The sequence below is a fragment of the Adiantum capillus-veneris genome, chromosome 21 (genome assembly GCF_014529385.1).
Source record: "Adiantum capillus-veneris isolate H3 chromosome 21, ASM1452938v2, whole genome shotgun sequence".
Taxonomy (NCBI): domain Eukaryota; kingdom Viridiplantae; phylum Streptophyta; class Polypodiopsida; order Polypodiales; family Pteridaceae; genus Adiantum; species Adiantum capillus-veneris.
This window is the reverse complement of record NC_140951.1, coordinates 72393409-72537587: the sequence shown is the minus strand read 5'-3', so window position 1 is coordinate 72537587 and position 144179 is coordinate 72393409. Positions and strand designations below refer to the sequence as shown.

The 144179-nt window shown below is 44.2% G+C and overlaps 1 protein-coding gene across 2 annotated transcripts; it reads left to right on the top strand.

The window, feature by feature from the left end:
* Window positions 1-41456: 41456 nt before the first annotated feature.
* Window positions 41457-134259, top strand: LOC147431147 (uncharacterized). 2 transcript variants are annotated; one of them, XM_086493799.1, is made up of 15 exons: window positions 41457-42461; window positions 42547-42990; window positions 92854-93148; window positions 93234-93358; window positions 93898-94077; window positions 94420-94668; window positions 94755-95007; window positions 95095-95199; window positions 95282-95354; window positions 131318-131561; window positions 131649-131948; window positions 132036-132154; window positions 132809-132920; window positions 133005-133196; window positions 133288-134259. In XM_086493799.1, the coding sequence occupies exons 1-15, from the start codon at window positions 42225-42227 to the stop codon at window positions 133606-133608; spliced, it is 3249 nt and encodes a 1082-aa protein (XP_086349925.1). In that variant the 5' UTR covers window positions 41457-42224; the 3' UTR covers window positions 133609-134259. The 2 variants fall into 2 exon arrangements, with proteins under 2 accessions (XP_086349925.1, XP_086349927.1); XM_086493801.1 differs by lacking the exon at window positions 41457-42461 and having other exon boundaries at window positions 42869-43000.
* The last annotated feature ends 9920 nt before the right edge of the window (window positions 134260-144179 follow it).

Below are 144179 nucleotides of genomic sequence, written 5' to 3'. Positions count from 1 at the left end.
AGTGTCCACAAGTGGTTTTTGTTTCATGCTTGGCAGTTCATGTATATCATGGTTGAGCAAGAACAAACCTACTGTGGCCACTTCGAGTTGTGAGGCTGAGTACAGGGCAGTCTTCACAGCTACGGTTGAGTGTGTATGGCTCAGACGCCTTATGGCTGATTTGGGTGTTGGACAGGACACTGCCAACACTATCTACACTGACAGTCAGAGCGCATTGGCAGTTGCGAGGAACCCAGTTTTTCATGCTCGCACAAAGCACATTGAGGTGCATTACCACTATGTTAGGGAGAGGCTCTCAGCAGGAGAGATCAGCTTGGCCTATGTGCCAACACAGGACAACTTTGCAGATCTTTTCACAAAGGCTTTGTCTCGTGAGAAGCTTGAAGCTTTCCGCAAAGCTTTGGGCTTACTCCCCTTTGTGGACTGATCCTGTCCTCGGGGCATGGCACTTCCCTTTACTCATGTGCCAGCTCTTGTTCACCGCATCACTCCAGGGGGGATTTGTTACCATATACATGTGGTAGTGATGTGTGTGAACACACTAGGACCGTCGGGGCATTTTTTCCCTCTTTAGGAGGTTTTTTCCCCCGTGCATTGTATATACGCCCATCACTCTAGGGCTATCTATCTTTCCATTGCACACTAAGTAACACACTCTCTATTGTGTGCCTTGAGCTTCCTTCGTCTTCTCCAAGCTGTGTGTGTTTTTTCCCCCGTGCATTGTATATACGCCCATCACTCTAGGGCTATCTATCTTTCCATTGCACACTAAGTAACACACTCTCTATTGTGTGCCTTGAGCTTCCTTCGTCTTCTCCAAGCTGTGTGTGTTTCTCTGCAACCCTAATTCCAACAATAGTAGAAATAAAGAATCAATGCTTTTTGCCCCAAGTTAAAGAGGCGGAGCTATTGAGCTTTTCCAATAGTATTTTCTGATGGTAAAGTAAGGATAGGTTACCCTTGAGAAAAATAATAGGATGAGACAGAAGGCTTATTATTATACTTAAATATGCATATGTACATTATAGGAAAGATAATTATGTATCTAAAAAGTTACAAGATAGATCTTGTAGCATGCGTTCCCACTATGTACGTGTCACAGCACGACAACGTTGGGTGAAAAAACAATAAATTTCTGACACTAATCATTCCCATATTAAGCATACATTGTAATGCCACGTGATTTGTTGACGCCCCAATCAGTGGTTTCATGTAACAAATTTCGACAACTTTGGAGTTATTTTGGATTTTTACTGGTATTATTGAGTTTTTAAGTTTTAAAAAAAATTTAATACTTTATAAGTCAAAACTCACACCTTGAAGTTCATTTCTTGTTTGCACATTCTAGAAGATCCACTCGAGCACAAACGCACACGCACTCACATCTTGCACCACATGGACGATTCACAAGAGCAGACTGGCACTACACACAACAATACCACCACAACCACTAACATCGCAAAAAATCCACAGCACCGGAAACCCATGCAAAATCTACGGCTTTAAATCCACATCTCCAACCACAAGTGGATAACCGAGTGCCCCAGTCCACTCCAAACACCCAAGAGCCTCCCCAACCATCAAATCCAGATGATCTAAGCAACATGCGACACATATTTGAAGGTCTCGGCGATATAACCCATGCCACTTTCACAAGTCTTCCAGATCCCCCACTGATTTCATCTCTTCACAGAGCAACGCAAGAAACTAGAGAAACAAATGAGGAATATCGAGGTCCGCTTGAAAATCCACCGCAATCGCCTCCTGCCACAACCACTGGTGCTCAGGCCACCCCATATACTACGCCCCAAAAGTTTCCATCGCGAATAAAAAGAGTAATCAAAGTAATATCAGGCGACCCGATATCTAAAGCAAAAGAGGTCAAGAGGAGAAAAAGACAAAGGGAGACGAAAAAGAAAGAGGCAGCTTAGAAGGAATCCCTTAGAGTACAAGAAGAGCAGAGAAGACAAAGAGAGCAAGAGGAAAGGCAGAGAGTTGAGGTTGAGAGAGCTCATTTGGCCAACTTACAAGCACGAGCAGAGGGAGAGAAGAAGGTGGCACAAGATAGAGCTCAAGCCACCCAACAAGCAAAGGCTGGGAGCTCAAAGCCTTCAAAAATCCCGTAGAGAGCCAAGAAATGTGCAAAAAGAAAACGGGACAAGGTGACACCAGAAGAGCAGCAAACCCAAGAGGAGAGGAGAAAAAAATACAAAGATGATCCTCCTTAATGGGCTAGGCAGGCGGTTCCTCCACCACCACCAACAACACAAAAAAAGTGGAGATGGAGGCGAGGCACAGTGGTTCTTCCTGAGATTAGGAAATATCAAAAGAGCATTGAGCTAATCATACCCAAAGCGGCCTTCTCTCGGGTGGTGAGAGAGATTATCGATGAATATAGTGACTCCATTACAAGAATACAATGTGCAGCTTTACTTGCCCTCCAGGATGCCATGGAAGACCAGCTTTTCACGATGGCGTCTTCTGTATGGTGCATGCAAAGCGTGTAACTTTAAAAAATATGGATTTAGCCTTAGCAATAAATTTAAGAAATGAAGGATGCCTTCATAAGATGTAGTTTATCCCATGTACTCTCTCTTCATGAGATTTGTAATCTTTCTCTGTAATATCAAATGGTGAATTTCTACCATTCTGTGCAATTGTCCAATTTTAATTTGTACATTGTTTTTTAGAAGTAATAGAATTGTTGGATATGTTAAATTTAAGTCCAGCACCATGGCTCCATTTTCGCCCGCCGAAGCACACACGTGCACAGAACCTCAAACATGCAGCCATCAGGCGGCTGTGGGAGAGCGTCTTGGAGATACTTTTGCGATACGTGGCGACGGGGGGGGGGGCGTACGGGGTCAAGAAGGGCATGTGACGCATTGGTGGCACCGGGTGGGGTTAGACGGGGCAAAAAAACCCCGACGCACAGGGGCTTTTTTTGCCCCGTCCGACCCCCCCGGCGCCGCCAATGCATCACATGCACTTCTTGACCCGGTACGCCCCCCCCCCCCCCCCCCCCCCCCCCCCCCTTTGCCCCGTTTTACAAAATTATCTCCAAGACGCTCCCCCCAACTGCCCAGTGGTTGCATGTTCAAGGTTCTGTTCACGTGTGTGCCTCGACGGGAGAAAATGGAAATTATTAAACAATATGAATAAAAAAACAAGTACTGAATGGTGACAAAAATCATTGACAAAAAAATTTATTCTTTATTGATTCGGAATTCTATCATGGTCGATTGGTTTTTCTACGAATTACATCTTTGGGTATTGGGTGAATGGCTGCCTTGACACCAAGGGATTTTACAATTTCCGTTGGGTTTGTCAACCCTTGACCTAGGCTCAAGGCGTAGTGGGAGAGGACCGAGCCTGGGTGTTTGCCTTTAAAGGCATACAATGCTGCCTTTCGGTCCACCAATATACATTTGTGAGTGTTTAAGGTGAGAGAATCTTCAACGAGTATGCCACTTAATGATTTACACTTTAGCAGCTCTGCAAAACCATTCTTGGAGAACTCTGTGTGAGCAACTCTAAGAATTGATGGGCCCAGATGGCTCACGTAGTGCCAAAGAGAGCTATCCGTACCCAATGGAGACGTTGCGTGAACCTCCAGTACGCATTGCGAACTTATCAACATGATAAGCCGTTTGCAAAGCATTTTAATTGATATTAACACTTGTAGTAAGGAATACTAGAAATTCTACTAGGTTAAGATTTATTTACCTCAGTTTCTTCATCCCTCTCTTCAACATTTTTATTTGTAAGATCGATTGTAGATCGATCATCTCTACCAATTGCACTCAGTGGTTTGTGTGGATGAAATCTGCTCTCCTGTACGCTTTCGTAGAAAAAGGCACATAATTTTATTTCCACTAGTGTACTTGCTACTGTTTGCACCAACTGTTGTTCATTTTCACTGGGGAGGAAAGAGAGGCTTGCTGGGAGATCTTGGTCTTCAAAATCAATTTGAAAATTGACTTTCTCTTCCTTCCCACTGGGATCCTTCATGCACGCATATATAGCAAGCACTGCAAGCGACTCATCTTCTCCGAGTCCTAACATTTTGGCAATGTCGTCAAGGAACAGAAACTGACGATCATCCACCACCACTGGATGCAAAGTGAGAATTTGGAGGTCTGGGACCTCTGCAAGCACCTCATCTCCCTCTATCATTCGATCTTCCTCCTCAGTGGCGCTGGGATCTTGCAAGAGTACGAGTGTTGTAGATGCTTCGACCTGCTCATCTATCTCTTCGATAACTTCATTTGATTCCTCCACAATGGTCACAAGAGGTCTTTGGTTGACCTTTTCATTGATTTTCCCTTGTCAATGCCCTCAAGCATAAGTAATGCCACAACCATGTCCCATGAAATAAATTGGGTGCCTATGCACCCCATGCCCAAATCCATCAGATCATCCTCATCCTCTATCTTGAAGTCTCATTCCGTGAGGCCTTTAATAAACCTCAAAAAGCGAAACAGGAAGTTTTTGTCAGCCGCATAGAGATACTTCAAGAAATCCATCGGCAACCACGCCATGTTGGATCTCTCAAAGATTATGGCATATTCCTCCATGTGCTACGCCATGTAGTCAAGAAAGCTTATGAATGTCTCTGCATGAAGGTTGGCAGTGGCTTACATGTAAATTGTCCCCTCGAACACAGTGAGTAGTTCATGTGCTCGATCTACAAGTCTTACCTTTTCTAATTGTGTGAGAAGTGAATTAGTAGACGTTGCCATGGGTTCGTTTGCGAAGAAGATGCAAAGAGAGCTTAGAGCTAGAGTTTTGTGAATGTGAGAAATGAAGTTTAAAAACTAGAAAGTCACTTATATACCCAAAATCATTTTTTAAAAAGCACTTAAATTAATGTCAAAATAACTTAAAACTTTAATTTTAAACAAAATCACGCGACAAAGCATTGAAAGACACCAACGTTGAAAACATTTGTGCTCCACAACAAACAAATTGCACATTTCAATGGAAAACTTGAACAAGCTGATATAATGTGGACAAAATCCATGTCAGTTACAAGCTTTTACAAAAATACATTGCAGAAACGGAACGTTCTCACACAGAAAGATCTTCTCTTTCCTGGAGCGAACAATCTTTTCATTGATTACAAAGAGATATTGCTTAGACAAGGTATCTGAGGTTAAGATACTCGCAAAGGGGACTAAGATGCCAATCATTGTTCACTGTAATGTGGTGCATTGTATCATCGTGGAGATGTATTTGCAAGTCAACTGATTCTCTAACAGCAACCTCAGAGTCTAGTGCCTCCCATTCTCCCATCGTCAGCTTCCATCTTCTATAGATAAAGACCATCGACAAGCTTTGTTTCGCAATATGGTATCTGAACACCACCTTGTCAGCAACTACACAGCACTTGATTCTATCTCCATGGTGGTTGACCACCTTAGTTTCCCATTCAGCTGCAAGAAACCCGTTGATCGCACTTCCCCCTTTGCAAGTCCACATTGTTGGTGTCTTGTGAACACTCTGAAGTCAAATATAAACACAAACACAAACACATGAAGAGACATAAACCATGTTACCGTGGCTTTATGGGAACCATAGGTGCACTTCATTGCTGCTTGCACATCCACCTCAATTTTCCTTTTGATTGTTGCAATCAAGGCACAGTCTGGCTTAGGCCATTCCAAACTCTCCAAGGGTGGCAAGTGAACCAGAGATAGATTACCATATCCATTTCGCCTAGGTGTGACATAAGGATGATCATAAAAAAATAGTCACCTGAGGCAAGCTCAGAGGACTAACAGCCAGCATAGAGCAACTTGCCAAACCCATTGTGGATGGCCTCAAAAGTTCCTGTGAAGGACTCTATTGGCTCTCACTCTACAAAATTGGATGGAAAAACATCTATAAACATGAACAAAAAGCAATGGAAATCTTATAGTCATCAAAAGCAACACACAAGGCAAAAATACTAAATAGATAACCGAAAAACATGCAGGAGGAGTAAAAAATACAATTTGCAGGAAAGCTCGATGAAGCACTGTTGTCTCTAGCTCCAGTTGTGAAGCAACATACACATGATGTACCTTCACAAGCCTCTTGCCGTCTTGTGTTTGCTTGAACTCCATGATTCTTCCCTTCCAATGGTGTGCCCGAGAAGCCAAGTGTCTTCTTGAGACCTTGTGTGCACCTCTTGAGCTGGGCTGCATTGTCACCCACATCATTTGTTTTAACGCCATCGTCACCCAATATCCATTGTCGTCTTGTACATTTCTGCATGAAATGGAGTCAATGACACTTCTAGGTTGTCGAGTACTTGATGATGCCATGGGAAATAGTGACACAACCTGCACACAAACACTTATTATTAGACATTGCACATCCATGTTCTCAGCTGTATAAAGAGCAAGAATCTTGATGGTACACAAAGGTGAAGGATGCCACTTACTACTATACTACTCTACTTGCTTGTTGGCTTAATGTGGAAGATAATGCTGCAAAGCTTCAGAGGGAAGTAGATCCTCTCTAGAGAGCTTAATGGAGAAGGAGCAAGAAACCAAGAGGATGATGTAGTAGAAGGATATGTTGTAGACTTCAGATTTAGCTAGAGGTGATTAGTGAAGCCCATGGAATAATGGAGAACTTCAACTTGAGGAGAATGTAGCCCTCAAGAATGCAATAAGCTTGAGGAGGGAAAGGAGGTTCCAACTTCTGCTGCAGAGCTTTTGGGAGGCAAAACTGAAAGGAAGGAAAGAGAAACAAGGTAAAGTGAAGAGAAGTGAGAGATGGTACAGTAGAGAGAGAGGGAGGGAATGATCGGAACGTTTTTGGAGGGACCTCCTTTTAGGAGAGAAGGGGGGAGAAACTGGCAGTCAGTAGAGAGAGAAAGGATTGGTTTTTTTTCAACTATTTAGAGAAAAGTTCATTTTTTTGAATTTATAAGAGATTTTCTCTTTGTATTTTATAAAAGAGTACAAATTTGACCACTTACTTTTAGGCCCTGTCATACCCACTATTTCAGTCCACATGGCATCCACCCATTTGCCCCTTCCATAATCTCATTTTTAACCCATGGCAAATAAAGAGGCCCCCTTAGGCCCCATTCCCTTCCTAATGGCATAACCTCTCTCTCTCTCTCTCTCTCTCTCTCTCTCTCTATATATATATATATATATATATATATATATATATATATATATATATATATATATATATATATATATATATATAATGCAATCCTTAGCGATGGTGATAGTTAAGCAGTGGATAGCTAAGTGACAGAAAGAAAAGAAGTGGAGAATGAATGATTGGAGTTTAAATAGCTCACCAAGGTAAGGTTGTGTCTACCATTGATGCACTCTTAGCAAAAGCGGTGCATCAAGCTGCAAAGCAGAGGTGGTGGCCATTGATAGTGATGTAGACTGTTATATTGAGCTAGTGTTGGGGGTGTTGGACATAATGGCTAGCTTCATTGCTAGCATTTCCGAAGGGGATACTCCGTGTCACCCTCTGATAACAACAATATTGATCTTCTCCTCCCTCTAAAATCCAAATCAATATGGTTGTTGTGTTCCATACCCTCTTGTTTTTAATTTTTTGATTTTACTTGTTTTTTTGCAAAACTCATAATACATGAGTGATAAATGTATTAAAACCAAAAAAAATTACAAAGCAAGCCATGTTCACATTGAACCATGGCATCCAAGATCCCCACAACCACATCCCAAATCAGGTCAAAACATGAGAGCCAGCCCTGACCACAGGAGACAATGACCATCATGAGCATAAGGACAAACCGAACAAACAAGCCGAAAGGGTGAGGCCCTAGTCCCCATCACAAAAAGAAAACTCTCGAGGTGCCACCACATTGTCGCCTCTTCCACAGGCAGACCATATGCCCAGAGGGTATGTTCAAATAATTCCAATCAAAGCCTAAAAGAAATCAGCAAACAGGGGTGTCCGGATGCCACTAAGAAAAATCTTATGCGATAAGCCATCCCTTGTAAAAATAGCAAGACCAATCAGCAAAAAAGAATCTTCCAAGCACTGTCACAACACTGTCACCACTACACAAGACTGCAACCACACCCCATAACCACAACCTAAGCTGCAACAAACCAGAAAACCAGTGCCAACTCCGGCCCAAGACTAGCAACACACCTCCACCAAGTAGATCGATGCTGACAAGGCTGACCCATTAGTCCTTCTTCATGATTTTGCATGCCGTACATAGATTTTTTTTAAAAAAAAAGTAATTAAACATGAACATTTGACAAAGAATTTTTTCTCATCTCTTTTAAAAAGAAGCTGAAAAGGAAGTCTTGGTGGCTAAATGAAGGGATCATTTACAAACTAATATAAATATTCTTAAAACAAAAAAATTAAAAAGGAAGTCATGAAGCTTTTCTATGCAGAACCCATTTACAAACTAACAAGTTGGATTCAAAAATTTGTACACCTTTTTCCTTGTTCTTTATAAAACATGCCAAAAAAAAAAAATCTCATTTCCTTAATAACTGAAACAAACAAGCAATGAATACATATAATATCATGATTAAATTGCTTTTTATATTGGACCTTTAACGGAGAGTAACGCTGCTTTTTATTGATTGGACCTTTAATGGAGAGTAAGGTTGCTTTTTGTATTGAATATGTGCAATGGTGACAATAGTTAGGCGAATGGATAGGTGATCTTTGTTATGATGGCATGGGAGAAGCTTGGCCGCAAGGTGGGTGACTCCTTGGAGACACAAAAGGCTCGGGAGGGCACCCTTGGGTAGATTAAACCCTGCTTGAAGTGCTTCTCTCTTGCCAAAACCAAAGTTTTTGAGCCTCGAGAGGAGCTATCTCTCTTGCCTCTCCCCAAAGAAGATGAGAAAGAAAGGTAATTGGTTTTATTTTTGGGGGTGCTCCGGTGGTTGGGTGCATGTGTCATGGCAGTAGATACTCTCTCCAATGGCAATCTTGTGCATTTTCTCGGACATGGCTCCTATCAAAGCCTGGTTTAAATAATGGTCCTCTTCGTCTGCTGATTGCTGAGCCGATTCTCAAAGGTATTCTTGTTTGGCTTTTGCATTTGCTAGTTTGTTCTGCACTATTGGATTTTGGCTAGTTTTTGGGTCGAGTTCATCTAGGGGTGGGGTGATAGTCCTAGTGTGGTGGTGGCTCACATGACATAGTTTTTTATGGTTACGGTTCTTAGATGTAGGGCTTTCATGTAAAAAGCCCAATCTTATGGACTAATATGTGTTCCTTGTGTCTCTTTATGGCATCCATGGCTCGATCAAAGCATGGAGTTGATGTAATTTTTGCTAGCTTCTACATATATCAACAACTCACTCTGCTTGGTAGAGTATTGCTAAAAGAAAATTGTAGTTGTAAGTCTTGGAGGTTTATATGTCAAATGTCCAACTTTTATGTTGCAATTGGCACGATTCTAGGTGACAAAGTAAAAATGGCTTGAAAAAGAAAAGTAGATCCATAATCCAAGTTTGAATATGAAAAACGACCTTCGAAATAGTGTAAAAAGGAGAATCCTTTTCTTAAAAAAACATTTCACACAGACAATCTCTATCAAGTGATGCTTTCACTTTTCAGAAAAAATTTAGAGTTTTGAAAGGGATGATCTTTTTTCTTTTTTTGCAAAACTCACAAAAGTGAGTGATTGTTATATTAAAGATATCAAAAAAATTACATGTAAGCCTTGCTCACAACTCAAGTGAGGGCATCCACACTATCATAGAGATACACAAGAGTCGGAAGTACACCCAAGAGCCAGAGGTGTTGCAAACTCAGGTAAGCTCTAGCTTGTCAAAACAACCTTAATGGCCCAATGACATTCGTCTGGGTCTTTTCTTTTACCAAATGAGACAATCCATTCCTCGCTTTCTTGCCCGATCTCCAAGAAATTGGCACACGAAAGATTACTCTTGAAGACCCAATAGTTTTTGGCCTCCAAATTTGCTTGAAGTAGCAAAATCTAACAATTCGCATGCAAATCAGTAACACTTGGCTTTTCATCCCCATCCCTCCAAAGATCAATTCGTCCTTGAAGAAACCAGGTATTTTGAACCTATTTGCATGTCTTCTCTGCTAGCACAGACACTCCTTGAACAGGTGAACGAAGTCCTAGCTAGCCATTTTACAACCGGAGCATATATCAAATCCAATCCTTCTGGTGGCAATCTTCACTCCAACCAGAAGCTAGAGAGGACAAAGGGATGATCTTTTTAAAACAATTTGAAAGTCACAATGGCTTGCATAAGAGAATGAGAAAGAGTGTACATGAACCACTACACAATGCATTTCTTTATCAACTTTCTAAGACAGTGGGACAAGCAATGGCTAGAGGCTGAGTGGCAGGCATCTACAAAGAACATATGGAACTCTCAATTACCCTTGTCAATGAAGATCTTTCTATGGAAGGTATCATGGGGGGCCTTGCCAACAAATGACAAGATCTTAGCGCAAGGTATCAGCTTCAATAGGTGTTCAGGATGCAAAATTACTAGGGAGGACCTACCCCACTTATTTTTGGAGTGCTTGGGGTTTAGAGTCTTGGTAGGTAAGATGTGCAAATGGATCCAAAGGACGTGGAAGGTTGGGTTTTCTAAGAATGATCTACTCCTTGTAGGGAATGAAAAGCTAATTGATTTTGATATGTCCTCAAGTTGTTAGATTCTATTTCTTCCACCATATTTGGAAGGTCAGGAATGACAAAGTGTTGGTCCATGATCTCTGGGTAGCCAGCTATGCAGAGATTATCCAAAATAGCAAGGAAAATATTTTTGGATTGGGAAAAGCGAGACCTCTGACGAGTCCCCCTAGCTTCGATACGTAGAGCTCTCGCACCCGATGTGGCTTGCACAGGACATGCTAGCATAGCTTTGTACTACCTTTCCCTTCCTTTCCACAACCCACCACCTACCCCCCCCCCCCCCCCCCCCCCCCATGTGTCTTGGTCCCTTGCTCTCGCCATACATGGGATCCCTTCAATAAATAAAGAGAGTGCCTCTCTCTTGTTGCCACCTTGTGCGGTCACTTGGGCTGCATTTGCTAGCCCCCCACTTTTCCCTTTTAATCCTTGAAGAATCTACCAAGTTTTGTGTTAAAATAAATGTTTGGTACACCTACTCGCTCTACTTTCCTTTTTCTATTTAGCTTGAATCTTCACAAATCCCTTCAAGATATTCCTCACTTTCCTTCCTCGTAGGAGTAAAACTTTGATCGAGGAGCTAGAATTGAACTTCCATGCGTTGCCCTTGACATGATGAGGTCATTCTACGCTGAGTATCCTAGTCTGGGCACTTTTTTGTCAACTATGAAGACCCTACATTACAAAAAAAAAATGCTCTTTCCCTGCTCCCCTTGCCCCTCTTGCCTTATCCTACCATGCGACCTCTCGCCCCATCTTGCCATGTGACCCTCGATGCATCCAGCTTGCACACACTGTCCTCTAAACCATCTGTTTCCAGGGATGGGTGCCAAAGATTTATGACAAATTTTTCTATCTTGATACCTTAGAATCCTTTGTGGTTCATGTAATATCTTTGGTGGTTCTATCATGTTGACTAGAATCTTTGTAGAAACTACGTTCTTCAATTGGTGATCTCTTTAGTTTACTAAGGTGGAAGATAGGGTAAGCTTGAGAACTCTCCGATAACTCGAGTTTATATGCTACGCCCGCAGTCTTCTTAAGGACTTTAAAGGGACCACACTATCTAAGAGAAAATTTGTCACACTTTTCCATTCTCACAGTTTTTGACTTTGTAGGGACTTTTAAGAATACAAAGGTAATTTTATTTATACTTTATCACGTCTTAGCTCTATCTTGTGCACTACAAATGCTTTTCTTTGTTGCCTTCAACATATCAATTTTATCTTCAAGGAAATCCTTGACAAATTGAATCTTTATCTTCTCTAAACCTATAGCCATAATCATACATCAACAAGAATGGTGTAAAACCAATTGCTGAATGTTTGGAACTATTGTAAGAAAATTCCAAATTGGATAAGTACTCTTCCAAGCTAGACTCCTTCTTACTTACATAAGAACACAACATGTCCTCTAAAATTTGTTTAACTCTTTTGGTTTTACCATCAAACTTCAATGATCCACTGTACTCATACTCAGAGTAGTATCTAGATTTTTGAAGACCTCTCTAAAAATGACTATTGAACTTTCTATCTCTATCTGACACTATATTTGTGGGAAGGCCATATAGATTGTAGAGATGTTAAATAAAAAGTTTTTCCAACTTTGATGTTTTAACCGTTTTCTTCGTCTTTTCCATTTTGGTTAACATGTCCACTACCACGCACACTGAGTCATTACCTCAACTAGTTTTGGGTAAACTCACAAATGAAGTCCATAGAAATGCTTTCCCATTTTTCTTGAGGAATCTCCAAAGGATGGAGTAGTCCCCTGACCTTGAGATTAGTGCATAGGTCTGTCAAGGCTAGGGACTTGCTACGCGTCGTGTGCGAGCCACAAAGGCTCCTAGCACACAGTCATACAACAGACAAGCTCACAAGGAAGAATGGTGTGTCGCTCACCTTCCTGCGTAGTTGCGAATGAAGGATTCCCGCGCCGCGAAGAAGAGGGAGACGCCGCTACGCCGCGCTCAACCGCCTCGCCGCCGTCGTGCCGCCGCAACGCTCGATCACACACACACTCTCACACTCTCTCTCTCTCACACGTACACACACACACACACACACACACACACACACACAAGGAGATGGTGAAGGAGAAGGTGGAGATGGAGCAAGAGCAGCTTCTATTGCACAATGAGAGAATGAGTAAAAATTAGGTTTAGTGGCTTTTATATGAGCTCACCCCATTCACACTTGGGCGCCCATACTTAGCCAACTAACTCCTTGAATATTCCAGTTAGAGTGCGCCTGTCATCGGCGATCACCCTTACCCTGTTCCTATTGGTCCGACAAGCCCGGTACTTGACTCTAAATAATACAACGTTTATAGATCGTAGGGTGTCCGTGTGCCGTGAGGGTTAACAAGGTCTTTAGAATCCCGAGATGACGCACACTTGGACTACTGTGACTTTTTTAAAGAATGAGCTCTCAAAAGTCACCAATAGTTGGTACACACACTCTATCCTTGTAGAGTAAGTAATTGTCATCAATGGAGCAATTACTATACTTCTCCCCTTACAAAGTTTATCACCCCTATCTCCGTCATAGCTATCTGGCTCCAAAATATCCCTCAAAGGCTTGATTAGTCTCTCTCCACTACTCGTTACATCTAGAGCCAATCTCTCTGGACTAGCACTAGGTGCCAACGAGGGGAGTGGCCATGTTTCTAAAGCGGTACAATCGCGCCTAGCACCCCAGACCTCTGTAAAAAATGGATCATTCTCACATAAGCCACGGAGTGACTCCAAGACCTTGTTCTTGAAGATTGTGAAGCTTAATTTATTACTTTGTGGCATGTGATTGACTGCATCTACCACTATGCTATATTTATCTCGTTGTGATAACTTATTTGAAGTCAAACTCCTTTAGGATCTCCACCCACCAAGTTTTTCTTCCCTTCAATTCATTCTGATCTGAAAGCCATTTCAAATTTTCATGGTCCATCCAAACCTCAAAAGTGGCACCATATAAATAGTGTACCCACTTTTTAAGTGTGTGTACTATTGATATTAACTCTCGCTCATAGGTCGAATAGTTACAATGGGCACAATCTAACATTTTACTTTCAAATGCAATTGAGTGTCCCCTTAAATATGAGTGTGTTTTTAAGACAAACGGCTCATTTGGATCAACTATCGTCAATATAGGTGCAGCCACTACTATAATCACCTTAAGCTTTTCAAAGATTTTCTAGTGGGCTTCCCCGCAACTTATATTTTAACTTTTTGATCTCAATTGATTTGTCAATGGGCATTTTGGACATGTTGTTCCTTCTTCTTTACCAGAAGAATAGGTGTTGTCCACAGACTAGAACTAGGCGCCTTTGTTCAAGTATTCCGTCAAATATTTTTTCGCTTCCTGTGCCTCGAAATGACTTAATTTATAAGCAAGTTTACTTGTAGGTTTGAAACTGACACAACATCGATGCCATGGGCTACCTCCTGAGATGGTGGCAAGACATTCGATAAATCACCTTACCACAAAACACATCATATTCTTGATACTCCTCTAATAAATTCATTAAAGCATCTACGTACTCTTTCTTAAGGGTCTTTTTTGCCTTGGATTTTCATTTTAGAATCATATGCATGCCAAACAATGTTCTCAAATAGAGGGTCTTGTCTAGGGCCATATTTTTACTACGCTTGTCTGCTGAGATATTTTTTTTACCTTCATTTACAACAACAAAATTTAAAAGATGATACTAAGCAAATACCTTTGCTATCTGGGCTTTGCGGACTACTCTATGTTGCTTCGTGGATAAAATGAGAGGGGTATGGGGACACTATGATCACCTTGTAGGGTGATGACCCTACCAACATGCTCAAACTGTAGAATGTTATGCAAATAACTTCAAACTAGACTAGGGCCCAAGTTATACAAGCACTACCTATATGTTTGCTCTAGCCAAGTACATGACCTAAAGTTCAAGAGAGGCCTCGTAGTTGTGCATGGCTAATGGAACTCCCAAGACTATGGTATTCCATACCGTCTTATCATAACCGTTGGCGAAGCCAACAATATACTCATGATCGCTCATCGTCTTGGTCAACCTTAACTTCTTAACTAACGAGTAGTCTAAGAAGCTATGGCTAGCTCCATCATCTATGAAGACAATCTCTACGGCTACCTATGGTGCCATACATGCACATCATGTCAAGAGGACATATGCTAGGCTGCCACATATTGGTGTCACTGAACAAGCATGACATCATCATAGTGACACACCGTCACCTCCTTGAACTCATTGAAACTAAGAGGGCTCCCCTTCACTATATGCAACTACCTTGTAGAGGATTTACCATCTCTCTTGGGCTTATTGCCACTAGTGCTAGATTTAAGCTTTGGATGTTCGGCCTTGGTGTGCCCTACAACGTTGCAGCTAAAGCATTGATTTTTCTTTGCGCATTAACATGACTATCTTTTTTTTGGATTTTGGACTCTCTTTTCTTTTTGAATGGTCACGATTTTTTTAAATTCAACGACCACACTAACTCCCATGTTCCGTCCTTTCCTCTTGCATATCACCTACGAAACCCTTTTCTTTTAAATTCCGATCCCTTTTTCTCTTTCTCCTCGGCCCTATCTGCCCCATCTTGCGCACCACGGTGCTTGATATCATCATAAATTTACGTGTATTTCATTGCCTTGGATAAGCCTTTGGGCTGAAGAGGCCTTAATGTACTCAAGATAATCATCTACCATGAGGCCAATTCTCAATCTTGCACACTAGTAATGGTGGGATTGTTTACTCATGAAAATTGATAACAAGTCAAGGACTTATACTTTGCTGATGAGTTACGTCAACCCATTACTTTGATGGAAAGTGAAAAGAGGTACTCTTTGAGATACATCTTTGTTTTGATAACTTGTTTAGCATACTCAAGTGAGTTCTTAATGGAGTCTACACGCTATGGGCCGTTCTTGAACCCCCACAACATCTGGAATGCATCAATCCCTTTGAACTTGAGTACTATCTCTCTATAGTCTAAGATGTATTAGGGACTTGCTCTCCATCGAGCACTTGTCGCATAACTCCTAAGTTGTCTCTTCTTCATTGTCTGGCAAAAATTATATTCAAAACATCGTTTCAAAATTGCTCCAAGTGGCAGGACAAGTATTCAAACCCATCCACCACTTGTACACCTTGCCAGTCAATAAGAAGCTAGCCTCCACAAGCTGCACACAACTAGGTTGCAGTGCATGAATGTCCTAACACTTTTTCTAGGAACATGTTCATTGAATCTTTGTTTTGATCTCTTTCCTCACCTCCAAAGTTAGGAAATTTAAAATCTTTTATGGATGAGGCTGAGACTATGGATGGCCTCATAGAAACATTAGCATGAGCTCCCTTGTCTACGGGTGAGGCTATGTTCACTCTCATTGTGGGAGCTCTCCTAAGTACTACGAGGAAGAACAGAGCCTACTGAAGCAGCTATCAATGCATCTAGGCGTGTGGCGATGCTCTGTAACATCGTGACTACATCAACATGGAATTTCTCTAAGGAGGTCAATTTTGTGTTAAAATATTTAAACATTCCACTAGAAAGCTTTGTCTCTGTCAGGACGTCAACAAAGTTTTCAAGGTCATAGACATCATCCTTGTCATCCAAGATGTCTTCATTGCCACCCTCGAAAATGTCATTATCCATAAGTCTAGCTCATTGGCTAGAGGAGGGTAGTTAGGGTTGGTGGCCTCTATGAGCATGCCAAGTCGATACGGAGGGCGTCTGTGGGTCATGTGATGTGAATGGTAAGCATGCTCTAGAATCGGAGAGAAATTGGCATCTACCGCGGACAATTTGGTTAGGGTTTAGCCCACAATCGATGAGAGTAAACCCAAAAATCCTAGAGAAGCAGAGGGTGGTGGGGACACACTTCAATGAGCAAACATTTTATGCTTTTTTCTAGCAAATTGAATGTGAAAAAAAAAACAAAATAATGGATATTTGCAAAACCAAATGCTAACAAATGAGTAATAGATTAAAAAACGTCACTCCCTCTCTTTCAAGAATCCCGAGTTGGTGTTGAAGTCCATATGTCATACTATATCCATTGCAAGAGTCTATCATACCAAGAGCTTTGTATTTGCATTTCAATGCTATTGTGGACTTTGTAGCCGACTCGTTGCCCCCATGTGTGAATATCTCCTTACTTTAGCTTAACACCTTGAATCCTTTAAATAATTAATGATCTTTGTGAATATAGAGAAGAGAGAGAGAGAGAGAGAGAGAGAGAGAGAGAGAGAGAGAGAGAGAGAGAGAGAGAGAGAGCTATAAGCATTAGCAAAGGGTGGCAATCAGTGGTAGCGGCAACGAGGACTCGCAGTGGCAACACGATGGGGGGAACAGAGGGTTGACGACACAACGATGGCAAGGAGGTGGTGCTCGATAGTGGTGGTGAGTGTGCCGATGGCTACTGCTAGTAGGGTGTTGGTGGTGGCTAATGGCAAATTGGCCAACCTTTTAGAACCTTTCACTCAACGTAGCTCATTTTTTGTTAAAATCCATGGGGCTTTAGGAAGCACAATTTTCCCATTGGGGGCTTGACGTGAAGTGGCAGAGACAAGGAGACATTTCAATGCCCTCAAATCCTCCCTAGCCCTCAAATAGTCCCTTTTGCATGTAATGTAGTCCCATAGGGTGTGAGCAACATTCCTAAATTTGTGCATGGGGTCCAAGAGGTGTTTTATTCTTAATTCCTTCCATTATTGAAGCCTTAAAAATATGGAGTACCTTGACATACCTTGTGGTGGAGTAGATGGGGGTAGATCACTATTGTAGTGCTCTTCCCAAATCCTTTCCCAATCTGACATTATAAGTTTTAGAGGTGTCTTCCCATTTGTTGGAGCTTTGTATTTGCTATGACTTTGGGGCAAGAAACCATGGTTTTTTGGATAGATTACCTTGTGCATGGCATCTGGCCACTCCGTCACCAATGATGGCCCACAAGTAGGACATGCATTGTGACCCAATGTGGACAACCCTCTATTCATATCATATCGTTAAGGAAACACTACAAAATTCAAATGATAAAGAGAGAGAAGAATGAATATAACATACCAGAATTCTCTCCAAGGCCAAGATAGTCGTGCATAGTCCACATAAGGATACCCCTCATAATGGCCTCTCTCCTCTCCTTTGGAAGTGGAACATTGACAAAGAGGATGCCCTTCCATAACTCCTCCAACTCCTCAATGAGGGGCTCGAGGTAGACATCAATATTTTTCACTTTGTACTTCCCTAGCACAAGCAAAGAAAGAAATGTATTGCCCTTCTTTGTAGTCTTCCATGGTGGAATATTGTAGTTGATGATCATCACAAGCCAAGTGATCCATGATGTAGACATGGTGCCAAAGGGATTGACACCGTCACTTGCCAACCCAAGCCTCAAGTGTCGAGGCTCTAGCCAAAACTTGGGCCAATGAGTCTCGATGTGCCTCCATGCACGTGAATCAATAGGGACACACACCATCTCATCATTTTGAGCAATGGTTGGTGTACTATGTGAGAAGCTCCATTCTAGACCTACTTTTAAACATGTGCTAAATCCGAGGGATAAGTGGTAAACGTTGTTAGGATTCAAGCCCTTGTCGGTGTCATCTACCCATGGGAACAAACCTTAAGGCATGTAGAGGAAAGTACAGTTCTAGTGGAGTGTGCATGTCCAAGGCACTTATATATATAGTAAAAGGCTTTCACATAAAAAATTAATTAACAGTGTGTTTTTTCTTTTTTACTGTGTCGACTCTCTCTCTCTCTCTCTCTCTCTCTCTCTCTCTCTCTCTCTCTCTCTCTCTCTCTCTCTCTCGTCATATCTGCACGTTGCTCCAACAAGCCATGGATCCTCATATGCATCACCCTCCCTATCTCCGCACCTTACAAGTGGTATCAGAGACTAGGTGGGCAAGGTTGCAATGTTTAGATAGGTGGCACTTGCAGCTTGGCCACGATGTCGTAGATTGGCATTCTGAGACGTCGTTGCTCACAGGAGGGTAAGCGCCATCACAAGGAACATCTCCAAACATTGCAGCTCTACTAGACAGCATTCAAAAATTATCTATTGGCAACCTTCGTTGTAAGTTCTGTAGTAGCCATTTCAAAACACATGCAGACGCAGAGACCTAGGCGCTCTTTGGTAGCTACGAAGCATCTCGAGACGCTGCCCGATTTGGTGGTGCAGGACTTGTTGGCGGTTGGCATAAAGATAGTTTTGCATAGCGTTTCAAAACGCCGATAGCTTGACAAGAGTGCAAGGCAAGAAGTTATGCGACCTAAAGTCCAAAATGCCTCTTTGCCAAGAAATCTCAAAACGCTACTCTACCCACAACCTCTTACCAACTTATTGTAGACCTTTGACCAGCGTGTCAAAATGCCCCCTAAAGTACACTACTTGGGATCTAGAAAGATTGCATAGGTTTTGAAAAACGGAGACGTTCTCAAGAAAAACCTAGTTTGACCTTGATTGCGAGCTCGAGCAATCTTAATCAGACACAAAGGTGGATTCGAATAATTTGGATGTTGAAGAGACAAAACGTTGCTTTGGGAGTCGAAAGCCAACAACAACACACAAGACAAGACACACTAAGACTACCACGTTCAAGGCGATCTTAAAAGCTATCAATCTCAATAAATAGCTTCATCAAGTCAAAGGAAAGATGTTGGATATTTTGTCTAAGTGCATAAGAGCTTATGGCACGATGGCAAGAAATTGCATCCCAATCACAAATTTTCTACAACAACCTAGTATATAAGCACAAATTTCAAAACAGTTTTTTTAAAATTGTCTAGTGTCATAGATTTGTTATCTTTTGTCTGTTGTCAAAACAATCATATACTTTTCAGTCAAAGCCTTCTTTTAGCCTATAAATTGTCAGTAACTACCATGACACAGTTGTATGGAGGTTAGACACTACCACACATAAGTGGTAATACCTCCCCAAATCCCAAAAGTTATATGTTCTCAGTCTATCTATTGTCCCACTTCTTGTGAGGTTATTGGGTACACCTTAAACCCAAGGTTTGCTCCAGCAAGCCATGGATCCTCATAGGCATCACCCTCCCTAGCTCCGCACCTTACAAAAGCCTCAATACCTTGCGGGGTACGTGAGCTTCATTCACACCAGTCTTGTAGCGTGCTTCTTTGCACACGAGAGAGAGGAGGTAGCATGTGTATGTTCATTGCAATATAGTATGCAATCATTGATGCATGCATGGATGCGCTCATACTCCATGCCAAGTTTAGTGACATACGACCTCGCCCATCAATGATCTGAAGGCATGTGGTGATATTTAGGAAGCATTTTGCCCATCAAACTACAACAAAATAGAGAATAAATACAAATGCAACTGGGGACGAAGAAGAGAGCGCAATTTATAAAAAACCATAAATAGAACTTAATCGAGGAGTGCATCTACACTCGCATTGCTCCAACCAAATTTTGCTTGCAAGTTGAGGACTTTCAATGATGCTTGGAGCTCTAAGTACTATGAACCATTGAAAAGAGGTGTTTGGGCACTCAATAGCAACCTGTCTTGTGTTGGTTGTGCGCGTTGAGTTCATGGTCTACAATCCTTTTCGCAAATGTTGGCTTCATGTGCCAACAACTCATCCACCATGTCGAACATGTGCTCATCCTCAAACTCGAAGTGTCCCTAAGACGTGTGTGGAGGAGTTGTCGAAGTAGAGCTAGTGCCGCAATCACCACATGCCATGCCTTCCCTTAGTATCTCTTGATGTTGTCTTTCAGCCTTGCATGCCAAAGCACCACCACCAAACACAAAGCGAGGGGGGATGGCGCTCCCATCTACTTAAGCTCTTTTGCAAGGGATCCAAATCCCCTCATTCTTCACATGCTCCAAGGCAATGCACCTTAAGTAAGGGATTGCCCTTTTGCACTTGGTGCAAGGACAAGGTAGTTTGTCCTTCAACCATCGCTCGCGTTCAGAGCCATTTGCAGGGTCACAATTAAAGGAATAATAAAAAATGCAATGAGTAGAAAAAGAAAGAGAAACCCGTCTAGGTGCTCTATTTTTGTGTAGCAAAGACACAATGTTGTAAGAAAATGGTATATTTTTTTAAACATATTGTGTCGTCCGTATGCATTCTTATCTAACGTCATCGTTTGTGTGTTTACACGATCGAAAGAGGTGGTTTTTTGTATATACACAAGAGATTAATTATGTTCTTACTTAACGTCATCGTTTGCATGTTTAAACGATCGAATTCAACGAGCTTCTTTCTTCATTAGGCTCAAGTGGTAAAATAGGACTAGGTGCCTCTTGGTTAGCTACATTTTTGTTATGATTGTAAGCTTTACATAGATTCAAGGCTCTCCTTCATTCTCACTTGTATTTTGCATATCTTGTTCACAGCTCGATGGCCGTACTAACAACAATGTAGAGAATATAGTAAACATGTGCCTCCATAAGGTCCAATAAGGACGGCTTGTTGGTTCTTCCAACGCTTCTGAAGGATCTTGGTTTTATTTGTCTTCATTCCCCATTCGCATGAGTCAGTTTGAGTGAAGGACTGCTTTGGTTCAGCACGCTAATGCGTTGTTGAGAACCCTTTTTTATTGGCCTTCCGACATAGGTTATCAACCTACCCTTAGTACAGAAATGGGATCACTGAAGGGAAGGAAACTTAAAGGAAAGGAAAGGGAAGAAAATGAAGTGAACATAGAAAAATTAAGATGGGGAGGCTTGGCTTAATGAAATAAATTCCCCATCCCCTATTCATTCAATGAATCTCTTTCATTGTTTCCCGGCATCTATGGTAGTTAATGCCAAGCCAAGACAGTGTGCAGGGGGCCTTGAGCTCCAAAAGAAATCCCTAATTTATAGCAAAGAATACGTATTATTAACTTAAACATGACGAGTCCGCTGTTTAGCAATCTACACTCCAATAATCCATATTCCACCCATATACTTAGCTTTTTTTTTTATTAAGTACATGTTGCATACTGTTATAGAGGCTAACAAGCCCCCAACAATCCAATCTGGGAGATACCATCATGGAGAGTTTACTATCTCATTAACCATAGGTGTGTCGCATATGGATAGTCATTTCTAGGGTTTTTGGCCATTTTGGATGCAACCATGTGGCCAAAATTGCAAATTCCATTTGGAATCTGCGCAAAAGGGTCCCGCATTGACGTGGGACCCTTTGGAATAGTTTTGAACGAAACCTTTTTTGGCCCGAAATCTCGTCTTCAAGTGTCATAATGAGGCAAATGGACAATCATTTCTAGGGTTTTGGGGCATTTTGGATGTAATGGTGTAGTCAAATTATCAAATTCTAACAACTATAAAAATATAGATTGGTTTTTCAAAGCTCAAAATTCCTTCTCTAAACTCATAATGAGACGTTGTAGAGGGGGAATGGGGGAACACACCTAGCACACAACACAAGGCCTCTTTATAGCTCAGGGCATTCATAGCACCCCTATCCTCTCAAAAAACACCTTCACAATTTCACTCTTCCACATGCAGAGCACCATGTGCACACACAGCAACACACGTACAAGCTCGCCACAAGCAAATCACCATTCCACACTCACACTTGCCAAGATCAACTACCCACATGCGTTTCATAGTTCACTTCAGACCACACACCGCTAGCACACACAACACCTCTCTCTCACTTCCATTTCGCACACCAAAATCGCTCGAGGGGCACTCCTGCTCTCACACGCCGGCAACACGACACAAAAGCAGAAGTAGAGAAGGGAGCAGGAGGAAATGACACTCAATAAATGGCTATGGAAGCTCAAACATGCTCAAGAAACACCATATACAAACTCACTTACAACGAACGGTGCACCCACTCAATTATCGGGCAAGAAAACATACACCTTGGGTTGTGCAAGCACACACTTCTGCACAAAGAAGCCCCACATAAAACACACACTCACTCTCTTGGCTCTCTGAAGTCTCAAATGGCTCAAGGGCATGGCAAAAAATCATATAAAATGATTAAAAAATTTCTTTTATAGGGGTACCCCGTTCATCTTTGGAATGGACCCTCTGATTGGTCCATCTCGCATCTTATTTTGGAAACCTTTAAAGGGCACCGCCCTCTTGCTTGACTTGCCCCAAATGCTCTCCTTGCTTGAACTGGGGGGTGCACTTACGACGTCGCTAGTGCCCCATGGCACACTAAAAATTTCACTTTATTTCTCTCTCTTTCTCTCTCAACAACTTGGGATGACTCTCTTTGACCGGCCTTGACTTGTTGCTTTGGATTCACATTCACCCTTTGTGATCCCATCCTCTCAAAATCATACCCTCCCCCACCCCTGCACTAGCGAGGTTGCTAGTAAGGGAAGGGGGGGGGGGGACTCCCCTTTGACTAGCTTTGACTTGCCTTGAGCTGACACTGGACCCACCTCTTGGAGATTCTCAAATTTATCCTCTCTCTCTCTCTCTCTCTCTCACACACACACACACACACACACACACTTTGAGACACCCTCTCCCTCCCCTGGGCACTCGCTATTGGGGGTGAGGCCTTCTCCCTTACCTTCAAAAATATTGGGGCACCTTGGGCCATGGGAAACAACCCCTATGCGGGCACCTTGCACTGATGGACGCCAACTATCACAATCGTTGCACCAGCACCGTTCACCGCCTATAGATTGCAGTGTCCTTACGGGACAAAACCACCAACCACTTTCGCTCGGAACACGCACACAATGCCTGACAGTGCACCCACCATGGCCACTAGAGGGAGAGGTCTCTCTCTCTCTCTCTCTCTCTCTCTCTCTCTCTCTCTCTCTCTCTCTCTCTCTCTCTCTCTCTCTCTCTCTCTCTCTCTCTCTCCCCCCCCCCCCAAATGGGGCTCACGCTACCAGATAAATACCTTGTCCCCTACCTTTAGATTTTGCATATGGGACCAATAAGGGTGCCACATGGCAACCGCACATTCTCTCGCCTCTTGAGGCATTCCCCCAAGCTACAAAACCAACCTGAAAAAACTTTCGATTGTGCCATTTAGAGAATCTCCTAGTCTCCTACTCCCATGCTCAATGCCCGAGCCGCAAAGTGCCACCAAAAGCCGCCAACCCGAACCCCGAACCACCAATGCCTTTCCACAGTCCAACTTTACCATGGCCTCGGACGAAGCACCCAAACTGTGCAAAAAATATTTGCACCCACTTTCTTGGCACCAGCTCCTAACTTCACCTTGTCGTATCTTACTGCATGAGACCCGAATTGGCAAGTTGTTGAATCCTACTAACTCTGCATGTTGCACCTTGTCTCTTGGATCTCTTGCAAGGCCAAAAAAACTCCATATGGCACACCTACCAATGCGATCAAAGTGCCACACAGCTGGTCCCCCGACAAATCTTCAACTAACCATAACTTGCCCATCTTGGCTCCGATTGCCAATCCAAAAAGACTGCCAAGCTCCAGAGCACGAGCACTTCACATCTATCCATTGACATTAGCTCTGAACATCAACCCTCACTTTCCCTATCCATTGAGGATCTGCAAACCATTCCAACTTTGAACTTTGACATCTTCCACCGTGTAGTTCCATTTGAGGAGTCGTCTGGATCGGCTCATAGAGCACCTCAAACACCACATCCCAAGGCACAATCTTAGCACTTTGGACTCTTTGATTTTTCAACTTGACTAACCCATTGTGGACCATTTTTTGCCCTAAAAACCACACAAAACATAACGCTTCCACCATCACCTACCTACCCAGGTCTTCCATACCTATTTAAGCACTTTTTCATGCACCTATAGGCACCCTTTTCACTGCTTGGCACCACTTCTAGCACATACCAACTTTGACTGCACCAACGAGTGGATATTTACTTTTAATATTTTGGGACATTTTAAACACAATGATATAGTCAAAATAATTAAATTGTATATCTCTCATTCTGTCATGTATAGAAATATTCAATGAATTACTTTGTGTAAATATAAATATTTTAGGAGGGGATTAAATCATTTTTAAGTCAAACATCTCTTACTTGGGTGATATATGAGACACATCTCTATACGTTTTCTTTTAATAATTTCAAATAACACTATTAAGACAGTGTTATCTATTGGTGCTTGTAATATCCTATTGTTTGTAGAAATAAAAAATATATAGCTTTTAAAAGTAATTCATCTTTCACCTTTTGTGTGGGCACATTATAGGAATCTTGTGGTTAATAGAAATTTTGTGATGGAACTACTACTTAACATTTATGTAGCAATAACACAATCTCTCATCTCTCTATATATTTTAACCATACTTTGTGTGATTGTCTTTATTTATTTTATGATGGTACAATATCAAAGTTTTGTTCATCTTTGCTCAAAATTCTACTTTGCTCGCTTTTTCTTTTTTTGCTCGAGCAATGGAAATGCTCCCCCCCCCATAATGGTCTAACCTGAAGCTTGGAGGCATAACAAGCGAGCTAGTTCGAAAGTGTAATAGAGCTACTAAGGCCTTAGAATGGAGAGAGTTAGCAAGGTACTTTCAGAACTCAATAGTTCAATGGTCCCCTTGGCTATCTAAGGTAGGAAGTGTCATGTTGAACCCTTTTTGGAGGGAAGTGGCCAGAAAGATCAATAACAAAGAACTATGACGATTGGGCCGGTTTTGGGATAATAGCAAAAACAGAAGCTCGAAAGGAACAAAACAACTAGCCTCCCAATTCCATCTCAGTGGAACTGAAATGTAAGGACATGGGTCCTATGGGCAAGGCCATCGGCACGGCCGGACAATGTATACGCTAGGGGGAGGCTATAAGATAGCACGGTTGGGTGGGTGGAAATTAGCACAGGCATTACCACCGCCCTTTCACTAGTATTCGAGCTATTTTTGGGAGGAGGCGGAAATCAGGTTGCATGTGCGTGTGATGCTCTGCTTCTCTCCACATTCCGCAAACAGCGACGTCTCCGCTGTGCAGCAAAAGAAGACAAGCATGCTTTTTTGTGCGCAGTGCGTGGACAAATAACGACAGCCAACCTCGACCGCTCCATCTACGCCCTCCACATCGTGCGACCAAGGCAAACTCAATTGACAACTCGACGGCATCGAGGCTACGTTGGCTTCCGTTGGCACCGTTGCCTGCGCGCATGGGAAGGCCCGCTTAACCCTTGCAAGAAGGAGGGTTGAACCCACCCCATGAGGGTAAGAGGCCGACACTTTACCATCAAGCTATTGACCCTTGTTATACAGCAAGATAGCCTACTTGTGTTGAAAGGAAAACTAGAGGGAAAGGGAAAGCTTCAAACTTCAAGGAAGTAGCTTCACCCTTCCTTTTCACTTCTTGGAGGAAGGCAAGTTTTCCTCCAAAAATTCTTTTTTCCTCAAGGAGGTAGCTTCGAAGTGAACAAAAGCCTTCACAAAAACCCGTAGTTTTTGTGAAGAATCAACAAAGGTGTCCTTACAACGAACGACAAGTGAAGCACTCAAATTCCCGCAAGGTGAGGTTCGCATGCAACGCAAATTGCGGAGCATACAAAACACAAAGACTTCAATTTCTCAAGGTACAAGTTGTCGTTTTTTTCTCTCTTTGCATTAGTATGTGTTTACCATGGCCAGTGAAGATATCCCACCTACACACACGTTTGATTTTGCGCACGTAGATCAAAATCAGGGCACCACGGGTGCTGCTAACACCAATATGCATGATGATGATGATCTAGAAGATCATGGGCTTGTAGGTATGGCTTCTTTCAAGAATTTGGAACATCGCCAAAGAGTACTTGAAAGCAACCTCTCTGTACTCAATGCAAATGTTAGCGATCTTACGGAGTTACTTGTGAAATTTATGAATTCACAGACGACTCAAGGAGCCACAAGTGGCACCGTTCAAGGGAACCAAGCTCGCACGACTCAAGGAGTACAAGAGACAAGTACTGCAGAAGCTGCAGAAGGTAGCAATGCATTACTTAAGAATATCACCATTCCTAAGTTTCATGGAGAAGAGCGTGATCGCAACAAGGATGCGGTCAATACGTTCTTACACAAATAGAGTGAGATCCATAGATTGAGACACACCCCGGATATAAAGACGCCTGTGGAAACAAGTCTATCTCTTAAAGGCAAGGCCTATAAATGGTGGATGACATTTCCATTAGATGCTCGTTCTCCGTCTTGGGCTACGTTTCAAGCTGCTTTCTCCAAAGAGTTTTTGAACTCTAGTGAAGAAGATAAGAATTGGTTAGCATGGGATGCATGCCGCATGTTTGGCCTCTCTCTCACACAGTACCTTTCAAAGTATCGGGAAATCATATTAAAACTAGAAGGTCGAGATGAATTCCAAAAGATACGGGGTTTTAATAGGGGTCTTGACAAAGACTATCGTCTTCGTGTCAAGACCCAACATCCAAAAACTTTGGAAGAAGCCATCAGTCATGCCCAAAGATATGATGATGACCAAGAGAGGAAAGGAAATGTTCCCTACTCTAAGAATACTTTTGCTAAGAGCAATGTGGCTAAGAGCAATGTGGCTAAGAGCCAATGGCGAGGTAGATCTCCCACACGTTTCAAGAGGAATAAGAGACAATCTACCTCTCCACTCCCACAAGAGGCTAAGAAGCCTAAGCAATCACGAGATACTCCACGTGGGTCTCTCAGCACTGCTGATTTTGAGCGTGCAAAGAAACACAATTTGTGTTTTAGATGTCTTTCGGACCAACATAACAAGAAAGATTTTCCTCTTTGCAAGGCAAACAAAAAGCCATGCACACGGTGCAACGCCTCACATTAGATTCATCTCATAAATATTGTGTTGTAGAGGTTCTTCATATGGAAGAAAAGCACAAGTGTTGTGTGCCTGCTTCAATGTGGCAACCCACCTTTGGCCCCATGATTTGATTCGCATGCATTGCACTATTAGTAGACAATGTGTTCGTATTTTAGTGGATGATGGTGCAACTCATAAATTCTTGAACTATAAGCTAGTCAAGGAATTGAAGCTTACATAGACTCCCTGCTCTCACAAGTATGTGGTGGAGCAAATGTCTGGGAATGATAAAGAATTATGGGACACGGTAGTTCAAGGGGTGAGCTTACTATTCAAGATCATACGATGACCCTTGACTTCCAAGTTATGAACATGGACCGTGCTGATATAGTTTTAGGATGGGAGTGGCTTCATGGTTTATGAAACACATCGCACACTAGTTATGAACACAAATCTTTATCCTTTATGGCCAATGGTAAACATGTGCTTTTCCTTGGTGAGAAAAAATATACCATTTTCACCTCTTATATGTACAACCGAGCTTTCTATTTTGCAGAAAGCAGATTTAATAGATGAAGTCTTTTTGTGTTACTGCTTGTCTCCAAGTCTTGTGAATTCTCAAGAGCAAAGTGCGGTGACTTCTAGTAATGGTATGCAAAGTGTAATGGATTCTAATGGTATGCAAAGTGCAATGAATCCTACTGATAAACAAAGTGTTAACAAATCTAACGAGCAAAGTGCTCTCAATTTTAATTCTATAGAGCAACGTGCAACTATTGTAAAACAAACATTACAGGAATTACAAGATTCTCCATCCCAGTATAACTCTAGTTTACTTTCTCCTTTTGCACGACAAAAGCTGACTCACTTACTCATGGAGTATAGTGATGTGTTCTCAAGTGATTTACCACCGGGTTTACCCCCTACACGTGATGTGTAGCATGGCATAGATGTCTTGCCAGGCACTAAACCGGTGAGTAAACCACCTTATCGTATGAGTGCTAAAGAAGCGAAGGAGGTTGAGAGTCAGTTGGCTGACTACCTCGCTCGTGGTTTCATTAGACCTAGCACTTCACCTTGGGCATCACCAATTCTATTGGTAAAAAGGAAAGATGGTACTATGCGCATGTGTGTAGATTATCGCGGATTAAATGCGATAACGATCAAGAACAAGTACCCTCTACCTCTAGTGGATGAGTTGTTTGATCAACTACACGGGTCAAGATACTATACAAAGATAGATCTTCGTTTAGGATACCATCAGGTACGTATCCTACTCCAAGATATCTCCAAAACTGCCTTTAGAACACGGTTCGGGCATTTTGAATTTTTGGTTATGCCTTTTGGTCTAACCAATGCTCCATCTACATTTATGACACTCATGGATAGTGTCTTACGTCCCTATCTTGGAAAATTTGTTGTGGTTTTCCTTGATGACATTCTCATTTACAGTAAGACTGAAGATGAACACATAGAACACTTACGATTAGTGTTTGAACAGCTACGAGCTCACGTGTTGTATGCTAAGCAAAGCAAGTGCGATTTCTTTAAAATAGAGATACATTACCTCGGTCATGTAATCTCTTATTCTGGCATCAAGATGGACACTGACAAGGTCGCTGCCATTCTTCGATGGCCACATCCCAACACGGTTGAGGAGCTTCAAATATTTTTAGGCATGGCTGGATTTCATTGACAGTATATCCGTGACTATGCCAAAATCAGTGTTCCTATGATGGATCAACTTAAAGCAAAAGGTAAGACCTTTTCTTGGGAAGAAGCCCAAAAATGCAGTTTCGAACAGCTCAAGGTAGCTATAGCCACTGCTCCCATCCTAGCAATCGTTGACCCACTAAAGCCGTTTGTGGTAGAGATTGATGCTAGTGATAAAGCCATTGGTGCGGTACTTCTCCAGGAGGGAAAACCTATAGCCTTTGAAAGTAAAAATTTAGATAGAGCTCAACAAAATTATTCTATTTATGAGCGAGAGCTATATGCCATAATTCACGCATTACGAAAGTGGCGACACTATTTATATGGTGCCGAGTTTGAAGTATTTTTTTACAATGAGAGTATCAAATGGTTTACTACTCAAATAGACTTGAAGGGCCGTAAAGCTAGTTGGGCAAAAATCCTTCAAGATTATGATTGTAAGCTACGATATCGCAAGGGGCGATATTGTTAGACAAGGGGAACTAGAACGTAGGATTCCACCACCCAACCACCCACTATATAGCATAGCCCATGGCCCTTTGCCCTTGTTGGACTCCCTTTCCACACTGCCTAGCCTGGCCCTGCCATTGTCTAGTTCGGCCTTGCCGGTGTCCTCACATTACTCCCCCCTTAAGAAGAGTTTTCGTCCTGGAAAACAAAAGTGGGAAACTTCTTCTTAAGAACACTTATGTTTTCCCAAGGGGCACCTTCCTCAGGTCGATCTTTCCACTTGATTAAGGCTTGTTGATGTACATAGACATGTACGCAAATCCTGATAATCGAGAACACGTTCAGGTTCATGCGGTAAGGTAGGAGGTTCAATGAAATCAACCAAAATCTGTTGGTCAATGACATTGTCGTCCCCATGTAACCGCTTATGTAAACGGCTTACATGAAACACCAGATGAATACGAGAATGTGAAGGTAGCAATAATTTGTAGGCATGATCACCTACTCGCTTGAGTATTTTGAAAGGCCCACAATATCGGGGAGATTCTGACGAGCAAGTTTCAGCATATGCATGTGGTCTTGGAGAAAATCCTTAACCTGTTGGAGTTTTTCGGTTGCCAACCCCACCGTAACTGGTGACCTAGGTTGAAACTCATACATGAGCATGAAAGGAATAAAGCCCATTGTGACATGCTTAGCACTGTTGTAGGCAAACTCGAGAATAGGTAAGTATTCTTCCCAATCTGGCTGTTTTTTGCTGACGTATGCTCTTAGCATATCCTCTAGCACCTGGTTAACTCGTTATTCTGGCCATCTGTTTCTAGATGATTGGCTGTACTAAGGTTCAGTTTTGTACCAATAACTTGGCTAGTTCTGGTGTCTTAACCGTTGATTTGGTTGGAATAAACTTACATAGTTTAGTCAACCGGTCTACGACCACCCATACCGAGTCATGACCTCGTACAGTGGTTGGTAAACCCACAATAAAGTCCATAGAGATGCTTTCCCATTTTCCATTGGGAATCTCCAGAGGATGTAAGAGTCCTTCTTTTAGGCGCTCTACTTTGTTAACTTGACATTTTTGGCAATGCAAGACATAAGCTTGAACAAAGCCATGCATACCTGGCCAATAAAATTGTCGTCATACGAGAGCATAAGTTTTTCTAATACCTGGGTGCCCTGCACTTGGACTATCATGACATTCATAAAAAATTTGGCGTCGAATGTCTATGTCCGTCGGTACACAAGCTCTCCCCTTATGGAGTAGGTACCCATTGTCGATGGTGAAATGCTTCCATCGCTGTAGTTCATCACTCGATAGAGGAGAACTAGGTGTGGAGGTTAATTGTACACTACCGTCATTGGAGTGAGAAGGATCCCTCATTTGAACATGGCTCCACACTTTGGAATATGCTTCATCATGCTCATATTTGTCTTTGAGAGAATTTAAAAATTCACTATGAAATTCCGTGAACAAGAGAGAATTGATCTCTGGCATACGACTTAAAGCGTTGGCCACTACGTTGTATCGGCCTTTGTGATACCTTAGCTTGGCGTCATATTCTTGAAGAATCTCGGCCCACCTGGCTTTTCGACCCTTCAAATCCGTTTGTTATGTAAACCATTTGATCATTTCATGGTCAAACACAATCTCAAACTGAGCGCCATACAGATAATGCCACGATGTTTTTAAGGCAGACACTATTGCATAGAGTTCGCGCTCCTAGACAGAGTAGTTTTGTTGAGCTGCATCAAGCTTCTTGCTTTCAAATGCAATCGACCGTCTGTCTTGTAACAGGACTACTCCAATAGCACGGTCACTTGCATCCGTTTCCAAAACGAATGGTTTCAAAGGATCTACAATAGCCAGTATAGGAGTTGTAGCTAATGCATCCTTGAGCGTATCAAAACTATGATGTTGAGCAGATCCCCATTGAAAAGCTTTGCCTTTGCCTTTGAATTGATCCGTCATGGGAACAACAATATTAGCATAGTTTTTAATGAACCTTCAGTAAAAACCTGCAAATCCCAAAAAAATCTGTAACTCTTCCAGATTTTTAGAAGAAGGTTATTTTCGGATGGTATCCACTTTGGATTGATCCATATATAGCCCATTAGTTGAAATAACATGCCCTAAATAGTGAATTTCGTCTTTTAGAAAATCACACTTAGATTCCTTGCATATAATTTGTTGGTGCATAACAACTCTAACACCTGTCTGAAATGTTGTAAGTGTTCTTCTTCAGAAGCACTGTAGACTAGTATGTCATCGAGGAACACAATGACAAATTTGCCCAAATACGGCTTCAATACACTATCCATAAGTGTCATGAATGTTGCGGGCGCATTGGTTAACCCAAAGGGCATCACCAAGAATTCGTAGTGTCCAAACCGTGTTCGGAATGAAGTTTTGGGTATATCGGCAAGTCGGATACGGATTTGGTGATCTCCTGACCGCAAGTCTATTTTTGTAAAAATGCGAGCATGAGTGAGTTTGTCAAACAACTCATCTACTCTGGGCAATGGGTATTTGTTCTTAACCGTCACCGCATTTAAGCCACGGTAGTCTACGCACATGCGCATACTGTCGTCTTCTTCTTCACTAATAGGATAAGAGAGGCCCATGGTGAAGAACTGGGTTGTATATACCCTCTGCTAAGGTAGTCAGGAAGCTGAAGTTCCACCTCAACAGCTTCAGAATAACTCATACGGTAAGGCGGTTTACTGACAGGTTTACAGCCTGCAGCCACGTCGATGCTATGTTGCACTGATCGTGTCGGCGATAATCCTGGTGGAAAATCATTAGAGAAAAAATCTTGAAATTCCTTTAGTAATTTCTGTAACTCACTAGCAACGTTTGCTTGTTTATCCATTGGTAAAAGAGATGAAAGAGAACCATGCGGTGTTGAGGAATGTTCAACAGTTTCAATGTTAGAAAGAAAATGAGACAGTGAGTAACACAAGAAAACTTGATCTATTTCACTATCAGAAACGAGATGCATAAGCTCAGCGGTACAAATCAATGGTGATGAAGGTATATCCTTCTCTCCTAACAACAACACATGTGCGCCATGGGATTCAAACATCAAGTTGTTGTGCTCATAGCTATGCTTCAGTGATGGTCCTAGGCTATGCAACCACTCCCTACCAAGAACCACATATGCCCTTTCCATGTTCATAACCTGAAAATCCAAGCATGTGGAGTAACCTTGTACTTCCAACAGAACACCTCGGCATTGAGTATCCCAGATTTTGGTATCATGTCCATTCATCATTGCTACCTTGTAGTGGTGGGTACTCCGAGTCTGAGGCAATTTGAGTTTTTCACCAATCCATAATTGATGAAATTATGAGTAGCACCGTCATCTACCAAGATGCGCACCTTGTGGCCTTGCAGAGATCCGTGCATATGTACTAACTCATGTGGTCCAAAGGTTTGTTGCTACATGGAAGTTGTGAGACAACATTCATGTACCACCTCTGTGTGTGTTACTTCCACTGTAGAGAAGGGTGAGGAAGACTCAAGAGGTAGCAGTTGCAACGTATGCACTGCTTTCTCCTTGCCATGAGCAGCAGATTCCCCCTTGGGACAATCCTTTTTGCCATGACCGCCCCCTAAACATTGAAAACATAATTTTTCTTTCTTAGCGTTATCAAAGTCCTCAGGAGAGAGAGGACCCCTTGGGTTTTTTAGATGCATCTGAATTGGCAACTATAAATTTCCTTTTATTGTGCCCATACTAAGTGCGTGTATTACCATGTGTATTAGCAAGCACGTGACTATTATGTGCTTTCTTTTCATCTGGGTCATCATGAATATGTGCTTTCACTATGGCTTCCTCAAGTGTTTTAGGATCTTGAGTCTTGACATACTTCTTAAGCTCTGGTGTCAGACCTCTTACAAACCCCCATACTTGTTGAAAGTTATCTAAGCCTTCCAATTTGAAGATAACATCCCGATAGTGAGAGATATATTCAAGCAATGATGGGTATTGGCGCATGGAACATGTGTCCCAAGCCGTCCAATTCCGATCTGCCTCATTTGTAGGAAAAAATTCTTAGCTAAACATAGCTTCAAAAGCTGCCCAACTCTGTGGTATGATGTTCTTCTCCTTGAGAGACATCCACCATTTGTAGGCCTTGCCTTCCAGAGTTAAGCTCGTTTGCAGAGCTCTGACTGCGTCCGGAGTACGCCGTAAGCCGTGAATTCCATCCCACTTGCTGAGAAAGATATTCACTGCATCCTTATTGCGGTCTCGGTCTTCTCCCTTAAAAATCAGTGGTTTGGTGTTTTTCAACAATTCATCCACCTCTTTTGCAGTGAGATTATGCAATGTATCAGCATTTGGGCCTTGCCCTAGATTAGAAGGGCTGTGTAGCAATGTGCTCATACATGTGCGTGTCAGCAAGACCCTTGGACTAATGTTGCATTAATTGAATTACTAATGTGGATAGTTTAGTAACATTTGCATTTAAAGCTTTAAAATTTGCATCCATGACTGTCATGCGTGTCTGAAGTGCACGAAATTCTTGAATATCGAGCAATTCCTAAGTGTCATCACCTGTCGTAGCGTCGCGGGTACTCTCCTTGAGAGGATCCGGCCGCGGGCCATCATTGGTAGGATCAGGCGTACTTTGCTCAAAATCGAATGTCATATTGATATCTGAATCCATGGCGATACAGTGCGGTGCAAGGAGTAGTCAGAAAAAATACATGAGATTGAGAGCACTCGCAAAGTGTAATTAGCCTTGCTAATTCCATCAAAATTGATAGTATCCTGGTGGAAATCGATTCGAATTGTCCGCTGTATAGGGAATTCCACAAGTCCTTGTTAGCCGAATCAATTAGACTTGCAATCGTTAATTGATTTTGCAAATTAATTGTACTTTGAACTCCCGTCGTAATGGTTTTCTTAAATCTCTGAGTTTCTGCCGGTAATGCACATAGAATTTGGCTCGAAGTTTGTGCCGGTCACGTCGATGCTATGGCGCACCTCTCCGGGCCTTGCCGAATCCGCACACGAGGAAGGGGGTGGGGTACCCCACTGTGGGTACCGCCCCTTAGTGTTAAAAATTGGGTGTGGCCGCTAACCCCCAAGGGGGTTGGGCGCCCGTGTAGTGAGAAATAAGCTTCACACAACGGCTATGGCCGCTCAGAGCAACGCGCGAGTAGGTGAAAACGCCATGGCCGCCATTGTGGTGAGCTAGGGGCTTTGGCCCAGTGTCGTAAAATGCTCCCCCACCCGGCGCGCAGCCGTGGAGCCCGTGAGTGGCACTGTTGACGCAGATCCACCTTGGCGGCTCCTCCTTGCAAGGGGGGTTGCCCGCAGATTGCTTGCCCTGTCGTCCTCCTCACAAGAGAGGTGTTCCACGACTTGGTGACCCCGACATGCAACTTTCTCATGCAAGGTTGTGTGGCTCCCCTCCTCCACGGCTGTGCCTTTCCCAAAAAAGAACCAAGCTCTTGATACCAATGTTAGACAAGGGGAACTAGAACCTAGGAGTCCACCACCCAACCACCCACTATATAGCATAGCCCCTGGCCCTTTGCTCTAGTTGGACTCCCTTTCCACACTGCCTAGCCCGGCCCTGCCCTTGTGTAGTCCGGCCTTGCCGGTGTCCTAACAGATATAATGTAGTAGCGGATGCACTAAGTCGGATGCCTCATATTAATTCACTTGCTTTCATAGAACTAAAGAGTGGATTTTTGGATTCATTACGTGGTAAGTGTGCACACGATCAATCATATGCTAAAGTGTGGAGTGCAGTTTTAAAAAGGGCTCCCCCACACTCACACGTCTCTAAACAACCAGATCAACATGTCTCTGCACGCGCAGATAGAAACCCCAACACACAGAGCTCCACCCCTACTTAGGAATAGCTTAAGCAATGGAAGAATTTTTCGATTGATGATGGCTACTTACTCCACAAAGGTAGAGTATGTGTGCCAAAGGACTCAAACACTAGGTGCCAAATCTTACTTGAGTGTCACGATAGTCCAAGCGCTGGTCATCTAGGTATCCGTAAGACGTATGCCTTAGTTCGATGGCAATTTTATTGGCCGGGCTTACATCATGATGTTCAAGAGTACGTACTTGGCACTGCCAATGGATTTTGTAGTAGGACTACCTACTACAAATCGTGGCCATGATGCCATTTGGGTAATTGTAGACCGTCTCACAAAGATGGGTCGATTCATTCCCACTAAGACTACGGTTAAGACACCGGAATTAGCACGGCTATTTGTAGAGCATATATATAAACTCTATGGTCTTCCACCTAGTGTCATTAGTGACAGAGATCGGAAGTTCGATAATCACTTCTGGAGAGCTGTGTTCCAAAAGTTGGAAACTAAATTTAATCTAAGTACGGCGGATCATCCAGAAACGGATGGTCAAACAGAAAGAGTTAATCAAGTGCTAGAGGATATGCTACGAGCGTACGTTAGCAAGAAGCAAACCAATTGGGAAGACTACTTACCTATATTGGAATTTGCTTATAATAGTTCAAAGCATGTGACTACAGGGTTTAGTCCATTTATGCTTTTGTATGGATTTCAACCTAGATCATCCGTTACGGTGGGGTTGGCTAAGGAGAAGATACAGCAAGCAAAGGATTTTCTCCAAGACCATTTTGATATGCTTCAAGTTGCTTGACAAAATGTTAAGCAAACTCAAGATCGATATAAGAAGTACGCAAATGTGCATCATCGTCTTGCTACTTTCGAAGAAGAAGACAAGGTTTTCCTCAAAGTTCCGGAGCATTCAGAAATTCTGAAGATGGGAAAAGTTGCTAAACTTTCACCATGCTATTGTGGACTGTTTACCATTCTCAAACGTATAGGTCAAGTGGCCTATAAGTTAGCACTTCTAGAGCACTCACGAGTTCATCCTGTTTTTCATGCTAATCGTTTATGAAAACATCTAGGACAGAATGATAATGACATTGACACAGGTATGTTGGTTGACCTTATCGCACCGCCAAGCATTCCTCATGTGCCCGAAAAGATTTTGGATTTTCATGAGCTTCGCACCAGACATCATGTCAGACGACACGTGTTGGTAAAATGGCTAGATAGACCTTAAGGAAGGTTCTACACGGGAGAATGTCTCCGCACTTAAGAAACATTTTCCTATGTTTGTTTTTTAGGACGAAAACAATTCTCCAAGGGGGGGTAATGTAAGGACATGGGTCCTATGGGCAAGGCGACCGGCACGGCCGGATAGTGTGTACGCTATGGAGAGGCTATAAGATAGCATGGTTGGGTGGAGACTAGCACACGCATTACCACCGCTCGTCAGGAAAGATTGTTGGTCAACAGAGCTTTAGATAGGCTAGATAGTTGTTATCTATCTGACTGCGAATCTAGATTCGATTGGAAAGAGTGGCGTTGGCCCACAAATAGACATTTCCTAAAAGAAAAAACCAAGGACGTTAATTACACCCTAATGGTCTAGCAAGATTAATTTCTTCCCCTTAACATGCAGTGGGGTGGGGCAAGAAATGGCCGGAATCAAGATGGAGGAAGATCCTAAGGAACATCTGGTATGAGGATCCTAAACTATTAAAGAAAATTTCAATTCAGTACTTAACATTAAATGTATGTCGAGCTCCCTTCTTCACTAAGGGTTCTTTTTTAATAGTGAAAAAAAAGGGTCGAGCAATTTAAGGCCATGCAATGGAAGGGCCTTAAATATTAGATAAGACTTCCGTGTTTTGTATGGAGAGGTTATTTTAATAAGAATAGAAAATTCGGATCCATTTTTGTTTGTTTGTGTGTGTGTGTGTGTGTGTGTGTGTGTGTGAGAGAGAGAGAGAGAGAGAGAGAGAGAGAGAGAGCTCGCCAAAATTAAACGAATTATTATTAGCAAGTGGTCACAGTGAGCAAAACCAAGCACAAACAAGAAGCGAGCTGTTTTGGCGAGCCTCACACTAACATTGTTGTAGATCAATGCCACTAGAATCTAGAGTCTGCCACCCACCAAATTTGCTACTCTGCCACAACCATGAAACTAGGCACCATTGTCTCTCTAGGGGAAGAAGCAAAGGGAGCTTCTCTTGGTGCCGAAAAAGGGCATAGAACCAGACATTGAATCCTCAAGGGCCGAGGTGACCAGGCATCCCCCATCGAGGCAAATGTATACCTAATTCCTTCTTCACTAGGGTTTAATTCATAAAGCCAAAAACCTTTACTGAGTTTTTTTGGCTTTCTAAAAGAAACCGGAGCGAAAGAGAGTTAAGAGGACATTTAAAAATTTATTATTTCTAATATTTATTGGATTATTTTTCATGTGAATAATTGAAATTTTTATTTGTTTAGTTTGTCGATAGATCTTTTCGTTTCACAGCTTAAATGACTTTATTTCTTTCTCATTTTATTGTTTTAGGATTAAAAAAGATGGTCCCTTTCAAAATCTTCTTTTTTTTTTGGTGAAAAGAGAAAGCTTCACTTTTTACCAAACTTAATAGAGAAAGCTTCATTCAATAGAGATTGTCTTTATGAAATGCTTTTTGAAGAAAAAGGTTCTCCCTTTTCATTCAGGTCATTTTTCTTATTGCAACTTGGAAATTGGAATGTAGGATTATGGCTTTGCTTTACGTTTTTAGGCCCTTTTCACTAGAGCCAAGATACAATGAATCAACGGTGTTGTAGCATACAAGTTTTTCATACAATGCATAACATCATGAGCTTCTGCTCGGGAGGCACCGCATACCTAGCTAGGTATGATTGGGGGCAGGGGACCGTCGGTCCGGTGGAGTGTTTTTCATACAATGCATAACATCATGAGCTTCTGCTCAAGAGGCACCGCATACCTAGCTAGGTACAATTGGGGGTAGGGGACCACCGACCCCCCACCGGGCCGGCGTTCCCCTGCCCCCAATCGTACCTAGCTAGGTATGCCGTGGCTCCCTCAAAGAAGCTCATGATATTGTGATATATCAATCATAATGTGGGAATTATTGTGAGAATTTGTCCAAAAGATATTGTGCCTTGCCCTTCAGATTTGCACGATTCTATGGGTTTTTTTTTGGCATTTTAGTGTATTTTCTAAAGGGTGCTCACATCTCCACCCATTAAAAAACGAGAAAAAAATACCCGAAAACGAGTAAAAGCCTATCAGAAAGCAAAAATACCCATCAAAAAGCAATGGTGGGCTAACCATTTCCAAAACCCATGACTACATAATTCACACAACTATTGATTATTGGATCTTACTTTTGGCAAAAGATTTTAAATTTTCAAAGTGTTGCAATGCCATCATAACAAACATCACATATGCATTTGACTTTATTTCATACTTGAACACAAGAATATTGGGTTATTTGTAAAGGTACAAGGAATTAGTAAAGACTAGAATCTTTGAGATAGTGTTAACTCAAGGACCATCTTAATTTAACATTCTAGTTGATGAAAAAGGGCAAAGTTTATGGATATATATCAATCCAAAGTGCCAAAATGATTCTCACATTTCTTCACTTTTTTTTTTGTCTCTTTGGAGGAATTAAGGTAATAATTTTGATCTTTGTCCCACATAGTAGTGCAATTAAGGTAATTATCTCAAAATTATTAAGTGCTCAAAGATGAACGGCCCGCACTTTTTGATGAGTATACGGTGTTCCTCATATTCTTCTATAGGCTACATCTTTAGTGCTCACAGAATGCTCTTGACTTTGAACTGAGATTCTTTTCTTGAACTTGTAATGATTTACGTTTTAGAATATTAAAACGGGGATTTTAAAAAAAAAAACTAAATTCTTGGGCACAATTACTTGAGCTTAAGCATACTAAATTAACTTGATTGCTTAAGAAGTTCGGTAATGCACATACACTAGCATAATGACTGTTAGTATTGCATAGATTTAATAGAAAAAGCAATCATAACCCATATTAAAAATCCCATTTAACAAAATTATTAATTACAATCTTAATTCATGATCAGAATATGTAGCATTGGGCGTTTGTTTCAATTGGTAAGGGAATTAAAACGAATTGTTTTGAGGGATTAGGACAAAATTTGTTCATACTTTTTCATGCATGAAGTTAAAAGTCAATAAAAAAACTCAACAAAAAAAGGGCGTTGAACACATGACAACCATATTGATCTGGAATTTAGAGGGAGGAGAAGGCCAATATGCTTGTTATTAGAAGGTGGTGGGGAGCAGTGTTCAGGAAAAATGTGTCTCAGCTTAATATCGTGCTGTTTTCAATTTCAAAAATGCCGGTTGAGGGCAAGGGAAAAGGAGAAATTCCATCCCAAAATAGACAAAAATAGTGTAAAAACTAAAAAAAAAAAACCCAATTTTCTATAATTTCCTCTTGACAAAATTAAGGAAAGGAATTTTGTATGTTCGAAAAAATGATTTTTCCGGATCATTGTTGGGGAGTATCCACTTGTAGCATTAAAGACCGGACTATAACATGGAAATGTCATCAAATTTGGTCACAATCTCACAAAACCCTTGTGGATGACTTTCAATGACTATCAACAAAAAGGGCCTTTAGAGCCATCCATCACAAAAGATCCACTGTTGGATATGGGTAGTTATTGTTATGAATAAAAATACATGAGCTTTTTTGTGAAATTTAAGTATTTTATACCAAAGGTTGGTGTGAGAGATGCAATGCTCACTTTATAAAGCTTTTGCAGGGCAAAGTCTATAGTGAAAAGCTTTGTGCAAGGACATGGTTGTGAGTTTTGGATGCAAATATTAAGCATCAGCTTAACAATAGAATAGACTAAGAGAAGCATGTGAGTTAATATGTCCTAGGTGTATACAAAACACATATCTAGCAGTGCTTGAGGCTTCTAACCGAGGTAGAGGTATCTTGAAATCATGTTTACGTGTGTGTGTGTGTGTGTGCGCGCGCAAGGGTGCATTTAATCACACACACTGTGTATCAATACCTAAAGGAATTATTTTCGTCACGACATAGAATCAACATCAATGCAATTCTTTAGAGGCCAATTGACTATATTTGATGGGTTACGTAGTTTATTCCTCAATATATTCATGCTCTCATATATCTCCACTTAACATAGGGTCATTTTTAGAGAGAAATCGTACCAAGATCATGGTCAAGGTGTGCTCACGTTGTGTTGCTACAAGAACATATTAGATTCGCAACACAAGAAAGAACATATAGATGTTTCAAATTAATACATGTCATAGGCATCTTGATGTGAACCTTTTTAGGTCATTGTGTGAACCTTTTTATTGAGTTACCCATCAATAAATGACACACTTAAAAAGGGAGAGAGAGAGAGAGAGAGAGAGAGAGAGAGAGAGAGAGAGAGGTTCAAAAGCAAGCTTGTTTTGGTTCTTCAAGCTCAAATGTAAATTGAAAAGTATTGAGAATACGCATAGCAAATGTCCATGAGGTAAATGCACACAATGAATGTCTTTGAGGCAATCTTTACCTTAAGCAAGCACTGCCAACAAGTAGCAGTGTTTGCGCAATGACACTGCCTTGTTTTCCAAAAAGAGAGAAGAAAACGAGTGCAAATTGCTTGGAATTCAAAAAATTCTAGAGTCTAGAGAAAAATCTCTGGAAAAAGGAGAGTGAAGCATGTGCGCACCATAGGTTCGTTTCTCCCTATGTAATTAGGACCTTGAGTGTCACTGGATGACTATTTTGAAAATGCAAACAAAACAATGCACTTCCTATTCGGTAGTGCCAACAAATGGAGATGTTAAGCATGGTGGTAGACACCAAAACATCGCAGAGTTGAGCATTTTTGACATCGATGTGGGCTTGGTATGGGGGGTTCAAACTAGAGTTTACGTGTTTTGTGTCGTAGGAATGGTGAAGAGGTTGATAGAGGTGTCTCCAACTTCCAAGAGAACTTCACCGTCACAAGTCCATGGGCAGACCGTGGGGAGAGCAAACATAACACTTTTATATTATAAATAATAGTTCGCATTTAAACTGTGAGAATGATTTTATATCAATTAATATAAGAACAGGGACCAACCTGCTTAAAATGGCTAGCGAGCTCCACGCAGACGCTTGCTGTGTGTGAGAAACGGAGAGAGCGCCAAAGAGAGAGAGAGACAGAGAGACAGAATGAGAATTCTCTTTAGAGAGACTCTTACAGATATATGAAGAACAAGAAAGCCCATCAAACCAGCACAGAGTGAAGCTTTCAAGAACCCATTAAACCATGATTTTCTGTCCTTGCATGCAATTCACTGTGTTTATATACTATATGAAGAACAAGAAAGCCCATCAAACCAGCACAGAGTGAAGCTTCCAAGAACCCATTGAACCATGATTTTCTGTCCTTGCATGCACATGTTGTTTAGCTTTAGAGTAGCAAGACAGTGGAGGAAGAGGCTTCTTTTCTTGTTATCGCAATTCCTGTGAAAATCGGTGATACGCCAAGGAACTTGGGTACTAATATTGCAATGGCTTGGTAAGCAAAACAGAGAATTCAAACTGCAGAGAAAATTTCTGTCTTTGATGTCATGTAAATATTTCCTTCTGTTAGTGCCCAATGTTGCAAACTTTTTGGAGTAGAGAAAATGGTTTTAAAGAAGCAGCTGCACTCTAGACGGGTACTTGTGCGGGTGGTTGTCCAAGCATGTACAAAAAAAATGACCATGAAATTGTATAGAGCACCATTGACAGACACTTCGACCATGTGTAGCAGGATGTTTCTTATATACTCAAATATGCAAAGCGAGTGCATTAGTGAATTTTTTATGTAAGGAATTTGAAGCTATGGATTGCAATGTCAGATGCACGCCAATGTGTGACAGAGCATGGAGGCATGTTCGGCCACTATCCACAACCTCTGCTTCAACTCCCCATGGTTCCTTTGTAATTGACATGTCTTCAATCTCCTCTCATTCAAATTCTAGCGATAGAATGCTGGAAAGTAACACCCACATTGGCTCAAGCAATGAAGGGTTGAAGGCATCCATTTGCTTGAAGCTAACCATATTTGTTGGTTTACTGGTAAGCTGGCTTACTATTTCATGCACATTCTTTGTGGTCTTAGTAGGTAACTTGTCTGGTATTTAACTGCACTCTAATTCACTAGGTTGTGCTTTCGGCGGGCGTGCCAGCGCTGGTTCTATGGCTCAAAACTCGCGAGCAGTTATTGGAGGAAATTGAAAGGAGGCTTTTTACAGTATCAACTTTGCGCCAGGAGCAATTAAGAGAGTACCTTTACAGCGAAACTGATAAGACAGAGCTGATTGGCACAAGAGTGCTAATCAACAAGTACCTGTTAAATCCAAGCAGTAACAACAAAACTCTGGCCGAATTTGATTTAAGATCTGCTGTTGAAGTTATATCAGACTTTATTTATGCTGCTATCTACGACAGTACGGGTCAGCTAGTAATTTCAACTGATGATAACATCTTCGCTAAATCAGTTCATGTCAGAATTGCCGAGTCTCTTCAAGAAGACGGTTTGGTAATATCGTATCCTGAACATAATCAGTTGGGATGGGTCTACAACATCTCTCGAGCCATTTACCAGGTTCCATTTGGCAAGTGAATGCCTATTTCTTTCTTTGTTGATACTTCTTCTGATGTTGAAATGTAGTAAATCATAAGCGATCAATTGCCAGATGTAATGTCCCGTTTGAGAAAGAGAACAGTCAGTATAAATGAATATTATGCATATGGTATATAAAATATGTTTGTCTCTCTGTGAGTGTGTATACACGTGTATGTGTGCGCGTGCGCATGTAAAAAGGTGCTTGCATCCCGTACTGAGGCCAGTACTATGGGAATCGCCATGCGTACAGCCTTGTGTGGTAATAGTCTTGCTAAAGTGTTTTCTTGAAAGAAACATTAGCCCTTGGGAGTATTTGCAGGTGCAAGTGTCATCGCGTACGGCTCTTTCTGTTGAGCTCTGACGTTTTCCAGGCTGTTCAACCTCTTTTTCTGGTCCCGGCCCATTATGGAGGCTACAAGCTGCAGAGGCCAGCTTTTATTTAACATTTTGACTGCTACACTATATATAATATATATATATATATATGCGTGGGAGTACGGAGGACAGAGTACCCGCTTGTACTGAGTTGAAGCAATATAAAGAAATACCGAAAGGGGAGCCAACGTTTGGGGCAGTGCTCTCTTTGGGGTGGAACTCCGCCACTCCCTGTCTCTGTGTCGTGTACTCTCTCTCTCTCTCAGTTCAGTTGTTATTTGAAGTGCTTAAAGTTGTTCAGTTTGTTCTTTTCCATTGGCACGTTTACAGGAGTGTTCTTTGATGACATACTCATCTTTTCAAAGACTGAAGAGAAACATCGAAGCACTTGGACAGAGTGTTTCAGGAACTGCGAAAGCATGAATTGCATGTGAATGCAAAGAAAAGTGACTTCTTTCTCACGGAGATACACTATCTCGGCCAGTCTCACACAACCAAGTGAGTATGGATCCCACAAAGATCGAGGTGATACAGGATTGGCCAACTCCCACTACGGAATATAATGTATATATGTAGCTTTTTGGGATTGTATTCCTATTATCGCAGGTTTATCGGAGGCTTTGCTCAAATAGCAGGATCACTCCATGACCTAACAAGGAAGAAGATTCCTTCTAAATGGGAATCGAGACAACAACGTGTCTTTGACAGGCTAAAGCATTTATTAAGCCGTGGACCTATTTTGATAGTGCCATGCTTAAGAAAACCATTCGAGGTTCACTGCGATGCTTCAGGGGATTGCATCGGTGCAGTGCTTAACCGAGAAGCCCATGCAGTGGCTTATGAAAATAGACAGCTTAAGGATGGAGAATTGCATGCCTCAATCTCCGAGAAGAAATGTATGGTTGTGATTCACGCCTTGTCTACCTGGAAGCATTATCTTCTAGGAGCGGATTTTGTGATCAAAACCGATCATCAGAGTTTGCGGTATTTCCTTACACAACGGAAACTATTTGAGAAGCAGATGAATTGAGCCAACTTTTTGTCCATATTTCACTTGAGATTTTTCATACAGCTAGGAGTAAGAATGTGGCTGCAAACGCTTTGTCTAGACGACCTAGGGTGAATGTAATTACTTCCGTGTATCACCAGGAACTGGAATCGTTGTATTTGAACAACCCATACTTCTCCTCTATTTGGAGCAAGTTATAGAACGGAGAGAATGAATATCCCTATCATAGTTACTCGGAACGGGAAATTGGAACGAGGAACGCGGGACGGCAACATACATGGAACGCCATTCCTTGTTTCGGATACTCACATCTGAAACACAAAACGGGGATCCGAAACGAAAAATCGGGATGGGAACGGGGAACGAAGACCTGAAAATGGCCATTTCTTGTAACTATGACCCCTATTCCATTCGGGATGGTTACCTCTACCACCATCAAGCAATTTGCGTGGTGGTGCCATTGAGGAAGAAAATCATGGAAGAAGCACATGTTCGCCTTATGTGGGTCATCATTCTCCTTACGACTTTAGCATTGGAAAGAATCTCTTTTGGCCAAGCCTTAAAGCGGACATTGATCAGTATGTCAGGGAATGTTTGGCTTGCTGTAACAAACTGCCGACGTGTCAAAGCCTAAAGAATGGAGCCAACTTACAGATGTGACCGAGGGGCCTAAACCCTAAGAAGAACAAGTAACAGAAGAAGTCCTACCAACTTATAGGGACCCGTTCGATGGGGCCCCAAGTGACATAAAAAAAGAAAATAAAGCAGGATCAGGACACAGCAAAAACTGATGACATGGCAGATTTCCAAAAATTGCGCTGACATGATGACGTGGCATGCTGTACGGATTTCCACGTTTTGCGGTGGCGGCTGTACGGAATTCCGGATTTTACGCTGGTAGCTTATGAGCATTGCTTTTGAACCAGATGCTTTTGAGTTTTGAAGGCTTTTCTTGTGAACTGCATTTTAGGCCAAGGGCCTTCAAATATGAGGTTAGGGCTCATTCTTTGGCATGCTTCTTGGAGAAGGTGCAGAGTCTGGAGTACCGGCTTGTACTGTGTTGATGCAATATAAAGAATACCGAAAGGGGCGCCAAGGTTTGGGGCCAATACTCTCTAGGGTGGAATTCCGCTACTCCGTGTCGCGTGTCGTCTCTCTCTCTCTCTCTCTCTCAGTTCAATTGTTATTGAAGTGCTAAAAGTTTGTTCAGTCTGTTCTTTTCTATTGGCACGTGGTCTTGTGACACTTGCCAAAAAGTCAAGTATGATCGCCATAAGACGCGTGGGTTACTCCAACCTTTGCCTATGCTTGATCAACCCTAGGAGAGTATTGCCATGGATTTTATTATGGATCTCCCAAAGACTCAAACTGGAAATGATGCAATCTGGACCATTGTGGACAGATTTAACAGGCAAGCTCACTGTATTCCAATAAAAAAAACGATCAAAGCAGATCATATGGCTAGGATTTTTGTAGCACATATATTTTAAGCATCATGGGATGCCTATTGTGAGTGATCGAGATCCTCCCATGATAACCTTGGCACGAAGTTGAATTTTTCTTCTGCATGTCATCCTCAAATAGACGGACAGAGTGAGATCGCCAATTCCTCAATGCTGGATATGTTCAATCCTATGTATCGGACAAGCAGTCTGATTGGAAGGCCTTTGCTTCCACATATCCTTTTAACTAAGGATAAAATTTTTGCAACGGATGAGTTTGTCTAGGATTTGGACATGGCCTATGGGCAAGTTCAAAGAGCAAGTTTGCTTCAAGAAAAATGTAACCGGCTTGGACACTCCAAGCGAGAAATCAATCGCATCACACGAACAGAAACTTCATACTGATTGAACTTTAATAGAGACAGAGAGAGAGTCGACACGGCCCGACGGAGTTCCGTGCCCAGAGGTATTGGCCCCACAGTCTGGCGCCCCTTCCGATATTTCTTTTTCATTAATAATTGCAAAGAACAACTCCAGAGAGACCTCTGCTCTTAGACTCTACGTCCAGATGCTCTACAGAGTGAGGCCCCAAGGGCTCCTTATAAACATTACTAGGGATGCCAAAAGCAGGGTCCCAAAAGCTTCAAACTCAAAAGCAATAATCCTCAAAATCAATTGGCTCAAAATCTACCAGTAAAATCAGCCAGCGCAAAAAGCGGAATTCCGTACAGGCCAACGTCAGCACTGTCAGTGCAAAAGACGAACATCCGTACTGAAACCGGCCTGTTCAATCCAAAAAGGGCGGTAGACTTTACTTCAAACCTTGATTTAGCTTTCACCCATTATTAGTCGTCTATTATACCTGCGCTATAGTGACACAAGAGAGGGGAATGGGATACAGATGCTAGAATGCACCTGTATGAGAAGACCGACACCAGATTGGCCCCTAACTTAGGCGCCCCTTTCGGTATTTCTTTATTGTTTAAAAGAGGAATAAACGCTGTGGTTCTTTCCAAGCTGCCCCGCACAACCTTGGCTGAATTTTGACTGTTCTGGCCTGATTTCGGTAGCATAACTGTACTAGAACCCTTCACGGTCAGTATTCCCACGCATTAAATGACTTTCCCGACGCATACGGGCACTTGCAAAACCTGGCGAGAATCTGCAGCACGCTGAATTCTCTGTTTTCAGCCCTGAAAATGCGCCAGAGCGCCTGTACAGCGGTCCCCTTGCATCCCCGAATCTCCTGGGGGTATTAGGGTCCGTTTAGGGCCAAAACCCTAAACCTGCAAAAATACACAGCAGGCTGTAATTCACTGTTTCGGGCTTTGTTTCGCATGCCGGTCGCATCCGTAGCAAGTCCTCGAGCTCCCGCACCTATAGAGCTACTTGCCCTTTGAATCAGACGAGATTTTTGGCGTGAAACCTCTTAGAATTCACCTGTACCTGCGGGGGGATTAGCCGCTAGCTAATCCAGTACCTGTGCATAGGCTCTTGCCTCGGCAATCGCGCATGAACCCACACAATTGTACATTGGTCAAATGAAGAGCCCACTAGAGGGGCATAACATACTGCCAAAGGGGAGAGAGAGGGCAGTGCGTAGCGTGCAGGGCATCACTCCTGGCACCGCACTGTACATAGGAGGGAAAGCAAGCACTCCATAGCTCCTGTGACAAATTCTGAAAATGAGCCTCTCCCATCTTAAAATTCAGCGCCACTTCCTTCTTGCATTGGAAACTGCACTAGAATGTGCCACTTGGCACATTTACAAGCATTTTCCCGTTTCGGGGTTGCCGCCTAAAAATCTCCCAACCGGTTGCCCAGCTGACTTCACGGCAGAGTAAGAAAATGTTCCCCTTGTCATTCCGGAGGTAATGACGCCAACACATTTTCAGGTCCCAAAATCGCAGTTCCCTAAATTTTAGGAGATGCTGCCATTGTATCTTTCTAGGTCATCCGACCCTCTTTGTACAATGCAGCCACATCCAGAACTGAAATGTAGCCTCTGTAGCAAAGGATTCCACTTTGGCTAGTCAATGACCCCACTCGGCTAACCATAGTCCTTGTCCAACCTTAGTGCTCTCTTGCCCTCAGGCCTGGACTCCCTCTGGACAGTTCCACACTAGCTATGCAATGCAGGGCAGTTAGATTTCTCGAGGGGTGTTTCCAAAAAGTGAAAGTAAATAGATAATAAGAAAGAAATCAACAAAAAGGATAGATAGTAGTCACACACTGGTGACATACCCCCCTCTTGAAATCTCAAACGTCCTCGTTTGCATCTATGTCGTACATGCTTACTGTCAACACTGATGTATTCAACACCTGTCGACACATATACGACACATACATGCTCAATGTCAACCCTGGTGTATTCAACACCTCGTCGACTCATGTATTGCCTGCGTGTGAACCCTGTCCCAATGACATAGTGGTAGCTTCGCACTCTGCCATTGCTTTGAGTCACTAACTTTCCAATGACAAAATGGTAGTAGCACATTTTGCCACTGTCTTATAGTACACGTTGGATCCCGTAACACTTTCGAGCATACCCAAACCGACAGTTTAAGAATGCAGTTACACATGTAGTCTTTAATAGAAGCAATCACTGTACCCTTGACAAACTGACAAGAAATACTCACTTCTATAGCAAATGCCAAAATCTGTTCAGGGTCCAAGATCTCGTCAAGTTCCTCGACTTCCGGCTGATCTTCAGTTGGCATATCTTCTGGCACATCACCCACATAGGGTCTGAGAAGACTCACATGAAACGCATTGTGAATCTTCCAACTGTCAGGCAATTTCAGCCTATATGCAACATCACTGATTATGTCGCATACTTGAAAAGGCCCATAGTAACGCATGCTGAGCTTTGGAAACAGTCTTTTCTTGCCCTTCTTCTTCTTTAACCTTGCCTTTTCAAAGCGTAAAAGCACCCAATCACCAAGTGCATATACCACTTCACGACGGTGACGATTAGCTGCTTTCTTTTGCTTTGCCTGAGTCTTTTCCAAGGCCACTTTGACCTTCTTGTACATTTTATCCATGTCCTGAACATACTTATCTGCTTCAAATATCTTGTCCTTTGTATGCAGTATGGGAGGAACTTTCTTGCCACCTTCAACTATCTCAAAGGGTGCCTTGCCAGTTGATGAATGCACTGTATTATTGTATGCATACTCCACCAATGGCAAATACTGCTACCACTTTCCTTTATGCTTTGACACATAGCACTTCAGCAGATCTAGGACAGTAGAATTTGCCTCTTCTGACTGCCCATCTGTTTGAGGATGAAATGACGAAGAGAATTTGAGCGTGGTGCCCATATTCTCAAACAAGCCTCTCCAGAATAAACTTGTCATGCGTGGATCACGGTCGCTAACAATCGACTGTGGCATGCCACGATACTTGAAAATATTGCTCATAAACAAGCGTGCCATCTGATCTAGTTTTATCTTCTTCCTGACAGGAATAAAATGAGCCTGCTTGCTAAATCTGCATATAATGGTCCAAATACAATCGTTTCCTGTCTGCGTTCTCTGAAGATCAAAGATAAAATCCATAGCAATACTTTCCCATGGTTTATCTGGAATAGGTAGTGGTTGCAATAACCTTGGTGCCTTTTGCCTGTCAAACTTGACCTTTTGGCATATTAGGCATTCTCGCACAAAGGCATCCACATCTCTTCTCAATGTAGGCCAGTAGAAGAATGTCTCAACCGCTTTAACTGTAGCATCAATACCACGATGCCCTGCATACGGTGGGACATGACTCTCTTCCATATCTTTGCGTCGCAATGGCTTTGTGACACACAATAGGCCATGCATCATCATGAACCAGTCTTTAAGAAGATAGTGTTCATGACGTTGTCCATCCATTAGTTGCTCGAAGACCCTTGCAAAATCTTCATCATTTGCATACTGTTCTCTCATATCATCAAGTTCATGATGATAAGGAATCGACACAGCTGAAATTTGTGGCTTCCTTGACAAGGCATCAGCCACAACGTTCTTCTTGCCTTCCACATGCACAATTTGAAAATGGAACATGGACAAAATATTTGCCCATCGCATATGCTTCTCAGATAACTTTGTCTGTGTCAAGAAGTATCGCAAGGTCTGATGGTCCGTTTGGACAACGAAATCTGCACCTAGCAGGTAGTGTTTCCAACTTAAGAGCACATGAATCACAGCCAGTAACTCTTTCTCATAGACCCGCATGGTCATCTCTGGCCCTTGCAAAATTCTGCTCTCATAGGCTACTACCCTGCCATCTTGCATTAGCACTGCACCAATGCTACTACCGCAGGCATCACACTGGACCACAAATGACTTCCTAAGATCTGGCAACACAATGACTGGATCTGAAGCCATCTTTTCCTTTAAGAGATTAAAAGCTGAAATCTCTTTCTGTGTCCATCTAAAGGTGACTGCCTTCTTTTGAAGAGCATGTAAAGGTGAAGCAATCTCAGCGAAATTTCGGATAAACCTTCTGTAATAGGAGCATAATCCCAAGAAACTTCGGACATCGTGCACCGTCTTCAAATTTGGCCATGACTTGATCGCTTCAACTTTAGCAGGATCCATTCTGACACCATCCTTTGAGACAATGTGTCCCAGAAAGTGAATCTCTTCCAGAAAAAACTCACTTTTCTTTGCATTGATGAGCAACCTATGACTACGTAGCTCTTTGAACACAATGGCCAAGTGATGCCTATGCTCCTCTTCATTCTTTGAGTAGACTATCATGTCATCAAAGAATGTACCAACAAACTGCTGGTGTGGACGGAAAATTCTGTCCATCATCCTATTGAACGTAGCAGGAGCATTTGTGAGACCAAAGGGCATCACTAAAAATTCGTAAAGGCCAAACGTTGTTCTAAAAGCAGTCTTGTGGACATCCTATGATCTAATGCGGATCTGATGGTACCCACTCTTTAGATCTATGCTGCTAAACATAGCTGCTCCTTCTAATTTGTCCATAATATCATCAATTCTAGGTATAGGGAACCTATTCTTGATGGTATTCTTGTTCAGTGCACAGTAGTCGATGCACATACGCCATGAGCCATCCTTTTTCTGCACCAACAACACTGGAGAGCAGAATGGAGATGAATTGGGCTGATTCAGCCCCTTTTCTAACTCCTGAACTTGGCCCATTATCTCTTTCTGTTGAGCCGCACTAACCCTGTACAGAGGCTTATTTGGTGGGCTACTGCTTGGCACCAAATCTATTGCATGGTCCTCGGGTCTCTCTGGCGGTATTTGAGATGGTAATGAATCGGAAAAGCAGTGACTATACTGTTGTAAAAACATTGACCTTTCTTTATCTAGCATAGATAAATTTGATTCATCACAATCTGACACTTCACGTGCAAAAACCAAGTACACAGAAAGATGCTTTTTCATTACAGAAGTAATAGTAGAAGCTGATACAGTGGGAATAGACTCCCCTTTAAGCTTTACATCCAGAATGTGAGTCTTTCCCCTGCTCCGTACAGTGATCTTTTTGTGGTAGGCATCCATGATTCCCTGTACACGAAATAACCAAGAAATACTGTCACGAGGACGTGGCAGTTATTAACCATGTCACAGAGATGTGGCAACTGCTAACCTTGGTTGTTGGTTTCTTTCCAATGGGGTTTATTTTATTTGTTTAAGACCCTCTTCTTGAAGTAGCAAACGGTCGGACATTGTATGGCCAATGTGAACGGTAGATTCACCCGCAGACGGGAAGTGGTCGGCACTGGAATTCGTATGGTAAGAGGATGTCTAGGCTCAGAGCAAGATCATATAGGTCCCCCCGTCGCACTTAGCAAGTTGGTGGATACTAGGAAGTGAACTCAATTAAGGCGTAAAGTCAAGGTGGGACTTCCAACAAAAAGTATCCGACAGTTGGGCCACATTGCACTTTTGGATGCGGTCCCAATGAGGATAGGTGGTCAGAAGACCAGTGGGAGTCCAACGGAAGCATCTCCTAAAATTTAGGGAACTGCTATTTTGGGCCACGAAATGTGTTCGCGTCATTACCTTCGGTATGACTAGGGGAACACTTTACAACTCTGCCGCGAAGTCAACTGACGCACCAGTTGAGATATTTTTAGCAAGGAAAGCCCAAACTCGGAAACTGGGCGACGTGTCAGCTTGTGAGCGATTCTGCCACTCTGGGAGGCAAAAACGAGCTACATATCAACAAAGGGGGTGCCATTTTCAGCCACAGGCGGATTGCAATAGGTACAGAAGCTATGGAATGCTTACCTTGCCCTCTATGCACGGTATGGTGACGGGAGTGATGCCCCGCACGCTACATACTGCTCTCTTTCTCCCCTACGTGCAGTTATGTGATGCCCCACAAGAGGGCTACTCATTTGACTGATGTACAGTTGTGTGGGTTCATGCTTTTGTGCTGAGGCAAGAGTCTCCTTGAGCAGGAACAGGGGTAGCTAACTGCTGCTCCAAAGCAGGCACTGGTGAGGGTCATAACCTCACCGTACAGGTGCAAAATCAGCGCTGTGTATGCGCTGTAATTTGACTGTTTTTCAGCCATACGGACGCCAGGATCATTGGGAATCGTGCCCCACTGGCAAAGGACAGTTAGGGGACTGTTTGGGGCTGAAAACAGGGCAAAAACCAGTAAATACAGCGTGCTGAATTTACTGTTTTTGGACAGGAATCAGAGGGTATACGTCAGTGCAAGCGAGTTCCAGCAGGGGAATGGGTTTCACGCAAGGTTTGGGGTTGTTATACTGCCGAAATTTGGCCAAATCAAATGGTATCTAGGTGGATACACGTGAAGGATTCCCAGGACCTTACCTTGTAATTTACCCTCCTAAAGAATAAAGAAATACCGAAAGGGGCGCCAATTTTGGGGCCTACAGGTTGTCGGCGTCTGCTCGGAGCATTCTAGCTTCCGAGCCGTGTGTGTGTTTAAGTGTTAACTCCCGTCGCAGGTTCTCTTTGCAAAGTGCTCTGTGTGTGTGTTTAAAGTAAAGAATTTCGGGTGAAAGCCAACGCCTACCGCCCTACGGGCCGGTTTCATGGTTCCATTGCCGGGATATCAATCACTTTTTCCTCAAAGAGTGAGCGTGGATTGTTCAGGGTAAAGACACACAGTGCAAGAACGCGGGGATTACACTATGGCCGACAAGGGGAAGGGAATTATGGAAGAGGGTTCCTCTCCAAAGGACAGGCAGGAGATTCCTATGGTTTTTGAGATTGGCGAGAGCTCACGGCCACGTCAGTCTGTACCTCCTGTCAACGTGAATGTCCCTCCAGTAGTACAGGGCTTTATGACAGGGCAACTTGAGGATGATGCGTTTAAGACTCAGTTAGTTGCCGCGGTGAATGTCTTTTCGCAACTCGTGCAGAATCCGAGGTTTATGGAATTCTTACAAGCGCCAACAGTGCAACAGCAAAATAGGCAACCTACGCCGCGTACGGAGCTTGTTGAAGCTCAAGCCCAGGTACTTCATGAGGCGCAGGAGGAAAGGGAACACTCGCATGTTGCGGAGTCGGGGGCTCCAAAGCAGGTTCCTCCCGTGCTTGAACAGGTGGCTAGAACGCCTATTCCACAGGTTATGCCAGTTCAGCCCGCCACCTTTCAGAGCCAGCATGCTGTCTTGAATGGACAGGGAGCTGGATCCCAGGCTATGCACTCAGTTTTTCCACCACCCACGGTACATCCTGGGTATTTCGGGGGTGGATCAGTGTTCCAAAGTATGGCTGGTTATGCGTCTGGAAGTCAGCCGTACATGCCAGGAACAGTGTTTGGGGGTATGCAAGGCATCATGCCAAACCCCATGTATGGTACTATCGGCATGCAGCAAGGTTTCCACGGCAACCAGGGCCAGTTTGGGGTGCCACAGGGTCATTTTGGCATGGCTGGTTTTTCTGGACAGCAGCCAGATATCGCACCTCTTACGCAAAATGTGAATGGCCAAGGCGTGCCGATCATGCCTAGTACAGTGCCCATGTTGCAGACCATTCCGTATGACAACTTGGGGGCACTAGAGAAGCCGAAGGCTTACAAAGAAGGTGGTGCAGCAGTAAAGTTCAGTACCTTCAGTGGTTTCGAGGATAAGACAAAGGCACTCACTTTCCTCCAGCAGTTTGATAGAGCTTATGCGGGAGGGAATTTTACAGAGGCCTCGAAGGTCAGGAAAGCTGCCACTTTCTTAAAGGACAATGCGCTTACATGGTGGACGACATTGTTAATGCAAGGACAGGCACCCGCCACTTGGGTTTACTTCAAGCAAATGTTTGCATCTGCTTGGCTATCAAATGAATTTGAAGCCGATGTCCTGACAGATTGGCACCAGCTTACGGCAGCTTCGTGCAAGAGCTTGCTGGAGTACAATAGGAGGTTTTGTAAAGCATTACTCTCAGTGACCTCCTACAGATTTGTGCCATTGACAGAGCAGATAGAGAAGTATTGTTGTGGGCTGCCTAAAGGGCTTCGCGATTACTGTACAAAGAATAGAGTGGCTACCCTTACTCAGCTTATGGAAGTTGCGAACACTGGTCTTGCCTTGTTGAAAGGAGAGGACAGTGGATTTCCGAGCAGTGATAAAGGAGGGCAGCAAAAGAAAAATTCAGCGAAGAAGCCCTTTGTGAAGACGGCTCCTGATGCGTCACAGGGGTCAGAACAGGCCACCAAAGACAAGGATTCAGCTGGGACTTCTGGAGCGCAGGCAAAGAAACAGAAAAGGAAGCCTTTTGTGCGCAAGTCGCTCGAGGAAAAGAAGGTCCTAATGGCTGAGAACAAATGCTTTATATGCGAGCAGCCTGGTCATATTTCTATCAATTGTCCACAAAGGAAAAGGCCAGCTGACTCAGAGGATAAAGAAGACCAGAAAGGCAAGAAGCCAAAACCCACGGCAGGTTTAGTGCCAGACATGGTGGGTGACAGGCCCAGCACAGATGCCAGTGAGTTATGCAGGGCATGGGGTAAAGTTAGAGATCAGACGGCACTCATCTTCTTTGATCCAGGTGCCAAAGCCAACTTTATCTCACCAGAGTTAGCTATGAAGCTCGGCATCAAAGCTGAAGAGATGGGGTACACAGCAGAGGCAGGGTTGGCATGTCCTGGCCACTCAGAGCGTGTTACTCCCATCATTGGAAAACTGCGTCTGCATATTCAGTCATATGTGGACACTGAAGAGTTTTACATCATGCCGCTGGAAGGTTGCGACGCCTTGTTGGGGATCCCGTGGATGTTCCGAGTGCATGGAGTCTTGGATGCCTACAACAAAAAGATCACTGTACAGCATAGGGGCAAAACTCACATCTTGGATGTAAAGCTTAAAGGAGAGTCAGTCCCTATTGTATCTGCTTCTGCTATCACTTCTGTAATAAAGAAGCATCTTTCTGTGTACTTGATTTTTGCACGTGATGTCTCAGACAGGGATCAGTCAAATTTATCTGTGTTAGATAAAGAAAGGTCAGCATTTTTGCAAAAGTTTAGTGATTGTTTTTCTGATTCATTACCGTTGCAATTGCCGCCAGAGAGACCTGAGGACCATCGGATAGATTTGGTGCCAGGGTATAGCCCACCAAATAGACCTCCCTACAGGGTTAGTGCGGCACAGCAGAAAGAGATTATGGGCCAGGTTGAGGAGTTATTAGAGAAGGGGCTGATTCAGCCTAGTTCTTCACCCTTTTGCTCCCCAGTGCTCCTAGTGCAGAAGAAGGATGGCTCATGGCGCATGTGTATTGATTACCGTGCGTTGAATAAGAATACCATCAAGAATAGGTTTCCTATTCCTCGCATTGATGATATTCTTGATCGTTTAGAGGGTGCTGCAATTTTCAGCAGGATAGACCTGAAGAGTGGGTACCATCAGATTCGTATAAGCCCAGAGGATGTGCACAAGACTGCGTTTAGAACGACATTTGGTCTTTATGAGTTTCTAGTGATGCCGTTTGGGCTAACAAATGCTCCAGCCACGTTCAACAGAATGATGGACCGGATTTTCCGCTCGCATCAACAGTTTGTTGGAACATTCTTCGATGACATGATTGTGTATTCGAAGAATGAAGAGGAGCATAGGCGTCACTTGACCATTGTGTTCGAAGAGCTGCGCAGTCACAGGTTACTTGTCAATCCTAAGAAAAGTGAATTCTTCCTTGAAGAGATCCACTTTCTGGGCCACATAGTCTCAAAGGATGGTGTTAGAATGGATCCCGCAAAGGTCGAAGCTATCAAGACATGGCCAGACTTGAAGACTGTGCACGATGTCAGAAGCTTCTTGGGATTGTGTTCCTACTATAGAAGGTTTATCAGAAATTTTGCAGAGATAGCATCGCCTCTTCACGCATTGCAAAGGAAAGAGGTCACTTTCAGATGGACCCAAAAAGAGATTTCAGCTTTTAGTCTCTTAAAGGAAAAGTTGACTTCAGATCCAGTTATTGTTCTGCCAGATCTCAGGAAGTCATTTGTGGTCCAATGTGACGCGTGTGGCAGTAGCATTGGAGTAGTGCTAATGCAAGATGGACGGGTAGTAGCCTATGAAAGCCGAATTTTGCAAGGGCCAGAGAGGACTATGCAAGTCTATGAGAAAGAACTCTTAGCCGTTATTCATGCGCTTTCTAGCTAGAAGCACTACCTCTTAGGTGTTGATTTTGTTGTCCAAACAGATCATCAGACCTTGCGATACTTCTTGACACAGTCAAAGTTATCCGAAAAGCATATGCGATGGGCAAACATTCTTTCCATGTTCCACTTCCAGATTATGCATGTGGAAGGTAAGAAGAATGTTGTGGCTGATGCGTTATCAAGAAAGCCACAAATTTCAGCTGTGTCAATTCCTTATCATCATGAGTTAGATGACATGAAGGAACAGTATACTGCTGATGAAGATTTTGCAAGGATCTTTGAACAGTTACAAGAGGGGCAACATCACGAGCACTACCTCCTCAGAGATGGTTTTATGATGATGCATGGCAGACTTTGTGTCACTAGGCCACTGCGACATAAGGTCATGGAAGAGAGTCATGTCCCACCGTATGCAGGGCATCGTGGCATTGATGCAACAGTTAAAGCGGTAGAGACGTTCTTCTATTGGCCTACCTTGAGGAGAGATGTGGATGCCTTTGTGCGAGCATGCATAGTTTGCCAAAAGGTCAAGTTTGACAGGCAAAAGGCACCAGGGTTGTTACAACCACTGCCGATTCCGGATAAGCCATGGGAAAGCATTGCTATGGACTTTATCTTTGATCTTCCAAGGACGCCAACAGGGAATGATGGTATATGGACCATTATCTGCAGGTTCAGCAAGCAGGCTCATTTTATCCCTGTCAGGAAGAAGATAAAATCTGATCAGATGGCACGCTTGTTCATGTACAATGTGTTTAAATACCATGGTATGCCACAATCGATTATCAGTGATCGTGATCCTCGCATGACCAGTTTGTTCTGGAGAGGATTGTTTGAGAACATGGGTACTACGCTCAAGTTCTCGTCTTCGTTTCATCCACAAACTGATGGACAGTCAGAAGAGGCCAATTCTACTGTCTTAGATCTGCTGAAATGCTATGTGTCAGATAATAAGGGCAAGTGGGAACAGTATTTGCCTATGCTTGAGTATGCGTACAATAATACGGTACATTCGTCTACTGGCAAAGCACCTTTTGAAATTGTTGAAGGCGGCAAAAAGGTTCCTCCCATTTTGCACACAAAGGACAAGATCTTTGAGGCAGATCGATATGTTGAGAACATGGATGAGATGTATAAGAAGATTAAAGTTGCCTTGGAGAAGACTCAGGCAAAACAGAAAAAGGCTGTTGATCGTCACCGTCGTGAATTGTTACTATCACCTGGTGATTGGGTTCTCTTAAGGTTCGAAAAGGCAAGGTTAAAGAAGATGAAGGGCAAGGAACGGCTGTTTCCTAAGCTCAACATGCGTTACTATGGGCCTTTTCAAGTGCTTGACAAGATCAGCGATGTGGCTTACAGGCTGAAATTGCCTGATGCGTGGAAGATTCATAATGCGTTTCACGTGAGTCTTCTAAGACCCTTCGTGGGTGATGTGCCAGAAGATATGCCAGTTGAGGATGAGCCAGAAGTTGAGGAACTTGATGAGATCCTGGTACCTGAGCAAGTTTTGGCACATAAGGACAGAAAAGTTAAAGGACAAGTTGCAAGACGCTATTCGGTGAAGTTCAAGAACTATCCGCCTATGGATGCAAAGTGGATGGAAGAGCATCAACTGTCAGAGTCACCAAATGTATTGCAGCTTTACCTTGAAGCCTTTGGGTTACAGCCTACTTATGCCCCAACCCAACGTGTGCAAAGGAGGGGTAATGATAGAGCTAGTACATCAAATGTACATATGAATTCAGTGCCAGAGATGGAAATGGCAAAAGTATGAAGGCCTCATTAAGTCATTTGTATCTATGTATGTTACGACCTTTCTTGCGGATACATGCAATGATAAAAGAGTGTCAATAGCACAAGATCATCAGTGGCGTGTATTTATGGTATGTAATCGAGGACGTTTGCGATTTCAAGAGGGGGGTATGTCACGAGGACGTGGCAGTTATTAACCATGTCACAGAGATGTGGCAACTGCTAACCTTGGTTGTTGGTTTCTTTCCAATGGGGTTTATTTTATTTGTTTAAGACCCTCTTCTTGAAGTAGCAAACGGTCGGACATTGTATGGCCAATGTGAACGGTAGATTCACCCGCAGACGGGAAGTGGTCGGCACTGGAATTCGTATGGTAAGAGGATGTCTAGGCTCAGAGCAAGATCATATAGGTCCCCCCGTCGCACTTAGCAAGTTGGTGGATACTAGGAAGTGAACTCAATTAAGGCGTAAAGTCAAGGTGGGACTTCCAACAAAAAGTATCCGACAGTTGGGCCACATTGCACTTTTGGATGCGGTCCCAATGAGGATAGGTGGTCAGAAGACCAGTGGGAGCCCAACGGAAGCATCTCCTAAAATTTAGGGAATTGCTATTTTGGGCCACGAAATGTGTTCGCGTCATTACCTTCGATATGACTAGGGGAACACTTTACAACTCTGCCGCGAAGTCAACTGACGCATCAGTTGAGATATTTTTAGCAGGGAAAGCCCAAACTCGGAAACTGGGCGACGTGTCAGCTTGTGAGCGATTCTGCCACTCTGGGAGGCAAAAACGAGCTGCATATCAACAAAGGGGGCGCCATTTTCAGCCACAGGCGGATTGCAACAGGTACAGAAGCTATGGAATGCTTACCTTGCCCTCTATGCACGGTATGGTGACGGGAGTGATGCCCCGCACGCTACATACTGCTCTCTTTCTCCCCTACGTGCAGTTATGTGATGGCCCACAAGAGGGCTACTCATTTGACTGATGTACAGTTGTGTGGGTTCATGCTTTTGTGCTGAGGCAAGAGCCTCCTTGAGCAGGAACAGGGGTAGCTAACTGCTGCTCCAAAGCAGGCACTGGTGAGGGTCATAACCTCACTGTACAGGTGCAAAATCAGCGCTGTGTATGCGCTGTAATTTGACTGTTTTTCAGCCATACGGACGCCAGGATCATTGGGAATCGTGCCCCACTGGCAAAGGACAGTTAGGGGACTGTTTGGGGCTGAAAACAGGGCAAAAACCAGTAAATACAGCGTGCTGAATTTACTGTTTTTGGACAGGAATCAGAGGGTATACGTCAGTGCAAGCGAGTTCCGGCAGGGGAATGGGTTTCGCGCAAGTTTTGGGGCTGTTATGTTGCCGAAATGTGGCCAAATCAAATGGTATCTAGGTGGATACACGTGAAGGATTCCCAGGACCTTACCTTGTAATTTACCCTCCTAAAGAATAAAGAAATATCGAAAGGGGCGCCAATTTTGGGGCCTACAGGTTGTCGGCGTCTGCTCGGAGCATTCTAGCTTCCGAGCCGTGTGTGTGTTTAAGTGTTAACTCCCGTCGCAGGTTCTCTTTGCAAAGTGCTCTGTGTGTGTGTTTAAAGTAAAGAATTTCGGGTGAAAGCCAACGCCTACCGCCCTACGGGCCGGTTTCAAATACCTAACAACACATCACATCTGTTTAGTGGCATGATGTAAAATTCTTCAACATCTACATAGGACTGGATATGTAGGCGCAATTTTCCAATGATGGGTGTCACAGCCTCTGTATGGCCAGGACATGCCAAACCTGCCTCTGCTGTATACCCCATCTCTTCAGGTCTGATTCCCAACTTTGAAGCCAATTCTGGGGAAATGAAGTTGACTTTGGCACCTGGATCAAAGAAGATAAGCACTGTTTGATTCCTGACCTTTCCCCATGCTCTGCAAAGCTCACTTGCATCTGAATTTGGCTTGTCGCCCACCATATCTAGCACTAGACCAGCCATGGGCTTCTTTCCTTTCTTATCTTCCTTGTCATCAGAATCAGTTGGCCTTTTCTTTGTAGGACAATTGTAAGCAATGTGGCCAGGCTGCTCACATATAAAGCATTTGTTCTCTGTCCTCAGGACCTTCTTTTGCTATTCTGACTTGCGAGGAAAACGTCTTTTCCATTTCTTTGCTGGTCCCTTTTTTGATCCAGCCGTAGCTTTATCTTTCCCTGCGTTGGCTGACTCCTGAGTCCCTTTAGGAGCCTCATTAGGAACGTGCTTCTTGGCTGAATTTTTCTTGCCGGATCCTGCCTTGACGCCAGTGTTAAATTCACAATCTTCTCCCTTGAGCAAACCATTGCCAGTGTTTGCTACCTCGATGAGCTGCGTCAAAGTAGTGACTTTTGTCTTCGTACAATACTTTCTCAATCCTTTAGGTAGGCCACAACAGTATTTTTCAATCTGTTTTGTCAATGGCACAAACCTATAGGAAGTTACTGGAAGTAGAGCTTTCCAAAACTTCCGATTGTAATCATCCAGATTTCTGCAAGTGGCAGCATTAAGCTGGTGCCATTCTGTCATGACATCTGCTTCAAAGTCATCAGATAACCATGCTGCTGCAAAAATCTGCTTAAAGTAAATCCATGTGGAAGGAGCTTGCCCTTGAAGCAATAAAGTTGTCCACCATTGTCCCGCATTCCCTGTCAAGAAAGTGGTTGCCTTGCGGACCTTTGAAGCCTCTGTAAAGTTTCCCCCTGCATAGGCCTTGTCAAACTGCTGGAGGAATGAGAGAGCCTTCTTCCTGTCATCAAACCCTGTAAAGGTCGTGAAAGACACACCTTTGCCACCTTTGTACGGAGTTGGTCTCTCTAGCGGCGTTAAATTGTCATATGGAAGTGACTGAAACATGGGAACACTATTAGGGTTCATCTGTGTTCCTTGGCCGCTATTAACTTGACCTGGAAACGCCATATTTTGCTGCTGATTTGTAATTCCAGCCATACCAAAATTTGCCTGTGGCATCCCAAATTGGCCCTCAGTCCTCTGAAACCCTGGTAGCATGCCCGTGACACCATACATGGGGTTAGGCATCATCGTTTGAGCACCCCCAAACACTGTTCCTGGCGTGTAAAACTGATTTCCAGGTGCATGACCAGCCATGCTCTGGAATACCGATCCACCTCCAAAATAGCCAGGGTGTACTGAAGGTGGTGGGAAGACCTGTTGCATAGCCTGTAGGTTGCTTCCCTGCCCATTAGAACCAGCTATAGGCTGCTGAAAGGTGGCGGGCTGAACTGGTACAGCTTGAAAGACTGGCATCTCAGCCACCTATTCTTGCACCTTAGGCACAGGTTGTGGAGACTGCATTTTCTCCGTCAAGTGTACAGGTGTTTTCATTGACTGTGCAGTATGAATCACCTGTGCTCGCGTCTTAACAGGCTTTTGAATATGTTCCAGTGACCCAACTTGCTGAGACGGAACAGGTGGTTGCAGAAAGGCTAAAAACCTCGGGTTCTGCATTACTTGTGTGAACATAGCCATAGCAGTAGCTAACTGGGTCCTGAATATATCATCATCCGTCTGTGGTGGTCTTGAAAACTCACCCACTTCATGTGTCTGTTGACCCTGTGAAGAGGAAATCTCTTCAGTCACATCATCTGGTCTGTCAGCCATAATTGCAATTCCCTGTGTCTGGTCTATGATCCCCTGTGTCTTCAAGCCCAAAACTGACCAAGGCTCACTTCTATGGGAAAAAGTGATTTAATCCTGTCGATGGAACCATGAAACCGGCCTGTTCAATCCAAAAAGGGCGGTAGACTTTACTTTAAACCTTGATTTAGCTTTCACCCATTATTAGCCGTCTATTATACCTGCGCTATAGTGACACAAGAGAGGGGAATGGGATACAGATGCTAGAATGCACCTTTATGAGAAGACCGACACCAGATTGGCCCCTAACTTAGGTGCCCCTTTCGGTATTTCTTTATTGTTTAAAAGAGGAATAAACGCTGTGGTTCTTTCCAAGCTGCCCCGCACAACCTAGGCTGAATTTTCACTGTTCTGGCCTGATTTCGGCAGCATAACTGTACTAGAACCCTTCACGATCAGTATTCCCACGCATTAAATGACTTTCCCGACGCATACGGGCACTTTGCAAAACCTGGCGAGAATCTGCAGCATGCTGAATTCTCTGTTTTCAGCCCTGAAAATGCGCCAGATCGCCTGTACAGCGGTCCCCTTGCGTCCCCGAACCTCCTAGGGGTATTAGGGTCCGTTTAGGGCCAAAACCCTAAACCTGCAAAAATACACAGCAGGCTGTAATTCACTGTTTCGGGCTCCGTTTCGCGTGCTGGTCGCATCCGTAGAAAGTCCTCGAGCTCCCGCACCTGTAGGGCTACTTGCCCTTTGAATTGGACGAGATTTCTGGCTTGAAACCTCTTAGAATTCACCTGTACCTGCGGGGGGATTAGCCGCTAGCTAATCCAGTACCTGTGCAAGAGGCTCTTGCCTCGGCAATCGCGCATGAACCCACACAACTGTACATTGGTCAAATGAAGAGCCCACTAGAGGGGCATAACATACTGCCAAAGGGGAGAGAGAGGGCAGTGCGTAGCGTGCAGGGCATCACTCCTGGCACCGCACTGTACATAGGAGGGAAAGCAAGCACTCCATAGCTCGTGTGACAAATTCTGAAAATGAGCCTCTCCCATCTTAAAATTCAGCGCCACTTCCTTCTTGCATTGGAAACTGCACTAGAATGTGCCACTTGGCACATTTACAAGCATTTTCCCATTTCGGGGTTGCCGCCTAAAAATCTCCCAACCGGTTGCCCAGCTGACTTCACGGCAGAGTAAGAAAATGTTCCCCTTGTCATTCCGGAGGTAATGACACCAACACATTTTCAGGTCCCAAAATAGCAGTTCCCTAAATTTTAGGAGATGCTGCCATTGTATCTTTCTAGGTCATCCGACCCTCTTTGTACACTGCGGCCACATCCAGAACTGAAATGTAGCCTCTGTAGCAAAGGATTCCACTTTGGCTAGTCAATGACCCCACTTGGCTAACCATAGTCCTTGTCCAACCTTAGTGCTCTCTTGCCCTCAGGCTTGGACTCCCTCTGGACTTGTCATTCTGGAGGTAATGACACCAACACATTTTCAGGTCCCAAAAAAGCAGTTCCCTAAATTTTAGGAGATGCTGCCATTGTATCTTTCTAGGTCATCCGACCCTCTTTGTACACTGCGGCCACATCCAGAACTGAAATGTAGCCTCTGTAGCAAAGGATTCCACTTTGGCTAGTCAATGACCCCACTTGGCTAACCATAGTCCTTGTCCAACCTTAGTGCTCTCTTGCCCTCAGGTTTGGACTCCCTCTGGACAGTTCCACACTAGCTATGCAATGCAGGGCAGTTAGATTTCCCGAGGGGTGTTTCCAAAAAGTGAAAGTAAATAGATAATAAGAAAGAAATCAACAAAAAGGATAGATAGTAGTCACATGCTGGTGACACTTACTACTGCCATGCCAGCTGCCTGTACAGTTTGTGTCACGTCAGCAATCTGTACAGTTTCTGCCACGTCAATTGTGTGTCCAGGTGGCACTGCCACGTTATCAGTTTGTGACATACCTCCCTCTTGAAAGAAATGTAATCATCCTCGATTACGCTTGCAAAATAGACAGAGGCCATAAACCATTTCAGCAGACACTGACTCTAAGTACTGATGCACTAGACACGACACATCCAACACTTGTACAAAGACGACAGTCACAAAAAAGCTTGCATGTGCTACAAAAAGGCTCGGATCCTCCATCGAAGAAGAATCTTTTTGAGCTCTAATACCACTGTAACTGGCTTGGACACTCCAAGTGAGAAATCAATAGCAACTCACGAACAAGAACTTCATAATCACTGAACTTTAATAGAGAGAGAGAGAGAGAGAGAGAGAGAGAGAGAGAGAGAGAGAGAGAGAGAGAGAGAGAGAGAGAGAGAGAGAGAGAGAGAGAGAGAGAGAGAGAGAGTTGACACGGCCCGACATAGTTCTGTGCCTAGAGGTATTGGCCTCAAAGTCTGGCGCCCCTTTCTGTATTTCTTTTTCATTAATAATTGCAAAGTACAACTCTTGAGGGTAGTGAGGCCCCAAGGGCTCCTTATAAACATTACAAGGGATGCCAAAAGCAGAGCCCCAAAAGCTTCAAACTCAAAAGCAACTGGCTCAAAATTTGCTAGCACAAAAAGCGGAATTCCTTACAAGCTGCCACGTCAGCACTGTCAATGCAAAAGGCGGACGTCCGTTTTGCTGCCACGTTAGCTACCCGTAGAATTTCTACCATGTCAGTGCTGCCCGTACAGTTTTTGCCACGTTAGCAGTCCATACAGTTCTTCCACGTCAGTTGTCCGTATGTGTGTGCCCGGGTGGCACTGCCATGTCATCAGTTTGTGACATACCCCCCTCTTGAAAGAATTGTAATCGTTCTCGATTACGCGTGTAAAACAGACAGAGGCCATAAACCATTTCAGCAGACACTGACTTTAAGTACCGACGCACTAGACACAACACATTTAGCACTTGTACAAAGAAGACAATCACAAAAAAAGCTTGCGTGTGTTGCAAATCCTCCGTGGAAGAAGAATCTTTCTGAGCTCTGATACCACTGTAACCGGCTTGGACATTCCAAGCGAGAAATCAATAGCAACACACAAACAGAAACTTCATAATCACTGAAATTTAATAGAGAGAGAGAGAGAGAGAGAGAGAGAGAGAGAGAGAGAGAGAGAGAGAGAGAGAGAGAGAGAGAGAGAGTCGATGCGGCCCGGCGTAGTTCCGTGTCTAGAGGTATCGGCCCCAAAGTCTGGCACTCCTTTCGGTATTTCTTTTTCATTAATAATTGCAAAGTACAACTTCCGACGAACCTCTGCTCTCAGACTCTGCGTTCAGATGCTCTGCAGAGTGAGGCCCCAAGGGCTCCCTATAAACATTACAAGGGATGCCAAAAGCAGAGCCCCAAAAGCTTCAAACTCAAAAGCAATAATCTTCAAAAGCAACTCGCTCCAAATCTGCCAGTAAAATTAGCCAGCACAAAAAGCGAAATTCTGTACAAGCTGCCACGTCAGCATTGTCAGTGCAAAAGGCGGACGTCAGTCCAGTTTCTGTCATGTAGTTGTCCATATGTGTGTGTCCGGGTGGCATTGCCACGTCATCAGTTTGTGACAAAAAACATAAGAAAGTTGCGGACAAGCATAGAAGGAATCTGGACTTAACAGTTGGTCAATTGGTCTTACTCAAGTTTGAGAAGGCAAGACTAAAGAAACAAACGACTCATAAAGGGAAAGTGGTAAAACTTTCCAATCGTTATTATGGGGTGTTTAAGATAATTGACCAAGTGAACAATGTGGCGTTCCGGTTAGAGCTACTGTCACGAGGACGTGGCAACTGCTAACCTTAGTTGTTGGTTTCTTCCGATGATTTTTATTTAATTTTAAGGATCCTCTTTTTGAAGTCACAAATGACCGGACATTGTGTGGCCAGTGTGAAACGAGCAATGGCCAAGAGTTTCACCCGCAGACGGCAAGGCCTTGTCACCACGAGTTGGTCGGGCTGTCCGGCATTGGAATCCGAGCAGTAAGAGGGTGTCTAGGCTCAATTCAAAGTCATTTAGGTCCCCCTCGCTACACTTATAAGTCGGTGGGTACTAGGAAAATTAACTCAAAGAGGCATAGTGGACACATGGCAACACCAGAAGCTGCAGGAGTCTTTCCACTCCCACCTCAGCCAAAAATTGGCGCAAAAATTAACTTGGGGTTGCCTCTCTCTCTCACTGTGACCTACAATGTGCGTGTGAGTAGTTGGTGCAAGTGATGAAGCTTTAATGGAAAGCTTGCCTTCTCCCTTGCACTATGTAGCGCGATGATTCCTCTCTCGCGCACCTCTCTCCCCTTTTGAATACAGAATCGTGATGCCCCGATCGAGGGCTACTCATCTGTATGTACAGTCATGTGGGTTCATGCGCGTATGTCGAGGCAAAAGTGTAACAAACTTGGACACTCCAAGTCAAAATTCTATTGTGACACAGCAGAGATTCACTTCAAAACAGTTTACAATTCACAATTGATTCGACGCGGCCCGCCGGCCGAGTTCCGTGCCAAGAGGTATTGGCCCCCCCAAAGACTGGCGCCCCTTTTGGTATTTCTTTTTGTATTAATCTGTGTTCAAAGTACAAGAGAGTGGGAGGGTTCTCACTCTCAGACTCTGCGTCCAGATGCTCTGAGTTGTGAGAGCCCTGCCCATCTATTTATTGATTACAAGGGATGCCAAAAGCAGAGCCCCAAGAGCTGCCTTTTAAAAGTTACTTCGAAAATAAAGAAAGACTCCCAAAAGCTTCTCATCCAAATTGCGTAAGATTTCAGCTGCTTTTTCCGTACAATACTCAACGTAAAAAGCGGAGTTCTGCACGCTCAGCCACGTCAGCAGTGCTGCCGCAATTCACGCCGCAGATTTCAGGTTGTGCCGTACTGGGCCACGTCCGCATGTCCTGGGTTTTCCGGGAGCTAGCCAGGGTGTGTGTGTATCTGCTGCCACCCTTGTCTAGGGCCAATGACACATCACCAATTTGTGACATACCCCCCTCTTGTTTGCAGGCGTAATCGCCCTCGATTACGCCTGCAAAACAGATAGAAGCCATAAACTGTCTTAGTAGACACTGATTGTTAGTATCGACGCACTAGGAACACACATCTAGCACATGTATTAATCGACAGTCATATCACAGGACATCACTTGACATCGCAGGACATCACATGACAAATCATTCAAAATTCATTCGGATCTCAAACCATGATTAATCGGCAAGGTATTTAGCAATCGCATCTAGATCCATTCGGGACCTAATAGATGCCTGATTATTAATCCTTATTGCAATCATGTCTATAGAGATCGTATCAGATTGAAATGCTGCAGTCATTTCGTCTATCAGTTCATGCACTTAAACAAGTCAAGTACAAATCAGTATCATATTATCGGGAATTCCAGTTCATAAAGTCATACAACAGAATACTGTGAGCCCATAGTATCTCTGAAACTCAATAGAGACATCAGTGACTTTAGTATCGAAAACAAATCAGGGCAATCTGTTGACAAAAGAGTGGAGCGTCTCCCCTCTTGTGCATACCCGCTGCACCAAATTCCGCCCAAGCTGAGTTCGGGGTTCGATTTGGAATAGACTATGCTAAACTAAATGCTTCCAGGTAAAGGTTCACAATCTGAGGAGTATCTGCCAGGTCCTCCTCCTCCATCCACTTCACATCCAATGTAGGATAGTTCTTGAATTTAACCAAGAACCGCCTTATCACTTTACCTTTGATCTTTATATCCTTATGTGCCAGTATCTGTTCTGGAACGAGTATCTCCTCGTTTTCCTCCACTTCACGTTGCTCATCTGGCTCCCCATCATCTGGCGCATCGCCTTTAAAAGGCTTCAAGAGACTCACATGAAAAGCATTGTGAATTCTCCAAGTATCGGGCAGCTTCAGTCTAAAGAAGACATCATTAATCTTTTCTTTTATCTAGAAAGGGCCATAGTATCTCATGCTAAGCTTTGGAAAAACCCACTCCTTTCCCTTTTATTTCTTAGGCGTGCCTTCTCAAAACGTAAGAGCACCCAATCGTCTTCCTTTAATTTCAAATTGCGACGGTGTCGATCTGCTGTCTTCTTTTGTCTTTATTGAAATTTCGCTAAAGCCTCCTGGACCTTGGGCAAAAGCAGTGTCCAAGTCCCTCATGTACTGGTCGGCTTCAAAAATCTTATCTTTTGTGCTAAGGAAGGGTGGAACCTTAGTAGCACCTCAATAATCTCAAATGGGGCCTTCCCTATGGAAGAGTGGATCATGTTATTGTAGGCAAATTACACCAAGGGCAAAAAAATTTTTCATGAGTCTTCTGATCATAAATGTAAGACTTCAATAAATTTAGTACGACTGAATTTGCAATCTCAGATTTCCCATCTGTCTGCGGGTGGAAAGATGACGAGAACTGCAACCGTGTGCCAATGTTCTCCCAAATAGCCTTTCAAAACAAACTCGTGAATTGGGGATCTTTGTCAGAGACAATTATCTCAGGCATGCCATGTAATTTGAAAATCTGTGAAATGAACAGTCTCGCTAATGATCCGGCTTGACTATTTTCTTTACTGGAACGAAGTGAGCTTGCTTGCAAAATCTGTCGATGACAGTCCAAATGCCATCATGCCCAGTCTGTGTCTGGGAGATCAAAAATGAAATCCATTGCAGTACTTTCCCAGGGGCGGGTGGGTATGGGTAAAGGCTGTAACAATCCCTGTGCTCTATGCTTTTCAAACTTGACCTTCTGGTAAAGGCTGTAACAATCCCTTGACCTTCTGGCATACCAAGCAACTGCGTACAAAATCGTCCACGTCCTCCTTGAGTCTTGACCAAAAGAAGTATCTCTCCACACCTTTCAAGGTGGTAGCAATGCCGCGGTGACCCGTAAATGGTGGATAGTGGCATTCGGTTAAAACCTTTTCCTTTGAATGGCTGTGTAACGCACAACATCGTTTCTTCATGAAGTAGCCATTCCGAATGGAATATCCCGCTACTACCTCCCCATTCTGTATTCGACCGAATACATCTGAAAAATCCGGATCTGTGGCATATTGACTGACCATATCCTCGAAGCTTCTACGATGTATTGCGGAAATAGCCAGAACCAACAGTTTCCGGCATAGTTACATGGGACGGTGGGTCGGGGTCGGGACGGCAAAAGTCAGGAAACGGGGACAGGGTCGGAACGGCAAAAAAAAGAGAGTTTTTTTGGCATTTTTTGACCTACACACATGCCACACACATAGAGCATCACTTTGACCATAAATTTACACTAAATAGACCAAAGAACACGAGTCATATAGGCTGAAATGTGCTAATAAATTATAAAACATCGATGATCGATGGATACAAAATGAGAAGTGCATGCCACAAGGGCTCAAGAGTCAAAAAGCCTAAAGGACTTAGGACAAGCCTGAGGCCTCAAGGATAACAAAAAGTACAAAGGGCTATGTAGTAGGTAGAGTCGTAGACTCAAGAGTCTAGACTCGAGAGTGATCAATGATCATCAAACTCAAGAAGTGCTCGCCTGCTGAATCTCCACATCGTCGTCGTAGTCGAGGTCGTCAGCGACGTATGAGGGCTCGGGAGGCTCGCATTGAGGCTCGAAATCCTCCTCTAGCTCCTCCAAAAGAGTATCGGCCATCGATGGATTCTCTTGTGCCATCTCCCACTCAGTGAAAGGATTTGCCTTGTGTGTGACGCTCTTGGCAAGCATGCGCAAGTTAGCGCTCACAAACACCAAATCATTGGCCCTCTGAACCCCAAGGCGATTCCTCTTCTTAGAGTCAATGTTGCTATACACATTCCATAGTTGCTCCAAGAAACTAGTGGTACATGCTTGGCTAAGGACACGAACAGCCAAGCGCTGCAAATGTGGGCCATCTCCTCCATAGTCCTCCCACCACAAAACCGAGCCAATCTTGTTGCGATCAAGCTGTGCATCTACACATCCATAGGAGCCCTTCTTTTGCCTGTAGCTGAGTAGCTCGTCTCTAATCTTGCGTCTAATGTCACTGCTAGGCTCAAGGCGCTCCAATGCAAGCCGCCATCCTTTGCTCACCTCCTTGTCGGTCTCTTGACGCCTTCCTTGAAACTCAGGGTCAAGCACATAAGCTGCCGCATGAAGTGGAGAGTAGTATCCATTCCACCTCGACTCACACAAGCCATGAATCTCCGCATACTGAACAGGGTTAGGCACAAGCTTCTCAAGTGCCTCTATCATCCGATCCATGGCTTCGTAGACTTTGCCAATGCATGGCTGCAAGCCATCCACCACTCGAAGTAGGTGTAGAATAGGCTTGACCATGGCGTCAAGATTCTTCACCTCCTCCCACCAAGCGGCGTCGTCGGCCCATTTTCGGCATTTCAATCCTACTGTTGATGTAGACTCCGGCATGGCCTGGAACTCATCACTGAGAAAGAGGCCCCTTAAGGCTCCGCCACATGTAGACAAGCGGCCTAGCATAAGCCAATTAAATGCAAATCTTGTCTCTGAATATTTGAGCAAGGACAAGTGGCTCCTCTTTGAGAATTCATGGCGCACTTTTTGATGGTTGAGCACAAAGGAGACAATTCGAGAGGCGTCACCAATGGTGGGTGAAATCCATGACAAGCTCCCTATGTCCTTGAGGAGGTTATTGAGGCAATGCGCCATGCAAAATGTGACATGGATGCTGGGATACATGCCCTCAATGATAGCTCCGGCTGCCCTATTTGACGCCTCTCCATCTGCAACCATACAAAGGACATTCTCTAGGCCGGTGATCTCTATGGTGCTTGTCCACTCCGCAGCAAGCATCTCGGCGGCCTTGCCACTATCGGATGCATCATGTGACTCCACAAAGTACATCTCTCCCCGAGAGTAGGCCACCACCCCGTGGATGGACCGCTTGCGGGTGTCACTCCATCCATCTACAAGAAGAGAGACGCCATTGGTCTCCCACAAATCCTTTGTTGCTTGGGCCGCTTGCTCCACGGCAAGCTTCTCTTTGTCAAGGAGGGTGGTGCGAAGCCTCTCCGATGAAGGTGGCAGATAAGAGGAGCCATATTCCCCTATTTTCGTAACCATGGTTCGAAAGTATGGAGACCTATCCACACAAAATAGAGCATGTTGTGTTAGTATGGAGAGTCGAGAGTCGAGAAGTTATAACCCATTATGAATACAAAATGGAAGATTGCAATGTGCATATGCAAAGGGAAACTCACCGCGAAGCATGGAAGGCAATGTGGTCGTGGAAGAAGAATCGGGCAACCGACCTATCCACCTCTTCCTTCAATTTAGGATTCCAATTTTCGTTGAGAGTGGTTTGGCGATGCGGAACGGAAGAGGACGGTGTAGATCCATGGCTCTTGAAGGCTCGAGAGATGTCGTTAAGGTTGGCTTCCCTTTGCTCTCGCGGTGTCGCCGTGGCAGAGGGATCAACGGCAACAAAACGGCCCCTCTTGGCCGCTTCTGCAACCTCATACACCGTGAGCTTCTCAAGAAGATCCAACCTCTTCTCGGGAGCTACATGAGGGCAAAACTTCACCTCGTGACCGGGTTCATGAAGAAGATGGGCTCGCACTTTGTTTGAACCACCCGATCTCTTGTATGGACATAGCTTGCACGTCCATGGTCTTGCACCGCCACCTTTGCCACGCGAGCTAAAGTCGACTTCATCCCACCACGACCACGTTTGCACGGCGGGCCTCCTTCGAGAAGAAGCGGCTTGAGAAGTGGAGTTGGCTTGAGATGACATGATGGTGGAGAGACTTGAGAGAGTAGAGCTTAGAAGTTAGAAGAGTTAGAGGAGAGCTTGGGCGGAGAGAGAGTAAAGGAGAGCTTCAAAGTGGGTAGAAGAGGGAGAGGAGAGCTTCAAAGTTCAAACTTCAAAGTGGGTAGAAGAGGGAGAGACTTGAGAGTGGAGACTAGAGTGTAGAGTAGTCAATGGTCATGCTTCAAGCTTCAGCAATGAGCATTGAGTAGAGAGGAAAGCATTGATGATTGAGACTTGAGTAGCTTGAGCCTTGAGCTTGAGGGAAATGGAATGAGCATTGAGACTATGAGTATTAAGAGGCCCAAGGGAGCCTTTTATAGCCTCCCAAGGGCCAAGGCTCCAAAAATATGGCAGTTGGGGCTGCACAGATCCGTTGCAAACGGTCAAAAACGGGCAAAAATTTGAATCTGTTCCGTTCGACCCCGGCCGACCCCGGCCGACCCCGTCCGCCCCTGCCAGTCCGTCCGACCCCGGTCCGTCCCCCCTGCGACCCGCCCGTCCGACCCGATTTCCGTCCGTCCCCCGACGTTCCCTTCCGTTCCCGGCCCGGTTACGGCCGTCCCCCGGCCCTAGGGCCCGTCCCCCCCGTCCCCTGTAACTATGGAACTTTCAGGGACAAAGCATCCGCCACCAAGTTCTTCTGTCCCTACACATGGACAATTTGGAAGTGAAACTGTGACAAGTTGTTCGCCCACCACATCTGCTTTTCTGATAGCTGCTTCTATGACAAGATGTTCGCCCACAACATTTGCTTTTCCGATAGCTACCTCTGTGACAAGAAGTAGCGTAAACTTTGGTGATCTGTGAAGACCAGAAAATCGGCTCCGAGTAGGTAATGTCGCCACTAAGTAAGAGCATGGATAACTGCCAAAAGCTCTCTCATATATTTGTGCTGTCAATTCTAGCCTTAAGAACAATCGGCTCTCGTAGGCAATGACATGGCCTTCTTGCATTAAGACCGCACCCAGACTACGACCACAAGGATCACAATATACTTCAAATGAACTTCTGTAAATCCGGCAAAGTCAAAACTGGACCTGTAGTCAATTTCTCTTTCAATGTCTGAAAAGCAGTCACCTCTGGGGATCCCCACGAGAAAGGGACTCCTTTCTATGTCAAAATATGGGAAGCAACCCTGCAAACTTTTTAATGAACCGTCGGTAGTAAGAACATAAGCCCAAGAAGCTTCTAACTTCATGGACATTCTTCAAATCGAGCCAATCACGGATAGTCTCTATCTTGGCCGGGTCCATCTGCACTCCTGCTGCTGAGACGATGTGTCCCAAAAAGTGTATCTCTGGTAAGAAAATTTCACTTTTCTTTGTATTAATCACCAACTTGTGATCTCGTAATGCCTCAAAGACCTGTAGCAGATGTTCTCTATGTTCTGCCTCATCCTTGGAGAAGACAATAATGTCATCAAAGAAAGTGTCAACAAAAGATCTGTACTCTATGAAAATCCTGTCCATCATTCGGTTAAAGGTCGCTGGAGCATTGGTAAGCCCAAAAGGCATCACCAAAAACTTGAATAAACCGAAGGTGGTCCGAAAAGCTGTCTTGTAGACATCTCCCACCGCGATTTGGATATGATGATATCCGCTCTTCAAATCGATCCTGCTGAAACAAGAGGATCTGTCACAAAGTGATGACGTGGCGGACAACAAAAACCCTAAATTCTGCTAGAAACCCTGAAATTCCTGCAAACCCTAATTTTTGCCAAAAACCCTAATTTTCGGAAATCGCGGAGGCTGAAAAATTTGGAAAATGATGAGCGACGCGAATTTTGCTTTTTTTTAATAAAAAAAGAGAAAAGACTCTCTAAGAGAGAGAGAACTGATGCTTTTTATTTTTAAAAGCTTTTGGGGCTCTGCTTTTGGGTATCCCTTGTGACCTTTAAATTAGTGGTGAGGGCTTCACTTCTCAGAGCATCTGAACGCAGAGTCTGAGAGTGAAACCCTAACCGCTCTCTTGTATTCTGATGATTGATTATTACAAAAAGAAATACCGAAAGGGGCGCCAGTCTTTGGGGCCAATATCTCTAGGCATGAAACTCCGCCGGGCCAGTGCAAATCTATTGTGATCTGTGAATTGTTTTGAAGTGGTTATTTGGTGCTGTCGCGGTTGATTCTTGACTTGGAGTGTCCAAGTTTGTTACAGTGGTATCAGAGCACGGCCGATTTCTCTTCTACGGGAAATCCGATCCTCGAATTTTTTTTTCCGCGGCACCTATGGCTTCAGGCAATGATCAGTCGACTCCCTCTGCATATGGAGATGCGGGCTGGGATCACAACGAAGATTCAGATAGAGAGTATGGCCCGCCTCGGCCTACTCAGGCGGAGCAAAGAGAGATGGAGCGTCGCCAATTGATTGGCGATGCAACAAAGATGATGCTCAATTTTGCCAAGGACCCGAAGATGGCAAAATATATGAACCAGACCTCTTTGGAAGAGGTACAGATGGAGTGGCAGAGAACCAAAACACCACTCCCGAAACCCGCTCTCAAGAAACCTTCTGCCTCCAAGAAAATATATGAAGAAGGAACTGGAGAACGTGGTTGATGCACGGATTGCTCAACTTTTTGACACGCAAAAGAAAGCCAAAAAGCACGGCAAAAAGCAAAAGAAAAGCACTGACTTTCCAGGTTATTTGGGTCGTCAGTCAACTTTTGACAAGGCAAAGAAACAGAAGAAGCATGTCAAGTTTGAAGGCTTACTCAGTTCTTCATCTTCTTCCGACAGTTCTTCCAGCTCTTCAGACTTGAGCGAAGAAGACAGAAAAAAACAAAAAGCGAAGCAAGACACAAAGATTCGGAAAGGGCAAGAAAAAGGCAAAGAAGGCTACATCTCGCCCAAAGACTGACAGTTCTACTGAGGACTCGTCTACAGACAGCTCAGATTCTGATGACGGAAAGTTTTATGCGAACAAGAAGAATTTTTACAAAGCTAACCAGTATGACTTTCTCGAGTATAAAAGAAAGAAAGTCCGAGAGTTTAAGGAAGGTGGCCACTCAATCAAGTTTGATACTTTTTCAGGATACTCAGATGCTTCGAAGGCTTTGTCTTTTATACAGCACTTTGACATCGCTTTCGCAGGAGGACGCTATTCAGAGCACTCCAAGATTCAGAGAGCTGCCTCTTACTTTAAGGGGAATGCTCGTATTTGGTGGTCCACACTTCTTTTAAACAAGACTGCGCAAGTTAAATGGCTGAAATTTAAGAAGCTTTTTATTCCTTCTTGGTTGACGCAAGAATATGAACGAGATATACGAGCTGCTTGGAACCATCTCCGGATGACCAAGAGCGATACAGCGAATTCTTACTGTGAAAGATTCTGGAACTCTTTTCTACCCGCCTCTTCATTCAAGAAGATCTTGTTCAGAGAACAGATTGAACGGTTTGCCTTGGGTCTACCTACAGAGATCCGAGATCACTGCTTGGAATAGCAGTCAGCTTCTATTTAGGAGTTGATGAGTCATGCGAAGTGGGGCTTTGCCATTCACTCCGGCAATTTGACCTACCCCACAGATAAGGCCATGACACAACGAGCCGAACAGACTTCTGGGAATGAAAGTAGAAAGAAAAAGAGCAACCCAGAGAAAAAAAAGATGCACGACCCAAGCTTACTCCTGAGGAGAGAGCTCGCTTCATCAGAGAGGGGAAGTGCTTTGGATGCGGGGAACATGGACATATTTCCGCAAAGTGCCCTGATAAGGCACAGAAAGAACAGAATGATAAAGACGACGACAGGTCTGAGAGTTCGAGAGCAGCTGAGGAATGTGGCAGAAAAGGCAGATAGAAAAGCAGAACTGGTACCACATGGCGTGGGACTTGCACCGAATCTAATGAATGAAAGTACAAACTTTGCCGCTTTCAGGGCAAAGTGAAGGATCAGGAAGCTCTTTTGAAGGAGCCAAGGCCAACTTCTTTTCACTTGGAATTGGCGGCTCGATTTGGAACTACGCCCGACAGACTGACGCCACAGGCGGAGGTAGTTCGACTGGCACCCGGATGGGATGTTGCCATTACACCGAGCATTGGCAAACTTTGTTTACAATGACAGGGGTGTTCAGGGCACGCGAGTGACGTTCTACTCGGGATCCCTTGGTACCACAAGAACTACGCCGTGGTTGACTACCGGGCCGAGAAAGCGACTTTGATAAATGAAGGGCTTAGAGATTGTACTTGATGAACTTCAGTTTCTTACTCATTCTTTTGGGAGAGAACTTAACGTTGGATAAAGGTTGAATATGTTTTGACCTGATCAAAAGAACGCCAAGATTTTTCTCCACACTCATGCCGATTGCTTTTCAGAGGGCCTAAAGATCAGACCATTGATCTGATACCCGGAAGCACGCCACCGAATCGGCCACCCTACCGTGTGAGCCGCGCACAGAATGAAGAGATTATGAACCAAGTGAAAGAACTCTTGGAAAAGGGTCTTGTCCAACCTAGTACTTCACCGTATTGCTCTCCAGTGTTGTTGATTTTGAAGACAGACGGATCTTGGAGAATGTGCATCGATTATAGCACTCTCAACGAAATCACCATCAAGAACAAATTTCCGATTCCTAGGATCGATGATATACTCGACAGGTTACAGGGATTCTCGTGCTTTAGCAGGATTGACTTGAAGAGTGGATATCATCAGATTAGGATAGCACCAGGAGATGTCTACAAGACACTTTTTCGGATGACTTTTGGGTTATTTGAGTTTTTGGTGATGCCTTTTGGCTTAACCAATGCTCCTGCGACATTTAACCGGATGATGGACAGGATTTTTCTAGAGTACAGGCTATTTGTTGGCACTTTCTTTGACGACATCATTGTTTTCTCCAAGAATGAGGCAGAACACAGAGATCGTCTGCTTCAAGTCTTTCAGGCATTACGAGATCACACATTAGTGATTAATGCAAAGAAAAGTGAATTTTTCCTACCAGAGATACACTTTTGGGACACATTGTGTCAGCAGCAGGAGTGCAAATGGACCCGGCCAAGATAGAGACTATCCGTGATTGGCCCGATTTGAGGAATGTCCATGAAGTTAGAAGCTTCTTGGGACTGTGTTCGTACTACAGGCGGTTCATACGAAAGTTTGCAGAGATTGCTTCCCCTTTGCATACCTTGACACAGAAAGGAGTACCTTTTTCGTGGGGACCCACAGAGGTGACTGCCTTTCGGACATTGAAAGAGAAATTGACTACGGGACCTATTTTGACTTTGCCGGACTTGCAGAAGTCATTTGAAGTATATTGTGATGCTTGTGGTCGTAGTCTGGGTGCGGTCTTGATGCAAGAAGACCATGTCATAGCTTACGAGAGCTGTTTGTTCTCTAGGCCGGAGATGACAACACAGATCTATGAGAAAGATCTTTTGGCGGTTATCCATGCTCTTACTCAGTGGCGGCATTACCTACTCGGAGCGGATTTTATTGTCTTTACAGACCATAAGAGTTTGCGCTACTTCTTGTCACAGAAGCAGCTTTCGGAAAAGCAGATGCGGTGGGCGATCTGGTACCACTGTAACAGACTTGGACACTCCAAGTCAAGAATCAATCGGGACAGCACCAAATAACCACTTCAAAACAATTCACAGATCACAATAGATTTGCACTGGCCCGACGGAGTTCCGTGCCTAGAGATATTGGCCCCAAAGACTGGCGCCCCTTTCGGTATTTCTTTTTATATTAATCAAATCAAAGTACAAGAGAGTGGCTAGGGTTTCACTCTTAGACTCTGCGTCCAGATGCCCTGAGAAGTGAGGCCCTCACCACTAATTTAAAGGTTACAAGGGATGCCCAAAAGCAGAGCCCCAAAAGCTTTTAAAATAAAAAGCATCAGTTCTCTCTCTCTCTTAGAGAGTCTTTTCTCTTCTTCTTTTTTTTGAAATGATGAGCGACGCGAATTTTGCTTTTTTTTGCCTTGATTTTGATACTAAAGTCACTGATGTCTCTTTGAGCTTCAGGGATACTGAGAGCTGACAGTATTCTGCTGGATGACTTTATGAAATGGAATTCCTGATTATGATACTGATTTGTTCTTGACTTCTTGTGAGTGCAGGAACTGATAGACGAAATGACTCCAGCATTTTGGTCTGATTGATCTCGAATAGACATGGTTGCAATAGGGGTTAGTCAATCGGACATCGATGAGGTCCTGATTGGACCTAGATGTGATTGCTAGCTACATTGCCGATAAATCATGGTTTAAGATCCGAATGAATGTTGAATGTCATGTGATGTCCTGTGATGTCTGGTGATGTCCCGTGATGTCGTGTGATGTGACTGTCGATTTTGTACATGTGCTAGATGTGTGTTCCTAGTACGTAGGTACTAACAGTCAGTGTCTGCTAAGACGGTTTATGGCTTTTGTCGGTTTTGTAGGCGTAATCACGGTCGATTACAATGCTTTCAAGAGGGGGTATGTCACAAAGTGATGACGTGGCGGACAGCATAAACCCTAATTTTTGCTAGAAACCTTGAAATTCTTGCAAACCCTAATTTTTGCCAGAAACCCTAATTTTCGGAAATCGCAGAGGTTGAAATAATTTTATTTTTTATTTTTTGGAAAATGATGAGCGACGCGAATTTTGCTTTTTTTTAATAAAAAAAGAGAAAAGACTCTCTAAGAGAGAGAGAGAACTGATGCTTTTTATTTTTAAAAGCTTTTGGGCATCCCTTGTAACCTTTAAATTAGTGGTGAGCGCTTCACTTCTCAGAGCATCTGGACGCAGAGTCTGAGAGTGAAACCCTAACCGCTCTCTTGTATTTTGATTATTGATTAATACAAAAAGAAATACCGAAAGGGACGTCAGTCTTTGGGGCCAATATCTCTAGGCACGGAACTCCGCCCACGCCCAGTGCAAATCTATTGTGATCTGTGAATTGTTTTGAAGTGGTTATTTGGTGCTGTCGCGGTTGATTCTTGACTTGGAGTGTCCAAGTCTGTTACAGGATCCCTGTAGTCTGTTTAGAATATCATTGATCCTAGGAATTGGGAATCTGTTCTTGATGGTGATTTTGTTGAGAGCTCTATAATCAATGCACATTCTCCAAGATCCGTCTTTCTTCAAAACCAACAACACCGGAGAGCAGTAAGGTGAAGTACTGAAACCGGCCTGTACTTTCAAAAAGGGCGGTAGACTTCAGACTTAAACCTTATTTGCTTTCACCCATTTAATTTGTCGCCCACTTTACCTGTACTTTCAAGACACAACAAAGGGGAGAGGGATACAGGCTGCTAGATTGCACCTGTATGAGTAGACCGACACCAGATTGGCCCCTAACGTAGGCGCCCCTTTCGGTATTTCTTTATTGTTTAAAAGAGGGAATAAACGCTGCGGTTCCCTACAAGCTGCCCCGCACAAACTTGGCTGAATTTCAACTGTTCCGGCCCGATTTCGGCAGCATAATTGTACTAGGACCCTTCACAGTTAGTGTTCCCACGCATTGAATGACTTTCCCGACACATACGGGCACTTTGCAAAACCTGGCGAGAATCTGCAGTACGCTGAATTCTCTGTTTTCAGCCCCGAAAATGCGCCAGATCACCTATACAGCGGTCCCCTCGCGTCCCCGAACCTCCTGAGGGTATTAGGGACCGTTTAGGGCCAAAACCCTAAACTTGCAAAAATACACAGCAGGCTGTAATTCACTGTTTCGGGCTCCGTTTCGCGTGCCGGTCGCATCCGTAGCAAGTCCTCAAGCTCCCGCACCTGTAGGGCTACTTACCCTTTGAATCGGACGAGATTTCTTGCGTGAAACCTCTCCGAATTCACCTATACCTGCGGGGGATTAGCCGCTAGCTAATCAAGTACCTGTGCAAGAGGCTCTTGCCTCGGCAATCGCGCATGAACCCACACAACTGTACATTGGTCAATTGAAAAGCCCACTAGAGGGGCATAACATACTGCCATAGGGGAGAGAGAGGGCAGTGCGTAGCCTGCAGGGCATCACTCCTAGCACCGCACTGTACATAGGAGGGAAGGGAAGCACTCCATAGCTCTTAACCTGTGACAAAACTGAAAAATGAGCCTTCTTCCTCCTAAATTCAGCGCCACTTCTTGTTGCATGAGGAAAGTGCACCAGAAGGTGCCACTTGGCACATTTACAAGCATTTTCCCGTTTCGGGGTTGCCGCCTAAAAATCTCCCAACCGGTTGCCCAGTTGACTTCACGGCAGAGTAAGAAAATGTTCCCCTTGTCATTCCGGAGGTAATGACGCAAACACATTTTCAGGTCCCAAAATAGCAGTTTCCTAAATTTTAGGAGATGCTGTCATTGTATCTTTCTAGGTCATCTGACCCCCTTTGTGCACTGCAGCCACACCCAAAACTAAAATGTAGCCTCTGTAGCAAAGGATTCCACTTTGGCTAGTCAATGACCCCACTTTGGCTAACCATAGTCTTTGTCCAACCTTAGTGCTCTCTTGCCCTCAGGCTTGGACTCCCTCTGGACAGTTCCACACTAGCTATGCAATGCAGGGCAGTTAGATTTCCCGAGGGGTGTTTCCAAAAAGTGAAAGTAAATAAATAATAAGAAAGAAATCAATAAAAAGGATAGATAGTAGTCACACGCTGGTGACATACCACCCTCTTGAAATCTCAAACGTCCTCGTTTGCATCTATGTCGTACATGCTCACAGTCAACACTGATTTATTCAACACCTGTCGACACATATACAACACATACATGCTCGTTGTCAACCCTTGTGTATTCAACACCTCGTCGACACATGTATTGCCTGCGTGTGAACCCTGTCCCAATGACATAGTGGTAGCTTCGCACTCTGCCATTGCTTTGAGTCACTAACTTTCCAATGACAAAATGGTAGCTACACATTTTGCCACTGTCTTATAGTACACGTTGGATCCTGTAACACTTTCGAGCATACCCAAACCGACAGTTTAAGAATGCAGTTACACATGTACTCTTTAATAGAAGCAATTACTGTATTCTTGACAAACTGACAAGCAATACTCACTTCTATAGCACTAAGCACACTTTTGGACATTCCATAAGAGCAATTGCCAAACTGACAATCTGTACAGCTCTAACATTCATGTAACAAGTATTTCATTTGAGCTCACTTTAAATACCATGTACATCATTTGTTTCAAAAGCCATTGTCACACTGACAATCCATGTAGCTTTGAAACTCAAGGGGTCAAGGTAGGTTGCAAATCGAAGGCTTCAAGGTAAAGTGATAACACAGTTGGTGACTGTGCAAGTTCACCTTCTTCCATCCACTTAGCATCCATTGGTGGATAGTTTCTGAACTTTACCAAGTAACGCCTAGCAACCTTGCCTTTCACTTTTCTTTCTTTATGTGCCAAAATCTGTTCCGGGACCAAGATCTCGTCAAGTTCCTCGACTTCCTGCTGATCTTCAGCTGGCATATCTTCTGGCACATCACCCACATAGGGTCTGAGAAGACTCACATGAAACGCATTGTGAATCTTCCAACTCTCAGGCAATTTCAGCCTATATGCAACATCACTGATTATGTCGCACACTTGAAAAGGCCCATGGTAACGCATGGTGAGCTTTGGAAATAGTCTTTCCTTGCCCTTCATCTTCTTTAACCTTGCCTTTTCAAAGCGTAGAAGCACCCAATCACCAAGTGAAAATACCACTTCACGACGGTGACGATCAGCTGCTTTCTTTTGCTTTGCTCGAGTCTTTTCCAAGGACACTTTGACCTTCTTGTACATTTCATCCATGTCCTGAACATACTTATCTGCTTCAAATATCTTGTCCTTTGTATGCAGTATGGAAGGAACTTTCTTGCCACCTTCAACTATCTCAAAAGGTGCCTTGCCAGTTGATGAATGCACTGTATTATTGTATGCATACTCCACCAATGGCAAATACTGCTCCCACTTTCCTTTATGCTCTTACACATAACACTTCAGCAGATCTAGGACAGTAGAATTTGCCTCTTTTGACTGCCCATCTGTTTGAGGATGAAATGACGAAGAGAATTTGAGCGTTGTGCCCATATTCTCAAACAAGCCTCTCCAGAACAAACTTGTCATGCGTAGATCACGGTCGCTAACAATCAACTGTGGCATGCCATGATACTTGAAAATATTGCTCATAAACAAGCGTGCCATATGATCTGGCTTTATCTTCTTCCTGACAGGAATAAAATGAGCCTGCTTGCTGAATCTGCAAATGATGGTCCAAATACCATCATTTCCTGTTTGCGTTCTCGGAAGATCAAAGATAAAATCCATAGCAATACTTTCCCATGGTTTATCTGGAATACGTAGTGGTTGCAATAACCCTGGTGCCTTTTGCCTGTCAAACTTGACCTTCTGGCAAATTAGGCATTCTCGCACAAAGGCATCCACATCTCTTCTCAATGTAGGCCAATAGAAGAATGTCTCAACCGCTTTAACTGTAGCATCGATACCACGATGCCCTGCATACGGTGGGACATGACTCTCTTCCATATCTTTGCGTCGCAATGGCTTTGTGACACACAATCTGCCATGCATCATCATGAACCCATCTTTGAGAAGATAGTGTTCATGACGTCGTCCATCCATTAGTTGCTCTAAGACCCTTGCAAAATGTTCATCATTTGCATACTGTTCTCTCATATCATCAAGTTCATGATGATAAGGAATTGACACAGCTGAAATTTGTGGCTTCCTTGACAAGGCATCAGCCACAACGTTCTTCTTGCCTTCCACATGCACAATCTGAAAATGGAACATGGACAAGATATTTGCCCATCGCATATGCTTCTCAGATAACTTTGTCTGTGTCAAGAAGTATCGCAAGGTCTGATGGTCCGTTTGGACAACGAAATTTGCACCTAGCAGGTAGTGTTTCCAACTTAAGAGCGCATGAGTCACAGCCAGTAACTCTTTCTCGTAGACCTGCATGGTCATCTCTGGCACTTGCAAAATTCTGCTCTCATAGGCTACTACCCTACCATCTTGCATTAGCACTGCACCAATGCTACTACCACAGGCATCACACTGGACCACAAATGACTTCCTAAGATCTGTCAACACAATGACTGGATCTGAAGTCATCTTTTCCTTTAAGAGATTAAAAGCTGAAATGTCTTTCTGTGTCCATCTAAAGGTGACTGCCTTCTTTTGAAGAGCATGTAAAGGTGAAGCAATCTGAGCGAAATTTCGGATAAACCTTCTGTAATAGGAGCATAGTCCCAAGAAACTTCGGACATCGTGCACCGTCTTCAAATCTGGCCATGACTTGATTGCTTCAACTTTAGCAGGATCCATTCTGACACCATCCTTTGAGACAATGTGTCCGAGAAAATGAATCTCTTCCAGAAAACATTCACTTTTATTTGCATTGATTAGCAACCTATGACTACGTAGCTCTTTAAACACAATGGCCAAGTGATGCCTATGCTCCTCTTCATTCTTTGAGCAAACTATCATGTCATCAAAGAATGTACCAACAAACTGCTGGTGTGGACGGAAAATTCTGTCCATCATCCTATTGAACGTAGCAGGAGCATTTGTGAGACCAAAGGGCATCACTAAAAATTCGTAAAGGCCAAACGTTGTTCTAAAAGCAGTCTTGTGCACATCCTCTGATCTAATGCGGATCTGATGGTACCCACTCTCTAGATCTATCCTGCTAAACATAGCTGCTCCTTCTAATTTGTCCAGAATATCATCAATTCTAGGTGTAGGGAACCTATTCGTGATGGTATTCTTGTTCAGTGCATAGTAGTCGATGCACATACGCCATGAGCCATCCTTTTTCTGCACCAACAACACTGGAGAACAGAATGGGAATGAACTGGGCTGAATCAACCCCTTTTCTAACAGCTCCTCCTGTACTTGGCCCATTATCTCTTTCTGCTGAGCCGCACTAACCCTGTACGGAGGCTTATTTGGTGGGCTACTGCCTGGCTCCAAATCTATCGCATGGTCCTCGGGTCTCTCTGGCGGTAATTGAGACGGTAATGAATCGGAAAAACAGTCACTATACTGTTGTAAAAACATTGACCTTTCTTTATCTAGCACAGATAAATTTGATTCATCACAATCTGACACTTCACGTGCAAAAACCAAGTACGCAGAAAGATGATTTTTCATTACAGAAGTAATAGCAGAAGCTGATACAGTGGGAATAGACTCCCCTTTAAGCTTTACATCCAGAATGTGAGTCTTTCCCCTGCTCTGTACAGTGATCTTTTTGTTGTAGGCATCCATGATTCCCCCTACACGAAATAACCAAGGAATTCCTAACAACACATCACATCCGTCCAGCGGCATGATGTAAAATTCTTCAGCATCTACATAGGACTGGATATGTAGGCGCAACTTTCCGATGATGGGTGTCACAGCCTCTATATGGCCAGGACATGCCAAACCTGCCTCTGTTGTATACCCCATCTCTTTAGGTATGATTCCCAACTTGGAAGCCAATTCTGGGGAAATGAAGTTGGCTTTGGCACCTGGATCAAAGAAGATAAGAACTGTTTGATCCCTGACCTTTCCCCATGCTCTGCAAAGCTCACTTGCATCTGAATTTGGCTTGTCGCCCACCATATCTGGCACTAGACCAGCCATGGGCTTCTTTCCTTTCTTGTCCTCCTTGTCTTCAGAATCAGCTGGCCTTTTCTTTGTAGGACAATTGTAAGCAATGTGGCCAAGCTGCTCACAGATGAAGCATTTGTTCTCTGACTTCAGGACCTTCTTTTGCTCTTCCGACTCGCGAGGAAAACGTCTTTTCCATTTCTTCGCTGGTCCCTTTTCTAATTCAGCCGTAGCTTTGCCTTTCCCTGCATTGGCTGGCTCTTGAGTTCCTTTAGGAACTTCATTGGGAACGTGCTTCTTCGCTGAATTTTTCTTGGTTGATCCTTCCTTGACGCGAGTATTGAATTCCCAATCTTCTCCCTTGAGCAAACCATTGCCAGTGTTTGCTACCTCGATGAGCTGCGTTAAAGTAGTGACTTTGGTCTTCGTGCAGTACTTTCTCAATCCTTTGGGTAGGCCACAACAGTATTTTTCAATCTGTTCTGTCAATGGCACAAACCTATATGAAGTTACTGGAAGTAGAACTTCCGATTGTAGTCATCCAGATTCTTGCAAGTGGCAGCATTAAGCTGGTGGCATTCTGTCATGACATCTGCTTCAAAGTCATCAGATAACCATGCTGCTGCAAAAATCTGCTTGAACATCCGTAGCAAGTCCTCGAGCTCCCGCACCTGTAGGGCTACTTGCCCTTTGAATCGGACGAGATTTTTGGCGTGAAACCTCTCCGAATTCACCTGTACCTGCGGGGGATTAGCCGCTAGCTAATCCAGTACCTGTGCAAGAGGCTCTTGCCTCGGCAATCGTGCATGAACCCACACAACTGTACATTGGTCAATTGAAAAGCCCACTAGAGGGGCATAACATACTGCCATAGGGGAGAGAGAGGGCAGTGCGTAGCGTGCAGGGCATCACTCCTAGCACCGCACTGTACATAGGAGGGAAAGGAAGCACTCCATAGCTCTTAACCTGTGACAAAACTGAAAAATGAGCCTTCTTCCTCCTAAATTCAGCGCCACTTCTTGTTGCATGAGGAAAGTGCACCAGAAGGTGCCACTTGGCACATTTACAAGCATTTTCCCGTTTCGGGGTTGCCGCCTAAAAATCTCCCAACCGGTTGCCCAGTTGACTTCACGGCAGAGTAAGAAAATGTTCCCCTTGTCATTCCGGAGGTAATGACTCAAACACATTTTCAAGTCCCAAAATAGCAGTTCCCTAAATTTTAGGAGATGCTGCCATTGTATCTCTCTAGGTCATCTGACCCCCTTTGTACACTGCAGCCACCCCCAAAACTGAAATGTAGGCTCTGTAGCAAAGGATTCCACTTTGGCTAGTCAATGACCCCACTTTGGCTAACCATAGTCTTTGTCCAACCTTAGTGCTCTCTTGCCCTCAAGCTTGGACTCCCTCTGGACAGTTCCACACTAGCTATGCAATGCAGGGCAGTTAGATTTCCCGAGGGGTGTTTCCAAAAAGTGAAAGTAAATAAATAATAAGAAAGAAATCAACAAAAAGGATAGATAGTAGTCACACGCCGGTGACAAGTACCTGGCTGGATAAGACCCTTTTCCAAGAGGTCTTTCACTTGGTTCATAATCTATTCATTCTGGCCTCGGCTCACTCGGTAAGGTGGTCGGTTCGGTGGTGTGCTTCCAGGTATTAGATCAATGGTATGATCCTCGGGACGAGCTGGTGGCAACTCGCCTGGCAGGCCCTCTAGCAATCGGCATGAGTGTGGAGAAAATCTTGGCGTTCTTTTTCTAGATCAGACATATTTGTCCTATGATCATCATTCAACTCTTTAAAAAAGATCGAGTAAAGAAACAGGCTGGATTTCATTAATCTTGAAACAGGCCGAAGCCGATACAATAGGGACAGACTTGCCCTTAAGTTTCACATCAAGTACAATGGCTCGGCCCTTTTTAGTATTTAGTATCGCTTTCTTCGCCCTATAATCGACCACGACGTTGTTCTTATGGTACCAAGGGACACCCAAGAGAACATCACAACCTTCCAAGGGCATTATGTAGAAGTCCTCGTGTCCCAAATACCCCTGACAATGCAACCGAAGTTGCCAATGATAGGTATAATGGCCACGTCCTTGCCGGGTGCCGCTAGAACTGCCTCTGCTTGTGGTCCCATCCTATCGGGTGTAATCTCGAGCCACACTGCCAATTCAGGTGAAATGAAATTGGCCTTGACTCCTCCATCAAAGAAAATCAGGGCTTGCTGATCTTTCACTCGCCCCAAGCTCGGTAAAGTTCTGTACTCTCATCAATCGTGCTTGGGTCAGTACCCATGCAATCTGGAACCAGTCTTGCTTTCATCTTGCCTTTTCGTCCACGTTCCTCAGCTGCTTTCGAACTCTCTGGCCTTTCTTCATCTTGTTCTTTCTGTGCCTTTTTAGGGAACTTTGCGGAGATGTGCCCAGGTTCCCCGCATGTAAAACACTTTTCCTCTTTGATGTAGTTGGCTCTCTCTCGAAGAGTGAGCCGGGTCGTGCATCCTTATCTTTCTGATCTTGGAGGCTCTTCTTCTTTCTACTTTCATTTTTAAAAGTCTGTTCGGTTTTTTGCGTCATGATCTCATATGTGGGGTAAGTCAAACTGCCCGAGTGTATGGCAAAGCCCCGTTTCGCATGACTCATCAGTTCTAGAATAGAATTTGACTTTTGTTCTAAGCAGTGATCTCGGATCTCTGTAGGAGGTCCGCAGCTAAACTGCTCAATCTGTTCTTTAAACGAGATCTTCTTAAATGAAGAAGCGGGTAGAAAAGAGCTCCAAAATCTCTCGCAATATGCGTCCAAGGTATCTTTCTTGGTCATCTGGAGATGATTCCAAGCAGTTCGTATGTTGCGTTCGTACTCCCGAGTCAACCAAGAAGAAATAAAAAGCCTCTTAAATTTAAGCCATTTAACTGGCGCTTTCTTTTTCAATAGAAGAGTGGACCACCATGTTCGAGCATTTCCCTTGAAGTAAGAAGTAGCCCTCCGAATCTTGGAGTGCTCTAAGTAATGCCCTCCAAAGAAAGCTATATCAAACTGTTGTATGAAGGCCAAAGCCCTCGAAGCATCTCGGAATCCAGAAAAAGTGTCAAATTTAATTGACTGTCCACCTTCTTTAAATTCTCGAACTTTCTTGCTTTTATCCTCTAGAAAGTCATACTGGTTGGCTTTATAGAAATTCTTCTTCTTTGCATAAAATCTGTGATCATCGGAGTCTAAACTATCTGAAGATGAGTCCTCTATAGAACTGTCAGAAACTGGGCGAAATCTAGGCTTCTTTGCCCTTTTCGAAGCTTTGCTTTTTGCTTCGCTTTTTCCCTTTCTTGTCTTCTTCGCTCGAGTCAGAAGAGCTAGAAGAACTGTCAGAAGAAGAAGAAAAAGAACTGGATACTCCTTCAAATTTGACATGTTTCTTCTATTTTCGTGCCGAGGCAAAAGTAGATTGACGACCCAAATAACCCGGGAAGTCGACTCCCTTTCTTCTACTTTTTGTCGAGCTTTTTGGCTTTGTTGTTCGCGTCAAAAAGCTGGGTAATTTGTGTATCAACCACCTCTTCCAATTCTTGCTCTGTAAACATCCTCGGAGTAGAAGGTTGCTTGAGTGCCAGTTTGAGGGGTGGTTCTGTGGCCTTCCGCCACTGAGAGTGCACTTCGTCAAAGGATGTCTGAGCAAAAATTTGGCAAATTTCAGATCCTTCGCGAGATTGATCCTCATCATCTTTGTCGCATCGTCAACCAATTGTCGACGCTCCATCTCTTCAATCTTCGCTTGAGTAGGCTGAGGCGGGCCGTACTCCTCATGAGAATCTTCTTCGTGATCTCTTCCCGCATCCCCAAATGTAGAGGAAGTCGACTGATCTCTGTTTGAATGCATAAGTGTCCCGAGAAAAGGATCGGATTTCCCGGTAGAAGAGAAATCGGCCGCACTTTGATACCACTGTAACAAACTTGGACACTTCAAGTCAAAGTTCTACCGCAACACAGCAAAGATTCACTTTAAAACAGTTCACAATTCATGATTGATTCGACACGGACCAGCGGAGTTGTGTGCCAAGAGGTATTGGCCCTAAAGACTGGCGCCCCTTTCGGTATTTCTTTTTGTATTAATCTGTGTTCAAAGTACAAGAGAGTGGGAGGGTTCTCACTCTCAGACTCTGCGTCCAGATGCTCTGAGTTGTGAGAGCCTTGCCCATCTATTTATTGATTACAAGGGATGCCAAAAGCAGAGCCCCAAAAGCTGACTTTCTTCAAAAATAAAGCAAGACTCCCAACAACTTCTCACCAAATTGCACAAGATTTCAGCTGCTTTTTCCGGACAAAACTCATTGTAAAAAGCGGAGTTCCGTACGCTCAGCCACGTCAGTGGTGCTGCCGCAATTCACGTCGCAATTCTGGGTTCTGCCGCAGAGGGCCACGTCAGCATGTCTGCGGTTGTCGGGGAGCTGGCCAGGGGGTGTGTGTATTTCCTGCCACCCTTGTCCAGGGCCAATGACACGTCACCAATTTGTGACAAAGAGCCTCTTGTCCAGGTACTGGATTAGCTAATTAGCTAATTAGCTACTTGCTAATCCCCTATAGGTACAGGTGAATTCGGAGACATTTCACGTGAAAAATCTCGTCCGATTCAAAGGGCAAGTAGCCCAACAGGTGTAACAAACTTGGAGTCAAGATTCTTTCGCGACACATCAGAGATTCACTTCAAAACAGTTCACATTCACACTTGAGTCGACACGGCCGGCGTAGTTCCGTGCCTATAGATATTGGCCCCAAAGACTGGCGCCCCTTTCGATATTTCTTTTTGTATTAATCTGTGTTCAGAGTACAAGAGAGTGGATAGGTGCTCACTCTCAGACTCTGTGTCAAGATGCTCTGAAAAGTGAGGCCCTGCCCGCTTATTTATTGATACAAGGGATGCCCAAAAGCAGAGCCCCAAAAGCATTCAACTTTTAAAAACTTTTAATTTTAAAGCAATGGCCAAAAAACAGTGCCAAATCAACCAGCAAAATTTCAGCCAGGGTAAAAGCAGGAATTTCATACGCAAATGCCACGTCATCAACTCCGTTTTTGCCACCGCGTTTTTTGGAAATTCTGTACACTGGTCACGTCAGCATGTCGGCGCATTGTACAGGGGTCCGTACTGTTGCCACGTGTCTATGTGTGTCCGGGGTGTGCTGCCATGTCACCCAATTGTGACATACCCACCTTGAAAGCATTGTAATCGCCCTCGATTACGCCTGCAAAACAGGCATAGGCCATAAACTATCTTAGCAGACACTGACTGTTAGTACCGACGCACTAGGAACAACAGATCTAGCACATGTACCAATCGACAATCACATCACAGGACATCACATGACAAATCACATCCAAAATCATTCCAAATCTCAGACCATGATTAATCGGCAATGTATTTAGCAATCGCATCTAGATCCATTCAAGACCTCACAGATGCCCGATTAACTAATCCATATTGCAATCATGTCTATAGAGATTTATGAGACCGAAATGTTGCAGTCATTTTGTCTATCAGTTCTTGCACTTGAACAAGTCAAGCACAAATCAATCAGTTTCATTTTCATTTTCGGGAATTCCAGTTCATAAAGTCATACAACAGAATAGTGTCAGCTTAGCAGTATCCCTGAAACCCAAAGGGACATCAGTGACTCTATATCAGAAATCGGGGCAATCTGTTGACAAAGGAGCCGAGTGACTTCCCTCTTGTGCAAGCCCGCTGCACTAGATTCGCCCATGCTGAAATCGGGGTTCTATCGGAGTAGACTATGCTAAACCAAATGCTTCAAGGTAAAGTTCCACAATCTGAGGAGTATCTGCTAGATCCTCCTCCTCCATCCACTTCGCATCCAATGCATTTTAGTTCTTGAATTTAACCAAGAACCACCTAGTCACTTTACCTTTAATCTTTCTATCTTTATGTGCCATTATCTGTTCTGGAACGAGCATCTCCTCGCTTTCCTCCACTTCCGGTTGCTCATCTGGCTCCCAATCATCAGGCATATTGCCTTTAAAAGGCTTCAAGAGACTCACATGAAAAGCATTGTGAAGTCATGACAGAAACTCAGTACGCTGAACTTTGTGTTGATGTATGCTCATGTGTGTGTGTGTGCGTGCATGTGGTGTGTGTTGTGTTTGGGAGCATATGTTAGTACCTAGTTCTACACCCACTATTGGGCATTGACGACGATAGTGGGGATGTCGTGGTATTTAGTCAATACTATGCATGATGGAGCTGATGGTTATATTGTCTTGTGGGTGACTATCATAGGTCTATATCTTGCACTTTCCTTCAAGGGTGAATCTGGGCTTATCCTTGATTCATCTAGGTATATTGTGAATTCTCCAAGTATCGGGCAGCTTCAGTCTAAAGGAGACATCATTTATCTTTTCCTTTATCTCGAAAGGTCCATAGTTTCTCATGCTAAGCTTTGGAAAAAGACGTTCCTTTCCCTTTTTCTTTCTCAGACATGCCTTCTCAAAACGTAAATAAATATGGGTTCTGAAAAGTTTTTTCTAAAATGCAGAATATTTTTAGTGTTTTCCGGGAAAAGCAAATGCTTTCCCGTAGGAATATGTGTTTGCATTGCATATGTGCCTAAGAGCTGCATCCAGGGACGTCTAGGAAGTGTTGTGTGGCATTAGTTTTCAACTCACTGAGTTTTGTTGAGTTTTTAAACAGGGTCACACAATTTTTAAACATTGACCGGCCGCCCACTTAATAAGTGAGCAGCCAATGATCAAATTAAGGTGAGGCGTCAAAAATAAAACACCAGCGCTAGCTATTGGGCTGATTCAACGTGCGATCTCTCTCCCCCTCTCTCTCTTCCCGCCAAAAACAACTACCACCCCTCTCTTTTTGCTAGGCGCTACCTCTACAACAAACTTGGCTGGTACGGCACCGCACCGCACTGCACCGCCTATTCCTGCCAATTCTAGGGGTCTACAAATTTCTCTCTCAGCCACACAAAATTGCTAGCGCTACCCTTTGGAGAAGTTGTCGTTGGGAATCTGCAAGCGAGCGTGCGACGCCAGCGTGCGGTCGTCGCTTTTTCCCACTTGGAGTGACAGGTCCTGATTATGAATAAGCTCTACGAGTTGTATCGTGTTTGTGCTTTTGAAGGTACTCCATCACGAAGAAGGAGCAAAGAGGCTTCGGCTTACGGTCAGGGATTCTGGTAATGGAATCAGGAATGGTCTGCGGAGTTTCATACTCTTAGGTGCAGACGGAATTGAGAGCTCGTCTCTCGAAGTTTCCCGCACGGGAGGGAATTGGCCATCAAGTCTAAGAGTTTATAACGGAGGAGTTACTCTAGTTCTTGTGCTTGTAAAAAGATTCTCCCTAATAAAGATTCTCTTTAAGGGGGGGGACTAGTCCTTCTTCTGGTCCCCAATATTGTGTCGATCTTCTCCCTCGTCTCTTTTGGTTGAAAGTTGATTTATTTTCAGCTTGTTGATTATTCGTGTGCGCTCCCATTTGTGACAGATGCGGAGGACGACTTCTTCTTGCTGCAACGTGGACATTGTTGTCGCCATTAAGATGCACAGTCTGGTGGCAATCAAAGGAGCAGTTCTTCAAGTCTTCTTTGAATACGAGTTTCTACTTCGTCTTTTTTATCACTGTTCTAAAACTCAAAACGCTCCTCGGAATCACAAGTCTTTGCCTTTGATAGATTGGGTGGCATAGAGTCAAAAATGTTTTGTTGGCTACCTTAGCCAATGAGCTTGCTGATCTTGTAGTCCTCTTTAATGGTGCACCAGAGGTTGAGGCTTCCAACCCTTTGACAGGCTTTGCTGGGTGTTTTGTGGCTTGGAGGACTCTGACTGAGTCCTCGCAGGTGGCAACTCCTCAAATCACTCTGATAGCTTGATAGGCAATTCGTGTAAGCCTCGGACTGGCATTGATGTAAGCCGGTTTCGTCTTTTTTATCACTGTTCTAAAACTCAAAACGCTCCTCGGAATCACAGGTCTTTGCCTTTGTCAGATTGGGTGGCATAGAGTCAAAAATGTTTTGTTGGCTACCTTAGCCAATGAGCTTGCTGATCTTGTAGTCCTCTTTGATGGTGCACCAGAGGTTGAGGCTTCCAACCCTTTGACAGGCTTTGCTGGGTGTTTTGTGGCTTGGAGGACTCTGACTGAGTCCTCGCAGGTGGCAACTCCTCAAATCACTCCGATAGCTTGATAGGCAATTCGTGTAAGCCTCGGACTGGCATTGATGTAAGCTTGGTATTTGTTTGTTTGATTGCTTCAGGTTTGCATTGTGAAGCTGGTCCAGTAGTTATGGCAATCGTTATAACAGAAAAAAGGATTGTCCGTAGTGACTTCGCCGCAAAGGCCTTGTGTACCTGGTGGATTTGGTTACTTGGAAGTGCTGAGAGAGAAGGCGGAGTGGCAGCTTGCCCGCTCGGTCTGTTGATACACAAGATCCTTGAAAGAGAAATTCTACTGAGCCACTTTCAGAAATGTCGATTTACTGGGTGTGGGTTGAAAAGTAATAAGAGCCCTTTGATATCTTCAAAGCTTCCATGACCAATTCCCGTTGTGAATCTTCACTTTGACAGGCTTGACAACCCACTGACAACCTTGCCCCAGGATTGAGGAATTTGCGACAAGCTTCCTAGTTGTGAAACCGTGTTGCACTTGTTGTTAGTTTTTGTATTGATGCCTCTTGATAGCTTTTCTGGGGTTTGAGCATAAAAACTGTTATACTTGGGGTAAAGTAGAGATTCGTTTTTAACTTTTTGTAAGGTGGTTGCTTCTAACTGTCAAGTACTTGGTTGTGGTTTTTGACATACAGAGAAAATTTCTGTGTGGTGTTCTGATGACGGGCGTAAATGCTACAAAACTGGTAAACTTGGTCTATGATAGAACTGGTCTGCAAGGAACAGGTGAACTGCTTGTCGCTGTGCCAGAGAGCCCAGAGCATGTCTACCTATTGTTCCCACCTCTTCAATATCCACATATCAATAGACTTCCCAGCAATGATCCAATTTCACGGGCGATCAACGGAGAATCGGGCATCATGACAATGCGTGATTATAGAGGAACGAAGGTTATTACAGCATACAGACCTGTTGGATTTATGCGTTGGGGTGTGTAACTCGTCTTATCTTCATGAGATGATGCACTGCTATGAGGTGATGGTTTTCTAACTTTTGGCTGCTGCCTGGACCTCAGGTCTCCTAGCGAAGCTGGATATTTCTGAGGCATATGCACCTATTCGAAATGTTCAAATTGTGGTGGTCACCACTATTGTGGTTCTTGTAACCTTGGGTGTTTTGGCTTCTTTAGGATTAGCGAAGGTAACGGTCCTTCAAAAACTCCTACAATTTTCAGGCAAAAGAGATGCTTCAAATGTTGATGTTGCCTGTTGTTAATGATCCTTCAAAACTCCTAAAATTTTGAGGCAAAAGAGATTATTCAAATGTTTGCCTGTTGTTAATGATCCTTCAAAAACTCCCAAAATTATGAGGCAAAAGAGATGATTCAAATGTTGATGTGGATCTGGCTGCCCAAATTAATTTTCATTTTCCAGCTTATTATGTTTGTTTGTCTGATTTTGTCTCTTTATTTTTGTGTACCCTGAACCATGTCAATATTCAAGCTCTATGTATCTTGATGTTTGCTTGCAAATGGCTAAATTATCTACAGAATCTTGTACATAGCATTGTTAACATGAGTGGCTATAAAAGCGTACTGATGGAAATGCAATTTGCCAGAAGTCTAGTAGTTGAATCAAATAACAGTTGCCATATTTTTCAGTTCTAAAGTAATCGTCCATACATGGTAATTGTATCTTGACTTCAAGCTTTTGAGGTTTACTTGTTGCTTTGATATTTAGGTTTTTGCATCTCCGATTGTGGAACTAGGAAAAGCTGCAATAGCACTTGGCCAAGGTGACATGACAGCGAGGGTAAAAAAGGGGACGGTTTTACTTCGTGACGAGATCGCTGATCTGAAAGATACTTTCAACAGTATGGCTCATCAAATCTCCAGTCATCAATCAATTCTCGAACATAAGGTTTGGGATGTTTCAATCAAGTATTTCTGCACATGCATGTATGGTTGGCAACAAGTTTGCTAGACACTTCCATATTACGGCACAACAAAGCTTAAGTGGTTAGTCAATTATTGGACATAAGGTCCGGCGATTATTTAGAAAATTTTCATGTACGTGTGTGTGGATATGCATGCGCATGTCCGTGTGTCTGTGTCTAGGTCTGTGTCTGTGTGAGCACGCACGCATGCTTTATGTGTGTTTGTGCATGTACATTTTGTGCGTACACTTTCTCCAGCTGTTTCAGGATTTTTCATGACGTGGTCTATGCATGCAGACGTGAATGAACAATTGTTTTTTGTACAGGTAATGGAAAGGACATCAGATTTGGCTTGTGCAAATGAGGGCCTTGCAAAGGAAATCGATGAACGTAAAAGGATAGAATTTGAGCTAGAGAGAGCAAAGGATGCTGCTATTGCTGCAAATAGATCAAAGTCGGAGTTTTTAGCAAATATGTCACACGAAATCCGAACTCCTCTGAACGCCATTATCAACTTCACAGAACTCTGCCTGGACACACAAATAAGTACTGAGCAGCAGGAGCACCTTGATTATGTAGGTCGAACTACTTTGTTTTGCTCTTGTTTTTATTCCTATTTTCTGTCATATGTCTTTTAAATGAGGAACTTCTCTTCTGCAAGGTGAGGTTTGCTGCCCAACACTTACTACGACTCATTACGGATATTCTTGACTTCAGTAAAATTGAAGCAGGAAAGTTGGAGATTGAGGAAATACAATTTTCATTATATGATCAAGTAGAGCATGCTGTTTCAGTACTTGCACAACGTGCTCTGAAGAATGGCTTGGAACTATGTTATAGTTTTGATAGCGATGTTCCTGATCAGGTCATGGGAGATCCTGGAAGACTGCTGCAGATATTTGTCAATCTTTTAGGTAAGCTTTCATTTTCTCAAGTTTACTGATGTGAAGGTAGAAGTGTGGCTCTGTTTTTGTTTGATTTGTTTAAGATTTGAATCATAGGTAATGGCATAAAGTTTACAAAGACTGGGGAGGTGGTGATTTTGGTGTCCATCAAACACAGGGACACAGATAAAGTTGTACTTCTATTTGCAGTGAAGGACACGGGTGCTTACACTGTTCTAGTCTGATTTTTCTTTGGTGGTGGTGATGGTTTACATATACAATTTCTAAACTTTGTTTCTTGTAGGGTTGGGTATACCTAAACGCAAGCAGCCTATGTTGTTTCAAGCTTTCTCACAATTGGATTCTTCAACACAAAGGTGATATATCATGTGCCCCCATATGACAAGCAACCTCTCTCTCTCTCTCTCTCTCTCTCTCTCTCTCTCTCTCTCTCCCCCCCTGCCCCTGCGCTCTGCCTCTCCTGCGCGCTGCCCCACCCCTGCGCGCTGCTCCCTCCTGCGCGCTGCCCCTCCCCTGTGCGCTGCTCCCTGCACGCCAAGACGGCCAGCGCGCTACCTCCAGCCCATCCACTGAACACACACACCCCATCCCCATCCCCTGCCCGCTGCCCCCTGCTCTCTGACCGTCTTGCTTATTGCCGTACCTGCAGCCATCTCTCTTTCTCTCTCACACACACACACACTACACACATACACACATACACACACGTTGAGTGCTCTCTTCCCTTTCTCCCCTCTTCTTCACAATATGAAGAGAGGGTAGCTACGAAGACAACCATGTCTTCCCCCATCATCAAGACGCCGACACCGACAACGAAGACAACGTCCTTCATGCTCACGAACAAGAGGCTTGCACAACTGGAGAAGGACATGAAAGAATGGCGGATGGAGAGAGAGATATGGAAGGAGGAGAAAGCCACCTTCATCAAGCTATGGAACGAAGAGAAGGAGGACATGAGAGCGGAAATCCAAAATCTCAAAGAGGAGAAGGAGAGAAGGGAACGGGAGAACGAGAAGGAGAGGGAGAGATGGAGGAAAGAGCAAGAAGAGATGAAGGCACAAATCGATCTCCTTCATGCTTCCATCACATCCCTCACCCCCGAGGAAGGAGAGATTAAAGAGGAGGCTAAGGAAGCCCTCAAGGAGGAGATCACCAAAGCCCTCACCGCAAGCATTGAGGACAAATTAGAGGCCACCAAAGAAGGATGGGTCGAAGTGGTCAAAAAGAACATCAAGAAGGTAGCAAGAGAGGAAGCCCAAAAAGATGAGGTACTCATCGTACACACAACCATCGAAGAGGAGAAGATGCGACAAGCTCGCCGTCTCAATGTGCGAGTGACCGGCATCAAAGAAGAAGAAGGGTCTACACCCGAGAGCGATGGGAAAGCTTTATGCAAGAAAGTGGGATACAAGGAAGAAGAGATCCCTTTCTCCAAAGTTTGGAGAGCTGGCAAAGATCCAAAGAAGAGAGCTCTCATCCTCCAATTCGCCTCCGAGGAGTCTCGAACTTCCTTCCTCCGAAAGAGGGTCATCTTGAGAGGGATAGAAGGCCCCCCGATTTATCTTGATGATGACCTCACAAAGATGCAACAAGATCACCGTCGCGCGTGCATGCCTCGAGTCCACCAAGCCCGCAAAGAAGGGAAGAAGGCAGTATATCGAGATGGTAGGGTTATCATTGATGGCAAGACCATTGCATAGGGACTCGCGGCCTGTGGGACACACGAGGAGATTCATGTCACGGTTTGGAATTGCAATGGAGACCTATGGACACACCCAGAGAGACTTGAGGAGGTGATGAGAGGTCGAGACATCATTCTACTTACAGAGACACACGAGAGCCCGGAGAGAGGGTTACCACGGATACATGGATTCCAGTGGGAGTCTCTACATCGAGGATGTATGCGCCAGCACACCACTCGCGGCTCAGGAGGAGTGGCCATACTCTTTAGACAGGGGCTTCACAGCAGACTACAGATTGTTGCCCGGGACCCACAGGCCCGCTACATGTGGATTCGCCTCGAGCTCTCACGAGACAGGATCGTCTACATTGCCCTTTGCTACTTTGCTCCCACAGGCTCCAGATTCGCCCCTATTGAGCAGGAGTCACTGTACGCATGCCTCACGGAGGAGATTATGGAGTACTCCACACTGGGTGAAGTCTTCCTTATGGGAGACTTCAATGCTCGTACGTGCAGTGAGCAGTGTGAGGCATATGACCATGAGGACCCAGAGGCACTACACACTCTAGATGAGGAGGCTACTATGAGAGATACAGCAGACAGAGCTCCAGTCACAGCCTACGGACGACATCTACTTCGACTTGGCTCCCAGCACCGTCTCGTTATTTATAATGGGATGGTCCAGTGGCCCACCTCAGGGGGCCTGACTTGTATGCCACATGGAGTTGCAGAAGGAGGGGGGAGTACAGTCGACTATATTTTGGGACCCAGGGAGGCTACACACCTTATCACATCCTTCACCATTCCACCCATACCCATCGGAGCCGACCACACATACCTCTCTTTCTCCATCACCGGAGATACCATCCCACACAGCTCCACAGCACACACTCCACACACCACCATCCATTTCACACATGAGCTAGCCTCTCTTTACTCGGCCAAGGTCGAACATGGCCTATGCCTCCTCCACCCATCCACACCACTCTCAGTTCTCACATCACATATCTCTTCCGTTCTCCACACTTCAGCTATTAGCTCTTTTCCACACACCACTCACACAGGACGCACTCCCTCCCCCCGGGACTATGCATCAGAACCGCTGGTATGATGATGAGTGCAGAGAGCTATACCGACGCCTCCGTGCACGGCGAGCCTTAGGAGAGATCACAGAGAGAGAGGCCAGACGGCATATGAAGACGCTGACACGCCAAAAGCGGCGAGCTTTCGAAGAGGCACAGGAGCTTGAGCTATACCGCCTATTCATGAGCATGGATAGCGCGACGGCATGGCGCACCCTGCGCGAGCCACGTCCGACTACAGCTATTGAGGATCCACAGATATGGCATGATTATGCAGAGCGACTTTATGAGGTGCCAGGGCAGCCTCCTATCCCACAACCACACGAGCCACGCCCCACGTGCTCCTCCTTCTTTACAGCAGCGATGGTAGAGAGGGCCATACGCCGCATGTAGCACAGACGATCAGCTGACCATACTGGATTACAGAGTGAGCACATCATTTATGCGGCCTCCACTATAGCCCCGTTGATTGCACATGTCTTCAACCGGGCTATAGGGGAGGGCTTCCCAGAGGAGTGGACACAGCACACCATAGTGCCTATCCACAAATCTGGCGACACCCTGGACCCAGGTAACTACAGGACTATCATGATTGGCCACACGATGGCCAAGCTATATGGAGCAGTACTTGAGGCACAGCTCAGCTGCTACGCAGAGATCGAGGGTTTACGAGCTCCAGGCCAGGCAGGTTTTAGACGAGCTTTCTCCACCACTGACCACATCTTCGTTCTGCGCTGCCTCATTGATGGGGCAAAGGCACGGAAGAAGAGGCTTTACTGCTGCTTTGTGGACTTCCGCAAGGCCTTTGACACGGTCCCACGCGAGAGACTCTTCCAGCGCCTTCACAGCATTGGGGTACCAACAGAGATGATTTGGGCCATATATGCTCTCTATGAGAGGGTGACGGGTCGGGTTCGTTGCCCAGGCGGTTTTTCAGAGACCATTGCTAGCACCATTGGTGTTAAGCAAGGATGCCCACTCCCCGACACTCTTTGGGCTCTACATCGACGAGATCTCCGACTACATACTGTGAGCAGGGGGAGAGGGGAGCGACTTGGCAGGTTCTCCGGTCCACATCATGTTATATGCTGATGATATTGTGTTGATTTCAGAGTCACCCGAGGGCTTGCAACGCCATCTTGAGGCCTTGGACGAATTCAGCACACACAGGGGGTTGACTGTGAACCTTGGCAAAACCAAGGTTATGATCTTTCACACATCCAGTGCAGTGAGGAGCGCCGCCACCTTCACAGCAGCAGGAGGACAGGTTGCTGTAGTCACCTCCTATGTCTACCTTGGCATCACATTCACCAGCCTACCAGGACCCTTCACTATGAGGCAGGCTGCTGTTGACAGGCTCACCCGAGGATATGCAGCTCTGGCCATGCTAGAGCGGAGATGCCACCAGGCACACTTTCAGGAGCCCCGCACGAAGGGGTGGCTTTTCGACACCTTAGTCACCCCGGCCTTGATGTACTCGGCGGCAGTATGGGCACCAGGATTGACAGCTGACCAGTGGACACAGCTTGAGAGACCACAGGTATGTATGATCTCACGCTTGCTCCGCAGCAAGAAGACAGTGCCACATGACATTATTAGAGCCGAGCTCGCCACACCACCTATGGTTGTAGAGGCACTATTCCAGACAGTTTGCTTCATCCAGAGGATGAGAGAGCTACCTCCTGACAGACTTACCCGTAGAGCATTTGAGGCAGCTATACAGCTATCAGAGAATGGGCATAAGAGAGCATGGTACTCACATGTCAGAGCATGGTTTGAGGGACACGGTCTTGACATGGAGAGCCTACCACCATTCCAGTACGACCCCCACTCACCATATGTTCACCTCTCTCGCAGTGAGAGGAACTTGGTATTGAGACAGGATCTGTGGCAGCTATACACTAGGAGAGTCTGGGAGGCACCTGGCTTGGGGACGAGGATGTCAGATTACAGAGACCAGTTTCTCACCATATTGTCTGGGGGGTTCATACAGAGACCACGCTACATGGACACATATATGCCACATAGCTCACGGGTGGCGATTGGTCAGCTGAGAGTGGCTTCACACAGGTTAGAGATTGAGATCGGGAGACATAATGGTGTTCCCAGGGAGGAGCGAATCTGCAGAGCCTGCACAGAGGAGGTGGAGAGTGAGGAGCACTTTGTATGTAGATGCAGAGCATACACTGAGATCAGAGGCAGGTATGAGGCCATATTCAGAGGACAGCCCACTCTCCGAGAGATCATGGAATCTCGAGATCAGAGACAGCTCGGACGTTTCTTACTAGAGATACAGAGCCATCGGGACACACTACTACAGCCACACACAGCTACACAGACAGAGGGGAGATAGTCGCAGCTCACAGACTTCTTTCAGAGGATTTCCGCCCCTCCCTCACTAGACACTCAGAGGGGAGTGACACTCCCACAGGCGGAGGTGAACCGAGCTAGACGACGACCACGAGTCACAGGCTACAAGGGCGCGAGCTCCCACCACCGACAGATCGAGGAGATCCGAGCCCGGGAGCGCCGTGCCACTGAGGAGCGAGTGGCTCAGATGAGGGCCGACCCGACAGCTTTCATCCGGGTAGCCTTGGCACCAGACCCGCCCATGTACCACATATTACATCCCCCCATTAGTACAGGATGGAGCTAGATAGCTTGATGCATTCTCATGATTGTACTACCTTGAGCATATAGACATGCATATACCCCTAGAGATAGAGCTCCATCCCTCCTCAGATACTCCACTACCTACATTCAGTTCAGTTTTGTATCAGTTTTGTTTCATTTGTCTTTCCGATAGACGGATGACATACACACCATGTACATTTGATTTGTCTCATAGGCCGATTTCGGCCTGACATAGACGTTAAAAATCTTTCTTTCTTTCTTCTCTCTCTCTCTCTCTCTCTCTCTCTCTCTCTCTCTCTCTCTCTCTCTCTCTCTCTCTCTCTCTCTCTCTCTCTCTCTGTGTGTGTGCAGCCCCGCCCCCTCGCGCGCTCTCTCTCTGCTGCCTCCTGCCCAGCCCCGTCCCCTCGCATTCTCCCTGCAGCCCCACCCGTAACCCCCCCCCCCCCCTTGAGGTACAACAGAAGACAATAAAATTCAAATTTCAAATTTTTCTCAGAAATTGCAGAGATTGCAGGAATCGCAGAAATTGCAGAAAGCCGGAATTGCATAATTTGGGAGAAATTATAGAAAGCGACCATGTATGCTTAATGTGGGAGAACATGTATGCATAATGTGGAAGCACTTGTGCGTGTAGTGGGATCTCCTTCCGCCGCAAAATTCCTCTCATTTTTGGCAGCGACCAAACATGAGGAAGCAGAATGATAAGCCCGACCCCTTAGAAGATGCAATTTAAAAGTGCAAAGAAGAAATTACCGAAACCATTAACAAGATCAACTGCAACCTATTAGGAACAATAAAAATGCTTGAAGATCGCGTTTTGGCCGAAGAAATCAAGATTACTGCAATGGGAAATCGTGTGATTGCCCAAGGCAAAGAGATTGCGTTGAGGCACGATCACGAAACACACTTGAAGAGGGAGAATTGCAACCCTCTGTAATAGAAGAACTCAACACAATCAAGAGCAAGTGCGAGCCATCAAAGAGGGGGAAGAGCAACATAAAGAAATGACCAATTCATGGGTGGATGTTATTACAAAGACTCAACAGAAAGCAAATGAGGCTGAGAAATGGATTGAGGTTGCCAAGAAAGGGAAAAAGCAAGGAAACATCATTATCAACCTGACACTAGAAGAGGAGCAAAGAAGACGTGTACGCTCTCTACATGTGAGAGTTTGTGTTCTTAAAGACAAAGATAATGTAGAGGAAGAGGTAAATTACTCATGGCTTTGATGGGGGTTCATGAGCCGATGCACTCAAGAGCTTGGAGAGTGGGCAACAAGAAAAATGGGAGCAAGGGGGATACCTCGAAAGAAAGGGCACTCATCCTTCGTTTTCCCTCCATGGAAGCGAAGGACTTTTTGAAGAAGAGATCAACTCTTAAGAAGACGGGTATCTTTCTTGGGGATGACCTTACCCTCTCACAGATCGCCCATATGAAGGAGGTAATGCTAGAGATTAGAGCGGCAAGGGAAAAAGGTAAGATTGCTTTTTACCGAGATGAAAGAGTGGTGATATTGGAGCGACGCTCCACATGACGGTGTGAAGCCTATGGGACCACACTCAAAGTTGCTACCTGGAATTGTAATGGATCTATGCGCCTTGGTGTGGGTGCTTTTGAGGAGAGTTTTACCGGGAGAGACATCATCTTCTACTTTGAGACACATCAGGCCCTTGGGCAGTCTATACCTCACATTAGTGGATACAGATGGGAGATAGCCTGTAGACACGAGATACGATAAGAGCACAGAGGCGGGGCTCAGAAGGAGTGGCAGTTTATTCAGGGAGGAGTTGCAACCATTGATACATATAGCCGGCAGGAATGAGCAAGCTAGGTACATGTGGGTGAGATGGAAAGCAGAGACAGGTAGATATCTTTACATTGCTATTTGCTACTTTCCCTCGAGTGTGTCAGTATACCACCCAGAGGACAGTCCCCCTTGTCTAGTTTGGATGATGACATATGGGAGTTCTCTAGAGATGGTGACATTATCATTCTAGGGGACTTCAATGCTAGGACTGCCCATCATTAGACAGTATTTTATGATACTTCAAAGGAGATGCTGAGAGAGCTGGATGTTGCAGAGACGGGCCTATCCAGACTATCACAGGATGGGGAACATATTGAGTATGGACACCACTTGATAGACATGGAACTGCACATGGATTGGCCATCTTGAATAGCCTAGAGAGATTTCCCACTGCGGGAGATTTCACATGCTTTCGACACAGACATGGAGCCAGCACAGTGTATTATGTCATGGCGCTGCCGAGCCTCATCTCTAGTATCGAGGATCTCATAGTTGGGCCGAAACCTGTTGGGGTGGCAGTGGATGATGCTCTTGTGTCGTTGATCATCTCTTTCCAGTTCAATGTAGCACACAGGCCACGGGTAGCAGCCCCTACTCGCTACACCTTCACACGGGAGACGCATTCTGTATACATAGATGGGATCTACAAACGCCTATGCACTGAGGAGCCAGGGCGACCTCTGGAGGAGCTTACTACTATATTGACATAGACATTACATGATGCAGCAGCAGACGCATACCCACACACCCAGCCCAAGCAAAGACGCCGTTCTGGGAGCATGCCTCAGAACAGCGGGTATAATGAGGAATGCTGCAGACTAGAGCTAGACTTCAGAGGGAGGTGCTTTTGGGAAACATCACTCACAGACAGCCACAGATTGACTTCTGACGCCTAGTGCGGCGGAAGAAGAGGGGATTTTTGGCTCGACTAGAGCAGGATTTATACCAACTATTCTTGAGTCGGGACTCGCGTGAGGCATGGCGGCTCTTTCATGAGTAGTCCCTCCTCCCCCCCCCCCCCCCCCCCCCCCCCCCGCCATTACCTCTACAGAGACCTGGGGCAGTACGCATCATCTTTGTACACAGTTCTTGGACAGCTGCCCCTTCCCGGGCCCCTAGATCCATGCCCACACACATGTGCTTTTTTCACCGCTGAGATGGTGAAGAAGGCCATTGACAGGATGAGGACTGGGAGAGCATATGATTATGATGGCTTAGTGGCTGAGCATTTCATGCATGCCAGAGATCTACTAGCAGAGCTTCTAGCAGTTATGTTTAACCGTGCCATGTGTGAGGGCTTGCCTGATACTTGGAGCCTATCTACGATTGTACCTATCTTCAAGTCAGGAGACCCTATGGAGCCTGGGAATTATCGCACTATCATGATTGGACACACATTGGCACGGTTGTACACATCCATTCTTGAGGAGCAGCTGAGCGGATGGGCAAAGAGGGAGTGTGTGCGTGCAGCTGGGGAGGCAGGGTTCAAGAGAGGTTTTTCTACTCTTGACCATATCTTGACACTCAGGGCCATCATTGAGGAGGGCAGATCCCATGGGAGACGGATCTATTGTAGCTTTGTGGACTTCCGCAAAGCATTTGACACAGTACCCAGAGCTAGATTGTTGCGCAGATTACAGGAGATGGAGTACCCACAGAGCTCATTTGGGAGATCATGGCATTGTACAAATCAATAGTAGGGCATGTACGCACCTCAGAGGGTCTATTTACACTGGTTCACTCCACTATTGGGGTAAAGTAGGGCTGCCCGCTCTCTCCTACTCTATTTAGTATGTATGTGGATGAGTTTTTTGACTACTTTGAGAGAGATGGTGATAGAGGTGCACCGCTGGTAGGGACATGGATTCCGCTATTATTATATGTTGATGATATTGTGTTGATCTCCGACTCTCCGGAGGGGATGCAACGTCATGCTTTGCATAGGTTTGCCCATGAAAGTGGTTTGTCTGTCAGCCTTGGTGAAACCAAGGTCATGGTATTTAATACCACCCCACAGTGGATCAAGAGGTCAGCGTCCACATTCACATACGGCCAGGAGACAGTGGAGTATACAGATGCTTACACGTACCTTGGAGTGGTTTTTAGTGGACCAACATTTTCATTGAGGAGAGCAGCAGAGGCTAGATTGACCAGAGCCTATGCACTGTGCAGCATTGGGTAGATTGGAGAGGATGTGTTCACAAGTTCAGTTTCAGGAGCCTCGGACGAAGCTCTGGCTCTTTGACACTTTGGTGGCTTCTGCATTGCTCTATGGAGCTGAGATATGGGGGCCTTCATTGGATCATCACAGGAGGACAGGTAGCACTGATGGATGGGGGGACATGGAGAAGCCTCTGGTCTCTATGATCTCGCAGCTCATTAGAGCCAAGGCTTCAGTACCACGTGCCATTATCCGAGCAGAGCTAGTTGCCCCCCCACTAGTGGTTGAGGCGCTCACCAGGTCTGTCTCCTTCATACACCGCATGTGGGAACTTCCGAGAGAGATACGCCCACCTTGCACTTGAGTCCTGTCGACAGTTAGCCATGCAGGGAGATACAACATGTTGGTATGGGGAGATGACATCATGGTTTCAGGCGCATGGGTTCAGCATAGACAGATTGCCCCCTTTCCAGTACTCATTGGATGCACCCTCTCTGACTCTTACACAGTTTGAGATCACCAGGCTCATCCGCCAGGACCTGACTCAGCTAGACACCTGGAGGACATGGATACAGCCAGCACAAGAGTTGGACACGAAGATGGCTTTCTACAGAGAGCATCTTCTCCAGCTTACAGAGGACGGTTTTGTGACGAGGCCGAGATACATCGACACCCACTTGTCTCATGGGATACGATGTGCTATTGGCCAGATATGCACATCTTCACACCAGCTGCGGATTGAGACTGGGAGATATAGCGGAGTACTAGCAGAGGCTAGGACATGCCCCCTGTGTGACATGGAGCCTGAGATAGAGTTGCACTACACATGCCACTGCCCCGTCTACTACGAGATACGAGGCCGCTTCCACTACTTGTTCAGAGAGGGTTTTGGACCACTCTCGAAAGTCATGAGGTACGAGGATCAGAGATGCCTCGGTTTGTTTCTGCTCGAGCTACGCAGACACAGAGAGACTGATGAGAGGAGAGGCTAGCCAGTCTCAGAGACACATCACAAACTTCTTGTCACGATTATGACTATGTTGCAGTATTACAGTACTCCTAGTTGTAGATACGCAAAGTGCCATGCCAAGGAGAACCCCTGCGCTTGGATGGTCACGACCCTTTGCTCAAGAGACTTGTCTCTAGCTACACTCCTTCGACGACTGGTCACACCTCTTCGCTCTACGGGTGCGACTGTTCGCCCAATGGTTGTAGCTCTTTGTCGGGAGGATGTGTCTTTACGTCTAAAGTCATGTCTCTTCACCAGGAGACATGTCTTTTCATTTGTGTCTCTTCGTCTCCTATATAAGGAGCCTATTGTACTCAGTTTCAAGCAGTCATTCAATCAATCAAACACAGAGTCTTCTGAGTCTTGTTTCTGAGTCCAGTTCAAGTTTCTTAAGTCTTAATCATGAGTTTAAGTACTTAATTAAGGATTAGTACCTAGAATCCTTACAGTGGTATCGGAGCAAAAAAAATTCCGATACCTGAAGGTTGTGAGCCTCTCACCCTTGCCACTACCCTCTCCCCCCCTTCCCGGAGTTGCATGGAAGCAAAAGAAAGGTGGTACACACACACAAACGAGCATGAGGTAACATGAAATTTTCTGTTCCAATTACATGAATGACAAACAAATACATAGATGTGTGTGGCGTACCCGGTGGGTTTTGGGAACCCGTTGGCTGGTGACTCTTCGCTTACCCTTTCCTCGGATGGTACCTCTTCGAACCCACACTCGCACCCCTTCATGCAAGAGGGCAGCGGGGACATATTATCCCTTGCTCACACCCCTTTCTAGGCGACATGTCCCCTTTGCACTCCTTCACTGAAATTTACTCGCTGGAGTTTATTTACGTAATTAGCCAGCAGCGTATGGGTTTTAACGCCATCAAATACTTTCAATTTTACTGATTTAACTTGGTCAGCCAGCCCCTAAATTCACCAATGTGAAACACCCTTTTAAGTGCCCCTCTTAAACAAATTCAACTTACGTAATAATAAAAGTGCATCCTAGCGAACCGTGAATGTCACCAGATTGCACTACGCCGCCCCAAATTTACCAAGTGTGAACATTGTAAAAGCAAAATCATTAAAAAACAAAAACAATTCCCACATTGCAGAATTTCCACATTGCCCCTCTCTTCCCCTCCAGCGCTGGGCCCTGGTTTCTCTCTTGCACCAAGTACAAACCAGAACCATGGCAGACGATCACACCTAGCCTTTTCCGTATTTCTCGTACATATACGAGGTTCTAGAGGAGATTTTACCGGAGAACCACCTTCCTTGCCACGAGATTCTCCCGCACAGTACTTGCTCTAGAACCAGTACTCATTCCTGCGCCTCAGGTCGTCTGTTACGAGTCTGTGGCAACTCTACTTGTTGATTTCTTTTTGGGGGGATTTTATTTGACTTGTTTTAAAGCACCCCTCTGGAAATGCCAATGCCCGAGTTGCATGGTGTGAGGCGGCCGCGGACGGCCAGTGAGCACTGAAGTTGGGCAAATGGACTTAGGTTAGCCACGGTGGGGCTACGAGTGTAAATCACCTGATAGCTGGCCGACATTGCATTTTCCGATGTGGTTCTAGAGGTGATTGATGGTCAGGCGACCAGTGTGAGTGCTTGGAAGCATCTCCTAAAATTTAGGAAACTCCTATTTTGGACCTGAAAATGTGTTCACGTCATTAGCTCTGGAATGACAAGGGGAACATTTTATTGCTCTGCTGCCAAGTCAACTGACGCACCAGTTGAGATATTTTCAGCCAAGTTGGCCAGAGTCGGAAACTGGGCGAGGTGTCACTGTGAGCACTTCTGTCACTCTGTGCGAGTCTACAAGAGAAAGGGGACGCCATTTTCAGCTGCAGGCAGATTGCAACAGGTGCAAGAGCTATAGAGTGCTTCCTTTCCCTCTTATGTACAGTGCGGTGCCAGGAGTGATGCCCTGCACGCTACGCACTGCTCTCTCTCTCCCCTACGAGCAGTTATGTTATGCCCCTCAAGTTGGCCTCTCATTTGACCAATGTACAGTTGTGTGCGTTCATGCGCGATTGCCGAGGCAAGAGCCTCTTGCACAGGTACTGGATTAGCTAGTGGCTAATCCCCCGCAGGTACAGGTGAATTCGGAGAGGTTTCACGTGCAAAATCTCGTCCGATTCAAAGGGCAAGTAGCCCTACAGGTGCGGGAGCTCGAGGACTTGCTACGGATGCGACCGGCACGCGAAACGGAGCCCGAAACAGGGAATTACAGCTTGCTGTGCATTTTTGCAGGTTTAGGGTTTCGGCCCTAAACAGTCTCTAATACCCCCAGGAGGTTCGGGGACGCAAAGCGACCGCTGTAGAGGTGATCTGGCGCATTATCGGGGCAGAAAACAGAGAATTCAGCGTGCTGCAGATTCTCGCCAGGTTTTGCAAAGTGACCGTATGCGTTGGGAAAGTCATCTATTGTGTGGGGATACTGACTGTGAAGTGACCTAGTACAATTATGATGCCGAAATCGGGCCAGAACAGATGAAATTCAGCCCAGATTGTGCAGGGCAGCTTGTAGGAAATCACAGGTTTTATTCCCTCTGTTAAAGAGTAAAGAAATACCGAAAGGGGCGCCAACCTTTGGGGCCTACAGGTGTCGCTGTCTGCTTGGGAGCATTCTAGCTTGCTAGCCGTGCTTTTGTTTTGAAGTGTGATTCCAGTCTCAGTTACAGGTTCCTTTTAAGTCATTGCTTTGTATCGTATAGTCAAGTGTTAAAGAATCGGGTGAAAGCTAATGTCTACCACCCTACGGGCCGGTTTCAGGGTTCCGTTGCCGGGACAAGATCACTTTTTCCTTAAGAAGTGAGCCTTGGTTGGTTTGCGGCGAAGACACAAAGCACAGGAACTTGGAATTACACTATGGCTGACATGACAGACAATGCTAGAGAAGAGGGTTCCTCTTCCTAGGGTAGACAGGCTATTCCTTTACAGCATGAAGTTGGCGAGAGTTCATGACCGCCACTGTCTACGCCTTTTGTTCGTGTGAATGCACAGCGAGAACAGGTTCAAGGGTTTATGACTGGGCACTTTGAAGAGGATGCATTCAGGACACAATTAGTTGTTGCTATGAATGTCTTCACTCAGTTGGTGTAGAATCCCAGGTTTATGGATTATCTGCAAGCACCATTAAAGTCACAGCAGGCAAGGGAATGCCCTCAGCGTATAGAGCCTGTTGAGGCTCAAGCCCAGGTCCCCCATGCGACTGAGCAGTATAGGGAGCATTCACATGTTGCGGAGTCACGTCAGGCTCCTAGACAGGTCCCTCTCCTGTCCATGAACAGGTGGCGAGGATCCCTACTCCACAGGTTTTGCCAGTTCAGCCCGCCACCTTTCAGGGTCAAACTGTTGCATTGAATGGACAGGGAACCAGTCTCCAGGCAATGCGTCAGGTTTTTCCACCACCCATGGTACATCCTGGGTATTTCAAGGGTGGATCCATGTTCCAAAGTATGGCTGGTTATGCGCCTGGAAACCAGCAGTATATGCCTAGAACAATGTTTGGGGGTATGCATGGCATGACGCCACCCCATGTATGGTAACATTGGCATGCAACAAGGCTTTCAGAGCAATCAAGGCCAGTTTGGGGTGCCACAGGTCAATTTTGGCATGGCTGGTTTTTTTGGATAGCAGCCAGATATGGCACCTTTGATGCAGAATCTCAATAACCAAGGGGCACAGATAGTCCCTACTACAGTGCCCATGCTGCAGACGCTTCCCTATGACAATTTGGGGCCAATAGAGAAGCCAAAACCATACAAAGGAGGTGCAGCTGTGAAGTTCAGCACCTTTAGTGGCTTCGAGGATAAAGCAAAGGCTTTTACTCTCCTCCAGCAGTTTGATACAGCTTATGCAGGAGGGAATTTTACAGAAGCCTCTAAAGTCAGAAAAGCTACCACTTTCTTAAAGGACAATGCGCTCACATGGTGGACGACATTGTTAATTCAAGGACAAGCACCCGCCACTTGGGTTTACTTCAAGAAAATGTTTGCATCTTCTTTGCTGTCAGATGAATTTGAAGCCGACGTCATGACAGATTGGCACTCGCTTACTTCGGCTACATGCAAGAGCTTGCTGGAGTACAATAGGAGGTTCTGTAAAGCGTTACTCTGTGTCCTCCTACAGATTTGTGCCATTGACAGAGCAGATAGAGAAGTATTGTTGTGGGTTGCCTAAAGGGCTTCGCGATTACTGTACCAAGAACAGAGTGTCTACCCTCACTCAGCTTTTGGAAGTTGCTAACACTGGTCTTGCCTTGTTGAAAGGAGAAGACAGTGGGTTTCCGAGCAACGAGAAAGGAGGGTAGCAAAAGAAAAATTCAGCAAAGCAGCCCTTTACGAGAGCGGCTCCTGAAGCGTCCCAGGGGCCCGCTAGGTTCAATAAAGGCAAAGGTTCAGCCGAGACTTCTAGAGCGCAGGCAAGGAAGCCTTTTATGCGTAGGACGCCCAAGGAAAAGAAGGTCTTGATGGCTGAAAACAAGTGCTTTATATGCGAGCAGACTGGTCATTTTGCAACCAACTATCCAAAAACAAAAGGCCAGCTAACTCAGATGACAAAGAGGACAGGAAAGGAAAGAAGCCTATGCCCTCGGCAGGTTTAGTGCCAGACATGTTGGGCGACAAGCCTAGTACAGATGCCGGTGAGTTATGCAGAGCATGGGGTAAAGTTAGAAACCAGATGGCACTTATTTTCTTTGATCCAGGTGCCAAAGCGAACTTTATCACGCCAGAATTAGCTATGAAGTTGGGCACCATAGCTGAAGAAATGGGGTATACCGCAGAGGCAGGATTGGCATGTCCTGGCCACTCAGAGTGCGTTACTCCCATCATAGGAAAGCTACGTCTTCATATTCAGTCGTATATGGGCACAGAAGAGTTCTACACCATTGGAGGCAAAACTCACATCTTGGATGTAAAGCTAAAAGGAGAGTCGGTCCCTATTGTATCTGCTTCTGCTATCACTTCTGTAATAAAGAATCATCTTTATGCGTTTTTGCACGTGATGTTTCAGATAGTTGCCAGTCAAATTTATCTGTGTTGGATAAAGACAGGTTAGCATTTTTGCAAAAGTTTAATGGCTGTTTTTCTGATTCATTACCGTCTCAACTACCGCCGGAGAGGCCCGAGGATCATGCGATTGATTTGGTGCCAGGTTGTAGCCCACCAAATAGGCCACCGTATAGGGTTAGTGAGGCACAGCGGAAAGAGATTATGAGCCAAGTGGAGGAGCTCTTAGAGAAAGGACTGATTCAGTCTAGCTCGTCACCCTATTGCTCTCCAGTGCTCCTAGTACAAAAAAAGGATAGCTCGTGGCGGATATGTATTGACTACCGTGCGTTAAATAAGAATACCATCAAGAATAGGTTTCCTATTCCAAGGATTGATGATATTCTTGACCACCTAGAGGGTGCGGCGATTTTCAGTAGGATCGACCTTAAAAGTGGATACCATCAAGTTCGAATTAGGCCTGAGGATGTGCATAAGAGTGCGTTTAGAACGACATTTGGTCTCTATGAGTTCTTAGTGATGCCATTTGGTCTTACGAATGCTCTTGCTACGTTCAATAGGATGATGGATAGGAAGTTTCCATCCATATCAGAACTTTGTTGGCACATTCTTTGATGACATGATAGTCTACTCGAAGAATGAAGAGGAGCATAGGCATCACCTGACCATTGTGTTCGAAGAGTTGTGCAAGAACAGATTGCTCATCAATGGCAAGAAAAGCGAGTTCTTCTTGGAAGAGATCCTCTTCCTCGGACACATTGTGTCAAAGGATGGTGTCCGAATGGATCCTGCGAAGGTGGAAGCAATCAAGACATGGCCATCTTTAAGGACTATGCATGATGTCCGTAGCTTCTTAGGGCTATGTTCTTACTACAGAAGATTCATTCGCAACTTTGCAGAGGTTGCTTCACCTTTACATGCTTTGCAAAAGAAAGAGGTCACTTTCAGATAGACCCAGAAAGAGATTTCAGCTTTTAATCTCTTAAAGGAAAAGATGACTTCAGATCCAGTCATTGTTTTGCCAGATCTCAGGAAGTCATTTGTGGTTCAGTGTGACGCTTATGGCAGTAGCATTGGTGCAGTGCTAATGTAAGATGGTAGGGTAGTAACCTATGAGAGCAGAATCTTGCAAGGGCCAGAGATGACCATGCAGGTCTATGAAAAAGAGTTACTGGTTGTGATTCATGCCCTCTTAAGTTGGAAACACTATCTGTTGGGTGCTGATTTTGTTGTCCAAACGGATCATCATACCTTGCGATACTTTCTGACACAGTCAAAGCTATCGGAAAAGCATATGCGATGGGCAAACATTCTCTCCATGTTTCACTTTCAAAGTGTGCATGTGGAAGGCAAGAAGAATGTTGTGGCTGATGCGTTATCAAGAAAGCCACAAATTTCAGTTGTGTCAATTCCTTATCATCATGAGCTTGATGACATGAAGGAACAGTATGCAAATGACGAAGATTTTGCAAGGATCTTTGAACAGTTGCAGGAAGGACAACGTTATGAGCACTACCTCCTCATAGATGGTTTTATGATGATGCATGGCAGACTCTGTGTCTAGGCCATTGCGACATAAGGTCATGGTAGAGAGTCATGTCCCACCGTATGCAGGGCATCGTGGCATAGATGCTACAGTGAAAGCGGTTGAGACATTCTTTTATTGGCCTACCTCGAGGAGAGATGTGGATGCCTTTGTGCGAGCATGCGTGATTTGCCAAAAGGTCAAGTTTGACAGGGAGAAGGCACCAGGGCTGTTACAGCCATTGCCGATTCCAGATAAACCATGGGAAAGCGTAGCTATGGATTTTATCTTTGATCTTCCCAGAACACAGACGGGAAATGATGAAACCTGGACCATTATTTGCAGATTCAGCAAGCAAGCTCATTTCATTCCTATTAGGAAGAAGATAAAACCAGATCAGATGGCACATCTCTTTATGTACATTATCTTTAAGTACCATGGTATGCCACAGTCGATTGTCACTGAACGTGACCCACGGATGACAAGTCTATTCTGGAAAGGTATATTTGAGAATATGGGCACTACGCTTAAGTTCTCATCGTCGTTTCATCCACAGACATATGGGCAGTCAGAAGAGGCAAATTCTATTGTCTTGGATTTGCTTAAGTGCTATGTGTCAGAGCACAAGGCGAAGTGGGAGCAGTATCTGCCGCTGGTTGAGTATGCGTACAATAACACAGAATGCCAACAGGCAAAGCACCTTTTGAAATTGTCGAAGGTCATGTGAAAGTTCCTCCCATTTTGCATACCAAGGAAAAGATCTTTCAAGCAGATCAATATATACAGAATATGGATGAAATGTACCAGAAGGTAAAGCATGCCCTTGAAAGGACACGGGCAAAGCAAAAGAAAGCTGCTAATCTCCACCGTCGTGAATTGCTGTTTTCACTTGGTGATTGGGTATTGCTGCGGTTTGAAAAGGCACGCTTAAAGAAGAGAAAAGGTAAAGAAAGTCTCTTTACAAAGCTTAGTATGCGCTATTATGGGCCTTTTCAAGTAACAGAGAAGATCGGCGACATCAGTTATAGGTTGAAATTGCGTGAGAACTGGAAGATTCACAATGCTTTTCACGTGAGTCTTCTCAGACCCTTTATTGGTGATGTGCCAGAGGATATGCCAGTTGAAGAGCAGCCAGAAGTTGAAGAGCTTGATGAAATTTTGGTCCCAGAATAGGTCATGGCACACAAGGAAAGAAAAATCGTTACAAGGCGATATTTGGTGAAGTTTAAGAACTATCCACCTATGGATGCAAAGTGGATGGAAGAGAGTGAACTGTTAAGAGTCACCAAATGTATTGCAACTCTACCTTGAAGCCTTTGGTTTACCACCTACGTATTCTCCGACTCAAGAAGAGCAAAGGTCAAAAGGAAAGAGACCTGCGCTAGAGGGGGGTGATCCAAGAGCTAGCACTTCTCATGTATCTATGGATTTAGTGCAATAGAAGTGTACCCTGCTTGGCAATTGCCCTTCAGGAATAAAAGTTTTGTCCAAAAGTCTGTTTAGTGCCATAGAAGTATGTCTTGTCAGTTGTCAAGAGTACAATAATTGCTTCTAATGAGTACATGTTGACGCATTTTTAAACTGTTGGTTTATTATGCTTGAAAGGATTCGAAGTGTACTAAAAGTTATGGACTCTATTAAAGCCAGTGGCACAGTGTGAAAGCTATCCACTATGTCAATGGAACAGTCTCACAGGTAGACCATACATGAGTTAAAAGTGTTGATTACACAAGAGTGTTAACTACGAGCATGTATGTCTCGTACCATGTCGACCAGGTGTCTAACATGAAAAGATTGACAACCGTGATACGGTGTCCACAAAGTGTTGTACACGCTAATGGATTGATATTCATGCAAATAAGGACGTTTGCGATTTCAAGAGGGGGGTATGTCACGAGTCTGTGGTAACTTTACTTGTTGATTTCTTTTTGGGGGAATTTTATTTGACTTGTTTTAAAGCACCCATCTGGAAATGCCAATGCCCGAGTTGCATGGTGTGAGGCGGACAGTGAGAGTCTAGGCTGGATGGCCAGTGAGCACTTAAGTTGGGCAAATGGACTAAGGTTAGCCACGGTGGGGCTACGAGTGTAAATCACCTGATAGCTGGCCGACATTGCATTTTCCAATGTGGTTCCAGAGGTGATTGATGGTCAGACGACCAGTGTGAGTGCCGTGGAAGCATCTCCTGAAATTTAGGGAACTGCTATTTTGGACCTGAAAATGTGTTCGTGTCATTAGCTTTGGAATGACAAGGGGAACATTTTATTGCTCTGCTGCCAAGTCAACTGACGCACCAATTGAGATATTTTTAGCCAAGTTGGCCAAAGTCGGAAACTGCGCGAGGTGTCTCTGTGAGCACTTCTGCCACTCTGAGCGAGTCTACAAGAGAAAGGGGGCGCCATTTTCAGCTCCAGGCAGATTGCAACAGGTGCAAGAGCTATGGAGTGCTTCCTTTCCCTCTTATGTACAGTGCGGTGCCAAGAGTGATGCCCTACACGCTATGCACTGCTCTCTCTCTCCCCTACGAGCAGTTATGTTATGCCCCTCAAGTGGGCTTCTCATTTGACCAATGTACAGTTGTGTGGGTTCATGCGCGATTGCCGAGGCAAGAGCCTCTTGCACAGGTATTGGATTAGCTAGTGGCTAATCCCCAGTAGGTACAGGGGAATTCGGAGAGGTTTCACGTGCGAAATCTCGTCCGATTCAAAGGGAAAGTAGCCCTACAGGTACGGGAGCTCGAGGACTTGCTACGGATGCGACTGGCACGCGAACTGGGATCCGAAACAGGTAATTACAGCCTGCTGTGCATTTTTGTAGGTTTAGGGTTTCGGCCCTAAACGGTCTCTAATACCCCCAGGAGGTTCGGGGACGTGAAGGCACCGTTGTAGAGGTGATCTGGCGCATTTTCGGGGCAGAAAACAGAGAATTCAGCGTACTGCAGATTCTCGCCAGGTTTGCAAAGTGATCGCATGCGTCGGGAAAGTCATCTATTGCGTGGGGATACTGACTGTGAAGTGACCTAGTACAGTTATGCTGCCGAAATCGGGCCAGAATTGTAACAGACTTGAATCAATCACGACAGCACCAATTAACCACTTCAAAACAATTCACAGTTCACAATAGATTTGCACTGGCCCGGCGGAGTTCCATGCCTAGAGATATTGGCCCCAAAGACTGGCGCCCCTTTCGGTATTTCTTTATGTATTAATCAGTGTTCAAAGTACAAGAGTGGTTCGGGTCTCACTCTCAGACTCTGCGTCCAGATGCTCTGCAGAGTGGGAGCCCAAACCACTTATTTAATGTTTACAAGGGATGCCAAAAGCAGAGCCCCAAAAGCTTCAGATCAAAAGCCTTAACAAAAATAAAGCAAAGGCTCTTCTCTCCCTCTCTCTCTCTCTCTCTCTCTCTCTCTCTCAAGCTTTACAAAATTAAAGCCAAACATTCTCTCTCATCTGCGTAAAACAGTCCCAAAACTGCCGTAAAAGCAAAAGCCCAGCGTGATTTCCGGGACTGTCGTACTGTGCTACGTCATCATTGCTTTTTTTTTTCGCAATTTCTGGGATTCAGACCCTGTTGCCTTCAGGGTTAAGGTTAGGGTTAGGTCAGGGTAGAATTAGGGTTTGGCAAAAATTAGGGTTAGTGTTTCTGGGAGATTTTAGGGTTTGCAGGTTTTAGGATTAGGGTTTCTAGCAGCAGTAGGATTTCAGTTCTGGGCAGCCACGTCATCACTTTGTGACATACCCCTCTTGAAAGCATTGTAATCGTCCTCGATTACGCCTGCAAAATAGACAGAGGCCATAAACCGTCTTAGCAGACACTGACTGTTAGTACCTACGTACTAGGAACACACATCTAGCACATGTACCAATCGACAGTCACATCACACGACAACACAGGATATCACATGACATTCAACATTCATTTGGATCTTAGACCATGATTTATCGGCAATGTAGCTAGCAATCGCATCTAGATCCAATCGGGACCTCATCGATGTCCGATTGACTAACCCCTATAGCAACCATGTCTATTCGAGGTCAATCAGACTAAAATGCGGCAGTCATTTCGTCTATCAATTCCTGCACTTAAAAGAAGTCAAGAACAAATCAGTATCATAATCAGGAATTCCATCTCATAAAGTCATACAGCAGAATACTGTCAGCTTTCAGTATCCCTGAAGCTCGAAGAGACATCAGTGACTCTAGTATCAAAATCAAGGCATCTGTTGACAAAGGAGCGGAGTGACTCCCCTCTTATGCATCCCTTCAGATCTCCGGCCAAGTTGAATTCTGGGTTCCATTTGGAGTAGACTATGCTAAACCAAAAGCCTCGAGGTAAAGTTTCACAATGAGAGGAAAATTTGCTAGGTCCTCCTCCTCCATCCACTTCGCATCCAATGCAGGATAGTTCTTGAACTTAATCAAGAACCGCCTTCGGACTTTACCTTTATTCTTCATATCCTTATGTGCCAAAATCTGTTCAGGAACAAGGATCTCCTCGTTTTCTTCTACTTCGGGTTGCTCATCAGGCTCCCTATCATCAGGCACATCACCTTTAAAAGGTTTCAAGAGACTCACATCAAATGCAAAAGTCGTCCGAAAGCTGTCTTGTAGACGTCTCCTGGCGCGATTCTAATCTGATGATATCCACTCTTCAAATCAATCCTGCAAAAGCACGAGGATCCCTGTAATCTGTCAAGTATATCATCGATCCTAGGAATTGGAAATCTGTTCTTGATGGTGATTTTGTTGAGAGCTCTATAATCGATGCACATTCTCCAAGATCTGTCTTTCTTCAAAACCAACAACACTAGAGTGAAATACGGTGAAGTACTAGGCTGGACAAGATCCCTTTTCCAAGAGGTCTTTCACTTGGTTCATAATTTCTTCATTCTATGCTCGCTCACACGGTAAGGGGGCCAGTTCGGTGGTGTGCTTCCAGATATCAGATCAATGGTATGATCTTCAGGACGAGCAGGTAGTAACTCGCCTGGTAGGCCCTCTGAGAAGCAATCGGCGTGAGAGTGGAGAAAATCTTTGCGTTCTTTATCAAGTTTAGACATATTTGTCCTATCCTTATCGCTCAATTCTTTCATAAAGATCGAGTAAACAAACAGACTGGATTTTATTAATTTAGAAATGGCCGAAGCCGATACAATAGGGACATACTCGCCCTTTAGTTTAATATCAAGTACAATGGTTCTGCCCTTCTCTGTAGTCAATGTCGCTTTCCTCACCCGATAATCGACCACTGCGTTGTTCTTGTGGTACCAAGGAATCCCTAAGAGAACATCACAACCTTCCAAAGGCATTATGAAAAAGTCCTCATGCCCCAAATACCCCTGACAATGCAACCGAAGTTTGCCAATGACAGGTGTAATAGCTACGTCCCTGCCAGGTGCCGCTAGAACAGCCTCCGCAAGTGGTCCCATCCAATCGGGAGTGATCTCGAGCCGTGCCGCCAATTCCGGTGAAATGAAGTTTGCCTTGGCTCCTCCATCAAAGAAGATCAGGGCCTCTTGATCTTTCACTTTGCCCCAAGGTTGGCAAAGTTCTGTACTCTCGTCCATGGTGTTGGGATCGGTACCCACACAATCTGGAACCTGTCCTGTTTTCATCTTGCCTTTTCTTCCACGTTCCTCAGCTGCTCTCGAACTCTCAAGCCTGTCGTCGTCCTTGTCATTCTGTTCTTTCTGTGCCTTTTTAGGACACTTCGTGGAGATATGTCCATGTTCCCCGCATCCAAAGCACTTCCCCTCCCTGATGAAGCGAGCTCTCTCCGGAGGAGTAAGCTTGGGTCGTGCATCCTTCTTTTCTGGGTTGCTGTCTCTCTTTCTACTTTCATTCGCTGAAGTTTGTTCGGCTTGTTGTGTCATGACCTCATCGATGGGGTAGGTCAGACTGCCAGAGTGAATGGCAAAGCCCAGTTTCGCATGACTCATCAACTCTTGAATAGAAGCTGATTTCTGTTCCAAGCAGTGATCTCGGATCTATGTAGGTAGACCGCTCGATCTGTTCTCTGAACGAGATCTTCTTGAAATGAAGACTCCAGAATCTCTCACAATAAGCATCCACTGTATCTCTCTTGGTCATCCGAAGATGGTTCCAAGCAGCTCGTATATCGCGTTCATACTCTTGCATCAGCCAAGAAGAAATATAAAGCTTCTTAAATTTCAGCCATTTAACTGGCGCAGTCTTGTTTAAAAGAAGCGCGGACCACCAAGATCGAGCATTCCCCTTAAAGTAAGAGGCAGCTCTCCGAATCTTGGAGTGCTCTGAGTAGCGTCCTCCCGCGAAAGCGATGTCAAACTGCTGTATAAATGACAAAGCCTTCGAAGCGTCTTTGTATCCTGAAAAAGTGTCAAATTTGATCGACGGTCCACCTTCCTTAAACTCTCGGATTTTCTTGCTTTTATCTTCCAGAAAGTCATATTGGTTGGCTTTATAAAAATTCTTTTTGTTCGCATAAAAGTTGTTGTTATCAGAGTCTGAACTGTCTGTAGACGAGTCCTCTGTAGACTATCACTCACTGGGCGAGATTTAGATTTCTTTGCCTTTTTCTTGCCCTTTCCGAAGCATTGTTTCTTGCTTCGCGTTTTGCCTTTTCTGTCTTCCGCTCGAATCTGAAGAGCTAGAAGAACTGTCAGAAGAAGAAGAAGAAGAAGAACTCAGTACTCCTTCAAACTGAACACGCTTCTTCTGTTTCTTTGCTTTGTCAAATGTCGATTGATGATCCAAACAACCCGGGAAGTCAGTGCCTTTCTTCTGCTTTTTGCCGTGCTTTTTGGCTTTGTTCTGCGCGTCAAAAAGCTGAGCAATCCATGCATCAACCACCTCTTCTAATTCCTTCTCTGAATATTCCTTGTAGAAGAAGGTTTCTTGAGAGCGGGTTTCGGGGGTGGTGTTGTGGTTTTTTGCAACTGCTCGTGCACTTCTTGAAAAGAAGTCTCGCTCATATATTTTGCCAATTTCGGATCCTTCTCAAAATTGAGCATCATCTTTGTTGCATCGCCAATCAATTGACGACACTTCATCTCTTGTTGCTCCGCCTGAGTAGGCCGAGAGGGGCCATACTCTCTACCGGAATCTTCGTTGTGATCCCTGCCCGCATCTCCGGATGCAGAGGGAGTCGACCGATCCTTGCGTGAAGCCATAGGTGCTGCGGGAAAAAAAAAATTTGGGATCGGATTTCTCGTAGAAGAGAAATCGGCCGTGCTCTGATACCGCTGTAACAGACTTGGACACTCCAAGTCAAGAATCAATCACGACAGCACCAAATAACCACTTCAAAACAATTCACAGTTCACAATAGATTTGCACTGGCCCGGCGGAGTTCCGTGCCTAGAGATATTGGCCCCAAAGACTGGCGCCCCTTTCGGTATTTCTTTATGTATTAATCAGTGTTCAAAGTACAAGAGTGGTTCGGGTCTCACTCTCAGACTCTGCGTCCAGATGCTCTGCAGAGTGGGAGCCCAAACCACGTTTACAAGGGATGCCAAAACAGAGCCGCAAAATCTTTAGATCAAAAGCCTTAACAAAAATAAAGCAAAGGCTCTTCTCTCTCTCTCTCTCTCAAGCTTGCAAAATTAAAGCTAAACATTCTCTCTCATCAGCGTAAAACAGCCCCAAAACTGTCGTAAAAGCAAAAGCCCAGCGTGATTTCCGGGGCTGCCGTACGGTGCCACGTCATCACTGCTTTTTTTCTGCAATTTCCGGGATTCAGACCCTGCTGCCTTTAGGGTTAGTTCAGGGCAGAATTAGGGTTTGGCAGAAATTAGGGTTAGGGTTTCTGGCAGATTTTAGGGTTTGCAGGTTTTAGGGTTACGGTTTCCAGCAGCAGTAGGGTTTGAGTTCTGGGCAGCCACGTCATCACTTTGTGACAAGAACATATGAAATTCAGCCTAGATTGTGCGGGGCAGCTTGTAGGAAATCAAGCTAAGAAAGCTGAAGATTCAGAAGATTCCAGTTCTTATGTGACAACCAACAAGCACAAACCCCTTCTTTGGCCGTGATCCAGGCAGGAAAATTCGCCTCATCATCGCCCTTGCAGAATACATTCTTTGTCTCTAAACAAATACTAGATGCTATGGTAAATAATAATTCTTCAAACTTGAAGACTCCAGTCCTTGCCTTCAGCAGTGCAAAGGATAAAGCAGATACAGACTCTTGCAGCACGACTTTAGTCGCTGCAAATGAATCTTTGGACACAACTTGCTCCACAGATAAACCTTTACAGATGGATATACCTCCAAACACTACTCTGTCTCAGTCTACGACATCCCTTTAGGAGGATTTTGGTGTTCCAGACAAACCAATGGAATACCTTGCAGATTTCCAACCAATGCTCATCACTCAGCAGAAAACTCAAGTCAGTTTACCAATAATTTCACTCGAAGCAGATACAGATTCAATCTTTTCTTGGACAAAGCTCGAAGTTACAAAAGACTTTGACAAAGGCACTTATCAAGTTGCAGATATGATCAGTTTTCAGTTTGGTAAAATAGTCACGGTCAATAACAGTGTCACACATCGTTGAAGGCCGAAATGCAGATGATTGTGAGGGTAGAAGTGAATGTAATGGAATGTATGATGCAAAAAAACTTAGAGGATGCACTTTCTGCGTTTGAATCTTTGAAATCAAAAATGGAAGAACGCATGAATGAAAAGGACGCATTGATCAAATTAGTGATAAAGGATCTCGAAAGCATTAAGGAGCAAGTGAAAACTTGACGGGAAGAGGAAGAGCAAAAGGCACGAACCTCTTCATGGGCGAAGCACCTATTCAAAACACAAGGGAAGGTTGATAAAGTTGAAAAGTGGATTGAGGTTGCAAAGAAAGCTAAAGATAAGATGCTTAAAGCCACACCAACATCCACTATCATCAATTTGACAATTGAGGAGGAGCAAAAGAGAAAGACTAGAGCCCTTCATGTGCGTGTTACAGGTCTCAAAGACATTGGAAAAGTAAGAAGAAGAGGTGCAAGAGCTCTTGAAGCGCATGGGTTTTTCTGAACCTACACACATTGGGGCTTGGAGCGTTGGCAAGTGTTAAGTATGGAGCCTGATTTACCCTTGTAATTTTCTGTGGTAAAAGCGGACATTTGTAAGGCCCCCATTATGAGGAGAAGCCATCGTGCGTGAAGGAAAATCACTCACCGGAAACCAAAATTTTCATGGACAAGAATCAGGGGCAACTTTAGAGGCCTCGGGGGCCTCCGCCCCCGAGACTTTTTTTTTCGCCGGAATATTCCTTTTCGTCGGAATATTATGGCCGGACGGCTGTCGGAAAGTGGTCGGAAAACAACCGGTCGGTTGGCCGGTGGTCGGTTGGCCGGTGGCCGGTAGTCAATGGCCGATGGCCGGTGGTCGGAAGTCAATGGCCGATGGCCGAATTCAAAAGCGGACTTGTCTTCTCAAGGGCGGCCACACATGGGCGGATTGGAGGGTCCGATTTGGACTTATTCGCACAAGGGCGGCTACACATGGCTGTCTCTCATAAGAGAGGGCAGCCCTTTTGGCCTATAAAAGGAGGCCATTTCTATACACATTTTATAGTGTGAAGTTGATGCAACAAGGTGAGTGTGAGGTGGTGAGAGTGAAGCAAGGCGGGAGCTCCATTAAGGGTATAATCCCTTTGTAAACTACTTCTTGTTTTGAAGTATTAAAGCCATTGAGTGGCTGCTTTTCCGTGGACGTAGCCCACATTGGGTGAACCACGTATATCGTGTGTACTCTCTCTCTCTCTCTCTCTCTCTCTCTCTCTCTACTCTATAATCTCGTGTATATAAATTTGTCTCTCTCCATTAAGTAATCTACTCAATTATCTATTTAGCTACGTCTTATTTCCTAACAATTGGTATCAGAGCAAGGTTTGCTCGTAGCTAAATTATCTCAAGGAAAGGATTCCTTGAATTGAGTGGAAGTTATGGCGGAGGAAGGGAAGCTCAAGATTAAGAAGTTCAACGGCAAAAACTACCAACATTGGAAGATGCAGATTGAAGACTATCTCTACCAGAAGGACCTCTATTTGCCACTAGGCGGTCTTGCAAAGAAGCCCGCAACAATGGCAGATGAAGCATGGATTGTCCTTGATCGAAAGGCACTGGGAACAATCCGGTTAAGCTTGGCGTCAACGGTGGCCTTCAATGTTTTGGAGATGAAGACCACGGAGGACTTGATGAAGTCACTTGACGACTTCTACGAGAAACCATCGGCATCCAATAAGGTATTTCTTATGAAGCGCTTGTTCAATCTAAAGATGGCAGAGAATGGTTCAGTTGCAGAACACCTAAATGACTTTAACACAAACATAAGTCAACTTCGATCGGTGAAAATCAATTTCGATGACGAAGTGCGAGCTCTCCTTATATTATCATCTCTACCGGATAGTTGGGACAGCCTTGTGATGACTGCAAGTAATTCTATCTCTGGCATAAATACTCTTAAGTTTGATGATGTTGTGGGTGTTCTCCTAAGCGAGGAAATACGAAGGAGAAGCACAGGAGAATCATCAAGTGCTGCATTGTCAGTGGAAACAAGAGGAAGGCCTAAGGAGAGGTTCAAAAGCCAAAAGGGTCGTGATCGCTCAAGACGGAGCAAGTCACGAACAAAGTCAGTTCTTGAATGTTGGAACTGCGGCAAGAAGGGCCACGTCAAGAAGGATTGCTGATCCAAGAAGAAGAAGGAGACAGAGTCTTAAGACAACAAGCCAACATCGGAGGCCAATGTGGCAGGTAAAGTAGAGCAAGATGCTCTAATTCTCTCATTAGACAATGTGTCTAATTCCTGGATAGTAGATTCCGGAGCTTCATTCCATGCGACACCACACAAACATTTCCAAGACTACACCAAAGGTAATTTTGGGTATGTATACTTGGGAGATGATGAAGCTTGTGAGATTGTCGGCAAAGGTACAGTTTCTGTCAAAACTGCTAACGGAAATGAATGGAAGCTTAAAGATGTTAGGCATGTTCCTTCTCTTCGAAAAAATTTAATCTCTACAGGACAATTGGACGATGAAGGTCACAACATTGCATTCGGAAATAAACGGTGGAAGATCTCAAAGGGATCTTTGGTGGTTGCCAAGGGAGAAAAGGTCGGTACACTTTACTTGTGTACTGTTAGCACGCAACCTTCAGCTTGTGCAGCAACTACAGAAGTTGATAGTGCAGTGTGGCACTATCGACTTGGGCATATGAGTGCCAAAGGAATGCAAATCCTTCAAACAAAGAAGCTTCTACCAGGTTTGAAAGAAGTAGACTTAGAGTTCTGTGAAGATTGTATTTATGGTAAACAAAAGAGGGTAAAATTTCAAAAATCAGGAAATGAAAGAAAAAATAAAAAACTTGAGTTGGTTCATTCTGATGTTTGGGGTCCTGCAAGTACACCATCACTTGGTGGCTCATTGTACTATGTAACATTCATAGACGATGCGACTAGAAAAACATGGTTTTATGTCATGAAGAATAAATCCGATGTATTTTCCATATTTCAAAGGTGGAAAGCCTTTGTGGAGAATGAAACAGGTACCAAGGTTAAATGCCTCAGATCCGACAATGGAGGCGAATATTGCAGCCAAGCTTTTGAAAGCTTTTGTGCTAGCAATGGCATTCAGAGGCAAAGGACAACCCCAAGGACACCTCAACAAAATGGGATTTCGGAAAGGATGAACAGGATAACCATGGAACGAGCACGAAGCATGCGGCTACATGTAGGCCTACCGCTTGAGCTTTGGGCGGAAGCTGTAAGTACGTCTGTGTACTTAATCAATCGGTCACCCTCAACGGCATTGGATGGGGGAGTTCTAAAAGAGGCATGGACAGGTAAACCAGTGAATTATGCATTTCTCAAAGTGTTTGGGTGTGAGGCTTTCATGCACATAGATAGAAGCCTAAGATCAAAGTTAGATGCAAAGCCCAAAAAGTGTTTCTTCATTGGCTATGGAGAAGGAGACTTTGGGTATCGCCTATGGAATCCTGAAGATGGTAAAATCTTAAGGAGTAGGGATGTATTTTTTAACGAACAAAATATGTACAAAGATTACTTGGAAAGAAAACAAACAAAAGAAACAGGTGATGAGTACATGGAGCTTGAGGACGGTGAAGACTCAAGGACTGCAAACGGTGACAATGTGCAACAACGTCAACCAAATGAGGAGCCTCAACATATTCCCCGAAGATCTACAAGAGCAAGTAGACCTCCAGAAAGGTTTGTTCCTTCCTTCAACCATCTCTTGATCTCAGATTCTAGAGAGCCGGAATCATATGAAGAAGCTATGCAACATGAATCCAAAGAAGAATGGACGAAGAGCATGCAAGTGGAGATGGACTCACTACATCGCAACCAAACATGGGAGTTGGTTGAGTTGCCTAAAGGTAAGCGGGCACTTCAAAACAAATGGGTGTACAAGCTGAAGGAAGAAGAAGGTGGGAAGAAAAGGTACAAGTCTAGGCTTGTGGTAAAAGGGTTTTCTCAAAAGAAAGGTATTGACTTCAATGAAATATTTTCTCATGTTGTAAAAATGAACTCAATTAGGCTTGTCTTAAGCCTTGTGGCTGCTCATGATCTAAATCTCGAGCAAATGGATGTAAATATGGTATTCCCTCACGGTGACTTAGAGGAGGAAATCTACATGCTTCAACCAAAGGGGTATGAAGTAAAAGGTAAGGAGAAAATGGTTTGCAGATTAAAGAAGAGCTTGTATGGTTTAAAGCAAGCATCAAGACAATGGTACTTGAAGTTTGATCGATGGATGTTGGATCATGGATTCACAAGATGCAACTCCGATCACTGCGTCTACACGGAGAATTTGGGAGATGGGAAATTCATCATCCTAATGTTGTATGTTGATGACATGTTGATTGCAAGTCCTAACATGTAGGACATCAAAGACCTAAAAGAGGAGCTGTCTAAATCTTTTTCAATGAAAGATTTAGGTGCTGCAAAGAGGATACTTGGTATGAAAATATCAAGGGACAGAACGAAGAAGACAATAAAGCTATCTCAAGAAGATTACATCAAGAAGGTACTAGAAAGGTTTGCAATGCAAAATGCAAAACCAGTTTCTACACCTTTGGCTGGTCATTTTAAACTAACGAAGGATATGTGTCCAAAGACACAAGAGGAGATAGCCTATATGTCTAAAGTTCCATATGCTGCAGCGGTAGGTTCTCTAATGTATGCTATGGTCTGGACAAGGCCAGACATTGCACATGCAGTGGAAGTTGTGAGTAGGTTCATGGACGACCCAGGTAAAGAGCATTGGCAAGCTGTGAAGTGGATACTTAGGTATCTAAAAGGGACAACAACAAATGCTTTGTATTTTGGAGGAACTGATATTTTTCTAGAAGGGTATGCTGATGCAGATATGGCAGGTGACAAAGATACTCGAAGGAGCACTACTGGCTATGTGTTCACGGTTGGAGGCACAGCAGTAAGCTGGGCTTCAAAGCTGCAGAAAGTGGTTTCACTTTCTACCACGGAAGCAGAGTATGTAGCAATGACGGAGGCAAGCAAAGAAATTCTGTGGCTCCACAGATTCTTAGAAGAGCTTGGATTCAAACAAGACAATTGTGTCTTGTACAGTGATAGCCAAAGCGCTATCCATCTTACGAAGAACTCAGCCTTTCATTCAAGGACAAAGCACATTGAAGTGAGATATCACTTCATACGCACTCTTTTGGAAGAGGGACAGCTAAGGCTAGGAAAGGTGCATACAAGTGAAAATCCTGCAGACATGTTTACAAAGATGGTCAACAAGGAGAAGTTGAGCTTTTGCTCATCTTCAATCGGCATTCAAGGATAAGAAGCCAGAATGGAAAGCAGTCACAGGTTTGGTTTGGAGATCAGTCTCCAAGTGGGAGATTGTTAAGTATGGAGCCTGATTTACCCTTGTAATTTTCTGTGGTAAAAGCGCACATTTGTAAGGCCCCCATTATGAGGAGAAGCCATCGTGCGTGAAGGAAAATCACTCACCGGAAACCAAAATTTTCACGGACAAGAATCAGGGGCAACTTTAGAGGCCTCGGGGGCCTCCGCCCCCGAGACTTTTTTTTTCGCCGGAATATTCCTTTTTGTCGGAATATTATGGCCGGACGGTGGCCGGAAAGTGGTCAGAAAACAACCGGTCAGTTGGCCGGTGGCCGGTAGTCAATGGCCGATGGCCGGTGGTCGGAAGTCAATGGCCGGTGGCCGAATTTAAAAGCGGACTTGTCTTCTCAAGGGCGGCCACACATGAGCGGATTGGAGGGTCCGATTTGGACTTATTCGCACAAGGGCGGCTACACATGGCTGTCTCTCATAAGAGAGGGCAGCCCTTTTGGCTTATAAAAGGAGGCCATTTCTACACACATTTCATAGTGTGAAGTTGATGCAACAAGGTGAGTGTGAAGTGGTGAGAGTGAAGCAAGGCGGGAGCTCCATTAAGGGTATAATCCCTTTGTAAACTACTTCTTGTTTTGAAGTACTAAAGCCATTGAGTGGCTGCTTTCCCGTGGACATAGCCCACATTGGGTGAACCACGTATATCGTGTGTACTCTCTCTCTCTCTCTCTCTCTCTCTCTCTCTCTCTCTCTCTACTCTATAATCTCGTGTATATAAATCTGTCTCTCTCCATGAAGTAATCTACTCAATTATCTATTTAGCTACGTCTTATTTCCTAACAGCAAGAAGGGAAGTGATGAGAAAGGAAGACCCCAGGAAAGAGCACTCATTATATGTTTCCCTATGTTGGAAGCTAGGAAGGAATTCCTGAAGAAGAGACTAACACTCAAGCAAACTGGAATAATTTTGGGTGATGACCTCACTGTAACACAGGTAGCACACATGCAAGAGCTGATGCCAGAGATCAATGCAGCAAGGGAAAAAGGAAAAATTGCTTTCTACAAGGGAGGGAGAGTAGTGGTGTTGGAAAACGGATTGCATGACTGTGTGAGACCTATGGAACCAGCCTTAAAATGGCAGCATGGAATTGTAATGTATCAATGAAGCTAGATGTAGGCGCTTTTAAGGATAGCTTAAAGGGAAGGGATATTATTTTTTACTCGGAAACGCATCAAACTCCTAGTGGCACATTACCTAGAGTGACGGGATACCATTGGGAGACTACTTGTAGACAGGATGTGAGATCAACGCATAGAGGACGGAGGTCAGGAGATATTGGCAATCCTATTCATGGACGAGCTTCAACCCCTCATATTGTTCGGAGAGATGAGTAGGCTAGATATATGTGGGTCAGAGTGAGAGCGGAGATAGGGAGGCCATTCTACATTGCAATATGCTATTTTGTTCCCAGCACATCTCATTATGCATCGTCCAAGGGACAATCACCCTACATAATATTGGATGAGGACCTATGGGAGTTCTCTAGGGATGGAGATGTCATTCTTCTGGGAGACTTTAATGCCAAGACGAGCCAGTCTCATGCACCATTCTACGATACCTCATGTTGGATGTCAATGATACGGGATTGGCAAGGTGTTCGCAGGATGAAGAGCACACTGGATATGGGTCATCCCTTGTAATGTTTCTAAGTGACCCAAGTCTCACTTCTTAGAGCATCTGCGTGCAGAGTCTGAAAGAGAGCACCTGTGGGAGTTGTACTTTGCTCAAAGGTTAATATAAAAAGAAATACCGAAAGAGGCGCCAGTCTTTGGGGCCAATCTCTCTTAGTATGGAACCACGTCGGGCCTTGTCGACTCTTGAATTGTGAAGTGTTTTTTGAAGTGAATTTCTTTTGTGTCACGACAGAATCTAGACTTGGGGTGTCCAAGTTTGTTACAGTGGTATCAGAGCACGGCCGATTTCTCTTCTACCGGGAAACCCGATCCTTTTTCTCGCGGCACCTATGGATTCCGAAAAGAATCAGTCAACCTCTTCTGCCACCGCTGAGGTGGGAGGAGGCAATACGGAAAATTCAAGCGACTTAGCAGAGACTAAGTACGGGCCACCCTGGCCCACATAGTATAAACTCATGGAAATGCAATGCGACAGCAGGTTGACGAGTGCACAAAGAAGATGCTTCAGTTTGCTAGGATCCCCAATATGCAAAATTTTGGACCTAGCAGTTGCAGTGGCAGAAAGCCACTGAGCCACCAAGCAAACCAGCAATCAAGAAGCCTCCTACTAGGAGGATGTTTACTGAAGAAGAACTCCATCATGTGGTCCAGACACGAAGAAGCCATCGAAGAAGAAATTGAAGAAGCGCAAGAAGGGGACTGACTACCTCGGTAACTTGGGCCATCAATCTTCTTTTGCATGTGCACAAAAACAGAAGAAGCGTGTGCGTTTTGAAGAACTACCCAATTCTTCTTCCTCTTCTGCCAACAGTTCCTCTAGCTCTTCCTCTTTCGACTCGAGCGAGGAGTACGGAAAGGGCAAGAAGCGAAGCAAGAAGCAAAGCTTTGGAAAGAACAAGAAAAAGGCAAAGAAGATCAGATTCCAACCAGTTTCTGATAGTTCTACAGAGGAGTCATCCTCTGACAATTTGGACTCCAACAACCACATGTTTTATGCAAAGAAGAAACACTTCTAAAGAGCCAACCAGTATGGTTTCCTCGAAGATAAGAGCAAGAAGACAAAGGAATTTAAAGAGGGTGGACAATCAATAAAATTTGAATCCTTCTCTGGATTCCGAGATGCTCGGAGGGCTTTGGATTTCATTTAGCAGTTTGACATAGCCTTCTCCAGAGGGCATTACTCAGAGCACTCCAAGATCAAGAGGGTAGCATTGTTTTTAAAGGGAAATGCTCGAACATGGTGGTCCACTCTTCTTCTGAGGAAAGAAGCACCGACCAAGTGGTTGAAGTTCAAACGGCTCTTTGTTTCTTCTTGGTTGACCTAGGAGTACAAACGAGATGTGAGAACCGCTTAGAACCATCTTTGGATGGCCAAGGGTGACACTTTGGACGCATATTGCAAGAGGTTTCGGGATTCTTTTCTACCGACCTCTTCGTTTAAGAAGGTCACTTTTAAAGAACAGATTGAGCGGTTTTGCTACGGACTCCCTACAAAGATCCGAGATTACTGCCTTGTAAAAAATTATGAGTCTATACAACAACTAATGGCCCATGGGACATGCGAAACGGGGATTCTCGATACATTTCGTGAATTTAACCCGTCCCACTGATAAAATTTTGACTTAGAAGATTAGACAGACCTCGACCAATGTAAGTAGAAAGATCCCCAGAAAAAGAAAGATGCACAACCCCGATTGACTACAAAAGAGAGCTGACTATCTCAAAGAGGGGAAGTGTTTTGGTTGGGGGTAACAAGGGCATTCTTCGCAAAGTGCCCTAAAAAGGCACAACAAGGACAGACTGAAGACAGGCCGGAGAGTTCTAGAGCAGCGGAAGAACGTGGCAGAAAAGGCAAAATGAAAGCAGGACTAGTACCAGATTGCATAGGAACCGATCCAAGCCAGATGGATAAAAGTATGGAACTTTGCCGCGCATGGAGCAAAGTGAAAGATCAGGAAGCCCTTATCTTTTTTGCTGGAGGAGCCAAGGGCAACTTCATTTTACCTAAATTGGTAGCGCGGCTCGAGATTACGCCCGACGGGATGGGCCACCGGCGGAGGCAGTTCTAGCGACACCCGGATGTGATGTAGCCATTACACCTATCATTGGCAAACTTCGTTTGCATTGTCGGGGGTATTTAGGTCACGAGGACTTTTACATAAAGCCTTTGGAAGGGTGTGACGTCCTCCTAGAAAACCCTTGGTACCATAAGAACAACGCCGTGGTCGACTATCGGGCTAAGAAAGCGATCTTGACAAATGAGAAGGGCAGGAAAATTGTACTTGATGTAAAATTGAAGGGCGAGTCCGTTCCTATTGTGTCAGCTTTGGCCATTTCAAAATCCAGTCTCTTTGTTTACTCTATCTATTTGAAAGAATTGAATGATGAACAATGAACGAACATGTCTAATTTGGACAAAGAACGACAAATGAGAAGGGCAGGAAAATTGTACTTGATGTAAAATTGAAGGGCGATCTTGACAAAGGAGAAGAGCAGGAAAATTGTACTTGATGTAAAAATTGAAGGGCGAGTCCGTTCCTATTGTATCAGCTTTGGCCATTTCAAAATCCAGTCTCTTTGTTTACTTATCTATTTGAAAGAATTGAATGATGAACAATGAACGAACATGTCTGATTTGGACAAAGAACGACAAGAACACACATGCCGACTCTTTCGCAGAAGGTCTGTCAAGCGAGTTACCCCATCTCGTCCTTAGGACCACACTATTGATCTGATTCCGGGAACTGCACCACCGAACCGGCCGCCTTACCGTGTTAGCTGAGCCCAAAATGAAGAAATCATGAACCAAGTGAAAGACCTTGAAAAGGGTCTCATCTAGCCTAGTACTTCACCCTGTTGTTCTCCGGTTTTATTGGTACTAAAGAAAGACGGATCTTGGAGGATGTGCATTGACTATAAAGCTCTCAATAAAATCACTATCAAGAAGAGATTCCTGATTCCCAGGATCGATGATATTCTTGATAGACTTCAGGGATCCTCTTGTTTCAGCAGGATTGATTTGAAAAGCGGAAATCATCAGATCAGAATCGCTCCAGGAGATGTCTACAAGACAACCTTTCAGACAAGCTTTGGTCTGTACGAATTTTTGGCGATGCCTTTTGGACTTAACAATGCTCCAGCAACTTTCAACCGAATGATGGATAGGATTTCCCTAGAGCATCGATCTTTTGTGGTCACTTTCTCTGATGATATTATAGTTTTCTCCAAGGATGAAGCAGAGCATCGACACCATCTGCTACAAGTCTTTCAGGCATTACGTGATCACAGATTGGTTATTAATGCCAAAAAGAGCGAGTTTTTCTTGCCGGAGATACATTTCTTGGGACACATCGTCTCAGCAGCAGGAGTACAAATGGACCCGGCCAAAATTGATGGGCTTATGATGAGTATTCTATTAAATGAAGGGTTGTTATTAAAGGTTTACTACTTGAGAATCAATAAGAGCTTTTAAAGCTCAATATCCTCACTTCATTGATGAGGACATCAATGGCCCTTCTGGGGGAATTATGTTATGCCCATCAAAAGAGAGGGGACCTAGTCTATGACACCGTTTAGCAAAAACAACCCCCCGTTCGCAGGTCTCTTCCCGTGATTTATGTTTGAAATGAGTATGGTGTCTATGAACTTTGAAGATGTGGGCGACTGTTCTTCTTTGGAGCCCAAACAACTTTGGAGCCACCTTGGAATCATGTCATTCACCTTGCAGCCAACAATGTTGTACAATGTCTACATGTACAGGAAGCCTTTACAAACATGCTTCAGAGGCTCTTGTGCTTTTAGATTTGGGTTAACAATTTAAATACTGTACAAGTCATTCTGTGAGTTGGGCTGGTTACTCAGAATTTTGGAATTGTTATTTTTATGCAGATTATATGGAGGAACAGGTCTAGGTTTGGTAATCTCTTATAAACTTGCAGCTGCAATGGGTGGAAACATGTGGATGGAGAGTGATGGTGTGGAAGGTCATGGGAGCACCTTCTGGTTCACGGCGAAGTTTTGCATTCCACCTGCTTCCATCAGTCCTCCACGGAAAGAAATTTTCAAGGACATCCTTGGACTTGTTGTGGATGACAATAGAACCTGTGGGAGGCTCCTGGTAGATTTATTAAAAGTAAGTACTCTCCGCATATTCTACAAAAGGGTCTAGTTGGCTCTACCTTTGAGGAAAATATTTAACCAACAGTGACCTATCTTTCAGAACTGGGGTATGAAAGCTGATGCAGTGACGAGTGTAGAAGAGGCTTTGTCTGCCTTGCAGAGGGGAGCCACTTGTGGTCAGAAATACAATGTAGTTCTATTAGATATGTGGTTAGATGGCACGGATGCATCTCAGCTGATTTCTAATCTCCGAGAAAGGCCGACTCTTTTGGGGAAGTGTGTCAGCATTTCATCAATGCCTGTTGAGGAGAATGAAGAGTCTTCAGAAAGATGCCCTCAAGAAGATCCAAACAGCCCAAGAAGCAGATACAATGTTGAGGAAGATGATCTGAACCAGCAGGCATTGCTTCTGTCTTTAATCTTTTGTTCCCTCGTGAATGCACAGAAGGAGATTTTCTAATTTGAAATGACTGTTTGCTGTCCCCAGATAGATCCATGCTTGGGCTCTTCTGAATATCCTTCAAGAAGGCACAACTTTTGGAAGAGTTCAGATTATTTTCCCTCCATTATACTACTTACATCTCCCAGTCACACAGATGCAACCAGGTATTGTGTGTCATTTTCACCCCTTTTATTATGCTCTAGCTCTGTTATGTACATTCATGACAAAATTATCAAAATACCCCTGAAATTTGTGGAAAATATGCCTCAAATTTTAAAAATCCTCAAAATATCCTTGTACCAATTTTGGATGGATTTCTTCCATTTTTGCATAAGTTATTCTTTTGACAATAGAGATCCGTGTTTACATGTCTTAGAGAAAAAATTTCACCAACCTAAGCTGGGAAATTTAGGCATTTGTTTCTCAAGAACAATAAAGCATTTCATCTCAAGAGTCCACAATACCATCTAAAATCCCAGTTGCATCGTCTCCTTTTGAGGAATTTTTTTTTTGAAGAGTTGCCAAAGAAATTGTCTTAGGAGATGTTTGCGTGATTAACAAGGGGTATTTTCGGAATTTTGGAAAATGTTAAGGGCATTTTGGGGATTATTGACAAAACATGAGGGGTATTTTGGGAATGATTGAAATTTGAGGGGTGTTTTGGGAATTTTCACAAATCTCAGGGGTATTTTGGTAATTTCTCCTATATTATTCTTTCACAACTGTGGCCTTAGAGAGTGTTTTGAAGGTTGGAAACTCATGTTTTTTAGTCGTTAAATTTCACGATTAACCACATTTATCTTCGTTTCCTGCATCAGGTGTCAAGGACTGGGTGTAAGACACTATGTCTCAAAGCCCATAAAGCAATCCTTACTTCTAAAGGCACTGCAATCAGCACTGGGTGTTCAGGAATCTCTAACTTCTGTTGAGGTCTCTGTTTGTACAAATTCTCTTTTTTCCATGAGGTCACCTGTTATGGAGATTTAAGTTGGTAGAAATTTTTCGCTTGATCAGGACGAAACAGCGAAAAAGTCGGAGGGGCCCGCCAGAAGCCTGCATGTCCTGGTGGCTGAAGACAATGTCGTAAACCAGCGAGTGATGGTGATTCTTCTTAAAAAATGGGGCCATACAGCTATTATAGCTTGTAACGGAGCAGAAGCGGTGGAGCGAGTCTCTAAGGAAGCTTTTGATCTTATTTTAATGGATGTGTGTCTCTTGACCATTTTCAACAAGTTCCTTTCTTGAGCAACTTTTCTTGTTCAAAGCTTATATTGATTGGAAAAAAAAAATTGTGTAGGTTCAAATGCCAATTTGTGATGGCTTCTCAGCTACCGCTCAGATACGGGAGCTGGAAAGGGCTCAGCAAAGAGCTATCTACACCCCAATTATTGCTATGACAGCTCATGCAATGTCTGGGGATGGTGATCGCTGTTTAGCAGCCGGTATGGATTACTACATCAGTAAGCCATTGAATGCAAAGAAGTTGCAAGAGATGCTCCATGGTTTCGCGACAGGAGCCATTCGGGGGCCTTCAGTAGGTGGGTCGCGAGTACAATCTTCGCAATATGGGTTCATATTGGAAAATCTCTCTCTCAATACACACATACATGAAGCATAATGTGTCATAGTGATGGAGAGCAGTGACTTGTAAGAAGGGGCTGGATTTGGCTGAGGACTGCTGAAGGTAGACTATCATTTACACAATGTGGTAGGCAAGGTTGCAGCAGATATGAGATGGAAGATGTCAGATTGGCACAGACGAGGCCATCTGTGGGTGGTTTCAGTTCAACAATGGTGCATTGGTCGAAGAATGTGTAAGCAAATAAAGGCGGGGGAGAGCCAAGTTCACTTAGGCATTGTAGAGAATTCAAGGGATCAAAAGAGATCCAAATGCTATGGATGAACCAGGGGCATGCGATGCTCCGGTCACCAAATCGGTTTAGGTCTCTGTACAAGCTTGCAAATAACAACAATCTCCTATCACCCTGTTTACTTTGGGGTTTTTCCTCCTGAACCACCATCACTCTTTGTATTATATTGCAACGATAGATAAGAAATTTCCGCTTGCTATGTCGCTGCCTACCTTTTTCCATCCTCTTGGGACAAGAGGATGGAAAATTAGCTTCTCACCAGTGGGTTGATTATGCTAACATAACTGGTCGCGGTTGCTTGTCATAGCTGAACCTATTATTATCTGTGATCCTTTTAGCTGGAGGTTATGAGATGCTGGGTCGGTTACAAGTCTCTCATAATCCAAAAGTTTAGTTTCCTTCGTGCTTTTGGGTTAAGGGTCAACATCATATTCAGGCTTTTTTTTTTCCATAGCAATTTTTTAGCTGAGAAGTCATAATACTCGGGGTGCTTACCTTTTGAGGGAAGAACAACATCATTTATGTGCATTGGTCATAAGCACAATTTTTTTGAAGTGGTACAAAGTGTGAGCCGACGCCCTTGGATGGGTATGGCATTTACTTTCACGCACACGGTGAGTAACACAAGCGGTTGAGCGAGGTGAGTGGTATGTGACCTTCAAGGTGTGGGCTTGTTGGATGTCTAAACCAAGTCCTGTAGTACCTTGGTCCCAGCTATAGGTACTTGGTCGTTGCCATGCCCTATCTGTGCATAGCATATGGGTCTTCCAGGGCCGTGCCCTAAGGAATTGGAATAAGCCAACCTCCTAAGAGCGATATTGGACAGAGTAGGTGAAGGTAGTGGAAAATTCCTCCCACCTAGGTGTCATGGGTCTGACAAAATAAGAAAAAATTTCTTGTGATGTATGTATGCTCAAGGAAGAAGACGCTAAACATGTCAAAGGAAGAAGACACTAGGAAGTCTAATCAGACTTCTCAAAATACAGACTTCTCAAGAAACAATATTGAAGAATAAAAACATAAAAACACAAGCATTGAAACCACGAAGCGACGCTTGTGAAGCCTATATAATACTTCAAATACAAAGGAGATACAATGCTTCAAAAAAAATTCTCCTTCCATTCATTAGTGTAGAGAAAGTTCAATCAATCAAGGCAATGTTCCTTAGAACTCTTGGTGATGTTTAAGAGTGTCAAATAGCCCTTTGTATATGGAGCCCCTATCATGAACCAGTTTTGTGAGTTTAAGTTCTTAGCTAACTTTGCTAACCAGACACAATCTGTTGGGTAACATTTGTAAATTTTTTGGCTTCTCTTAATTACATTCCCACTTACTTACTTATGGTAATCAAAGGGAGTGCTTTCGTCTACCGTAGACGACCTTGTTTTTTGTGTGCGAGAGGCCTACCAATAACCGGCTCTATAACCTTACGTGAGTTTGAAGAAAGATATAGATGTAGAAGTAGAAGTCGAGGTGTAGATGAATTATGAGTGACAAATCGATTTGTGCTTGATAAGATTTGTTGATAACTGGGTCTACCATTTTTGGATGGATAGGATGGATAAAGCATGTACCTGACTTTCCTACTTAGCATTTGAGTCAAAAACTAGTTCTCTCTCTCTCTCTCTCTCTCTCTCTCTCTCTCTCTCTCTCTCTACACACACACACCCAACGCGCCCTGCCATTTATATATAAAGTGATGAGATCGGCTTCAAGCATAATTGAGTCGTTCTTCTGTCATAATTCATCTACTTCTACATCTACATCTTTCTTCAAACTCACATAAGGTTATAGAGCCGGTTATTGGTAGGCCTCTCGCACCCAAAAAACAAGGTCGTCTACGGTAGATGAAAGCACTCCCTTTGATTACCATAAGTAAATAAGTGGGAATGTAATTAAGAGAAACCAAAAAATTTACAAATGTTACCCAACAGATTGTGTCTGGTTAGCAAAGTTAGCTAAGAACTTAGACTCACAAAACTGGTTCATGATAGAGGCTCCATATACAAAGGGCTATTTGACACTCTTAAACATCACCAAGAGTTCTAAGGAAAATTGCCTTGATTGATTGAACTTTCTCTACACTAATGAATGGAAGGAGATTTTTTTTTGAAGCATTGTATCTCCTTTGTATTTGATGTATTATATAGGCTTTACAAGCGTCGCTTCGTGGTTTCAATGCTTGTGTTTTGATGTTTTTATTCTTCAATATTGTTTCTTGAGAAGTCTGTATTTTGAGAAGTCTGATTAGACTTCCTAGCGTCTTCTTCCTTCAGTATACATACATCACAAGAAGTGTCGCCTTTGCACACATGCGGATGGAACTGCATAAGAAAATGCAATCAATTGTGCCAACACAAAAAGTAGCAAACATCTCCCAATTCTAATCAACCAATCATGTCTTGATTAAGAGGGCAGCAATCCGCAAAGACTAAATTAAACCTGCAATGCCAATTTTCTCTAAGCCTTCTTAATGTCCTGCTCCGAAGCGCCCTTCCCCAGGCCTAATCTTTGAAGGGCGACGGAAGTGCTACCAGGCATGTGATAACTAGCTCGAGCAAGAAAGCGATCACTGCGCTGATGGGTCTTTCGAGGCTGTGCGGTGATTTTGAGAGAACATCCGAATCTGCTCATCAAACCTGACAATCAATTTGTTGGATTAAAACCCCTAGCTACGATTAATCTTGGGCATGCCATCATCACAAAATCGTTGAGCTAGGGGAGAATTGTGTGTGTGTGTGTGTGTGTGTGTGTGTGTGTGTGTGTGTGTGTGTGTGTGTGAGAGAGAGAGAGAGAGAGAGAGAGACAGAGAGAGCTTGCCCAATTTGCTACGATTCTTGTATGATGAAGATGACAGAAGAACGACTCAATTCTGCTTGAACCCGATCTCATCACTTTCTATATAAATGGCAGGGCGTGCTGGGTGTGTGTGTGTAGAGAGAGAGAGAGAGAGAGAGAGAGAGAGAGAGAGAGAGAGAGAGAGAGAGTACTAGTTATTGACTCAAATGCTAAGTAGGAAAGTCAGGTACATGCTTTATCCATCCTATCTATCCAAAAATGGTAGACCCAGTCATCAACAGATCTTATCAAGCACAAGTCGATTTGTCACTCATAATTCATCTACACCTCTACTTCTACTTCTACATCTACATCTTTCTTCAAAGTCACATAAGGTTATAGAGCCGGTTAAAAACAAGGTCGTTTACGGTAGACAAAGGCACTCCCTTTGATTTCCATTAGTAAGTAAGTGGGAATGTAATTAAGAGAAACCAAAAAATTTACAAATGTTACCCAACGGATTGTGTCTAGTTAGCAAAGTTAGCTAAGAACTTAGACTCACAAAACTGGTTCATGATAAGGGCTCCATATACAAAGGGCTATTTGACACTCTTAAACATCACCAAGAGTTCTAAGGAAAATTGCCTTGATTAATTGAACTTTCTCTACACTAATGAATGGAAGGAGATTTTTTTTTGAAGCATTGTATCTCCTTTGTATTTGATGTATTATATAGGCTTTACAAGCGTCGCTTCGTGGTTTCAATGCTTGTGTTTTGATGTTTTTATTCTTCAATATTGTTTCTTGAGAAGTCTGTATTTTGAGAAGTCTGATTAGACTTCCTAGCGTCTTCTTCCTTTGACATGTTTAGCGTCTTCTTCCTTCAGCATACATACATCACAAGAAGTGTCGCCTTTGCAGACATCCGGATGGAACTAAGAAAATGCAATGAATTGTGCCAACACAAAAAGCAACAAACATCTCCCAATTCTAATAAACCAATCATGTCTTGATTAAGAGGGCAGCAATCCGCAAAGACTAAATTAAACCTGCAATGCCAATTTTCTCTAAGCCTTCTTAATGTCCTGCTCCGAAGCGCCCTTCCGCAGGCCTAATCTTTGAAGGGCGACGGAAGTGCACCCAGTCATGTAATAACTAGCTCGAGCAAGAAAGCGTTCACTGCGCTGATAGGTCTTTCGAGGCTGTGCGGTGATTTTGAGAGAACATCCGAATCTGCTCATCAAACCTGACAACCAATTTGTTGGGTCCTATGATTAAGCTTGGGCATGCCATCGTCACAAAATCGTTGACCTAGGGGAGAATTGTGTGTGTGTGTGTGTGTGTGTGTGTGTGTGTGTGTGTGTGTGTGTGTGTGTGTGTGTGAGAGAGAGAGAGAGAGAGAGAGAGAGAGAGAGAGAGAGCTTGCCCAATTTGCTATGATTCTTGTATGATGAAGATGACAGAATAACGACTCAATTCTGCTTGAACCCGATCTCAACACTTTTGATATAAATGGCAGGGCGTGTTGGGTGTGTGTGTGTAGAGAGAGAGAGAGAGAGAGAGAGAGAGTACTAGTTATTGACTCAAATGCTAAGTAGGAAAGTAAGGTACATGCTTTATCCATCCTATCCATCCAAAAATGGTAGACCCAGTCATCAACAGATCTTATCAAGCACAAGTCGATTTGTCACTCATAATTCATCTACACCTCTACTTCTACTTCTACATCTACATCTTTCTTCAAACTCACATAAGGTTATAGAGCCGGTTAAAAACAAGGTCGTTTACGGTAGACGAAGGCACTCCCTTTGATTTCCATTAGTAAGTAAGTGGGAATGTAATTAAGAGAAACCAAAAAATTTACAAATGTTACCCAACGGATTGTGTCTAGTTAGCAAAGTTAGCTAAGAACTTAGACTCACAAAACTGGTTCATGATAAGGGCTCCATATACAAAGGGCTATTTGACACTCTTAAACATCACCAAGAGTTCTAAGGAAAATTGCCTTGATTAATTGAACTTTCTCTACACTAATGAATGGAAGGAGATTTTTTTTTTAAGCATTGTATCTCCTTTGTATTTGATGTATTATATAGGCTTTACAAGCGTCGCTTCGTGGTTTCAATGCTTGTGTTTTGATGTTTTTATTCTTCAATATTGTTTCTTGAGAAGTCTGTATTTTGAGAAGTCTGATTAGACTTCCTAGCGTCTTCTTCCTTTGACATGTTTAGCGTCTTCTTCCTTCAGCATACATACATCACAAGAAGTGTCGCCTTTGCAGACATCTGGATGGAACTACATAAGAAAATGCAATGAATTGTGCCAACACAAAAAGCAACAAACATCTCCCAATTCTAATAAACCAATCATGTCTTGATTAAGAGGGCAGCAATCCGCGAAGACTAAATTAAACCTGCAATGCCAATTTTCTCTAAGCCTTCTTAATGTCCTGCTCCGAAGCGCCCTTCCGCAGGCCTAATCTTTGAAGGGCGACGGAAGTGCTCCCAGTCATGTGATAACTAGCTCGAGCAAGAAAGCGTTCACTGCGCTGATGGGTCTTTCGAGGCTGTGCGGTGATTTTGAGAGAACATCCGAATCTGCTCATCAAACCTGACAACCAATTTGTTGGGTTAAAACCCCTAGCTATGATTAAGCTTGGGCATGCCATCATCACGAAATCGTTGACCTAGGGGAGAATTGTGTGTGTGTGTGTGTGTGTGTGTGTGTGTGTGTGTGTGTGTGTGTGTGAGAGAGAGAGAGAGAGAGAAAGAGAGAGAGAGAGAGAGCTTGCCCAATTTGCTACGATTCTTGTATGATGAAGATGACAGAATAACGACTCAATTCTGCTTGAACCCGATCTCAACACTTTCGATATAAATGGCAGGGCGTGTTGGGTGTGTGTGTGTAGAGAGAGAGAGAGAGAGAGAGAGAGAGAGAGAGTACTAGTTATTGACTCAAATGCTAAGTAGGAAAGTCAGGTACATGCTTTATCCATCCTATCCATCCAAAAATGGTAGACCCAGTCATCAACAGATCTTATCAAGCACAAGTCGATTTGTCACTCATAATTCATCTACACCTCTACTTCTACTTCTACATCTACATCTTTCTTCAAACTCACATAAGGTTATAGAGCCGGTTAAAAACAAGGTCGTTTACGGTAGACGAAGGCACTCCCTTTGATTTCCATAAGTAAGTAAGTGGGAATGTAATTAAGAGAAACCAAAAAATTTATAAATGTTACCCAACGGATTGTGTCTGGTTAGCAAAGTTAGCTAAGAACTTAGACTCACAAAATTGGTTCATGATAGAGGCTCCATATACAAAGGGCTATTTGACACTCTTAAACATCACCAGGAGTTCTAAGGAAAATTGCCTTGATTGATTGAACTTTCTCTACACTAATGAATGGAAGGAGATTTTTTTTAAAAGCATTGTATCTCCTTTGTATTTGATGTATTATATAGGCTTTACAAGCGTCGCTTCGTGGTTTCAATGCTTCTGTTTTGATGTTTTTATTCTTCAATATTGTTTCTTGAGAAGTCTATATTTTGAGAAGTCTGATTAGACTTCCTAGCGTCTTCTTCCTTCAGCATACATACATCACAAGAAGTGTCGCCTTTGCAGACATCCGGATGGAACTGCATAAGAAAATGCAATCAATTGTGCCAACACAAAAATCAGCAAACATCTCCCAATTCTAATCAACCAATCATGTCTTGATTAAGAGGGCAGCAACCTGCAAAGACTAAATTAAACCTGCAATGCCAATTTTCTCTAAGCCTTCTTAATGTCCTGCTCCGAAGCGCCCTGCCACAGGCCTAATCTTTGAAGGGCGACGGAAGTGCTGCCAGGCATTTGATAACTAGCTCGAGCAAGAAAGCGATCACTGCGCTAATGGGTCTTTCGAGGCTGTGCGGTGATTTTGAGAGAACATCCGAATCTGTTCATCAAACCTGACAACCAATTTGTTGGGTTAAAACCCCTAGCTGCAATTAAGCTTGGGCATGCCATCGTCACGAAATCGTTGAGCTAGGGGAGAATTGTGTGTGTGTGTGTGTGTGTGTGTGTGTGTGTGTGTGTGTGTGTGTGTGTGTGTGTGTGAGAGAGAGAGAGAGAGAGAGAGAGAGAGAGCTTGCCCAATTTGCTACAATTCTTGTATGATGAAGATGACAGAAGAACAACTCAATTCTGCTTGAACCCGATCTCATCACTTTCTATATAAATGGCAGGGCGTGCTGGGTGTGTGTGTGTGTGTAGAGAGAGAGAGAGAGAGAGAGAGAGAGAGAGAGAGAGAGAGAGAGTACTAGTTTTCGACTCAAATGCTAAGTAGGAAAGTCAGGTACATGCTTTATCCATCCTATCCATCCAAAAATGGTAGACCCAGTCATCAACAGATCTTATCAAGCACAAGTAGATTTGTCACTCATAATTCATCTACACCTCTACTTCTACTTCTACATCTACATCTTTCTTCAAACTCACATAAGGTTATAGAGCCGGTTAAAAACAAGGTCGTCTACGGTAGACGAAAGCACTCCCTTTGATTTCCATAAGTAAGTAAGTGGGAATGTAATTTAGAGAAACCAAAAAAATTACAAATGTTACCCAACGGATTGTGTCTAGTTAGCAAAGTTAGCTAAGAACTTAGACTCACAAAACTCGTTCATGATATGGGGCTCCATATACAAAGGGCTATTTGACACTCTTAAACATCACCAAGAGTTCTAAGGAACATTGCCTTGATTGATTGAACTTTCTCTACACTAATGAATGGAAGGAGATTTTTTTTTGAAGCATTGTATCTCCTTTGTATTTGATGCATTATTTAGATTTTACAAGCGTCGCTTCGTGGTTTCAATGCTTGTGTTTTGATGTTTTTATTCTTCAATATTGTTTCTTGAGAAGTCTGTATTTTGAGAAGTCTGATTAGACTTCCTAGCGTCTTCTTCTTTGAGCATACATACATCACAAGACTCCAAGAAGGGATGCTCTTCTTGATCCATTTTTTATTTTTCGGAAGAGATGGCCTCAAATATGGGTGTACCTTCTTTCTTCTTGCTTTTCAGCCTCTTTTCTTGGGTCTCGTAAGAGTGTGTGGAAATTGCCTACCTCAACGTATGACTTTAAGAATGGGGTTACAAAACAGGTTCTCTCTTCCTCCATTCTTATCCCACAAGTCAAATAGGAAGAGTGGCCTCCTTAAACATCATGGGCTGATATGGAGAGTCTTTGGGATGGACCTCCCTGACACTACTTTTTAGTGTGTGTGATTTAGTTCAAACACTTTTGACCAAAGAATGTAAGTGAATTTCAGCCAAAGGGCACCACTTTTGTGGCTTTTAAACTTCCGCCTACTAAGCGCTTCTTGAACGGTTGGCTCGACACTATGTTCTATGGCCTAGGAAACGAAGTGGGATTGATGGAGAGGAAACTTTGGGCACATATCATGAGAAACACGATAGTTTGATAGTAAACTTGAACTTCTGAAAGTAAATACTATCTTCCATGCATGCATTTGAGAGGTCAAAATCTCTCTCTCTCTCTCTCTCTCTCTCTCTCTCTCTCTCTCAAATCCCAGCATATTCTCACGAGGGGAGTAGTCTCTTCTATAGAGAGTATATTGTACACCCAGAGCATGCTAGGGTTAAGATGCATTTTAGGAGTATAGGCACATGGACATCATTGTACATTGTTGGTCTCATGGGCCTCTCTCTCTCTCTCTCTCTCTCTCTCTCTCTCTCTCTCTCTCTCTCTCTCAAGTGTGACCATTTCCCTCTTGAATAACAGGTCTTGAGTTCAACTCCTCATCGGCTAGATCTTCAAGGTCTCTTGGGATAGTTTCGTACGACGTTAAAACTCTCTTCTTCTGGGGTGTGTGTGTGCGCGCTAATAAAAAAAAGAGGAAAATGGTATAACCTTTCTGTCACCCAAGTGTGGTAGATTGGTTATGCCATTTCCCTCTTGAATAACAGGTCTTGAGTTCAACTCCTCGTCGGCTAGATCTTCAAGGTCTCTTGGGATAGTTTCCTATGACGTTAAAACTCTTTTCTTCTTCTTCTTCTTCTCTCTCTCTTTCTCATCTTTTTTAAATATTCTTATGGTGTTAGATATGGTCATCATCTTCTTCTCCTCCTCTTTCTCATTATTAAGGACATTTATTAAAGATCATCATTTGGACTAGGTAAAACATTAAGATTCCCTAAGGCATGCCAAAACTAGGCCTTTCCAAGACTCTTAAATGAAGACAATGATTCTTTCAAAAAACTATGGTTGGTGAGGACAAAAGACAACAAAATAGTTGGTAGTTTCCGTCAAAACTCTCAAATAAGTGCACCCAAAAATGTCAACAAATAGATGCACAAGCTTTGCTTGTATGTTTTTAGCATACCAAACAGGAGGCTTTCCTTATGACTAAGAAAGTCTCTCTCTCTCTCTCTCTCTCTCTCTCTCTCTCTCTCTCTCTCTCTCTCTCTCTCTCTCTCTCTCTCTCTCTCTCTCACACACACACACACACACACACACATGGGTCATTCACTGTTTTTAGGGTTTTGTCACTTCTTCTTTGCTGTTTTCAGGGTTTCAAAATTGCTATTTGATTGTTTTTAGGGTTTTGTTTTGATGTTTTTAGGGTTTCGATACTTTTTTGCTGTTTTTAAAGGTTTTGTCACCATTTTTTGTTGATTTTTAGGGTTTTTTAGAGTTTCAAATCTATGTTTTGCTGTTTTTTAAGGTTTCACAAGAGTTTCTTGTTGTTTGTTAGGGTTTCTTTTTTTTAAAAGACTCTCTCTCTCTCTCTCTCTCTCTCTCTCTCTCTCTCTCTCTCTCTCTCTCTCATGGGAAGCATCGGAGGAATGCCAACAGCTTCCCCCATGTGTAAGAAGACGCATCCCTCGCGGGCCGCCTAGAAAGCCTCTTTCATACAGACAGGGAAGAGGATGTCGGCAACAGAGAAGGAAATAAGAGAATGGATAAACGAAGTGGAAGAGTGAAGGAAGGAGAGGAGCATTATTCTTCAAAGATGGACCAAAGAAGAAAATGGCATGTGTAGGAGGATCACTTCGCTCGAGGAGATAGTCATCCAAGATTCCATCGTCCGAAATCTACAAGCAAAAAGTGAACAGTTCGAAGAAGGCGAAATTCAGTCATCCATGATGGAAGAATTAAATACCATGAGAGAAGAAATACGGGTTATCAAGGAAGGTGAGGAGAAGAAGTCATGTGGCGGCGGTCATCTCCGCAACACAAAAGAAAGTAGAGGAGGCCGAAAAATGGATTGAAGTTGCCAAGAAAGGGAAAGGTAAGGAAGCTCCTTGTACACCGACTCTTATCAACATGACCCTCGAAGAGGAACAAAGGAGGAGGATGCGGGCTCTACATGTGAGGGTAACTGGCCTCAAGGACATAAACAATGTGGAAAAAGAGGTCACAAGCCTCACATCCATGATGGGGGTGGACAAGCCTTCATACACAAAAGGCATGAAGAGTAGGCAAGAAGAGTGATGGCCCAGGAGAATCTTCAAAAGGGAGAGCTCTCATA

Coding starts and splice junctions, on each gene's coding strand:
- LOC147431147 (XM_086493799.1), top strand. CDS start 42,225: ATGGATTGCAATGTCAGATGCACGCCAATGTGTGACAGAGCATGGAGG. Junction 94,078..94,419: donor AATCAATTCTCGAACATAAG/GTTTGGGATGTT, acceptor TTTTTTGTACAG/GTAATGGAAAGGACATCAGA. Junction 94,669..94,754: donor AGCAGGAGCACCTTGATTAT/GTAGGTCGAACT, acceptor CTCTTCTGCAAG/GTGAGGTTTGCTGCCCAACA.